At 50.1% G+C, this 121,903-nt stretch overlaps 2 protein-coding genes and 1 long non-coding RNA gene across 3 annotated transcripts; 2 read left to right on the plus strand and 1 right to left on the minus strand.

The window, feature by feature from the left end:
• Positions 1-12,209: 12,209 nt before the first annotated feature.
• Positions 12,210-121,247, minus strand: Coro2b (coronin 2B). The gene is made up of 12 exons (XM_048423715.3): positions 121,114-121,247; positions 69,984-70,184; positions 33,823-33,939; positions 23,359-23,508; positions 22,202-22,366; positions 21,208-21,324; positions 20,029-20,133; positions 19,043-19,139; positions 17,681-17,793; positions 17,310-17,400; positions 16,976-17,115; positions 12,210-14,127 (listed from the first exon to the last, which is right to left on the minus strand). Exons 1-12 carry the CDS (start codon positions 121,126-121,128, stop codon positions 13,996-13,998), a joined length of 1,443 nt encoding a protein of 480 aa, XP_048279672.3. The 5' UTR covers positions 121,129-121,247; the 3' UTR covers positions 12,210-13,995.
• On the plus strand, positions 45,980-51,775 carry LOC125393318 (uncharacterized). The gene is made up of 5 exons (XM_087905301.1): positions 45,980-46,174; positions 48,054-48,163; positions 48,648-48,797; positions 48,920-49,035; positions 49,738-51,775. Exons 2-5 carry the CDS (start codon positions 48,107-48,109, stop codon positions 49,769-49,771), a joined length of 357 nt encoding a protein of 118 aa, XP_087761427.1. The 5' UTR covers positions 45,980-46,174; positions 48,054-48,106; the 3' UTR covers positions 49,772-51,775.
• Positions 86,853-96,567, plus strand: LOC146894561 (uncharacterized). Its single transcript, XR_015001752.2, has 2 exons — positions 86,853-86,894; positions 95,877-96,567. It is a non-coding gene; the product is annotated as an uncharacterized LOC146894561 (long non-coding RNA).
• Positions 121,248-121,903: the final 656 nt, after the last annotated feature.

Raw genomic sequence — 121,903 nt, forward strand, 5'->3', positions numbered from 1 at the left:
AACAAATAAAAAAGAGCTTCCACAATGTAGAAAGCTTCCACGAGGATTTTTTTAACTAGTATTTTTTAACATATCAGTTTATATGTATGTGTATTACATGTGCTTACACGAGCTTATGTGTACTACATGTGTGTAGTGCCCAGGAAGTCAGAAGAGGGGCCTCAGACTGCCTGGATTTAAAGTTACAAGTGGTTGTGAGCTACTATGTGGGTACTGGGTCCTCTGTAAGAGCCGCAAGGACCTAAACCACTGAGCCACCCCTCCAGCCCCCAGCGAGTTTGTTGTTGTTTTGTTTTTTGAATTTAATTCTTACTGTTTGGGTGGAAGCCTCACCCCAGCCCTGGGTATCCGTATATCCAAAGAGTCTGGAATGTTCCATACCAAGTCCCCTCTCTTGGAAGTTGCTTCAGTCCAGACTCTACCCCCAAGAAAGCCCACTAAATGATGAACCCTTTCCAGAGATGCTCAAGACCACTCCCACAGGGCATTTAAACTGCCTCCCCCCGCGCCACCCCCAGAGAACAAACACATGATTTCTCTGGTCTTCCTTTTCTGCCTCCGCTCTGGGGAGCTAAAAAGTCATCCCGGAGCGTTGGTATCCATTAAACTTGATTTTTCTAATTTGGTTGGATCTGGTCTGATTCAGATTATCATGTCGGTGGATAGGCTTATGGGGTGCAGAAACTTTTCACTTACTATATAGCCCAGACTGGCCCCCAACTGCCAATCCTCCTGCCCCCGCCTCTCAGCACTGAAGCCATGGTGTCTGCCTTCGTGGGCTTTAGCTTCAGCTTCCTTCTCTTTAGTTTTTCCTCATCCCAGATTCCAGCTCACGCCTCAGACAGGAGATTCTTTGGTTATCTGCTGCTTTTCCTCCCAACCCGTCCTCATCCTTACCCAGCATGGCATTTTTCCTAAACAAAGAGACTTCCTTCCCTTAAAGGAACTCTGGTGTCAGCTGATAAAGTAGTAACTAATCTCTCCCATCTGCAACAAGATTGCCAAGTTGTAATTGTTGTAATTACTCTTTGGCCTCTGACTTTCCTGGGACTTCTGGCCAATGGTTAGTATGACACTCCTGGTGGCTTTGTTCAGTAGCCACCATCTCAGTGGAACTCTCCCATTTGAGGAGAAGGCTGGGTAGCTCCAGTTAACACATTTTGTTTTATTATTTACTTTTTAGTCTCCTGGCTGGACTTTCTTTCAAGGTAATACACTTGCCTTGGCCTCCCCAATGCTGCAATTTCAGGTCCATCACTTTTTTGTTGTTGTTGTCTGTTCTTTTTTCCCTTCCCCTCTCTCTCTCTCTCTCTCTCTCTCTCTCTCTCTCTCTCTCTCTCTCCTCCTCCTTCCTTCCTTCCTTCCTTTCTCTTTCTTTTCTTCTCTTCTCTTCCCTTCTCCTCCCTTCCCTTCCCTTCTCTATTTTCTTCTATCCCTTCCTTTCTTTCTTCTTTTCTTTTGTTTATGAGACAGGATCTCAAGTAGCCCAAACAGGCCTCAAACTCCATCTGTAGCTGAGACTGACCTTGAATTCCTAATCTTCCTGCCTCTGCCTCCCAAGTGCTGGGAACAGAGTGCTGAGCCACCAGGTCTGGTTAGGCAACACTGTAGCCCATTTTATGAAGGAAGAGCTAGAGCCCAAACCTATTCAGTTGCTTCACTTGGAGAGTTTCTAGGAAAATGGAAAATATCCCTTGCTAGTCAAGTGAGTAGCTGTTGAGGGTAAACTTTCCTTCTGTTCCTGTGAGGAAGGTCCAGGGAAAGAGGAGCTATTTGGTAGGCGAGTGTTAGGGAACCGCACAAGGAAAAGACAGGACTGGGGCTGGAGAGGTAGTTCAGAGGTTAAGAGCACTCATTGCTCTTCCAGAGGTCCTGAGTTCAATTCCCAGCAACCACATGATGGCTCACAACCATCTGTAATGAGATCTAATGCCCTCTACCGGCCTATAGGATATATGTAGGCAGACTACTGTATACATAATAAATAAATCTTAAAAAAAGGGGGGGGGGAGTTTGCTGATTTCCGCTTTAGAATAGTTACTGTGTTTATTAAATGAAGATTTTTTTAAAAAATATTTATTTATTTATTATGTATACAATATTCTGTCTGCGTGTATGTCTGCAGACCAGAAGAGGGCACCAGACCTCATTACAGATGGTTGTGAGCCACCATGTGGTTACCGGGAATTGAACTCAGGACCTTTGGAAGAGCAGGCAATGCTCTTAACCACTGAGCCATCTCTCCAGCCCCTTAAATGAAGATTTTTTTTTTTAAAAAAAAAAAAGACAGGGCTGTCAGCAGAGCTTGCTTCTTTTTATCACAAAGTTTGGAATGTCATTTCCCTAAATAAATCGTCTTGGGCTGTGAGGAAGGGATGGTTTGTTGTGGGATATTTGCATACTATGTGAAGATACATTGCTGTGATTGGTGCAATAAAAAGCTAAGCAGCCAATAGTTAGGCAGGAGAGATAGGCAGGACTTCTGGGCAGAGAGAGGACTCTGGGAAGAAAGGCAGAGCTGCCATCCGGGCACTGAGGAAGCAGGATGGGCAGTGCAGAGTAAAGGTAACCAAGCCCCGTAAAAGAGCATAGATTAAGGGGTATGGGTTAATTTAAGTTATAAGAACTAGTTAGGAACAAGCTAAGGCCAAGCTTTCATAATTAATAATACGTCTCTGCTGTTACTTGTGAGCTGGGGACCAAAGGAAAATCCAACTGCACTGACTGGAGAGGGACCCTGTACACCCCAGTACTGGAACCAGCGCCGCTGACTCCCAAGACTTCTGATCTCATTTGCTCATGTGGACGCCTGGAAACCTCCCAGGTGTGGACCGGAAAGATGGTTCAGTGGGTGAAAGTGCTTGTGGGGTGAGTCTGAGGACCTGAGTCTGGATCCATGGAAGCCATGCAAGAACTGGTCACAGTGGCCCGTGTCTGTAATCCCTGCGTGACTTTGGCTGGGTTGGGCCTGAACAGGAGAATCCTGGAAGCTTTCCAGACAGCTAGCCTGGAACAAAACTACAGAAGGTTCTCCAGGCCTGAGGACTGGCTTCTAAGCAGCTTGCCAGACTTCCCTTCATCTTTGACCATTCCAGGCTCACTTCGTGCTGGGGCTGGCCTTCCCGTTTCTCCAAGGTCCGTCTTTCTCTTTGGGGCACAGCTTTCCTTTGCCCTTGGCAGTGTGGCTGCTCGCATGCCTACTCAATGAACCCAATGGACTTCCTGAAACCCATACCTGCATCTCTCACTAAACCAGTGATGTGTCTCAGTGTCTTCTGTTCCCCACTTGGGATAGGATCTCATGTATCCCAGGTTGGTCTCAAAGCCACTAAGTGGCTGAGGGCGACCTTAATCTGTTGATCCATACATGCCTGCCACACTAAGCCTGGCTTTTCAGTCTGATCTCCCTCACGGGTACCTACCTCAGAACAGGAAAAAAAAATGCTCTCTAGTTTTGTATTATCATCTGTCTTTGTTGTTTGGTTTTTTTTTTTTTTGAGACAGGGTTTTACTGATTAGCTCTAGTTGTGACCAGGCTGACCTCGCACTCATGGAATGCTGGGATTAAAGGCGTGCGCCACCGCCCAGCTTGATCACAGCAAATCTTATATAGAAAAACATTTAACTGGGACTGTCTTACAGTTCAGAGGTTTAGTCCATTGATATCATGGTGGGAAGCATGGTGGCATGTATCCAGATCATCAGGCAGTAGGAAGGGAGAGCTAGTCACTGGGCCTGGCTTGAGCTTCTGAAACCTCAAAACGCACCCTCAGGGATACACTTCCTCCAATAAGGCTGAACCTTTTTCAGCAAGGCCTTCTGTCCGACTCCTTTCAAATAATGCTACTCCCTATAAGCCTATGGGAGCCATTTCATTCAAACCCCACATTATTAATTAACCCCCTGCATTTTATATGGTTGTAATCTCTTTGGCCATTTTAATGATCCAGTTGTGTATGTATGGTGGGAGGAGGTAGTGAATTATTTCTAAAGGTAACTTTGGAAATGATCACAACTGTTGATTCTATGTTCCTGAGGCACTCTCCTCCCAGTGAAGTCAGCACGCTTCCCCACCTCCCCCTGTCCCTCTTCTTTCTTTCTTTTTTTTTTTTTTAAAGACAGGCGAGCATTACTGTCCAGCTTATGTAGTGCTGGGAATCAAACCCAGGCCCTTATGCTGCTGGGGAAGCAACCTGTTGAGCTACACCCTACCAAGCCTGATAATCGTGTTTTTGGTAGCTGGAAGGCATAGACAGATAAATAGTCAATATTCAACCTTTAGTTCTCTGAACAGATTTCAGAAGTTCATGGTTGAAAGTTGGGGATGGGAACAAGCCTGGCCTTAGCATTCACTCAAAAGGGAGAGGCAGCTGGTTGGTGGTAATGTATGCCCTTACCTTTAGTACCAGCACTCAGGGGCCCAAGGAAGGCAGATCTCTGAAGTCAAGGTCAGAATGGTCTATAGAATGAGTTCCAGGGCTACACAGAGAAACCCTGTCTTGAAAAACAAAACAAACATATAAAAACGAGGAGGAAAGAGGGCTAGGAGCTTCATCTTTGGCTCTGCAGTGAATTTGAGGCTAGCTGGAGATAGTCTCCAAAGAGAAAACAAGAGCAAAGGTCACGGCTGGGACAATATGCAATAGACTGGAAGGCAAGGCCGCTGACTTGAAGAAAAGGGCCCATTGCCAGGGAAAGGAGGTCATAGGGTTTTATGTTACATGCAGTAGGCTAGGGAGTGGGTGGATGCAGCCAGTGCTCCATCCTCTAAAGGCAAGAGAGGGAAAGGATCAGTGGGCAGAACAGGCGGAGACCATCAAGCAACATACATCAAGAAGACCCAGGGAGGGGTCGGAGGATGCCTGCTCTTTTCTGAGAAATTGGGTTTAGTTCCCAGTATCCACTTGTGTTGGAGGAGGGCCCACTTGTTCATCCCGGCTGCCTGGCTAGCTGAGCTCAGAATAACCACACAGAAACTGTATTAATGAAATCACTGCTTGGTCCATTAGCTCTAGTTTCTTATTGGCTAATTCTTACATCTTAATCCATTTCTATTAATCTGTGTAGTGCCACGCGGCAGTGGCTTACCAGGTAAAATTCCCAGTGTCTGTCTCTGGTGGATCCATGGCATCTCTATGATTCTGCCCCTCTTCCTCCCAGCATTCAGTCCAGTTTCCCCTGCCTACCTAAATTTTGCCCTATCAACAGGCCACTGCAGTTTCTTTATTCATTAATAATAATGACAGCACACAGAGGGGACTCCCACATCACACTTGGTGGCTCACAACTATCTGTAACTCCAGTTCCAGAGGGTCTGACACTATCTTCTGGCCTCGTTGGGCACTGTAGGCTTGTTAAAAAACAATCCAGGTAAGCTCAGGTGTGGTGGCACAGACCTGTGAACCCAACATTTGGGGTCTGACAAAGGAGGCTGAGGATGGAGGACCATGAGTTTGGGACTAGCCTGGGCTATTTAGTAAGATCTTGTCTCAAAAATCCAAGGGCTGAGAATTAGGCCTGGCAGGTGGTGGCAGGAAGATCAAGAAGAGCCCAGGATATACTGCAAATTCAAGGTTAATCTGGGCTATCTGAGACACTGTCTTAAATAACAGCAAAACCAACCAAAACCCACCTCCTCTGGAAAACAACTGTGAGCTGTAGAAAAATGTAGATTTTTGTTTAAAACACGTGTGTGTGTGTGTGTGTGTGTGTGTGTGTGTGTGTGCGTGCGCGCGCGCGCACATGCCCTCTGGGACCAGAAGAGAGCATCAGATTCCTGGGCAGTGGAGTTACAGCCAGTTGTGAGCCAGGGGACAGGGATGCTAGAAGGGAACTGGAATCCTTCCCAAGAGCATTAGCCTCTGAGCCATCTCTCCAGCCTCCTAGGCTCAATCTGTTCGCCCTCGTGTTGAGATATCCCCTGCTGTCTTAGTCCTTGCGCACATGTTCTGTATATGTACTTAAGTTATATGCCTGACTGCCTCTCTGTCTGAATTACACACTTCAGTGTACTCTCTCTGAGACCAACAATGGAGTCTTCCTAATTTCCTAGTTTCAGCATCCAGGAGAGTTTAAGGTGCAGAGGGACATTCGAGGAGGAAGCATCTAACTAAATAAAGTATTTTGAATGAGGGTTCTCCAAAATCCAGAGGGCACAAAAAAAGAGGGAACTTACTATTTTTGCAAATGATTTGTGGGGAAATGTGAATTTCAGGCATCATAAGAAGTCGATGGGAGATGATGTTAGAGAAGGAGACCCATGAGGTACGAGGGGACTTTCTAATCTTATTGCTAGGAAGCCCCAGAGGGTAGCCTTAGTCTTTCAGTGATAAAAGTTGCCAGCAGGGTTAGAATGTAGCTTGGTTAGTAGGGTGCTGTTCGAAGTCATCTAAGTCATCTTCAGCTACCTTTTGAGTTCAAGGGCACTTTGACCTCCAAGACACCCACCCACCCCACCCCCCACCCCCCACCCCCCGTCTCAAGAAAAAAAAGTACTTGGCAAATATTTTACATCTGATCTAAAAAAGAGAGAGAAGCAGTCTGCATATTTTCTAAGACTCTCTCCTTCTCCTTTGTGTCTCACTGTGTTCCCTTTGATAGTAGGGGTCGTCTCATTTCATCTCTAGTTCCACTCCCAAGCATTCTCCTAATGTGTCCCCGTGCCCTCTGTCTCCCTCAATCAAGGTCAATGCCATAGCTTTCACCCTTATCCAGGCCACTAGCTCCCGCCCCCCCCCCCCCCCCCCCCCCCCCCGCCCAGCTGGACCTGGTGTCGCTGCTGCTTCACTGATGCCCTTTAATCCCCTCCGGTCGAAGCAGCAGGACTAGTTATCATTTCGCTCCAGGCCCTTCCTCCGCTTGCTTCTCACCCGAGAGGGGTGCAGCCAGAAATCTGGCTGGCTCCACCTCATCTCTGGCCCCGGACATTTTTTTGTTGTTGTTGTTTTCCAGGGCGGAAGGCAGGAGCTGGGGAGGACAGCTTCTGTTTCTCTCACCAGCAGCTTCCTGGAGATTGCGTGCGTTGGAACTGGCGAGCCCCAGGACTGGGCTGGGCGGTGACCCCCGGCTGCCAGGGTCTGCCCTGGACCCCTGTCTCCTCCCCGCAGCTCCTTTCATCCCTCCTCTTCTACTTCCCTCGTTCTGCTCTAAACCTCCCGGAACCAGGGAGTCTTAGGGCAGAAAGGGCCCCTCCCAGTCATTGTCCCAGTGGGAAACGTTGCTCAAGGTCACCGAGCAGGTCAGACCGCGCTGGGCCGGGAAGCCAGCCCCAGCCTCCTTCCAGCTCCCAGGCAAGTAGGCGCACAGCCGGCTGTGACAGCGGAATCTGCGGAAGGGGAGGCGAGCGCCCTCCTCTGGCCGCTCTCTTTACGCCGTCTTCCTGGGCTTAGGAGCCTGCGGATCCCTAGAAAGCCTCCCTCACGCGTGGTTGGTTCAGATCTGAATGCCTGCTTCGCCAGGAGGACCGGTGGTTTATGCTTGGGTCATTCATTCATCCGGAAGTGGGATGAGAGAGATAGCAGAAGGCACCCAGTTCAGAACAGTCTCATAGAAAAGTTGTAATCTGCCACCTGCTGTCTAGGTTCAAGTTTCTAGCAAATTCTTCCTGGTCTTTGACTCTTGCTGGGTGAGCATTAAGACATTGAAACCTAAGATCTGTACCATCCGTTCTCAGTCCCCTTTTCTTTCTCATTTAGACCCCATCGTTTAACCTGTTCACACCAGCGTGTGTGGTGTGGTGGTGGTGGGGGGGGCGGGTGTGTGCTCTGGGAAGTCAACGGCTAACCTTAAGGGATGGAACTGCTGGACAGTGACCTCCTAGAGACTCAGGTGTCAGGGAAGAGGTCAGAAAAAAAAGCTAACACTGTCCTTGTTACTGAATTGAAATAGCAAACTTCAGGTTATTTCAAAATAGAAAACATTACTCAGAATTGGGAGCTTCTGTTGTCCCAGCAGGAGCCTGGATTCTCCCTCCCTCCCTCCCTCCCTCCCTCCCTCCCTCCCTCCCTCCCTCCCTCCCTCCCTCCCTCCCTCCCTCCCTCCCTCCCTCCCTCCCCTCCCTCTGTCTCCCCCCCACCACTGTGTGTGTGTGTGTGTGTGTGTGTGTGTGTGTGTCTTCCTTCCTCTCTCCTCACCACAAGCCCACAGGCTCCAGGGCATCTAGTAATTCTTCCTGTGGCCAAGCGTCTGCCATTGCTACATGCAGCCCCTGCCATGGCATCTTAGTTCTTCCAAGCTGGAAGGCAGGGCCGGGCTGGGGGTTGTTTTCAGTATGAAATCATTTCCCACAGTGAAGAAGCAGTCAGGTTCTGCACGGGTCCTCTGACAGTCTTGGATGGCTGCCCAGTGCTAGGAGTCTAAAAATGCCTGAACCCATCTTGAGGTCTCAGGAGACTGGCTGGAAGACAGCGTAGGAGCCAGCCATCTCCCCAGACTGATGACCACCCCAGCTTGAACCCATCCCAGAGGGAAGCTCCTCCACGTTCAGTGCTCTGTGTCCTGTTGGTGGTTAGATGCCATAGATAGATATGGCTGGCGTCCCTGAGGCTCAGTGCCCAGTACTCAGTTTTCCAGCTCCGTTGGTGTGTGCTAAACCAAATTGGAAATCCAGTTAGGTTTCAGGGAAGGACAGGAGTTCTAGTCATGCCTAAGAGAGGTACCTCGCCTGTAGAGACATAAAGTCCTATTCAAAGAAGAGAAGGACCTGGAATTTAGCCCAGCACATCCTTACCTGGGGAAAAAAACAGGAGTAACATCTGGTGGGAAGCATGTCAATGGAGATGGTGCAAAGAGCCACGAAGGGCTCCCTCTCCTCTCCATCTTTAAGTAATTAAAGCTGTGTGATGGGTTGAGTCATCATTGGCAGAGAGACCAGTAAAACAGACTAGGTGTAGAAGATACCATAGCAGAAGACATTTTTTTTTTTACTTTTTAAAATTTTTTTATTTATTTATTTAATTTATTTATTATGTATACAGTATTCTGCAGGCCAGAAGAGGGCACCAGACATCATTTCAGATGGTTGTGAGCCACCATGTGGTTGCTGGGAATTGAACTCAGGACCTTTGGAAGAGCAGGCAATGCTCTTAACCTCTGAGCCATCTCTCCAGCCCCGACATTTTTTTTTTAAGACAAGGTCTCATGTAACTCAGGCTGGCCTCAAACTCACTATATAGTAAACAATGTTTTCAAACTTTTGGACCTCATGACTCTTCCTCCAATTGCTGAGATTACAGGGATATGCTATCGTGCCTGATTTATGCAGTGATGGGGACCAAACTCAGGGTTTTCAGCATTCTAAGCAAGTACTCCACTGAGCTACAGCCCTAGCACAGCATATAAAGAATGTAAGGATCCATGGGAACCAATGGGAAGCTAATTATACAACAAACAGAGTTTGGAAAATGGGCCGCTGAGGCGGAGGAGGCACAGGCGATACTGACCTTAGCTAATTTACCATTATAAGCAATGATTAAAGAGTTGTTCTGCTGTGCTCAGAATAGGTGGAGCAGAGGAGCAAACAGATGATCCTGTTCACTCACTTACCTGCTCCCCTGGACCCAGGCAGGGTAGTCTCAGCCGGGTGATAGCTCTGTCTTCCTTCCCTGACATCTGATGAGAAGGAGATTATGTGGCCCATACTCAGTGGACTCAGGGTTCCTTAAAACCTAGACTTGGAGAATTGATCTAGAAGCAGAAACTCCAGGAGGATCTTTGCTCAAACTCATGTTTGGCAATGCCGCCTTTGGCCGTTCCAGGAGCCCCTACTGCTTCCCCTTTCCCTGGCAAGCTTGTTTGTATCACTTGTGCCAGGCAATGGGTGGTCTTGGGAATTTGTCCACCCTCTCAGCAGCTGGCATCATGGAAACCTCAGGAGTTCCATCAGGAAGTGGTCCTGGGAATTGTTCCCACTCCTTATTGTACCGATAGGGAAAATACTGCCCAGTGCAGAAAAGTGGTGTGCAGGATTTCCCACAATGGGGCCAGAATGGGATCTAAACCCTCATCTGCTCAGTGTCCTGTGCACAGTTCCCCTACAGGCCTCTGATGCTCCCTACTTAAGCTTGTGCTACTTCCTCTGGCTCCCTGAGTTACCTGTGGCATCCCCTTGGCAAACTGACACCCCTCATCTCAGAGACAGGCTTGGTGAGGGAGTACTGGTGTCCACCGTCTCTGATGTCAGGATGGACCCCAGCATCCTCCTAGAGCAGACTCCACTCAGCTCCTCTGTCTGTAGATCCAGAAAATCCCCACCTTTCGGCTTTCTCACAACACTGGCTCAGTGACCTTGGGCACATCACTGTTCCACCAGTGCAGTAAGAGAACCTAGTGAGTCAAACACACGGACCAGTATCTTGCACTGTGAAGATTCCAATGTAAGACACTAGTTTCCCCAGCCCCCAATACAGGATTTGAAGCTGAGCAGACGCGGTCTTATATGGCTCAGACTGGCCTTGAATTCCCTTTGTAGTCAAGGTTACCTTTGAACTTCTGATCTTCATCTGCCTCCCAGGGGCTAGGATTACACACATGTGCTACCGTCCCCAGTTTATGTAGTATGACCACATCCAGGGCTTCGTGTATTTTGGGGTAAACACCCTACCAACTGAACTACTCCCTAGAGTAGCCCTCTTCTCAGATAGGGTCTTGCTGTGTATCTCAGCTTGGGCTGGAACTCTTGATACTCCTCTTGCCTCAGCCTCTGAGTGATAGAATTATAGATAGAAGCCACTCTACTTGGCCATAGCAAATATCTTTTGTGTATCTGTAGGAAGTAGTTCATTAAAAATTGTAGTGTGTGTGTGTGTGTGTGTGTGTGTGCGCGCGCACACACACACACACATGCGCAAGTGCACAAGAATGCCATGTCAAATGTGTGGTGGTCAGAGGACAATCAGAGTCAGTTCTCTCCTCCTACAACTCAGGTTGTCAAGTTTGGTGGCAGGTCCCTCTTCCTGTTGAGCCATCTCACCAACTCCAGAACACTAGTTCTGAATTGGGGGTGATTCTGATATCCACAGCGGTACTAGGTGAGATTGCTATGACATCTAATGTGTTATTGTCAGGGACACTGACCAGCACTCATACAGTGTACAGGGCAGGCCCCACAGCAAAGCACTGCTGGTCCCACGATAACAAACATGCCAGATGAACAGAATGTGGTGGAATACCTGTACAGGACGTGGCAGGAGAACTGTACAGATGTGGCGGGAGAGCTGTACAGATGTGGGGGAGAGCTGTACAGATGTGGGGGGAGAGCTGTACAGATGTGGAGGGAGAGCTGTACAGACGTGGAGGGGGAGCTGTACAGATGTGGGGGAGAGCTGTACAGACGTGAAGGGAGAGCTGTACAGATGTGGAGGGAGAGCTGTACAGATGTGGCGGGAGAGCTGTACAGATGTGGCGGGAGAGCTGTACAGGATGTGGGGGAGAGCTGTACAGATGTGGGGAGAGACCTGTACAGATGTGGGGGGAGAGTTTTACAGATGTGGGGGAGAGCTGTACAGATGTGGGGAGAGACCTGTACAGATGTGGGAGAGCTGTACAGATGTGGAGGGAGAGCTGTACAGACGTGGAGTGAGAGCTGTACAGATGTGGCGGGAGAGCTGTACAGATGTGGCGGGAGAGTTGTACAGATGTGGTGGGAGAGTTGTACAGATGTGGCAGGAGAGCTGTACAGATGTTGGGGAGAGCTGTACAGATGCGGGGGAGAGCTGTACAGATGTGGCGGAAGAGCTGTACAGGATGTGGGGGAGAGCTGTACAGATGTGAGGAGAGACCTGTACATATGTGGGGGGAGAGTTTTACAGATGTGGGGGAGAGATGTACAGATGTGGGGAGAGACCTGTACAGATGTGGGAGGAGAGTTTTACAGATGTGGGGTAGAGCTGTACAGATGTGGGGTGAGCTGTACAGATGTGGAGGGAGAGCTGTACAGACGTGGAGTGAGAGCTGTACAGATGTGGCGGGAGAGTTTTACAGATGTGGCAGGAGAGCTGTACAGATGTTGGGGGAGAGCTGTACAGATGTGGGGAGAGCTGTACAGATGTGAGGGAGAGATGTACAGATGTGGAGGGAGAGCTGTACATGACATCAGGGGAGAGCTGTACAGGTAGCTATCATTTCAGAAAGATGCAGGAGCCGTGAGTGTGCGGCTAACCAATGTGGTGACCAAAGTAAGATCTCCTGGGGCTAAATGACATGGCCATGCCTTAGCTTAATAAGTGAAAACATTTTATTTCAATTCTATCCTTGGGAGGCAGCATAAATAATCACAGAAGACCACAAAGGTCGATGGAAAGAAAGAAAGTTCCCGAAGTGTGGAGGAGGCAATGAGAGCGGGAAGTCTGGCTGTGGTGGTGCAGGAGGAGAAGCTACTTCAGCAGGCTGGGAGCAGGAAACATCATTGGTTGAAGAGGAGAGGCCCCAAGACTGGGGAATCTCATTTCCCAGCTCCCCAACAGGGCCTCTGTGGTTGGGAAGTTTTGCAGGGTGGCCACAGGAAGGGTAGGCAAGGAGTGTCCTGTGTGTAGCAGATCCCAGGCAATGACTGAGATACCCACATCTCCTCTGCCCAGATGGCGGCGGCTGCCATGACATTAGTGCATTTGAGTTCCGTGTGGTAGGCGGGGAATGGGAAGAGAGGGTAAAGCAAGCCTCCTGTAGCAGACCAAAGGAGATATAGCATCTCAGAGCTGTGCACCCGGGGGCCACGTCCCTGTTTCCGTCACTGTAAAGTAGGGCAGATGCGAGAGTCAGTGAGATCTATGTGCCAAAAATCTGGGAGACTTCAAAGTGCTGTGTGGATGGAGTGGCTGTGGTCATCCTGCATGTGTAAGGCTGAAAGTGGCTGAGACAGCGGGGCTGGAAGTGGGAAGGGAAGGCAGCAGGAGACACAGGCAGAGCATCCCTGGAAGCTACCAGACCCTTGCTCTGCCTGCCCTAGGGCCAAGCTCTACCCTTCTCAGCCTCGGCTTCCAGGAAGAGGCCTCATCTCAGATGGAGCCCCCTGGGGGGAAATGAGGGCAAAGAGTACATGTCAGGAGAACCCAGGGGCACTGAGTGTGAGGGGCCTCAACCGGGCAGTATGGCATGTTGGCACTACTGGTGTTGGGCAGACAGTAGATAGAAGTGGCTTCCAGGCCTCGTTCTGGGGAAGTCCACAAAGGGATTGGCGTCTCAATACACTGGGAAAGGCCCTGGCCAGAGGGTCTGGATGCCAAAGGTACTTTGTCTGCTGCTGCCCCTTTGGATGATTTCATAAGTTGAAACCTGATTGCAACCCTCAGTTCTGTCATTTGACAAATGGGGCCACTAATCCCTACCCTGCCTGGATCACAAATTCAATGGGAAAGGGGTGTAAGGGCTTTGAAGAGAACCACGGGGAAGGCAAGGGGTCATTATGGCCTTGAAGAGTGTCCTCTTCGTTCCCTGAAGACAAGCGGGTGGGGGAGAGTTCAGAAAGAAAAGGGCAGGCTGCCAGGTGCTCGCCACTCGGTGAGATGAACTGGGCTTGCAGGGCAGCTGGGCACAGAATGAGGCAGGAGGCGGGCAGAGCACTCCACCCTCAATCCAGACCTCACTGTGCTTCAGAAGTGACGCTGGGACCAGGAGCTACTAATCCCTGTGTAGACAGGTCCTGGGAGCCCCTCTGCAGGGGACAGATTCAAGTTCTAAATCAGGTTGTAATCTGCTCTCTCTATCCCTTGGAGGGCATCCTGCAGGGAGCCAAGAGGGAAGCCTGGCTCATAGGGTTGCAGGGAAAGGGGCTGCCAGTCAGGGGTGGGCTCTCCAGGAGAGGCAGGGGGACTGGTATTAGCATGAAGTCAGGAGGTCAAAGGTCAGCTTCCAGTTCTTGAGGTGGTAGATGGGATCTACCGGCTGGTCCCCGCCCCAGCTCCAGTTCAGGCCCTGTCTCTGGGCTCAATAGGTAAGGGGCAGTTTCGGGACCAGTAGAAACAACGGAGAGATTGGCTTGGAAAACAGCCCACGGAGGGGCTAACAGTTCTTGGGGTTGTTGCGCAGGTTTTTCAGTTCCAGCTGGAGCTGACGGAGCCGTATGTCCTTCTGTGTCAGCTCCTCCTTCAGCCTCCGGATCTCATCCTGCTGCCTGAAGAACATCCTGAGGAGCTGGGGTGGAGCAAGGGGTGCAGGGAGAAAGCTGGTGAGGAGGATTCTGGAGGAGCAGGGCTCCCAGACATCCCACCCCACCCAGGCCTGCCCTGGCTCTTCACCTTCCCATCCTCCAGCCACCCTGAGATGGCCAACCCGGTGCTCCCAGCAATTATTCTCCAGGCTCATCCCTCCAGGGCTCCTAGCTACCCCTGAAGAGAGAATAGAAAGCCTGCTGGCCAAGCAGACCTGCTCGAGAGAGGCCAGTTCCTAGCATCCCAAACTTTCCCCTTTTGAGGTCTGAGCCTACAGCCTTTGTTTGAGACAGGGTCTCACTGTGTAGCCCACTCTGTCATATAACTGAGGCTGGCTTTGAACCCCTGATGCTCCTGCCTCTACTTCTTTTCTTTCTTCTCTCTTTTCCCTCCCTCCCTTCTCGCCTTCATTTTCTTCTTTCTTGTAGTTCAAGGTGGCTACCTCGGAACTTGCTATGAGGTAGAGGATGGCTTGAATGTCATCTGCTTCTGTCTCCTGAGTGTGAGTGCAGGGTACAGAGAGAGGTGTACACCACCCTGCCCAGCTCCTAATGACTTTTTTTGTTTGTTTTGTTCTTCAAGACAGAGAACCTGCGAATGTTCCCGTCCTCAGGTCCATCCAGATGGACATATCTGTAGCTGGACGTCACTCCACTTAATCCCCTCCAGCCCTTCCTCTCCACCCGCAGGACTGAGACAGAGGTCCAACCCTTGCTGTTGCTCACCTGGGCAATCTCAACAACCCAGATTTCTACATTCAAAAGGCAGAGTACTTTTTAAATGTGTTAAAGACTGAATATTAAATATAAACAAAACTAGGAAACAGTCCCAGAAACTCTATCGTGCCTGCATTCACCCCACTCCGATTCTTCCACCAATACCCTGTGCTGCCCTCTTCCTGGCTATTTTGAAAAGAATCCTGTTTATCACATGATTTCATCCATTCTAGAAATATTCTACGTCTACACAATCCCACATCTCTTTCTCTTCCTCTCTCCCTCCCTCTCCCAGGTCTCTAGCTCAGGCTATTCTATCTCAAAAGGGCTGGGATTACAGGTGTCTATCACCATGCCCAGTTTATATGGTACTGGGTATCGAACCCAGGTCCTTGAGCATGCTAGACAAGCATTTTACCCACTGAGCCGTATCCCCAGCCCACATACACACATTTCATGCCAGTGATCAATTTGCCTGTGAAGTTCTCTTTTAAGGTGATCCCTGAGGTCGAATGCAGTCTGATTTTTATTAATGATGGGAGAGCCTACATTTGTGGACCAGCAGTCTAGTCTAAGATGGCATTGTGTTATTCTCCCCCTTTGAGATTGAACTGGACCTAACAGCTTGTGTTAAGCAAATCTGGTATGACAGGAACAACGATGTGTCTTCCCCAGATTAGATTACAGAACTACTTTGGCTCCATCTTGGGCTCCTCTCTTGCTCTATTGGAAGCTGGCTGCCAAGGTGAAAGCTAGCATGTGAAATCCGTATGGCATGGACAGTGAGGACCGAGGCCCTCAGTGTGACAGCAGCCATGTGAATGAGTATCCAAGCGGGTCCTTCCTTACCTAGGCCCTGAGATGTTATTGCAGCCCTAGCTGGCTTAACTGCAGCTTCATGAGAGACTTGACCCACAGGCACCCATAGATGCAATGAACAAAGGTACTGCGCTTTGAGTGAGTGTTGAATGCACCGCAGAGGCTCGTGTGTTTCATACTTGGTTTCCAACGGGTGGTGCTATTTAGGGGAAGTTGTGGAGCCTTTAGGAGGCATTGCCTCCCCAGATGAAGTAGGTCACTAGGGTGACAGTAGAAGTTTTATAACTGCCGAACTTCCTGTTCACTCTCTGCTTCCTGACTGTGGAGGTGAAGTGACCAGATGTCTCCTACTAATGCTGCCATGACTTCCCGACCATAACAGACTGTATCCCCTCGAACTGAAAGCCCAAAAAAACCCTCTCTGCTGGCTCCTTCAGGTATTTTGTTCACAACAATGAGATAAGCAGTTAATACATGGGGTGACGTTAATATGCTCTGGGGGAGATTATCACACAGCAATACAGAGCTAGCACAGCTGGCCTCTTTGAGCACTTAGCATGAGCTGCGAAGACTACTGGGTATTCATGCCCTGTCTCTTAAATGTCACAGCAGTTGGAAAAGTCAGGAAACTCTGTCCCAGCCAGGAAATGGCAGAGCCAGTATCCACACACAGATGGGCTCATTCAGCCAATCACTCTTCCAGCTGCATCAGGCCAAGGGCCTGGCACAGAGTAGGCAATCTGTAGCCGCCAGCTGAGCTGACTGAGCTGTGTTGGCATGTGGGCCTGGCGGTACAAACTGAATGGAGATAACTTCAGAGGGCATGGTCAAGAATGGCTCCGCTCTAGCTCTCCCGCAATGGGCTTGCACCCCTTCTAGGCGGTACAAAAAGCCTTTCAAAGACATTCAGCCTCTTCCACTGGGGCAGGGAACGTGACAGATCACCAAACAGGAAGGCTAGTGGGCTCTGATGATGAAGCCTGGCTGGATCCTGTTCGTTGGTAATTTATAATCCCCGTGGCAACACCTGACAGTAATGCTCTGTGATGGATTCATGAGGAGATGCTCAGCCCCTGTGTCAATGAATCTGAGGTTGGAGAGGGCAGATCCTTCTGACTTCCCAGCCTCTCTCTAGTCATTGAGGTCAGAGGCAAAGGAAGCCAACCACATGCTACTTCCAGAATGTCACTGAAAGAAAAATGTCCCAGAATAGAGCTGGCTTCTAAGCCCAAAGCTCATAGTAGCTACACAAAGGTCTGGCTCTTCCCGAGCCGTGGGAGAAACCCTGCACCTTACCTCATTCTCTGTCCTGGGTGGGACATTTTCTAATAGATCTATGCCGTTCACGACAACGGTCTTCTTTTCTCGGATGGGGGCTTTAAACACCACTTTTGAAGACTTCTTGTAGCCTTCCTTCAAAGACATCAGCACAGGATCTAGAGAGGCAAAGGAGACAATGTCACCTAACAGGGAGGACCATAGAGTGGGGGGGGGGCTCATGGCACTGAGCTGGCTGTGGGAGGGAAGCGACATCTGGACAGGGGATCATGCAGAGGAAGCAGGGTGAACTAGGGAGAGGCAGAGCCTGCAGCCTCTTGGGCCCTTCTGTGGCGCCTGCCTGCTGAGGTACCTCGGTTGATGCCTCCCAGCCATTCATCTGGGGTTAGAGCCGGCTCCGTGCCTGGTGTCATGGGATAAATGTCTTCTTGGTAGGAATCTGACTGCATGAAGGAGGGAGAAGAGAAGGATCTCTGGGGACTGCTGAGCCAGCCTTGGCCATTCAGCCAGGCACATTCCTGCATTGTCATTGCCCACCCCACGCCTTCCTTCTAGAACTGTCCCCTTTCATGCAAATCAATCATCCCCACCCGAGAGTGTCCTCCACCCTCTGCCCCAGGTGGAGCCTGAATATTCTAGTCCGTGACACCTTTTATCTGGCTCTTTCTTGGCTTCTGGTTTGTACGGTTCAGCAGGGGCCCTTTGCAGCCCAGCCCCACTCACCCTCCGGGGCACAATCATGGAGATAGGCTCAATCAGGCCCTTGAGTGTCACCAGCTTGTAGAAGCGGAACACTTCACAGGCGGACACATCCAACCCATGCTTGGGCATGACACCTACGAAGAGAGGCACGGCTTTATGGGAAATCTCTCTGTCCCCGCTCACTGCCTGCTGTTCTTATTTGGGGCAAAAATTTATCCAGAGGACCGAGGGTGACCACGATGTCTTGAGTCAGTCTCTGACTCGAGATGGTCACTTCCTTGAGGGGGGAGGGCAGAGGCAAGGCCACGTATTTCAGGCTGGCCTCAAATGCAACATGTAAAGTTATAGCAAGGCTTGCAGGGCCCAGCACCTTCTGGGATGAACTGTCCTTCCCTAAGCTCTGAGTCTCAGTCTGTAGAGAAGAAAATGGAGGGCAAAGCCCATCCCCCACTCATTCAGAGGCTTCAATACAGCCCAAGAGAGGACTTCCGTTGTTTATCTTCTAGAACCAACAGTACGTGTGTGTCTTGTCTGTGTTTCACTAGCCATGATGTCCCTAGTAGAACGGCTTCTCCAAGGAGGCAGGGTACCAAGAGCTCAGCCTGTGGTTCCACAAACTGAGTTGGAACCGGGACTGTCTTTTTCCACACAGAAGTCCTCAGGGGAATCACTAACTCTGAACTTTTGGTTGTTTGAGCAGAAATGGCCCTGTGTGGTCAAGTCACTGGAGAATGAAGCACAGACACCTGCCTGGCAGCATGCCAAGTGCAGGCAGGTACTTGTGTCTCTCTCATAATGGGAGTGAGAGTGAGGGCTCTTGGTGTTTCCCACTGGAATGGACACTGCTCTTCCAAACAGAATTCTAGAATGCCCTCCCTTCCACCTAGCTCTCCTCCTCTCTTTTTCTTCGCTGTGACAGGGTCTCATTTCACAGCCCCCGATCTGACCTTGAACTCACAATCTTCTGTTTCCCTCTTTGGGAGCTGGAATCTTAGCATAATGGTGGGCCTTCTGTCTGCTCTGCTGGGCCAGACCAGAGCTGTAGCTTGGGGCTGGAGTCCTGGCTTCAGAGCCACTAATCAACCCTGAACCATGTAAGACCCACTCTGGAGTGAGTCTCTCCATCTACATATAGCTGGGGAAGATGACACAGCGGCCATGCCCTGCAGGCTGCTGCTGGACCGAGATGGCCAAGTAGTGCCATGAGTGATGGGCCTGGTTCTAGGGGCAGCTGTTGGCTGAAATAGCACCTGTGGGCCCCATTCCCACCTGCCCATTGAGTGTGGCTTTGGAGTCTGACTACTGTGTCAAGGGGAATGAGGCACATGCCAACACCATCTCGTCTGCAGAATGCTGAGATCCTAGGGATCTCCGGGTCCTTACCTAGGCCTTTCTGTGGGGCTGGGGAGCGGAACTCCATGAGGTAGCTCAGGTAGGGCTTCTCCGTGCTGATCTCATAGTACCGAATGTTGCCATCCCCCTGAAGGTAGCAGAAAGGCAGTGAGGATGGAGGGCAGGGTCCAGCAAACCCAGCCCCTGGGGCTGTAGAAGAGAGCTGCTCTTGGGCCTCAGAAGTGGCCAGGAGACCAAGGAGACCTGTAGTTTAGACCTTGGTAGCTCTAGTGGAGGCAAGGGTGGAGATGGGATGGTGTACGTGTGATATGTGTGTATGTGTGCTCACAGTGTGCGTCTGTATGGTTGTATGAGATCTGGATGATATGTGTGCAGTGTGTTTGTGTGTGACCTGTGTGTAGCGTGGTATGTTTGTACAGTGTGTATATACTATGATGTATATGGTGTGATGTGTGGCATGTCTGTGATACGCCAAGTATGTATGGTATGGTATGTGTATATGTATGGTGTGGTATATGATTTGTATGCATCGTGGTATGTAGTATAGTCTGACATGTATGTATGTATAGTCTGTGTGACGTGCTGTGTAGCATATATTGTGGTATGTATGTATAGTGCAGTCAGTCTGTATGGAATGTTTGTGGTATGGACACTATATGTGCAGTGTGGTGTGTGGAGTGATATATGTGATGTGGTTGGTTTTTATCATGTATGCAGAGCCTTTCTCAAGAGTCCATATTCAAAGATCTCTTGATGGTGTTTCCTCTTCTGCCATTCATCACTGTCTACATGTCAGGGTTAGATCTTTATTCCTCTGCCCCAGCTTGTCCTGTAAGGAGTTCTCAGTGACTGACGCTGAACAAGAGGGGTGTAGCTGGAAGTGGTGACAGCCAGGGGCTGGGCTCTCGTGGGTAGCCACAAAGATTAGGTTGGTTTTCCGAGGGGCAAGGCAAGAATGAAGATCTAACGGGGACTGGAGTCTCCCACTAACTGACCGTCTTCCCTCACCCCACTACCTTTCCAGCCAGGTAGAGCATGTGGGTGTCCGCGTCATAGAACGGGAACAGGAGGCCTGAGAGTCCATCAATTTCTTCCTCGATCATTGGCATGGACAGATCCTCCTGTAGGGAGGGCTGTGGGTCAGTCTGCATTTAGGAGAGCACGCCCCCTCCCACTGCCCAGCACAGCCACCAGAGCTATTGCCCCTTTTCTGAAGACTCCCCAGGATGCTGGAATGACGTGGGTTGGAAGAAAGGCTGCAAGCATCTTGCAGGTGGGTCAGGCATGGTCTGGAAGACTTTCTGGTCCCTGGATCCATCTCCTGAGGTCTCTGTCTGATCCTTGCTGGTGATGCCAGCAGAGGCTGTCGGTGCCAGCAGGGACCTGGCTTTCCGAGGAAGTGCCTCCTTTAACCCAGACCCAGACGGCCACTCCTGCTTCTCACCTCGTGGCCTTCTAGCCCACTTCCAGGTCTACCTGTCTGGCCCATGGCCAGCTCTCCTCAGAACACAGCCAGCATGAAACTGGATGGACCTGAGGAAAGGCTTTCTGTCGTCTGTGCTCGCTGAGAACAGAAAATGGGCCTGTCCTCAAGCCGCACAAGGGGTTTGGCATTCACTCTGGCCATCACTGCTGACCTCCAGGCCTGGTGGCGGGCCCATTAGACTGCTCTGGTGGGGGGAGGGGAGGTAGGTGAGAGAGGACAGGGAAGAAGACTGCAGAAGGGTGGACCCTACAAACCCCAGGAGACCAGCCAGGCCTGCTGGAGGGTCATAGATACATGCCAATGGGCATGGAGCAGGAGTAGTGCAGCTGAGCCGAGCTCCTGTTGGTTTGTAAAAATGACTCAGTGGCTTGGGGACCCTGGGGGCCCCAGATGTATGCACATGTCCAGGTGGATTTGTGAATACCATCTAAGCTCCACCCGAGGCAGCCCTGTCCTGACCACTCTCCGCACAGGATGGGCTGATGGTAAGACCTCTGGAGGCACCGCTTCTTGGCCCCTCCTCCACACACGCCTCATTCCAGCCCTTTTCTTTTCTAGTGTGTTTTTCCTCCACCTGCATGGAGGCCCCGGGTACCCAGGCCACAGACCTCACTCTGCTCTTGCCCCATCTGGAAATCAGAGGTCCCAGAAGCTCAGATCTAGGCTGCCTGCCTCTCCTTGCCCTCCTGCTGGCATCCCTGTGGCTGACCTGGTCCCAGAGGGCGATCTGTCTCGTGTTCCACCTGGAGACCCCTGTCGTCAGGAGCCGCTTCATGTTGCCCAGGAACACGACCCGATTCACTCTGTGGTTTTTGCAGTTTGCCTCCTGGTGGAGACAGAGACTTTAGGTGAGCCAGGACCCTCAACATGGGGTTCTGTACAGAGTTGAAAGAAATGGCAGTTCCCCAAGAACCCCGTGGAAACAGGAAGCAAGGGCCCTGCATTACCCAGAGCAGCGGAAATAGGGAAGACTAGGTTAACCTTTTAATCCACACAACGTTTCCCGGAAAGAATCATTCCTTCTCTTCCTGCCTCTGTCTTCAAGTGCTGGGATCCCAGGCATGTACTACACACACACAGTTTCAGACAGTGCTGGGATTAAAGCCAGGGCTTTGTGCTCGGTAGTCACAAACCTATCAAACGCTTCTTCTTAACCAAGCACTCCCCATCCCCTGTCCTGCCCATCCATAGTTTCCATCCTCCAGAGCTGAATGGTTGCCATGTGGTAAGAACTCAAGAATTAATCCTCGGTAACTCCCAAATAGCACTCAGAGCTCTTAATCTGAGACTCGGGGACTAACCTCACCACCAGGCTCCCCGTGTGGGGCCATCTGTGGAGCTGAAGTCATGTGTCATTTGCCCCAGGATCATCTTGTGCAGGTGGCTGGGTGGTGAATTCAAAGTCCCCTCCCTCTTTACCCATGATGGGACTTAGTTAACTCCTGGGACTCAGGGACTGAAGGTCTACTGCAGGAGGCTGAAGAACCCCACTTAGAGGAGATGTCACTATGGCAGGAAAGAGTCTTCTGGTCCTCTGCTTCCTTCCTGCCCACAACAAGTCAGCATTCCTGCAAGCTGAGAATGGCCCAAAGCCAACAGGCTGAGCAGCAGGTGTGGGGGAGGAGCACAAACGGGGTCCCAGCACAACCCCCTTTTCCTTTACAGCCTCTTAACACCCCCTCCCCGTCAACAAAATGCTCCACCTGCAGCACACGACCGGAGCGGGGTTCAATCACACGAAGCTTCTTGTCCTTGCACGTGGTGGTGAGCAGGCTGCCGTCTGTGTTGAAGGACATGCAGAGGATCACGTCTGTGTGGCAGTCAATCATTTTCACTGGCTCGCCTATGTCCAGGTTCCAGATGAGGACCTGCGAAGGCAGAGATGCAGGAGGTGAAGTCAGCAGCTGCCGTGGCCCTGGGTGCCTGTCCTCTATCCACACCAACAGATCCTGGCAGGAGCTACCCGCCCAAGGCCTGGGCTATGGTGGGATGCAGGCACACTGTCAAGGGTTCTGTATAGAGAGGCAGATGCATCTCAACTATACTCCAGTGTTCATATTGATCATCACCCTAAGATCTAAAGATTGCCAAGACAATGCTCTGGACATATCTGTGAGGTCGTTTTTGGACTGGGTTAACTGGGGTGGGAAGATCTACCTCGTGTGGACAATACCACTCTGTGGGCTGCAGTTAAATGAAAAGGTGAAAGCGCGCTAAGCACCAGCATTCCTCTCTGCTTCCTGACAGGCGCAGTGTGACCAGCCGCCTCATGCTCCTGCCATCATGGAAGAATAAACCCTCCAACTGTGAGCCAAAACAGTGCCTTCCTGAGATTGTTTCTTGTTGGGTATTTGGTCACAACAGACAGAAAAGTAACCAACATATATCCACTGAGCTTCCCCAACAGGTCCCAGTACCAGTCTTGACTTGGTTTCTTCAAGAAACAAAGAGAGACATCCCAAGACTGGGCCCAGATGGCGGGCATGATAGGGTTTGGGGCTGCAACTTCCCCTGTACCCCTGCAGCTTGGGTTGCTTACTTTTCCTACCAGGATGTGTGGCCATCTCTTGGTTAGGAAGTTACGAGGCAAAGGATATGGGCATTCTCTTCTAGTCCACAAAACTCCAGAGAAGATAGGAAAGATGCCTCAAGGCCCCAGGTTCCCCAGAAAAAAAAAAAAAAAGTGCACAGGAGATGCCCAGTCTCACGCAGAGTGAACAAGCGATTGGATGAATGACTGAGCAAATGGATCACACCAGTCAACAAGCTTAGGCTATCATTCACTCCCCCTGCCCGCTCTGCCACATCCCTCCTCACTGAGCCAGCTCTAGCTGGGCTGCCCCATACCCGGGCCCCACACCTTGTAGTCATAGCCAGCGCTGAAGAGAATGTTGTTGGTCGTGGGGTGCCACTCAACCAGCCCCACACGCCGGCTGTGTCCATGGAGGTCCAAGAGAGCCTCAGTCATGTTCCGCTTCAGCCCGCCCTCAGGGATCTCCCAGATCCGCACCTGCAGAAGACAGACTGGGCATTGGTTGAATGAGCAGGGGCAGGGAGTGCCACAGAGGGCCCTGTTCCTAGGTCAGGCTGAGGGAAGTACCTGCTGGCTTAGAGCAGTAGACAGAGACCTTGAGGGAGTCCGTAGTAGTAGAGACAGCAAAGAGCATCCCTGGTTGACCTCACCTTTGACCTCAGGGTCAATAAAAGTGAAGACAATAAACCTTGTCTTCACTTATTTTTTTCTTTTTGGATCTAATGTAGCTCAGGCTGGTCTCACTATGTAGCTCAAAATGACCTGAAACTTCTGATCCTGCTACTACCTCCAGAGTACTGAGATTACAGGAGCATGCTACCATGCCTACTTTTACCACATCTATTTTGTGGGCTGCTGGGGATTGAACTCAGGGTTTCATGCATGCCAGGCAGATACTCTAGCAATCGAGCCCCATCTCCAGTCCTGGACAGCATGCTGTTCTCCTCCTGCCAAGCTCAGACTGTCACAGCAGCTTTCCAGCAAATACCAAGTTAAAAATCTGCCTTTGTTCCTCCCCACCCCAGCAACCTCCTAAGAAAATCCGCCTCTCCTTCTTAGGCCCCAGCATCTCTGTGTCTCCTTCATGGTGGGTCCCCTACTCTGTCCTTGACCCTGAATGAACATCTGGGCAGAGGGAGGCTCTGGCCTGTGCTGGGAGATGATGGACTCAAGGGCAGAGTATCGGTCTAGAGGTCGGGCCTAGCCTGGATGATGGAGCTGCTGTTTGTGTCTTGTGGATGTGAAGACGCTGAAAAGGATGGTCTGTGGAGAGAAGGATGGGCCAAGAATGGTCCAGGTGGAGAGCTACAGAGAAGAGCACACACAGTTCCAGAGAGGGGCACTGAGCTACAGACAGACCTTGGTTGCTGATACTCACTCCAGTGGACTTCAGTGGCTCCATCCAAGCATGCTTCTCAATTTTTGCTATTATTTTTATATCCCAGCTGCAGTTTCCCTTTCCTCCTCTCCTCCCAGTCCCTTCCCCACACCATCCTCTGTTCCCATCCCCAATCTACTCCTCATCCATTTCTGTTTAGGAAAGGGCAGGTCTCCCATGAGTATCAACAAAACATGGCATATCAAGTTGCAGTAAGACTAAGCACCTTCCCACGTATTAAGGTTGGACAAGGCACACCCAGTATGAGGATAAATATTTTATTTTAAAAAATATTTATTTTAAATTGTCTACCTGTCTGTCTTTCCTCTCTTTCTCTGTGTCTGTGAATGTGTGTCTGTGTATGTGTATCTGTGTCAGCGTAAGCATGCACTTGAGTGCAGTGTTCAAAAAGGCCAAAAGAGGGCGTTGGATCACCTGGAGCTGAACTTGCAGCACCTGATATGGGTACTAGGAACCAAACTTGGATCCTCTGGAAGAGAAGTAGGCACACTTAATTAACCATTGAGTTGTTTTTCCAGTCCCTTATGATACTTTGTGATCTAGTCAGTTGGTTTGAGTGAGAATGTCCCCCTTAGGCTCTGGGAACACTCCATCTCCAGTTGGTGATGCCATTTAGGGAAGTTTAGGAGGTGTGGTCTTGTTGGGGGACATATGTTATCAGAGGAGGGTTTTGAGTGTCTAAAGACTCTTCTTTCAGTTGACTCCCTGCTTCATGCTTGTGGTAAAGGACATGAGCCCTCAGCTTCCTGCCACCGCTGCCATGCCTCCTCACAATAATAAACTCTGGGTCCTCTGGAATCCTAAGCCCAAATAAACTCTTCTCTAAGTTGTCTTGGTGGTGGTGCTTTCTCAGAGCGACAGAAAAGTAACTAATAGACCTGAAGGCATGCAGATATTCCCTGTGACATCTCCTAGACAGAATACAGTGACTAACATTAGTGGAACAACTTAATATGTGATTCCAATATGTCAAGTCAGACCGTTATTATAACCCTGAAGCCTATCCCATTACAGAAAGCATCTTAAGGGGAACCACAGGCAGACCCCAGTCCTAGGAGCAAGGCTGGAATTGAGGCACTTGAAGGGAACTGCTTTGTCAAGTTTCTGAGCTTCTTCAGACTATGGAAACAAAGGCCCCTCCCCCTAAAGCCCCTATAACTCATCTATCAAGTTGGTAAGAAAGCAAGCTTTTCCAGGGAGGACTTGAGACCACCGTCCTCAGTTCTGAGAACACGGTTCCCCACGGGCACCCCTTGGTGGCTTTTTGTAAAGCCCAGTGCCCACCACCACATGCCGGTGTGCAGGTGACTGAAGAGGAACTTGGCATCATGACCGACTGTCTTCTGACAGGCCTGTTAAAGACTTTGGAATGGGGACTAATTAAGAAATAATGCGGACAGTGGAGTCAGGGTGATGACAGGAAGGCATACATTCCTTTTATCCCCAAAATGTATTACAAAAAGGTAACTCTGGAGTTGAGAAGACTAATGCTTGGATTAGACATATGTACCACCCCCCCAACACACTTTCTTTAGTCCCCAAAGGCTACTATTATTCATACTATATTCATACTATGTATTTATCAACTTATTTTTTTTCATGTGACTTCAGGTAGTGTCTTTGTATGCACAGACATACCATATATACATGTACATGTATCAGCATATATGGCATATATATATGGCAGTGTATACATAAGTGTTTGTGTGTGTAATGTGAATTCATACACAAACACACACACACACACACATACACATACACACACGTTATTTTGTGTATGTTCATGTGTATTGAGGCCGAAAGTTGATCCATGGCCTCTGGCTAGGGTCCAAACCCGCTCACTAGCTGGGTGACACTGGATGAGCCATTAACCCCTCAGAGGTTCTGACTCTTAGTCTAGAAAATAAAGAGAGCCAGGTGCCTTGCAGTGGCTTGTGGGTTCAGAGTCATGTGAACTGATTTGTTAGCGTGGCAGCTGGGCTGTGCCCAGGAAATGTAAGGGAGGTGGGACCCCAGCTCCAGCCCCTGGGAAGGATTTAAGCCTCAGAGAGAAAGAGAGAGAGAGAGAGAGAGAGAGAGAGAGAGAGAGAGAGAGAGAGAGCTACAGGTGGATGCCAGTGATTGTTAACTGTAGGATCCAAAGCAGGATTTGGGGGACTAGGGAGAATCAATACCCCAATGAGAGGAGTTGTTATTTGCTATCCGGCAGTTCTCTTCCTGAGCCCAGCTTTCTCATGTATGGGGAGACAGGCCTGGGAAGCTGTGCACACACTTCTACACATTAAGCTGAGTTAGTTGATCTCCCAGACTTCTCGGACATTGCCGAGTGAATGCCTGGGAGAAGGAACCACTCAGCTTGACCCACAGCAAAAAGTCGGCGCCAGATACTTTAAAAAGCTGAAGAGGAGCTGCTGTATACAGTGGGCTTGAAACACCCAGAAGGGAACTCTAGTCCCTTAGAATGCATGGAATTTGCTGGAAACAAAGTGTATCTGGGACACAGGAGGAACACTGTGTGTGCTGAGAGCTTACTTCAATAAAACAGGAAACAAGAGTCTGCCAAACAGGATTTGGGGAAGGAAGGGGTGGAGAGAAGTGTGGAGAGTGCTTCTCCAGCAAGCCAGCTGTGCCCGACAGTCCCCTTCCAGTCCAGAGCCAGGGTCTAGTCACACTCAGTCACATTTAATCCATTAGCTTAGGTGGTGGAGTGGCTTCCAGGAGCATGGCTAATTTTATGTCAGCTTGACACAAGCTAGACTCATTTTGGAAGAGGAAACTGCTGCTGAGAAAATGCTTCCACCTGATTGGCCCATGGTGCATTTTCTTGATTGATGTTTGATGTGAGAGGGCCCGCTGTGGGTGGCACCACCTCTGGGCTGATGGTCTTGGGTGCTGAGCTCAAGGCAGGCTCAGCAGGCCTTGAAGAACAACAGCACTTCTCCATGGCATCTGAGTCAGTCCCTGCCTCCAGGTTCCTGCCCTGAGTTCCTGTTCTGACTGCCGTGGATGACGGACTGTGATGTGGAAGAGTAATAGAAATAAATTCTTTCCTCCCTCAATTTTTTTTTTTTGGTAACAGTGTTTTATTACAGCAAGAAAAACCTTAACTAAGCCAATGACCATGGGTTTACAATACATACTTAAGTAATGCATATGTAAAATTAAGGATCCTAGACAACTATTCTATAATTTATTTTTATTTTATGTGCATTGGTGTGTTTGCTTACATAGATGTCTGTGTGAGGGTGTAGAATCCCTGGAACTGGAGTTACAGACAGGTGTGAGCTGCTATGTGGGTGCTGAGAGTTGAACCTGGGACCTCTGGAAGAACAGCCGGTGCTCCTAACTCCTGAGTCATCTCTCCAGTCCCCTATAGACAACTTCTCTATACATCAAACTTTAGATGTGACTCTTTTTTCTTTTATTTTTAAGCCTTGTTTATTTATTAATTATGTATACAATGTTCTGCCTGCATATATGCCTACAGGTCAGAAGAGGGTATCAGATCTCATTAAGGATGGCTGTGATCCACCATGTGGTTGCTAGTAATTGAACTCAGGACCTTTGGAAGAACAGTCAGTGCTCTTAAATGCTGAGCCATCTCTCTAGCCCTCCTCCATATATATATATATATATATATATATATATATATATATATATATATATATATGCGATTGTATCTGTACAAATGTGTCTGTGGATACAGAGCATGTTGAGGCAGAAGAGAGTGTTGGATCCCTGGAACTGGAACTACAGGCAATTGTGAGCCACCTGACAAGGGTGCAGGGTGCAAGAGCAGCAGGCGTTCTTAGTCACTGGGCCATCTCTTCAATGCTTCTTCTTCTTCTTCTTTTTCTTCTTCTTCTTCTTCTTCTTCTTCTTCTTCTTCTTCTTCTTCTTCTTCTTCTTCTTCTTCTTCTTCTTCTTCTTCTTCTCTCTCTCTCTCTCTCTCTCTCTTTCTCTCTTTTTGAATTGGTGTTTTGAGACAGGGTCTCATATGGCCCAGGCTTCCCTTGAACTCACCATGTTCCTGGGGATGACCTTGAACCCTGTTCTCTTTCTACTTATCAATGCTGGGATTATAGGTATGATCTGCTGTTCCTTCCTTTATATTTTATTGTCAAAACTAAGGCATAATGCCCACACCAACCTATGCCTACAGGGTCAGGATTATCGGTATCTCTGTCTTTGGCCTCTTCATCTTTTGTCCCTGCAGTGTCTAAGTCTTGAGGAAAGTAACACATGCAGCCTCCTGTGACAATAGCCCTCTCCTGAAGGCCTGCCTGAGGCTGTTCCACAGTTAACTTTGATTTTTAAAAGTAGGGATACACTCTAAAACAACAACTAAAATTATGCACAAGCACACAAACCAGGAACAAGGTGGTTTACTATCACTGCCAAAGAGTCATGGGCTGATTGTTATTATGTGCTGTGTTTTTATTTTTAAAGTTGATTTTGTTTTCTCTGTGTGTGTGTGTGAGGTTTTTAGTGGACCCTAAGGATTGGCATTCAGGTCCTCATGCTTGCACAGTTAGGATTACTGCCCAGTGACACATCTCCTGGTTACCCTTATCTATCTGTCTGTTTGTCCATCTGTCTGTCTGTCTACCCACCCACCCACTCATTGATCCATCCGTCTGTCCATCCATCCATCCATTCATCCATCCATCCATCCATCCATCCATCCACCTATCTATCTTGTTTTTTGAGACAGAATTTCTCTGTGTAACAGTCGTGGCTGTCCTGGAACTTACTTTGTAGACCAGGCTGGCCTACAACTCATAGAGATCCACCTGCCTCTGCCTCCCAAGTGTTGGGCCTAAAGGCCATGCTGGGTTTTGTACTTGCTCTTCTTCCCAGCAAAGGCAGTACAGCAAGTCTGTCGACATCAGCCTCAACACGCACTGTCTTGTGGCATTATGGCGGTTACAGAGCCACCAGGCCGCAGCAAGTTTCTGTGGGCACATCAGCTGCATTGTCCATGCTTAATGGCTATGCCACTATGTACTCTCCTTTTTGGGAGATACGGAGACCACCCACTTATGGCCAGCTCCATTGTGCAGGCCACTCTCCCTGCCTCCCCAGCAGGGGGAATGCTGCCTGGCACAGAATGGGCACCCAGGATATATTTTTCTTCCTTCCTCCCTTATAACGGAAATCAAATGCAGGGCCTTGAGTCTGCTAGGCAAATGCTCTACCACTGAGCTCCTCAGGAAGGGCATTAGCTTTGGGTTGTAGATAGCGGATGCAACGGAGGCGCTTGAATAGAAGGTAAAAGAAAGAGGCTGAGCTTGTCCCACCAGCAAGAGGGACCTCGCTCACTGTCCCTCTTTTCCCTTGGCAATCTTCTCCCCACTCCTTGAACACAATCTCTCTCTCTCTCTCTCTCTCTCTCTCTCTCTCTCTCTCTCTCTCTCCTCTCTCTCTGTCTCTCTCTCCCCCTCATACTCTACCATCTCCCTCTGAGTGAGGGGCTACCCCGTGAAGGTCTGGGAGCTTGAGCCTCAGAAAGAAAGCTGCCCTTCCCTGCCTGCCAGCCAGCCAGCTGCCCTCCCTAGCTGCAGCAGAAGCTATAAAAAGCACAGCCCTTCAACAATAGGTGACATCACCCAGCAGGCTGGTGAAAAAAAAAAAAAACTGGATTCTCTGCCAGATGCCAGGCAGAGTTATGGTCCCTTCCCTCCCCCAGGATGAGGCCTCTGGGGAAGAAGCTTGGGCAGGCTCTCTGAATCCTGCAGGGATGTAGGCAGATAGACTACAAAAGACTCTCATGCCTTGGAGGAGGGGAATTGATCCCTAGGGACACAGCAATCTTGCCTGTGCTGAAGACATCCCTGGGGCAAGGGATGGGGAGGAGCTGCTGGAGTCTCCCTGTCTCCCTTTAGCATCCTCTGAATGTTTTGGGACCAGAGAACAATGGGCTCAGTGAGGGACGGGCGCACACTTCCAGGAAAAAGGGCCAGCCAGACCGCAGCAAAGGCTTCTTTCTGGGGTGGGGCTACTGCGACGGGCATACCTGTGGTCCTCCCAGACCCACCACTGCAGTGTGATGCACAGTAAGTTGCCCCGTCAGGCTGGAACAGGTTGTCAGAGGAAGTCCAGGAGATGTGAGAGCAGGGAGGCCTGTCAGAGACTCCTCAACGTCTGCTTTCAGGCCCAGGGGGAGAGGGTTCTCTCACATGAGTGTTCAACGCCCAGCGTGGGCCGCAGAGAGAGGACACAAAGCTGGCGTGTGCCGTGGCTCCAGACTGTCAGCCTGGCATGGTTCTGAGCTCAGTTTCCTGCCCTGTGGAAACAGAGCCTTGGCGAGGTAGCAGGGCAGGAGTCTGGGCAGCTGCTGGAGCTCAGACTCCCCATGCAACCTTGGTTTCAGGGTTCAGTTCTCCAGGAGCAGGTGAGCTTCACCCTAGGGTCCGTGGGCTCGAAGGCTAAGGTCCTAAGCACTGGACAGGTGTGGGCAGAAACCTGAGGGCTAAGGTGGGGCTCTGAGCCTGGCTTCTGGAGCAGCTGGCCTGGCAGCTGCCAAAAGCTTAGCTCCTCCCTGATGTCAGCCTTAATCACCTGTCTAGATCAGCAGCCTGGGGTGGGGGTGCCCCCCCCCCCCGCAAGGGGCTGTTCCCATTCTCTGCAGTGCCTAGCTTGCCTTTTCCCTCCCCCTCCTTCTATCTCAGGGCTTCTCTCTCTCTCTCTCTCTCTCTCTCTCTCTCTCTCTCTCTCTGTGTGTGTGTGTATGTGGTGTGTGTCTGTCCCTTCTCCCTGCTCATCCACGCCGTGTGCAACCCCCATCCAGCTGGCTGGAGTCTCATCTCCTCCAAAAACGTGGCTGTGGCCCCTTCAGGTTCCTCCCCACACCCGCCTGGATCCCAGAGGATGCTCAGATGGCTTGGGAAGCTCTGGTGTCTCACCCTGCCTCCATGCCTTATCTATCCTAACCTCACTTTGCAGCCTTCTCTCCTGCTCACTCCCCTAGTGACATCACCCTCAGTTCCAGTCATGCCAGAGGACTCTCCTTTTCTTAGACACTTGCGCTCTTCCTCCAGGCTTTGGCCTAGCCCAGCGCTCTTCCTGGGGCCACTTTAACCCTTTCTCTTCAGGTCAAAGTGTAATCATACTGGCAGAAATGAAGATACCCTAAAGAAACTTATACCCTGCTTTTTCTAATTAGATTGTTGAGACAATGGCCCCCAACAAATTGGAATTCCCACAGGAATATCATGCTGGGAGAAACAAAAGACTGAATCCTATTACCAGCCAGAGGCAAAGCTTTATCACAAAGAAAAAGATTTCGTACAGTTTAAAAAGCTTGTTGGCTACCTTGAAGAGACTGGAGCCCATCACTGATGGATTATTTATTCAGGAGTGCCTACTGAATAAATAATTCACCAAATAAATCTCATTTCTCTGTGTTTCACTATTACTTTGTTGAATTGGCCTATTGAGGATGGGTGGCCCAGGCTCTGGCCCTAACAAACAAGTCTTCCAGGTCCAGCCCTCCCAAGTCCTCTCTTTCTGTATCTGGGTCATCATGAGTCCCTCTCTCTTCTTTGTGCCCGCAGTTTGTGTGACTCCAGTGTAGCTCTGACTCATCTGCCCTGTCTTCTATCTAGCAGGTGGGCCCTGCCTCCTTATTGGGGTTGTTTGCAGAGCAGGACCGAGACGGTAGGCATCTGTGAGGTGCTAGGCACAGGACTAGGCATGGATTTCCTCATACCCCTTCACTGATGCTGACAAGGGTACTGTGATTATTGCCTCTGACATGAGTGAGCCAGGGCCCAGAGAGGTGAAGCCATAAGCCCTTAGGCACCCTGCTAAGCAGTGGCTCTGAGGTCTCATCCCAAGGCCACCAGATTCTGCAGTTGAGTTCTCTTTGGACCTCGGGAGCCCATCAGGTCCAGTTTGTCAATCAATGGGTACCAACTGTTTGGCCCCCAGCTCAGGGCTGAGCCTGAGCTGATCTGACCACACATCGTGGATGCCTTATGCATTGGCTGCACTCAGGATAAAGCTGTAGCAGATGAAAGAGAAGGCTGAGCTAGCAGCATCTTTCTTTCTTTCTTTCTTTCTTTCTTTCTTTCTTTCTTTCTTCCTTCCTTCCTTCCTTCCTTCCTTCCTTCCTTCCTTCCTTTCTTTCTTCCTTCCTTCCTTCCTTTCTTCCTTTCTTTCTATCTATCTATCATCCAACCATATATCCATCCATCCTACCATCTCTGCCAGTCCATGCACCCAGACCTCCAACCATTCATCCATGTGTGTATCCTATGCACACCCATCCATGCATACATCTATGGACAAGTTCTTCCATTCTTCTCATTCAATTCTAACTGTTCATTCAATCAACAGGGCAGGTATTTTCTTTAGATATTAGGTCCTGTGTTAGATACCAGGGATACAGAGCCAAATAGGTCATATTCTTTTTCCTCTGGAGTTCCCAGTCCAGCCTGGGAAGACAGGGACACAGCTCTAAAGTTGTTTCTAGTATCAGTACCCTGGGCCCATGGCCTGTCCTCAGACTATGCCAGTGCACACTAGGTAGCCCCAGTGGCCTGGCTGAAAAGTAGAGTCACCTTCACTTGGGAACAAAGGGACCCCTGTACCAGCTTGGCTAACACTTTGAATCCTGTTCTGTTCCACTGCCCCTCTGAGACGCCACACCTGAGACAGAGAGGGTACAAAGCTGTGCTGATGTCAGCGTCCCTGGATTCTCAGCCCCCTTCCCACCTCCATCTCTGGGGACCGAACTCATGACTGCACAACAAGCAATTGACCAACTGGAGAAGTGTCTCCAGCTCCCCCTCTTCCCTCCCATCAGTGTGGCCACCTGCTCTCCACCCATCCCTCTCCTCTGGTTCTCCACCCATCCCATCTCCACCCGTCCTGCCTCCTCTGCTCTCCTATCTTTCCTCAAGGGGTAGGACATAGAAAGCTGGAATTCTACGCCCTTAGGACGCTCCTCTCCAGCACTGTCCTTGAAGCCACAGCCCCAGAGGACAAACTAGGGGACATTTACCACGTGAACCTGCAAAGCTCAGGAGCCCTCTTCCCTTTGCCTCACCCCTCCCTTCTTCTCCTCTGCACCTCCCTCTCCCCCCTGCCCTGTATCATAGAGCACAGGGAGAGGCTGAATCGCACCTCATTTTTGGGTTCTCATTCTCACCTACAAAGCAGCACTTCCACACGCAGTCAGCCACCGAAGCACAAAGCACGGATGTGCCCAGCAAAGATCCTCTCCCTCGGCCCCTCCCTGACCCCTGTCCTCCCTATCCTGGGACTGGCTGAAGGAGGGACAGGGCTGAGAGGAGAAAAGGGGTAATGTGTGGACAGAAGTTCTCTGGGGGAAGCAGGGAGGTGTGAGCTCAAGGTCATTCCTGGGGACCGTCCAGGGCTCAGCTCACCGAAGTGTCCTCGGAGCAGGAGGCGATGATGTTGTCAATGAAGGGGTTCCATTTAATGTCCAGCACATTGCCTTGATGGCCGCACACCTTGGGGTAGTTGGGCTCGATTCTGCCTGTCTGCAAGGGAGAGAGAAAGCATTAGTTTTGTGCCCCTATTCAAAATGGCTCAGAAAGGGAAGATCTTTGCCTGGGCCCTGGGGTGGCCCCCTTACTGGGTGGGATCCTTCACTGGGGAGGGCTCCTCAGCCCCTTTACTCTCGGTGTCCTGATGGAAAGTCATAGGCTGTTTTGACCTCTGTGACCCAGCCAGCTGCAGCTAGAAAGAGCCACAGCTAGGGCCTTGAACATTCCTAGGCTCTGATAAAGGTTTCAAGGCTATTTCCCAAAAGAGAGGATAAGAAACCCCGCATTCCTGAACCCAAATTCCTTAAACCCTCACATAAGCTCCACCCTGCCCCTTCACTGATGGTGGGGGGCACGCCAAGGCCAGCTACAAGACTTAAGCTGAGGCTGAGCCATATGTGACTCCAGGATCTACTAAGGCGTTGTCTTTAACTCTAGAAGCAAACCTGTGAATTAGAGGTGAAGAAATGAAGACCCAGAAAGGCTAATTAAGGCCCCCAGATCAAGTAGCTGAAACTGAGGCTGGGATTTCCAAACAGTATGATTCCTCAGGGCAAGCCCTTTGAACCCTGTCGCTCTTAGCCAGTGCCCCCTCCCAGTGCCCCTCGGCGTGGCAGCCAGTCTTGCTAGTGCCTCACTCTCTCCCACAGCTGCACTTGAGTGTTTGCTGAGCAAAGCTGTCTGCAGCAAGCTCCTGGCACCCAGCCCAGTCCAGGTCACTCTGAGAGGCACCAAGGCAGTCAGTCAGTCAATAGCTGGCCATCAGGAGCACTGATCTAAGAGCCCATGGGGATGCGCTGGCAGTGGAGAGACAGGTCTGCCACGTTCCTGGACCCTATGAGAAGAGACAGACGGGAGCCATGCTCTAGGAACGGAACGACTTTACTTATTTTTAAAATATTTGTGTGTGTGTGTGTGTGTGTGTGTTTGGGTGTGCATCCCAGCAGGTGTGTGGAGGTCAGAGGACAGCTATGTGGCACTTTACCTTTACATGAATTCCGGGGCTAGACCTCAGGCCGTCAGACTTGTGCTGTGTGCAAGCACCTTTATCTGAGACATTTTTTAAAGACTTATTTGTCCTAAAGCCCAGGCTGGTTTTGAACTCGATACCCATGGTTAACCTTCAACTTCTGTTCCTTGTGCTTCCAGCTCCTGAGTGCCAGGATTGCAGGTGTGCACCACCACTTGCGGATTTCTGCCGTGCTGGAGACAGACCAGAACCTAGGGCTCTGTGCCAAGTCTAGGCAAACGCCCTACCAACTGAACCACATCCTTAGTCCCAAAGACTCTTTGGGCAGATGTCATAGACGTGAAAACCTCGTGAACAGAGTGAAACAGTTAAGATGTGATGAATTTTTAATACTCTGTGCTTCGGCTTTTATTGTAATTTACTTAATTGTAAGTTAATGTAATTTAATTTTTAATAAAGACCATATTTAACAATCGGCTTTAAAAAATTTCTAGAAACTTAGCCGTAGGCTTTGGCAAGATGGCAGATACTGACACAGCACAACATTCCTCCTCCTACTAAGACTTCTGCACGCTTGCTACATTGACATAAAGATGAAATAACAAGTCAGATGCCTTGCCAGCCATTCTAAAATTACATATATATACATATAGATACACATCTACACACACACACACACACACACACACATACATATGTACTATGTATGTATGTCAGCGACAGGAGGATCTGAATTTAAGGCTAGACTGGGATAGACAGACTGCCTCATAAATAAATAAGTGAATACACAAACAAATAAATAAAGTAGCTAATCCATTCCCCTTAGGGGCTGTGAATAAAGTAGACCCTCATCTGTCTGTCTCCAAGCCTGGCTGCAAGCTGCTATCTGATCTCGGCTTCCAATATTTAACGCCAGCCCCCCACTAACACTCACTCTGACACCAGTGTGGACAGATACTATTAATATATATTAGTATAATCAAATCTGGGGCTAGAGAGATAGCTTAGCCGGTACAGTGCTTGCAGACTGGCTCTGTGGCACCAGGTAAAAGCCGGCTACAGTGACATTCATCTATAGCCTTGGAGTACAGAGACAGGCAGATCCCTGGGGTTTGCTGGACAGCTAGTCTGCCTGAATTGGCAAGCTCCAGATTCAGTGAGAGATCTCCTCTCAAAAACTCAAGGTGAAGAAGGGCTGAGGAAGACATTCAATACTGACCTCTGGCCTCTACACATACAACACACACACACATATGTACGTACACAGACATGCACACCACACTAACATAAATACACAGACACACACACAGACATGTGCACACACAGATTCACAGACAGACACACACACACACCACACAGACACATATACACACACGGATACACATAGACAGACAGACAGACAGACAGACAGACAGACACACACACACACACACACACACACACATACACACAAAGGAGAGAGTGACTAACCCAGTCTCTGTAGGGTCTGTGAACAGAGCACCCTCTCACCAGTCAGTCTTCCAAGCAGCTCCGGGCTGCTGTCCAGTGCTGCCTTCTCATACTTAATACATGCTTCCCACCAAAATTGCTGCTGACTCTAGCACAGACTGCTGTTATTAATGTATCTTACCAAATACGATCAGATTCTAACCTCATGACAGTTCCATTTTACAGCCAAGAAAACAAGTTTGGATTCCTTCGGAGTGTGCTCAGGGCCGTTCAGTGTGACACATCGGAATTACTTGCAGGCTTGTATTTGTTGTGGCCTGTGGGCTGCAAGTATCCCAGAAGAGCTATGAATGGGTCCCAAGGTATTTGTAGATACAATGTTATATTGTAGTGTCAAAAGGTTGGACAGCCTTGATAGACGGTCAGTGCTGTGCCTATGATAGGTTCCTTGGGGGTTGGAGTGTAAGATGCCATCTGGTCCCTGAGCCTCTAAGGGCTTTACTTTCCACAGAGCCAGGCAGGGACTTAGCATAGGATGGATGGGAGGGGATCATGGAAAGGAAGGAATATAGATGAGGATTAAGTTCCATGGGGATTCATTCTACCTGTCAATATTCCAAGATTAGGTAGTGGCTTTCCTGAAGGCCCCTGAGCAATATCATTCCAATACTTTTATTTTGCTAAATTTTAAAGTACTTTTATTTATTTATTTAGTGTGTGAGGAAGGGCACACATATACACACGTGTACATGTACAAGAGTAAGCACGTTGTGGTGTTCACGTGGAGGTCATGGGAAAACGTTCGGGAGCCAGTTCTCTCCTTTCACTACACCGGTTCTGGATCATACTCAGGATGCCAGGCTTGGTGGCAAGTGCCTCTTCCCACTGCTCCAACCATCTCACTGGTTCTATATTTTATTTTCCAGACCGCACCTCATGCAACCTACAAGGTCAGCCTCTAACTCATTTTGTAGCCAACCTTGATCTTAGCTTCCTGCCTCCAAATCCTGAGTTCTGGGGCTCCAGGCACAAGGCACTACGCCCAGTTTCTGTGGCACTAGGGCTAGAGACAGGGGCTTTGTGCTTGTAGGACAACACTGGACCACAGTGTCCCAAAACTCTGCTGCACTTTTAACAGGCTCACGGCCTTTGGGAATTTACTCCAGGGGAGCACACCCAGACATCCTGGCTGAGTTATTTCTCCTCTGCAGAAGCCCTGCTGAGAGGAGGCAAAGTATGTCAGCTTAACAGCACCATATCTGAGGAACACTTATCAACATGAACTGCCAAAGATCTAATATTTAGTAAATCAGAATTGTGTTCTATACACAAAATGATCATCATTACTAGAGACCACACAATCTGTAAGAAAACATACTACAACATTTGTTGTGAGTATTCCTAACTAGTTGAATATTAGTAATGACTTCTGATTCTTTTAGAATTGTGCTGGCTAGGTGTTTTTTTTTTTTCCAAACTTGATACAAGTCAGAGTCATCAGAGAGGAGCGAGCCTCAAATGAGAAAATGCCTCCATAAGATGGGGCTGTAGGCAAGCCTGTAGGGCATTTTCTTAATTAGCAACTAGTGCTGGTGTTTCTATAAGAAAACAGGTCTAGTAAGCCATAGGAAGCAAGCCAGCAAGCAGCACCCCTCTGTGGCTTCTGCACGCATCAGTTCCTGCCTCCAGGTTCCTGCTCTGCTTGAGTTCCTGTCCTCATTGCTTTTGATGATGGACGGTTATATGGAACTGTGAGAGAAATAAACACTTTTCTCCCCAAGTTGGTTTTGGTCATGGTGCCTCACAACAGCAATAATAACCCCAAATAAGGCAATAACAAACATTTAATTTTAAATAAATCTTTTAAAGCCAGGTGGTGGCAGTGCATGCCTTTAATCCCAGCACTTGGGAGACAGAGGTAGATAGATCTCTGTGAGTTCAAGGCCAGCTTGGTCTACAGATCAAGTTCCAGGACAGCCAAGGATACATAGAGAAACCCTGTCTCAAAAACCAAAGCAGTTATTTTTACTTATGTGCCACTGGATGTCTGTGTGTCTGCCACATGTGTGTGCTCACTTACAAAGGCCAGAAGAGGGTCTTGGATCCTCTGGAGCAGAAGTAATAGATTGTGAGCCACCTAGCTGGGTTCTGAGAACCAAACTAGGTGGATCCTGGGGAAAATAAGTAATCTCTTTTAGCCACTGAGCCATTTTTTTTCCTAGTCCATGTCTTAAAATTAGAATCTTAAAAAATATTGTTTTCCATTTTGGTGGAAGATATGGGTATGTCAGGCAAGTACTATCTTGTTGAGATGAGGTTCACCCTTGACTCTAATATTTAACATTTAAATTTAAATGATAAAGATAGACTTTTTTTTCAAATTTAAAACATTTTTTTTTATGTAGTGTCAGGGATTGAATCCAGGACCTGGTGTATGCCAAGCAAGCTAAAGCACATCCCTAGCTCCATGGATATTGTATTAAAAAATAAACAGCTAGAACTGAAAGGTGGCTCAGAGGTTCTTCCAGAGGACACTTGCTTAACACCCACATGGCAGCTCACAACAACCTGTAGCTCTGATTCCAGCGAATCAGATGCTTGCTTCCTTTCTTTCTTAATTTATTTGTGTGTGTGGGCTACTTATGTCACATGGCTCACACGGAGAGGTCACAGGACAAGTTGTGGGAGGAGTCAGTTGTCTCTTTCTACCATTTGTGGGTCCTGGAGATGGAACTTAGGTCATTAGGCTTGGTTGGTTGTAGGTGCGGTTACCTGCTGAACCATTTTGCCAGACCCCTGGTTTAATTATCATCATCACTATCACCATCACGACCATCATCATCATTATCATCATCATCATCATCAGTAGTAGTAGTAGTAGTATATAACGTGAGTGTGTGGTGGTCAGAGGACACCTCTGGAGCCAGTTCTCTCCTTCCACTGTTACATGGATCCCGGGGAGTGAACTCAGGTCAAGGTCATCAGGCCTGCACAGCAGGTGCTTACTTTTAACAGCTGAGTCGTCTCACCAGCCCCACAGCCTGTTCTATGGATGAGAACTGAACTCTAGAAAGCCTTGGCCCAGGTGAGGCAGATGGGAGGCAGGGGCGCAGCTTGCACCTGGCTGTTACCTCATAGGCACCTCTGATGCTGTGGTTGGAGGTGCAGCATCAGCGAAAGGTACCGAACAGACGAACAGTAGAACTTCCATCCTTCTCCCTTCTCACCTTGTGCTTCCCCCCTTGTGTTTCTGAACCCTTTCTATGCTTTAGAATCACCTGGAAGTCCCCAAAATCCTCATACCCAGCTCCAGAGCTTAGCATGTGCTATCCCTATGTCTAAGAGGGAGGCTGTGCATCTTTTCAATGATTTTCGTTATTCCCATGGGTGGCCATGTTTGGAAACCACTACTGTGATGCCCTGTGTTCTCTTGGGAGCCTGGATTCCTCACACAGGAATGCATCTGAGACTTTCCTACAGATAGACAGGGCCCAGGCTGCAGACAGCCTTCTCCCTGGGGGAGGAGCAGGGTGGAGGATGAGGTAGGAGGTGGTGGCATGCAACCCAAAAGCATAATGGAACATTAGCCTACCTGAAATTCAATACCACACATGGACAGACCAAACCCATGTTGGTAATGGACCACATAAGGAAGGGCTGTCCCCTGTGAGTCCTAAGGCTCATTTTGAGTGACGTCTGTAGGCACGGCCTTTCCCAAGGCATTGGATGGACTGTTTGCATTCTTCCTTCTCCTCTGGAGGGAAGCTAGTATCGATGAGGCTGTTATCACCTAGGGGCTGCCAGCTATTTCCCTAAAGCCTGCAGGAAAGGTCAGGCGCCCTGTGCCTTAGGCCCTGTGCTCTATGGTGTCTTTGCCCCAGTTTGGGTTCCTACACTCTCCACACATCTCCATGAATTTCACCCAGACAAGGTGAGCTGATAGGTGCGGACTCTCGTCCCTGGCCCACCTGACAGTGTCAGAGCGGGGTGAGTTTGTACAGGTTGAGAGCAGTAAGCAACACTGTGGAGTGGGAGGGCACGTCATGTTCCCTCACACAGGGGCCCTTCATCCAAGGAGCCAGTTACAGGCCCTCCCCAGTTGGCCCAGCATTAGCTCCCGAGGACATACCCTCTTCTCCTGGCTCCAGAGAGGAGAGGTACTGGGGTCCTCTATGCCCTTGGTTCTGGGAAGTGACTGCAGAGTGGACACGCAGGTCCCTGAGACTGGAAGGTGCTGAGTAGCTCTGTGTGTGTGTGTGTGTGTGTGTGTGTGTGAGAGAGAGAGAGAGAGAGAGAGAGAGAGAGAGAGAGAGAGAGAGAGAGAGGAGGAGGAGGAGGAGGCTGGCTCTCAGGGCTGGGGATTCTTTCCTCTTCAAGTCTCAGGGCCCGTGTTTGTCTTTGCTGTGTGCTAGTTACCGGCCCTTTTCATGAACCCTGTGCTAAAACCCAAAGACATAGGAACTCCCTTCACTGCCGAGCCTGGCAGACCTGTGGAGAAGAGAAAAGCATGCTTTGGGGGACAACCTGGCAGGGGATCCGAGTCCCTTCCCCTGGCTGTTCGCTGCCTATCAGGTGAGGAAGGCAAAGAGCCAGAGTGTGGTACAGAGTGTTCCTGAGAGAAGGGTTTGTGTATAGGGCCGGGGGCAGGGAGATTGAGGACAAGCAAGATCTAAAGAGGGAGGCAGAGGGATACCTAAGCTGCAGGAGGCCCCATACCCATAGATGTCTGGATCTGCTTTGAAGAGCTGAAAATAGGGAAAAGGCCCAGACCAGAGAGGAAGGCCTGGCTCAGACAGCTGAGGGACTTTGGCCTTGTGAAACAGTCTGGGTTTTATTAAGCAGTGAGCGCCATGGATCATCCTATGCAGGAGGAATGACCTGGTGGAGCGCCCAGAAGCATTCCATGTTACCAGTATTCTCGGAGGACCCAGGGGTCTAAGGGAGGGCAGGAGCCATTAACCCCACGAGCAGGCCTTACCTGACATCAACATCCTACGCCATTGAGGTTCCCTCCCCATCCTTTTAGCTAGCCATTTCCAAGTCGTTCTTCTCCAGGAGTAGGCAGACAGGCGACTAAGGTCTGCAACAGCCAGCCTACCCGGAGGCCCCTCCATGCACCCGATGGAGCTGAGCTAATCTCCAGGAAGGGTCCTCTGTACCGTGTTCTCCAGCAGGATACGTGGGCAGCTGAGGCGTGTGGGCACACCTCTCAGTGTAACAGATGAGAGAAACCAGAGCTCAGAGCCAACAACCAAGCACCTTATTCAAGGTTATACAACACCACAAAGCGGGCAGCACTGTTACCAGACGACCCCGCCTGGGACTTGCTCTCAGGGGAATAAGCTGTCTATGAAGAGTCTCGTGCCCTGAGCTGACGAAACCATACTCTTCCGGCATTCAATGCCTTAGGTGTGATGGGGGTGGGAAGACAGGGGAGGAAGGCAAGATGCCAACATTCTAACCCCAGCGCCAAGTCTCTACCACGGAGTGGACTGTGGTACATGGAACACTGCAGCTGCTGGGAATATTTAAGACGTGGCTGCAAACACCTGGAGGCTCGCAGGCCTGGTGGTGAAGCCTTTGTTTTGCTTGAACTGCAGTGAGGAGAAAGGCACTTTCTGGTTTAGGCAAGAGACAGAGAAGGAAACCGGGGGCTCAGCCCTGGGCTGTCATCCCCAGCCATTGACCTGTAGACCCGTGCTCCACAGGAAGGCATGGAAGCTGGAGATAGGGCCCATCTGGGAAGAGGGAAGCTCAACTGAGAAAATGCCTTCTCCAGACTGGCCTATGGGGCATTTTCTTAATTAGTGATCGATGTGGGAGGGCGCAGAACTGCTGGTGGTGCCACCCTTGGGCAGGTGGTTCTGGGTGAATAAGAATGCAGGCTGAGTAAGCCAGGGGAAGCAAGCCAATAGCAGCATTCCTCCAAAGCCTCGGCTTCAGTTCCTGCCCTGCCTTCCCTCAGAGACCTGACCTGGGGATTGTAAGATGAAATAACCCTTTCCTTTCCAAACTGTTCTTGGTCATGGTGTTTCTATTACATCAACAGAAACTTGAAAAAGAGGCACAGGCCTTAGTCACCCTGGCTTTTTCCTGGACACCGTGCCTGCTCCAGAGGAAGCCTTCCTGGGGGAGAGGCCTAGAGAGAGATGCTGCACAGATGACCCCAGATAGAAGAACCACACCCTAGATCAGTCTTAGGTGAGGTCTGGTATCCAGGGTACAGAGGTGTCTCAGAGAGCATCTTAGAGGGCCTACCAGGCCTTCTGTGTTATTGCCGGACTATAGATCTCTTCTTCCACAGCTCATCAGAGCCAGGAAAAGCAGAGAAGAGGAGCTGGTGGCCGGAAGCCCTTCCTGTCCCACCCCTCGGCTCTTCTAGTGTAGTCGTTGGGTAACCCCCTTGATACTCACGAGCATTACCAAGCCACGGTCACAGTTTGGACAACAGCAGCAGGTGACAAGGACCCTTCGTCTCACCCTTGTGGCACCATGGCTGTTATCACTACTTGAATTTTTGCCTTTTTGGTCTCAGAGTGAAAAGTGAAGGTTTAGAGAAAGGGCAATTGGACCGGGTGAAATTGCCACTCTGGTCTTTCTGCCTCCCTGGCAGGCATTCCTATTCACTCACGAGTCCTGTCCAAACCTAATATTCAGAGAGTCATGGGCAGGAGACCTAAGTGGGTGAATGAGATGGAGTTTCGGTGTCAACCTAGCAACATGGGGTCCAGAGAGCTCTGATGGCCGTTAGCTTCTGAGCCATCACTAAGTCCCACAGAGGCCTATTCCTCCCCAGAGCCTTGTTGAGTTAATCCCCACCAAGGCTGAACATCAGCCTTTCCTTCCTTCCTTCCTTCCTTCCTTCCTTCCTTCCTTCCTTCCTTCCTTCCTTCCTTCCTTCCTTCCTTTCTTCCTGGGCCATTCCACCCTCAAGAGAACTTTAGTTGACATATATGTGTATGTATGCATATAAATATTTTATGTAGTGAGCATAGGGTGCACATGTAGATATCAAAAGACAACTTTCAGGAGTCAGTTTTTTTTCCTTCCATCAAATTTGTTCCGGGGCTCGAACTCAGGTCTTCAGATTTGGCAGCAAGCCCTCACTCACCCTCTTCAGCACTCCCTCTGGCTTCTAAACTAATCTGCACAGACCCTATGTGGGTCCTGCTGTAATGATGACTTTCCCCATGCACTGTACCCAGCAACATCTGTGGACTACATGGCCACCTTTATGAGACATGGGGAGTCAGGAATCCCCCACTTCCTGATTTAGAGGATACTTTCATTCTTCAGCCGCATTAACCACTGCCCCAAGTGCTGGTGGCCACCTTGGGGATTCTATAGAGGTGTGCACCACCTCACCCAGTGTTTATGTGGTACTGGGTGTTGATCCCAGGGCTCTGTGCTTGCGAAGCAGTTTTTCTATGGGCTGAGCTATGTCTCCATTCCCCAAACAAGTTTTGGCTCTCCAGGCAAATCCCTGGAGCTCTGGAATCTGGCCTCTGCACCTTTCCTGGCAGCCCCAGGGCCTCTGCTTCTGCTGAGGCCTGAGTTGCCTCTGCACTGTCTGAAGAAAGGCTGGGCGCTGGGTGACTTCTGAGGTTGTCATTCTCAGCTGTGATCTCTGTTCAGGCTCACAGGGTTCAGGGAGAGAGGATGTGAGGACAGACGGGAGGCCTGCCAAGTCATGGTCCTGCCGATACAGACAGATAAAATGTCCTGGGCCACCTCCATGCCTACTGTCTGTGGGTCTCAGGGCAGGAGCAATCGAAACCCATCTCCAGGGTTCCTATGTATTGACCTACTCAGAGCCAGCCGCAGGCACTGGAGTGATAGATTCCAGCCCTGTCTCTGATGGGTGGAGTATAGCCAGTAACAGCGGAGTCAGCTAGAAGTAGGCAGACTGGAGGCAGCCGCACTGCAGGGCTCCTGAATGAGGCTGTCCCAGCTACTGGAGCTAACCCTTACCCTCCTACCTCAGAACTGCCTTTAGTCTGTGTCCTGGGGACTGCGGGTGAAGGTGGAAAGGGAGCAGAGGAGGAGGAGGGAGAGGGTTGGGGGGGCACTGGTTCAGCCCCAGCTTTGCTCCCCAAGCTTAGACACTGAGACTAGCAGCTGTGTTCAGCCTGTGAGTCTGGACCACCCTCAGCATGCTCACACAAGTACGTAGGCACCAACCAAACTGGACCAGAGCGAACATCTAATTAAAGCTGAGCCAATCATATCTCTTGATCTCTTGTCTTCTACTCTCTCACCCAGACACCACAGCTGACTGGATCAGGATGAATATTTAATTTAAACTGAGCCAATCAGGTTCCCTTCATCCTATTCAAAGTTTTAATCCCCTCCCACACCCTTGCGCTTATCCCTAATTATTTCTCCTCCTAGCCTTATTTCTCTTCTCTTAGGCTCTGTGAGTGCCTTACTTTATTCTATGTCCCCCTCCCCCGCAACCCATTCAACTGTAGGCCCCAGAAAGGCTGAACTTTTTCTTCCCTTCTCTCTCTCTCTTTTTCTTTCTTCCCTCCACCCTATTTTTGTCACTGCGGGTCCCCAGCACTTCCCATGGAGCCTTGTACATAGCAGGGAGCATACTGGAGGAAGTTCTCTCTTCCAGAACAAGCCATACCAGCTGGTATTCCCAGAGCATCTAATATGTGTTAGGACTCTCTGAGTCTTAATCCGCTACTATCCCTATTTTATTTATTTAAGTTTATTTTCTTTCTATTTGTGTGTGTGTGTGTGTGTGTGTGTGTGTGTGTGTGTGTGTGTGTGTGTGAGAGAGAGAGAGAGAGAGAGAGAGAGAGAGATCAGTGTCATTAGTGCAGGTGCCCACAGAGGCCAGAAGAGGACATCAGATTCCCAGGAGCTGGAGTCACAGGCCATTGGGAGTCACCTGATGCAGGTGCTGAAAAGCAAACTCCATCCCCTGCAGGAGCTCCGCTCTGTGAAGTGCCAAGCGGTTTCTCTAGCCTCTTACCTGTTTTATATGTGACTGGTCCAAGGTGACAGGAGAGAGGCAGAATTCAAAGTCCAGATGTTTGGGGATTAGAATTCTGTACTAGTACACTAGCCATCTTGCATTTAAGGTTTACAAACAAGCTTGTGTATACACATCTTATTGAAGTCTCACACCTCTTGCAGGAGGAGTCATCTCCCTAACTTTAGGGATAGGAGACCTGAGGCTCCAAAGGGTGAGGGGACCTGCTCGAGGCCATCCTGTAAGTAAATGACAGAGCTAAACCTAGAACCTGTAACTTCACTTCCTCTTAGTTCCCAGTCCTTCCTGATCTCAGGATACCCAGTGCTGTCGGGGAGGAGCTTGAAGAAGTGAAGGAGATCTCGTGGCCTCCCCAGGAAGGGGAAGCGGCCTAGGTTTGTTCAAGTTACAAAGGTCCAAGATTGGCTGACAATCTAGAAGGAGTGACTACAAGGGGCCTTCAGAGCACACTGCAGGGGGAGGGCTACAAATTCCCCAGGCCCTGCTGGATTAGCAGCATTCCGTCAGGATGGCTGCCTTCTCAACAGAACCTTCTGCTCTATTTCCCAATTACAGCACGGCTCAGAGAGTCGCTGCACTCCACCCCCGGGGCAGGCTAGAATAAATGGGAGGGGCGAGATCGCCCTTGTTCCTAACCCCGCTGCTTTGTAAAAGGGACTCCAGTCGGCTGAGAGCAGATTCATTTCTTTCAGCGCATTCTTTAGTGCTCTGCCTAGCTGCTCCACACTTAGAGGTTGCTAAGGCGGCACAATGGGGAGGAGCCATCTTGAGTGACAGCGCCTACGTGCCAGAGTGCACGTGTGGAGGTCAGAGGTCTTCACCTTCCCTGTTATTTGGGATGGGGGTGGGAGGGGTGGGGGTGAGGTGGGGGGATCTTTTTTATTGGTTTGTTTGTTGTTGTTTTTGAGACAAAGTCTTACTGTGTACGTGCATTAGGTTTGTTTCTATTGCTGTGATAAAGCACCATGACCAAGGCAACTTAAAAAAAGAAGGCATTTAATTGGGCTTATAGCTTCAGAATTAGCGTCCATGGGGATGGAGCCAAGTCTCGTGGTTGGAACAGTTGAGAGAGCCCATGTCTTTTGAAAGCAGGGTTCAGAGAGAATGGCAAAGGTCAAGAGTCCTTTAAAGCCTCAAGCCTGCCCTCAGTGACCTCCTTTCTCTAGCAAAACCGCATCTCCGAATCCTCCTGAAACAACCACCAACTGCAGACCAAATGATTTAAATGTTCAAGACTTTTTTGGGTCATCTTATTCAAATCACGACACTACATAACTCTGGCTGGCCTGGAACTCACGCAGACATGCCTGCTTTAAGAGCGCATACCACAATACCTAGTGCTTTTGTTTGTTAAGATTTATTTTTATGTGTCTGTGTGGGCCTGTGGAGGCCAGAAGAGGGCATCAGATGCCCAGGAGTTGGAGATAAGAGTGGTTGTGATTTGCCCGACCTGGGTGTCAGGGACCAAAATCGGATCCTTCACAGAAGCAGCAAGTGTTCTTAATCATTGGGCCAACTGTCCATCTTTCCCACTGAGGCATCTTTCCAGCCCCTTCCTGTTCTTCAGTGTGAAAGTCAGGCTAGCCCATCTGCAGGTGTCCAGGCTAGCCCACCTACAGGTGTCCAGGCTAGCCCACATGCAGGTGTCCAGGCTAGCCCACCTGCAGGTGTCCAGGCTAGCCCATCCTGCAGGTATCTAGGGATTCTCCTGCCTGCTGTAGGGGCACTGGGCTTACAGATACGCTGTTACCTCTAGCTTTACACGGATGCTGTGGAACCGAACTCGGATCCTTGTAGTTATACAGCAAGTAATTGATCTCCTGAGCTATCTCCTCAGTTCCTCTCTCCCAGGCTGGTCTTGAACATGAGATTCTCCTTTCTCTGCCTTCTACATGCTGCTATTACTCCCCAGGTGGGTACTAGCAGGACTGACAGTCTGCAGCAGCTGGTCACAGGAGAGGCGAGATTGTCCCCCTGATTTGACAGAGGGCATGCATTCAATACCTAGAGGCAAGTACTGGTGTCATTCACCCATTACAGGTGACACATAGGGGTCCTTACCAGGCAGGGGCACAGTTTTAACAAGGATGCTGTACTATTGCAACTTCACCAGCAGAGGGCGACGGCTGCGCGGCTCTAGGTTTCAGACAAGAGGCCACTCAACCCTTTCCAAGACAGAGGCTCCATACAGTTTTTCAGGGTGGGGTCTTCTCTTCTACTTTGTGAGTCCCAAGAATCAAACTCAAGCTTGTCAGGCTTGGTGGCAGGGAGGCAGCCTTTACCTGCTGAACTCTCTTGGTGGCTCTAAACAAAGTCTTTATTACCTGGAAACTCTCAGGGATTTCTCCGATGAGCCCAAACCTGCCCTAAGAATGCTCTCTCCAGGAAACGGGTTTCTTCTTCAAGTTCGGAGGCACACATGACAGCTAACCCAGAGGTAGCCTCACACGCTGCTCTTCAAGAAACGAGGGCCAGGGTCAAGTCAGTCACAGAGATGGAGTCACCTTGTTGGTGGCTGTGGCCCAGCGTGTGTTTATGCAAAGTACTGCTTTTCTCTCAGAGGGGATAGCTCTGTGTCTCCCCTCTTCAATAGGCCCACCACACTCCTGCCTCCTACCTATTTCTGAACCTTCCTGGGCCAGAGGGGTGCATGTGGTTCCCCATTAGGAACTTGACCATTTTCAGGGAAGCAAAGAGGCCCCTATCACACTGAGGTACGGCATAGCTCCTTTGCACTCATGAAGCCCTGGGCCAGGCTGGACTATTCTCATTCTCAACAACAAAACCCGACTCAGGTAAGATTTGAGAGACAAAGGCCTTGGACTACTTTCACCTCAGCTGAGGGTCCACCAAGGCACAGGCAGTCCCACCTCAAGATCCAAGAGATGTATTATTTATTACATGGTTTTAATTGTTTAGCTCAAGTAACAAGAAGCCGACTTGAACTTGAAACCCTCCAGTGACTTCTCATAGCTCCTAAAAGAAAACCCAAAGCCTTCGCAACTCTAACTGCTGCCTGCCCCATGCACTCACTGCGCATGCTCACCCTTGGGGCTCCAATTCTATGGCACTTTCTCAATTCCTGCCTCGGTTCATGCCTCTCTTCCTAAGACATTCTTGCTCATGCTGCTGCATGCCTGGCACCTTTGCATTGCAAGTATCTGGAGGCCTCCCTGATCCACTCGCCTCCTAGCCCCTCCCCCGCCCCCCCCCCCCCCAGTTTCTACCATCTCATTATGGTTGGAAACAGTCACAGCGTATGTCTTCTTCCTTGTTTAGCTCTTGACGGACTTGCCAAGATCCAGAAGGTTCTCTGATCTCTTGGAGTTCCCTGGCCTCTCCCTACCGCCAGACCTGTGTCTGCAGATGGACACTGGGAGCGGCAGATGGCCCAGGCCATCTCTCAGATGGGAGCACACTGAGCGCCAGGTACTGTGTACGCTAGCTGGCTCACATCTCCCATTCTATTCTGGCCTTGTCACTTTCTGGCTGGGTGGCTTTGGATAAGTGGCCCAAGTCTCAGTGCCTGGGTTTTCTCACCTATGAAATAGGAGCCCTTGTTAGGGTCATTGTGGATATCTGGGGAGAGTCATCCAGACTTCACCAGCCCTGAGCCCATGAGAATCCTCAACAGGTGCATGCTGGTCATCCCCCAAAGCGCTGCAAGGTAGGATTTAGTGGCTTCTGGTATGTAAATAAGACCAGCTAGCCACTCCTGGTGGTGCACATCTGTAACCCTGGCACTTGGAGGCAGAGGCTGGAAAATCAGTATACTTAAAGTCAGGCAGGGCTACACAGTGAGACCCAGCCTCAGACAGACAGAAGAGGAGAGATGGGATTGAAGAGAGGGCTCAGTCAGTAATGTGCTTGCTATCCAAGCATTATGACTTGAATTCAATCCCCCAGAACACACAAAAAAATCCAGGCAGAACCCACCTGTAATCCTAGCTCTTGGAGGTGGAGACAGGTGGATCCCCAGAGCCTAATGTCCAGCCAGTTTACCTGAACTGGGGAGCCCCATATTCATTTAGTAAATAAGGGGGGCATGCTAGATGTTAATTTATGGCTCACAAACAGACACCCACTTAGACACACATGCACACACACATGAACATACACATGGACATATACACACTTGCACATGCACACGCACACACATGTACATACACACACACACACACACACACAAGGGAAGCTAAGGCTTTGGCTCTAACTGGGCTAGGAAGTGGCTGAGTCAGCATGCTAAGATCCTCCACCAATGTCCTTTATGGCCACACATGCTATTTACTGCTTTGTCGTCCCTCATTTCCATTCTGACAGCTTCTTCTTTCTGCACAGCCCAAACCCAGCTCCTGTGTTCTTTTACCAGCTGTCTCCAGTGCATGTTCCCATGCCACAGATGAAGCACAATGAGGCTGAGAGGGAGCAAGGAGGCAAGCCCAGCACAAACTTGGCTTCCAGACTTCAAGTTGCCAACCCCCAAAGAGGCTGTTTGTCCACGAGGAGCGCTTGTGTGTGGAGTAGGATCTTCAGGAAAATCCACCTCGCTCCTAAAGCTTGCTGATCTCCTCACTGACCTGGGGTTTGAAATCTAAACCCCTACCACCAGGCAGACCTAGACTACAGTCAGGAGTCCTCAGCACACTAAGCCACTAAAGGTCTCCTTCCACCAGGATTCTGCCTGGGATCCCAGCCCAGCCTGGCTAGTGGGGAGGAAGGATGGCCTGGTGTAGAGCCAGCCTCAAAGAATTAGAATCTTTGGCTCAGTGGGACTGAGCATAGCAGGACAAGGGTGGGGTAGGCAGAGCTCAACATTCCTGACGTGAAGGGGACACAATGGGAAGAAACAAGTGTTAGAAATAATCCTTAAGAGAAACCTCTCCACCTATGTGAATAATTTCACATAGATTAGATAATAATAATAATTTCACATTTGATTAGACCAAATCAAAGATTCCCACATTTAATAAATGCAGTGCTCCCAGGTGGTCGGGAGCACAGCGAGGAAGAGACCACGTAAAACCTGCGACCACGTGTTTCTTTTTCCGCAGAGAGCTTAAATAGCCTGTGGGAGTGGTCCTGACCTTCCCTAGGGAGGGGCTAGTGTTTGGCGGGCTTTCCTGGAGGTTTGGTCAAAAGTGAGACCCCAGCCCTCTAACACCCCTCTATCTAAGGAGTCTGGAATGACTGGAAGCATCACCCCAGTTCCTGGGCCAATGGAGCAGAATGCTCCATTCAAGTCCCCTCCCACAATTGCCTGTGTAGCCAAAAAAGCTGTCTCATTTTTGCTCATTTATCCCTCTCAGATCTGTCTAATGGCATTTGATAATTTAAGGTACTGTTAACTTATTACTTCATCCATGACATTTAATGAAGTTTCCTGCTAAAATACAGACAGGCGTGCCTCTTTAACAGGCTTCATAGTTAAGGATTATTAGGTTTCAGGAGTATCCTAAAAACAATAGCCTTTTGCTATGACACCAAGATATAAATCTGTTCCAGTTCTCTTACAGATACTACACAGGTTCCTGGAAAAGTTCTATTGCTGTATCAAAAATCAGGTCTGGTAAAAGACTAACTGTCTCCAGAGCCTATTTTAACCCCAGCCAGTTTCAAACATATTTTACAGGTCACTCCTGCTGCCTGGGCCAAGACCAACTTACAAAGCAGTCTTCAGACAATACCAACATCTTCCTGGGACTTCACCATGAGTACCAACTCTCCTGGATCAAGGACACCTGCCAACTAAAATCTGGTTTTATCTACTATTGTGTCCCATTACATGGCTAGCCCCATTTCATAGGGCCAATAATAACAATATACTTTTTCTCCCAGCCACCTGCCTTCTCATCTCCCTCAAAAAACAGCTGCCTGAGGACTCCAGGATGACAGCAAACCGGATGCCACTCCAGCCACACCTCTCGCTGAGTGTGAGCGCACCAACACCCCAGCTCTCCCCTCTCCCACATCACCCCATGCCCACAGGAAGTAGCCAGACTTGAACTGATGCCCCTATATTCAAGGACTCTGGGATGTTTGATTGAAAGTAAAACCCCAGCCCTCTAACACCATTATATATAAGGAGTCTGAGATGTATGATTGAAAGTGTCACCCCAATCCCTGGCAGTCATCCTTGGGTCACCAATGGAGTGTCAATGAAGCAAACTGCTCCATTTCAGCCCTCTCCCACTGGGAGTTGCCTTGGTCCAGACTCCACCTCTCGGAAAGGCCATCAAATGGTAACCCCTGGGTCAGGACCACTCCCACAGGCTATTTAGGCTCAGGCAGGAAAAAAGAACATGTGGTCGCAGTTTCTACATGGTTTCTCCCTCTCTGTCCCCTGCCATGCTCCCAATTACCCAGGAGTGCTGCATTTATTAAACATGGGCATCTTTGATTTGGTCTAATCTGGTCTGATTGAAGTTATTTTGTGTCGGCAGAGAGGCTCCTCTTAAGATTATACCTAACAGCAAGTTGGCCCGGAAAAGGCAGGGGAGGACGTGGAAGCGGGGTAGCCCAGGAGAGCTCAGTCTCTGGGCTGGAGCCCAGGACAAGAGAGGCAGGAGTTGAAGCCAAAAGGGGCTTGGTCTAGAAGTAGGGAGCCTTGGGGACTTCACAATAATGAGTGACCCTGAAAAGGGCTGTTTGTGTGGGCTATGCTGGGGACAGGGAGCCAAGCAAGACTCCCCCAACAAGGGCAGTGTTTGCCCCAGCAGAGACCCATCATTTCCCCTGGGGAGCAAGGGTTGAGAGTCACCAGTTTAGCTATAGTGATGCTGTAGCTTCTGGCAGCATGACCACCAAACCCACATCCTGACTAAAATCCATGTGTGTTCTTATCCATTCATCCACCTATCCATCTACCCATCCATCTACATACCTATCTATCAATCATCTTCCCCGTCTCTCCAGTCATCCATCCATCTACCTACTTATATTGTGTGTATATGTGTGTATGTGAGTGCATTTAGTGGATGTGTGTGTGTGTGCATGCGTGTTATATGTACACATGCATGTGATGATGCACACATGGAGGCCAGAAGAGGATGTCCGGTATCCTCCTCTATCACTCTCCATTTATCCCCATGAGACAGGGTCTCTCACTGACCTGGATCTAGGTTGGCAGACAGCAAGTCCTAGCAATGCTGTCTCCAGTCTTCAGAGTGCAGGTGCCAGGGTTATAGGTGACCATGGCTATACCTGGCTTTTTTATGCAGGTGCTGGTGATTGGAACCCAGGTCCCAATGCTTGCACCCCAAACCTTTTACTCACAGAGTCATCTCCCCAGCACTGTGCTTTCTTTACTAACTTTTCTGAGTAATTTTACTCAGGATAATTGCAGTGGTCTATCAGGTATGTCTGCCAGGGAGCCAAGAATGACTTTGAATGCAGGCAAAACATTATGAAGGTATCTTTCGTGATTTAATTTTTATGCAACTCAACCGGGCAACTCTTGAACGTGCACTTTTTTTAAAAAAAAATATTTATTTATTATGTATACAATATTCTGTCTATGTGTATGCCTGCATGCCAGAAGAGGGCACCAGACCCCATTACCGATGGTTGTGAGCCACCATGTGGTTGCTGGGAATTGAACTCAGGACCTTTGGAAGAGCAGGCAATGCTCTTAACCTCTGAGCCATCTCTCCAGCCCCCAAACGTGCACTTCTTTAGATGACCACATTGAGTCTCAGTGTCAAGAGGTGAGAACAACTGTGAGGCCCTTGTCCATCACAGGCCGGGAGAGGCACAGAGCTTGTCTGTGTCCCCATCATCCTCCAACACTAGCACCCTCCCTCCAGGCCTGCACCCTCCCTTTCCTCACAAGCCACCTGGAGTTCACTCAGGGAAGCTAGACGGGACCTTCTCAGGCCACTTCTCTGCCTTTGGGATTCTGCCAAGAGAATCCACTGGGGAGGAACTGAGGAAGGGACGCGAACTAAGCAAAGGAAGTTCCCACCAGTTGCCAGGAGAGAGCTGATCTTCTGGAATATCCTCCCACCTCCTCCCCTCCCTTCCCCCTCAAGCTGTGCAGAAGCTTAGAATACTTCAGGAAGGGGGACGACTCCTTCATCTCCTGTCACCCCATCTTGTCCTAAATCCAGGCTCTCCTCTACTTCTGACACCATAACCTGATGAGTCATAGTGGGCCAGGTCTTGTGGCCACCATAGGAAATGTCCTTAAGAAAACGTTCTGTCTTGAAGACCCTCCCTCTGGGAAGGTGAGATGACATAGGTGAAGGTTCATCCATGTAGGGTATGAGAGAACGGGCTCCCACACGCTGTCCTCTGACCTCTTCATGCATACAGCAACACACACACACAATCACACTAACTCATGCAAGTAAGTAAACACGTTTAATAATAATTATTGAAACAAGATTGTGCCTCACTTTGAACACACGGCTGTCTAGCACTGCCAAGTACAGAAAGTTGTTCGTGGTCGGATTTAGGTGGTGCTTACTATAAAATCCCTCAGATCTTGCAGTGTGCTTGAAATGTCGATGGGAAAATGTTGGGATGCAAATCAATTTTTCTCACCCAACTGCCTAAAGGGTAGATAAAGTATTGGGATCAAAGTTGGGAACAGGTCATCACCCGTAGTGCAAGACTTTGCTGGAGGTGCCGGTCAGTGCAATTAGAAAAGAAAAAGATAATAAAAGTTATGAGAAGAAGCAGAGCTGTCCCTACCTGCAAACGCCTGCATCCCTTGAAAACTTGAAGGAAACCACAGAAAATCATTATAAACAATTGGTAAATCCGGTGACATGATAACATTAGTGTATTTCTACCCATGGCTTTCAAGGATGCAGTCATGAGTGAGTAGATAGACCAATGAAAGACAGCAACATGGCAAATGCAGGGAACAAGGAATATGTAAGACTTACATGGGACTGGGGATGGTTCAGTGGCTAAGAGTATGAGGACCTAAGTTCAAATCCCCAGAACCCATGGAAAAAGCCAGATGTGGCCACATGCAAGTTCCAGATTTACTGAGAGACTCTATCTCAAGAGAATAAAAGGAGCCAGGCAGTGGTGGTGCATGCCTTGAATCCCGGCACTTGGGAGGCAGAGGCAGGTGGATCCCTGTGAGTTCCAGGCCAACCTGCTTCAGGACAGCAAGGGCTACATAGAGAGACCCTGCCTAAATAAATAAATAAATAAATAAATAAATAAATAAATAAATAAATCTTTCTTTGCTTACTACAGTGTTAGAAATATATTGTTTTCTGTGTGTTTCCTGGGAGAAAGCACATATTCCTGGCACTATCAGCACAACAGTAAAGATTTAGTCTCAGGCTGGAGAGATGTCTCCGCTGTTAAGAGTCCTTGCTCTTACAAAGGACCTGGGTTCAATTCCCAGCACTCACATGGCAGCTCACAACTGTCTCAAGTCCCAAAGTATCCACAGCCTTCTTTTGACCTCTGCAGGCACCAGGCACATCTGTGGTGCACAGACACACGTGCAATAAGTAAATCTAAAAAGAGAAAAAAGATCTAGTTTCCACATCCATCTCTGTACCTGCAGAAGGAGCATGCCCACGATTATTCTCTGGCACGCCATGATGGCAAAGACTGGCAAAAGCATGCCATCGCCCATCAGTATGCAAGTGTGGCTGGCACATGACATACATGCAGACAAGGGAGTCTCCCACTCGGAGGAAACAGAAGGGGAAGCTATTGCTATTTGGTGATGTCCAAGGCATACAATCTAGAAAGAAGGCAAGACGCAGAGAGGACAAGATGTCTATGTAAAGAGGGTATCCACGTGCAGAAGCTCCTTCACACCAGGCTGCCTTATATCCTAATAAACCCAGCATAAGCCGTACATGTAAGATGCTCTGCTGCATGCTACACTTCAGTCTCCTTGGTGGTCACATGGTCCAGGCTGCTGCAGCTGTTGACCTGCTTCACCAGAGAGTGCTGTGTGCTGTGTGCAACTGCGAACAAAATAACGTGAACTAGAATTCACACTGAGCACATGAAGTTAAAAAGAATCTTATACCCCACCAACTTATTTATTTGTTTACTTTGAGTGGTGTGGGCATCCATGCCATGGTGTGAGGTCAGAGGACAGCTCTCAGGAATCACATTTCTCTCCTTCTACCATCTGGGTTCCAGGGGTTGAATTCAAGTTGTCAGGTTCGGGAGAAAAGCCCCTTTAACTGCTGAGCCTTCTTGTCAGCCCATACATGCAAAAATTTGAGTTGAGTTTCTATAAGTAGAAAATTCAATATGTGTCTGTGTCCCTGTATGTGACTTTCTCTTTCGTGTGTGTGTGTGTAAATCTTGGGGAAGACACTGGTTGCTCCCATGGAGGACTTGAGTAGCTTCGCTTTTGGGGTTTAAGCTGCATGAAGGATCAGTGTCTGGAGACCAGGGCTTGTATGTGGGCAGACAGGGTTCCGGATGGTGGAAGTCCTGAAGGAGGATCCTCGTGGGGAAGGCCATGCAAAGAGAGGGAAGATCCAGAGCAGGCAGAAGAAGTGCCTGCAGCCGAGCCTGGGGACTTGAATTAGGTTCCTGGTACCCACGCAATGAAAGGAGAGAACCAATTCCTGAAAGTTGCCCTCTGACCAAGTGGGCTAACGGGACCTGGGACTGTGAGTCCCTTCCTCTCTTGTATGAGACCTGGATGAGAAAGGGCAGGGGATAGAATTAACACACAGGAGCCAGCAGACTGGCACTCCCCTCCTCCAGGCTGGAGTCTAGCCCTGGCTTGGTCCACACCCCCACTGCCCTGAGGGAAGGCAGGAAGGAGGCCCAGATGGCAGGCGTGGCCCAGGCCCCCAGCCAGCCTCACCCAGCTGTCACTTTGGAGAGGCCCCTACCCAGCCCTCCTCCACTCCCTTGAACAATTGGGAACCAGCCAGCCCCGTCCCAGCTGTTCTTACTCAGCGGTCCAGGGTGCCCACACACCCACACTCCTGGGGCTTTGTCTCTCCCAGTAGGAGGAACGCAGATTCCTGGATGTCAGAGACTGCAAGACCTTGGAGGACAACCACTCAACAGCTCACTCTACAGATGAGGGGACATGAAGCCCAGAAGGGACAAAGGACTTGCCCAAGGCTCCAAAGAACCTGACAGAGAAGGCAGCTTCCTGACTGCCGCTCAAGCTCTGGATCTTGGGACACTGCCAGGGTGTGGGGCCCTTGCCCGCCATGCTGCCCTTCCACTAGACTTCATCTAGGCAGTTCTGCTCGTCCTTGGGTTATTGAGTGATGTCCTGTCTGAGATTCTGTTTCGGGGGGCCTTTTAACCCAGGTGGGTCCACACACTCCTCACTGATGCCCTTGAGGTTTCTGAGGAAAATGGAAGCTAAATCTCACACCTTCTTTGTTTATAAATATAAGGAACAAGCCCCCATGGGGTTGGCAGGCCCAGGAATGCTTCCTTTAGTAGACAGCATGAGATATCCAGGTCATATTCTGCTCTGGCCTCAACATACTGCTTATGTTACCTGCTGTTAGCCTTCCTTCCTTCCCACCTCTTATTAGCAGTGGTAGACACTTTACCACTGAGCTATGCCCCGCCTCTCACTGCTAGTTTGAAGTTCTTTTTTTTTTTTTTTTAAGATTTATTTATTGTGTATACAGTGTTCTGTCTGCATGTTTGCCTGCACTCCAGAAGAGGGCACCAGATCTCACTATAGATGGTTGTGAGCCAAATGTGGTTGCTGGGAATTGAACTTAGGACCTCTGGAAGAGCAGGTAGTGAGTGCTCTTAACCTTTGAGCCATCTCTCCAGCCCCCAGTTTGAAGCAGTACAGTTAAAGCTGCACCCTGCCTGTTCCCAGGGCTGGTACACATGTAACGGCTGTTGTAAGGGAACCCGTTTCTTTTCTTTATCTGGTTTATGCCCTTATCGACTTTGTTCTACAGAGGGATTTGTAACGCCCGAGGGTCTATGCCTGATTCCCACTGGAAGAGGATGGCACCTCATAAGGCACGGGTACCTGGAATGCGCATGTCACCTGGGTGCCTCTCTTAGTAAAGGTCAGAAGACACGAATGGGTTTATAAAGCATTAGTACTTGAGTTCAAGTCCCATTGCCCACATGACCCCATGTGACCACTAGGTGTGGTGCTGTGATCCTATGATCTCAGGGCTGGAGAGGCGGAAATAGGAGACTTCTTGTGTCCTGCAACCTAGACAGTTGAGCCTGAACGTCAGCGGAAGATTCAGTGAGAGATCCTGTCTCAAACAACAATAACAACAACAACAAAGGATGGAAAGCCGTCGAGTAAGATACCTGATATCAACCTCTGACATACATGTACGTGTGTGTGTGTACACACGTGTGCATACGCCACAACCTCTACCAAGTCTCTCACCCTCTCAGGCCCCTGGTGTTTCCACACATAGATTGCAGTTTTAAACACACCCTCCTCCCCCGTGTTCCCATCTTCCTCCCTCTGTGTTCACCTGAAGACCTACTTGGAAATTTAGGCACAGGTTGCTTAGCAACTAAAATCAAGGTCTTTGATGAGTACAACTTGGGTGGGGGTGGAGGGGAGAGAAGAAGCAGGAATCCTCTGGGAGCTGATACCGCAAGAGCCAGCATTTATTCTGAGACTGTGGATGCAGTGACCCATTCTTCTCCCCCACAAGTCAAGATAACTTTAAAAGCCTTGGGATGGAAATGGGGGCAGGGATGAGGAGGGACATCCAGAAATGGAAAGTGCCCCAGGGCTAGCCCAGGCCCTGGGGGTTCTCAGGAGAGGCACACAGGCAGCCATTGTTCACTGACAGAGAAGGAACAGTGTCTTGCTGAGGCCTCTGGATCCCACTGGACCCTGAGAAGATGTTTAGTCTCCTCCCCTCCCTACTCTTGCACATCCTATGTCGCCTTTGTTTCTCTCTGGGAGACGTAACTGAAAACGCAGAGGCTCAGGTGGAGGGGAGCTGTGTGTGCATGCAAATTCTCGGTCCCCCTCTCCCAGGGGGCTTGGGAATGACAATCCCACATGGCACAGTTCACTGCCATCCGGAATTTCATCAGCAGCTTCTTTGGGGCTCTTGACCTTGACCCAGTGCACAGTTCCCTAGGGAAGAAGCTGTTGTCATCTCTGACACCTTCGTTCTAAGATCTCTTGAGAAGTGACCAAGGGCAGAATTCCTGGAAAGAGGCCAGAGGGTGTCCAGGCACACCATGCACATTTGGTCACAACCCATCTCTTAGGGGTAAAATTTTTCCCAGTTGTGAGGGCCCTAGACAGATGACCACCAGGCCCCCCTCTGACTTTTGTATCTGTCTTAACCTAGAATTGAGACTCTGAGATGCACGGGGAGGACCCTGGGGCATCAGGCCAGCTCAGAACACAGAATCTCCAACTCAGCTCAGTTTCAGGAAGGGTTGGTCTCCATCTGCACCAGCCAGGCTCTGAGGGACTCTGGCCCCACCCTTTTTCTCCCACCCACCTGGAGTTTATCTTACACTACAACTGAAGCTCTGGCCTGACAACTGTGCATCCAGAGGCTCTGGTAACATTAAAGCTAGCACTTTCTGTGCCTTATGCCACGTATCCAGGCAGTTGGCAGGCTCACCCTGCAGGCAGGGGTACCAGCAGGCCCCCCAGAGCCTCCATCTCTGGCACCCAGCTACAGCAGCCATGACCTTGAGGTCGTCAAACCCTTCCTGCAATTCCCCTTCAGACTCGTGTGTGTGCTTCTCCTCTGGACAGGTGAGCACTCACAGACAGGGGTCCCAGGGAACTGTCTCAGGAAGGCAGGCCTCCCCTTTGCTGGCTGCAGGCTTTAGGGGGCCATTGCTGGGGAGAGGTGGGGGGCAATCAGCAGGAGCCCTTTACATTCCTGTAGCTCCTGGCCATTGAGTACATGCTGCGTGGCAGACTATGTGCCAGGCATTTTATGTAACACCTTATTCAATCATCACAACACCCTGAGAGACAAGGACCATTAGAGTTTCACACACAGGGAAACTGAGGTAAAGCGGCTAGGGCTGTACAACTAAAGGTTGGGACTATAATCCCCAAATGTCTCAGAAAGCAGGGGAGCAGATCAGACTAACAAAGGGCTTTGTGGTGCAGACCTGAGGCCTGGGCAGAGGGAACACCCATTCACAGCCCGATTCGGTACAGCAGGTTCACGGCCCAGGAAACCCAGTGCTATCGTTTCTAGATGCTGGCTTTGTGGGGAATGGAAGCCCCTACTGGACCAGGGGCCAACTCTGAAGATGAATTCTCAGACTCTTCTGAAAATTCACCAGCTGTGTTGCATCCCTGGCTTAGAGACCCCCAAATTCAGAGAGTACCACATCTCATAACTGAAAGAAAATGAATTGGAGACATTTCCATTTCTGAGGAAGGGCGTATCTTCTTCACCTTTTTTTTTTTCCCAAAAAATAAGCATATATTCTTCCAAAAAAGGAAAAATCACAAAGCAAGACTGTCAATCTCAGGCCTCAGACAAACGGAATGAAGTTGGGACTTCTGGTGCGCTCTCTCTCTCTCTCTCTCTCTCTCTCTCTCTCTCTCTCTCTCTCTCCTCCCACCCGCCCCAAGACTCCCCTTTCCCAAAGTCATCTACTGCACTCAGTCTGTCACAGTCTTTGAGATGCAAATTGCACCAAGTGGAAGGCGGTTTGCAGAACAAAGATGACTGAGGAAAGATGGGAAAAATAGATTTGGAAAAGCTCTCTGAATTCCCTAGGAGAAGTGGGGGGGGGGGGAGAGATGTCTAAGTGGGAAGGAGTTCAGAGCTGATTTTAGGGGAGGGTGGAGCAGCAGGAAGGCTGATCTCACTGTAGTCCTCTAGGCTGGGCATCCCAGCATGCTATGAGCCGTGAAGTTGCCTGGCTCAGTGATTTTTGGACCCAACTCCATAGTAAAGGCTGCTGCTAGGTCAGCAGGCTTCTGTAAGGGGAGAGAGGGACCATGCCTCTAGAACAAGTCTCGGGTCAGCACAAGGTGCCAGGTGTGAACCCAACCAGAGCTGGTCTCTTGCCACTGTGCAAACTAGACATACCCTCACCACCAAGGCAGCCAACCAGACTGTGAATTCATGAGGATAAGGGCTTGGTCTTGTTTACTTTCATCCCTGGTGTAGGAGTTAGTTTTTTCTTTGTTTTTGGCAGGGTCTTACTATGTAGACTTGGCTGGTCTGGAGCTCACTTTGTAGACCAGGTTGGCCCCAGACTCACAGAGATCTGCCTGCCTTAAGTGCTGGGATTAAAATCCTGTGCTACCATCCCCTGGGCAGGAGCTGTGACTGAAAGACAGTGGGTGCGGCATCAGCATTTGCTGGTGACTCTTAGATGGAGGGATGAATGAGTGTGTCGATGGATGGGTGGGTTGATGGATGGGTGGGTTGATGGATGGGTGGGTTGATGAATGGGTGGGTTGATGGATGGGTGAGTGGATAGATGGGTGGATGGGTGGGTGGGTGGGTAGATGGGTGGATGGGTGGGTAGATGGGTGGATGGATGTGTAGATGGGTGGGTGGATGAATGGGTAAATGGTATAACCATATGGCGAATAGAGAAGCAGGCAAGTGCTCTAGGAGCGGAGACACAGACTATCTGTAGCTAGGTTTTGGGCTGGCAAAGGTCTCAGAAGAGTTGGCATTTGAGATGGGTCTTGAGAGGGAACAGCTGTCTTTGCCTGCTGTCCAGCACTGATTTGTAATACTGGCGAGGACAAGTTTGAATAGAATGGTGTTTGTTAGCAGGGGACAGAAGGTGAGAGCTACAGAGAATTCTATAGACCATGGAGTCCATCCTGATCAGTTTGTGGATAGAAAACCCAGGGTATCAGAAAGGTAAGTGACTCCAGAGACCACACAGCAGCTGAATAGTCTGACAGAGATCGGGACGAGGTCCCAGTCACCACCCTGAACAACTTCTCCAGAGCTCTGCTGTTCTCAGACTGCTTCCTCCGACATCTGAGACAAACAGAAGGCAAGAGGTGGCCACGGAGCCAGGCACAGTGTGCTATGTCTGTAATCTCAGCACTTGGGAGGTAGAGAGAGATAGGAGTATCAGCTTACAGAGCTGGCTGTAACCTAACTGGGCTAGTGAGACCCAGGTCATAGGTCGTGGAATGTGTTTCCCCGATACCCAAGACCAGAAGGAAGCAGCTTCTCTGCAGGCTGAGCCATGGCACGATGGGCAGGAGGCAGGGAAGCCGTGAGTTTGACCCCACCCAGAGATGAATAGCGGCTGAGAAGACGACAGCTGGAGGCCCCAGTGTACGGAGGGTGCAATCACATCTCATCATTGTCCCCCACTAGTGGGAACACCAGATACCTGAACTCAAATGCTCATCCACCTGATAAGAGGTGATGCCTGAGCCAGATGCATGACCCAGACAGTAATGCCCACCCCCCAGATCCACCTATGGAATGCCAATGGGGCCTTTCGAAGATCAGACCCGGTGGCACCTGGATCCAAGATCCCCAGCATGGTACTGAGGCCTTGCACTATGGCTAAAGGAATGAAGTTAACTCGTCTGACTTCCTCTCCAGGACCCCTTCCCCGTATCTCTTTGACCAGTGGTGCCTTCGCGTCATTCCTCCACCGGGTCTCCTCGCCTCTGGCCAGGACATGGTAGAGTCTCCCCGAGTAAGAGTGACAGGGACATTTATATTCTGTATTATAAATCACATCTGTACATCATATTGTGGGAAGGAAGCTGCACACACATATTGAGAACAGCTCAGGAGGAATGCGACTCAGTGGCCTTGGGTATTTGAAAATCCCCGGTCACAGAGAGACAACGATGAGGGAAATATGAAGGAAGTGATAAGGAGAGGCTCAGAGACAAGGCTAACAACAGGCCCAAGGGACACCACCCAATTTTGGAATGCGTGACTGACTGCCTCTGCTCTGGTATAGAAAATACAAACTGGCGATGTCATGGAAAGGTGTATTGAGATTTGGGAACCAGAGTCGTCTGGCTTCCCCAGCTGCTGGCTCTCAGGATAGACGGTGCAGTTTAAAGAGTCACTTCCTGTTTCTGACCAGTGGCTTCTGTAGAGTCAGGCAGAGCGAGCTCTGTATTCCAATCACAGGAACAGATGCGTCTGCAGAAGTGTCCCTTTCTGACCCTCTGTGAAGTACCCAGCCATGCATCCGGGAGACCTGGGGCTTTAGAGTCTAGCTGTGCTGCCTGTGAGCTGCAGCCTCAGGGGAATGGATTCCTTTGTGCTTCTGTCTCTTTCTCTGTAAAATGGGGAAACAATTGCATTTTCCCAGTGAGTTACACTCTCAAAAAGTTCCCAGGTGACGAATACACAGTTCCCTCCTGGCCATGGGAAGGAGCTAGACACCTGACATCCAGGCTAGGAACCACTTAGTGGCTGGCAAGGACCTGTGCTTCCAGCCCTGGTCCTTCTTTGGGTTTGGTTCAGCCCTGGGGAGTGCAGTAAGAAAGGGGAAGGGCACTGGGTGGCCGGATGACTAATGAGGTTCTGGGCACAGTGCCTAGGTTCTGCAATATTCACAAGGCCACGCCAGCTGTGCCAGGCAATCAGGGTGCTGACTGCTTGCCCATCTGCAACTTAACATTCCGCTCCTGAGAGGCAGGAGCTGGTAGTTGCATGTTAACTAGGAAAACATCAGGCGCTGGCCACCACAGCAGAGGCTGAGCAAGAACCCAGGAAGACTGGCCACTCCTCCAAACCCACCCAGAGCCAAAAGGACCTGGACATCAGTATCACTGATGATACTGATACAGAATACAATATCATCAGTATTCTGCCGGGCATAGATGCAGAACCGGGAGAGCTGGTTTCAGTCAACTTCTGCCGTGGCCTGGAAGCTGACCTCAGGTCTAGCTCCTGTTGTCTCTGCAGCCTCAGTTTCCCCACATGGAAGATGGAGGTGGCTCCCCGAATCTCAAAGTATTAAGTAAGATTGAGTTCATTCCTGCCATTACAGTCGTCTGCAGATTTTGTGGACAGGGCCTATCTATCTTTGTCCTTTGTGAAAGTCTCCTGTAGTCCAGGTTGGCCTCAAACTTGCTACGTAGCCAAGAATGCCTTGAATTTCTCCATCTCCCAAGTGCTAGGATTAGAGATGGGAGCCAAGGATGACCTTGAATTTCTCCATCTCCCAAGTGCTAGGATTAGAGATATGCACCACCTGGGGATGGACAAGGGCCTCTTGTAAGCAAACACTCTCCCAGCTGATTTGTATTCTCCGCCCTCCGTGTTGTTGCCCCCCCCCAATGCTTTTTCTACACAGAATGCTTTAAGTCCTCATTACAAAACAAAATCACAGGGAAAGAAGAAAATTTAAAATGTAGAACTAATCACTTTTAACACTGACTAATGTTCCTTTGTCCTTTTCTAAATACATAAGGGTTGTAAATGAGACCAAGTATGCATTTTCTTTCAAAACAGCACATTACACATAGTTTTCTCTCACTAATATCCTTCTGCACGTGTGATTTCCAAAATGTGACCTGGGGTCTTTGGAGCTCTTCAAGACCTTTGCAGGGACCAGTCAGATGTCTTAGCTGGTTAGGGCACTGGCTGTCAAACCTGATATCCCCAGCTTGATTCCTGTGCCCACATGGCGTCAGGAGAGAACCAACTGTAGTAGGTTGTCCTCTGACCTTCACATGCATGCCACGGCACTTGCTGGCACCTCTTGTGGTGGTTTGAATAGGCACGGCCCCCATGATTCATGTGTGTGATTGCTTGGCCCACAGGGAGTGGCCCCACAGGGAGTGGCCCTATTAGGATGTGTGGTCTTGTTGGGGGTAGGTGTGCCCTCGTGGGAGGAAGTGTGTTACTGTGGAGGCGGGCTTTGAGGTCTCATATAGGCTCAAGTCATGTTCACTGTGTCAGTCTCCTTCTGTTGCCTGTGGATCAACATCCAGAACTCCAAACTCCTTCTCCAGCATCATGGCTGCCTTCATGCTGCCATGTCCCACCATGATGATACTAGACTAAACCTCTGAACTGTAAGCCAGTCCCAGTGAAAGGTTTTCCTTTATAAGAGTTGCTGTGGTTGTGGTGTCTCTTCACAGCAATAGAAACCCCACCTAAGATACCTTCCATAAATAAATAAAACATTAAGTAAAACACAAGACCTTTTCAGGGGATCCATGGGGTAAAAACCACTTTGGACACAGCACCCACATTCCATCCTGCTTGTCCAGCATCATGAGTATATAGGATTTTTATTTTTTGGAAGATATTAGTAATTTTTAAATTGATTTTATTGAGTTCTACATTTTTCTTTGCTCCCCTATCTTCCTCTCCCCTCCCCTTCAACCCTCTCCCATGGTCCCATGCTCCCAATTTACTCAGGAGATCTTGTCTTTCTCTACTTGTATATGGGATTTTTAGAGCAACTTCTCTCGCGATACTGTCATAGGCTGAATACAGAAGCAGACTTGAAAATCTAGCTATCTTCCGTCAGGCCAGAGGGATAGTAAAAGGGATTTTGAAAAGTAGAAAACAGTGCTGTTTTTCTCATTCACTTTTTTCCGGTGCTGGGAATCCAACCAAGAACCACCCATGCGAGGTGGACACTCTACCACCCAGACCTGTCTTTAAACCCTCATTGATTTTGGGGGCTCTAGAAAATACTATTTCTCACTAAAATATTATCTTTCGTAAAAAAAAAAAATCTATGTTTTCCAGGGGTATGGGAAATGAGTTTGCTATTACTTTAGTTCATTGATACATATTATAAAGATTTTATTTTTGAAGACAGGGTCTCCTATAGCCCAGGAGAGCCTCAAACTCACTATGTAGCAGGGAATAGCCTTGCTCTTCTGATCCTCCTGCCTCCTCCTCCTGAGAACTGGGAGAATTACAAGCCCGAGCCACCATACTTGGTCTATGCAGCACTGGATCTTGAGACCAAGGCTATGTGCATGCTAGGCAAGCACCCTACCAAGTGAGCCGCGTCTAGTCACCATACTTGGTTTATGCAGCACTGGATCTTGAGACCAAGGCTATGTGCATGCTAGGCAAGCACCCTACCAAGTGAGCCGCGTCCCCAGTCCAAGATGACGTCATGTTTGTGATGAACACACTGTGATGATAGATGTAGCCCAAGTAAACGGAAACCCTTCAGGATTCCTCACCACCGAGAGGTGTGGAAAATGACCTGAAGGCTGCGGAACAGGGCCTGTCTGCGTGACCACAGAACCCACAAGAAGGTAGCGGGGCCTCGGCTTCCTCCGCGATGGGCCTGCAGGGTGTAGGCAAATTTTCACTATTCCAGCACAGCTGTGAATCAGGGTACTCACCGCATGGTGGAGCCTCAGGGATGTGAACAAATGAGGCTGAGAGGGTGTGTGTTTGTGTGTGTGTCTGAGTGTGTGTATGTGTGAGTGTATGTGTGAGTGTGTGTGTGAGTGTGAGTGTGTGTGCGAGAGTGTGTGAGAGTGTGTATGTGTGTGCATGTGTGTGTGTGCATGTGTGTGTGCATGTGTGTGTGTGCATGTGTGTGTGTGCATGTGTGTGTGCGTGTGTGCCACTGCTTCCAGGGAGGGCTACTTCTCTAAACAGAGCACAGCATTCAGAAGCTTTTAAGCAATTTGTGATCGTTGGAATAAGAATGGCCCCCATAAACTCACATAAACTCATATCTTGGGGTGGATTAGAAGAATTGGGTGTAGCCAGACTGGAGGAAGTGTGTCAGTGGAGGTGGGGTTTGAGGTTTCAAGCGCATACTAAGTCCAGTTCTCTCACTTTGCTTGTGGATCAGGGTGTAGCTCTCCACTACTGCCCCACCCCCACGGCTGCCCACCAGTCACGCTCCCTGCCATGATGATCACGGACTAAGCCTCTGGAACTACCAACAAGCACCCAATTATGCTTTCTTTTATAGGTGTTGCCCTGTGTTTCTTCACGGCACTAGAATAGTGACTAAGACACAACTTTCCAGAGAAGTTTTTTTTTTCTACTGATGAAAATAATAACAACAATAAACTGGAGGTTAAAAATACTGCAGACAGGCTGGGCACGGTGGTGCACACCTTTAATCTCAGTGCTCAGGAGGCAGAGGCAGGTGGATCAATGTGAATTCAAGGTCAGCCTGGTCCACAGAACACGTTCCTGCCCAGCCATAGCTATATGTAGTGAGACCCTGGTTCAAAAAAAATTTTTTTTTAAAGTTACAACCATTTGAATGTGTGCATCTGTTAGAGACAGGCTCCTAGTGTAGGTCAGGTGGGCCTTGGACATGTGATCCTCTTGCCTCTACCACCTAGTACTTGGATTCTATGTGCCACCATATCTGATACACTCTCTCTCTCTCTCTCTCTCTCTCTCTCTCTCTCTCTCTCTCTCTTTTAAGACAGGGTCTTGCCATAGTCCTGGCTGGCTGGAACTTGATACATAACCCAAAGGCAATCATGGGATAACTCTGCTTCCTCAGTGCTGAGATCATAAGCATCTACCATCACACCATCTGCTAACATTTTAAATACACCTGAAGACAATTTGACTGAACAGCATCCTGAGGTGGAACGCTGGCAGCTGCTGTCAGAGGTGAATAGGCGTTTCCCAGCTACCTCACTCACTCTATCTCGCCAAGAGGCCTGCACACCTGTTCCCCACATTCCGCAGTCCCGGGCGCTCTCTGTTAAACGTGTATCCTCTGTGAATTGCTTGTGCATGTCTTTTGTACACTTTTGTTCTGTACTGTGCTCTCTGGAACTCCCTCTGTTCCAGAACACACACCTTTCACTTGTTATGTACTGAAAACGTTCTGCTCAAACACGTGGTTTTCTTTTCATTTTGTTCAGGTATCTCACTGCAGTTCAGGAGTTTAGTTGTTTGCAAATATATCCTATTGTATCAATCATTTCCCGACTGGTTTGGGGAGACGCTTTGACAAATCATGCCTTTCCACACAGCATGGTGTTCTCCTGGTGCCAGCGAGATGGCTCAGTGGATAAAGGTGCTGTGACGACCTGAGTTCCATTCCTGGGACCCAAATGGCAGAGGGAAGGAACTGACTTCTGAAAGCTGTCCTTTGATCCTACACATGCACCACGGCAATACCCTAGCCCCCCACCATACACATATGTATGCATACAAATACACACATATAAACATACCACACACACATTACGCATATACATGCACACTACACACATACACATGTATACACACATGCTACATATACCACACACACACACATCACATTCATACACTACATACACCACATACATACACACATACACCATACACACCACATATATACACATACACCAAACACTACACACATACAACACACCAAATACTACACACACACACACACTGTATACACATACCACATAAATACACACACACACATATACCATTTACATACACAAACACACCACAAACATACACACATACCACACACATTGCATACAAACCACACATACACTACACACATACACATACTACACACACCAAACATTACTCACATACCGCAAATACACATACTCACACCACATACTCATTCATACATACCACACACATACACACACCAAACACTACTTACATACCACACGCATACACACACCAAACACTACATACATACCGCACATATACAACACACACATACACATAAATCACACACATATACACATACCACATACACTCACACAAATACACACCATTCACACATGCATACACATACACCATATACACTTATACATATTCACCACACACAAACATACCACATACATATACACACACCACACAATACACATATACCACATATATACACATGCCAAACACTACACACATACCACATACATCACATATACATCATATACACACCGCACACACTCATAACACCACTCACATATCACACAAATATATATATATACCACATACACACACCATACACACAACACATACACACATACCACAGACCACATGCATACACACATACACACACACCAATCACTACACACACCACACACACATATACAACACACATATGCATATACCACATACACACACCAAACACTATACACATACCACACACACATGCACACACCATATACATACAATACACATACACACATACACTTACACAACACCACACACACATACACACATCACACACATACACACCACACACACACCTGTACACACAACTAACACATCACAATACACACATACACATGCATCACACACACAACACACATGTAACACACATACCACTCACACATATACCTATATGCGCCACTCACACACACACACACACTACACATAGAGCACACACACATACATATATATTACACATACATGCGCACACACAAAATAAATAAATATAATTTTAAAATTATTATAAACCCTTTTAAAATGCCTTCCATTCTTTCCTGCTACCTGGCACCTTCTTTCACTCCATCTCTTTTTCCTTCCTTTGATACCTGCTCCAACCTCCCAAGAGGTGGGATTAAGGATGTGTACCTCTACCAGGCTCTTTCCCCTCTCTCTTCCTCTCCGCTTTCTCCTTGCCTCTGCCCCATTTAAACATTTACATCTTGATTCCTTCTAGAACTTCTGCTGTACGAGAAGGCACCAAGTGTTGACTTCTGTAAGTCATGAAGTAGAACATGACGTGGCGCATCAATGGGCTTGTTCCACCCATCCCAGGTCCAGAAGCCCGCACAGCTGCCGGGAGCTGAGCTAGCTCCCATGGCAGAGAACTGAGGCCATCTGGTTGGGAAAGAAAGGCAAGCTGTATCTCAGAGGTTCACAAGCAAGGCTGCCAGCTTCACCAAGGAAACAACAACCCATTCCTACTGCGTGGCTCACGAATGACTGTCACCAAGATACCTGCAGGGCAGTTCCTGGGCAACACTCGAGTCTGATGCCTCTTGAGGCCCATGTGGCCAGTGCAGGGAGAGGAGTTACAGCCCTGCTTTAGCAATACAGGGAAGGAAAGAGGAAGGCCTCCTGGCTGGCAGATGTGAAAGCCCACACCTCCAGCCTCTACATCACTGCTTCTTAGACCCTTCTGAGGTCTAGCGCTGTCCTCAGGACCACTGTAACTGACCCTATGATGGGAAAGAGGATGTGTCCCATGCAGTTCCCAAAGCTGTGCCCCCTCTGTGGGAGGGAGGCCTGGAAATTGTCTCCCTACCAGCTGACTGCTTTTCTTGAACCAGTGTTGCTTCTGTGAGCACCTCCTCCTGGAGCCGGGATGAGTCAGGCCAGGAACGGGAGCTCAGGCATAAACAAGTGAAACTGACAGCAAGCCCTTTGCCTGGGGCTCGTGACCTCCCACAGGCCCCCTGGGACTGTGCCTGAATGGCTACAGCGGCAAAATCTCGCAGCAGTAAGCTTTGTGGGTTTTAACCTGCTGCAGTCACATAAGCAGCCCCCCGTGGTGAAAGCCTCCAGGCAGGGAGTGGGCATCAGGACCCAGCAGATGGTAGCCAGTCTCCCAGTAGAGGGTGGTTCCTAAGTGTACAATATTATTTTGCAGATCCCAAAGTACCCATAGCTGTCTCTGCTTTCCTCCTGATCTGTACCAAATGGACACAGACAGAACGGCAGCAGTCAGGCTGGTCCTAGAGACAGGTGTGCTCCCGTCCTCCAGGCCCATCTAGATGCAGATCTCGGGACTCCCTCCAGGTCCAGGCCTGCCCTCCTTCAGAGTCTCAGGGAAACCAGGGCCACCTACCTGCTCCAGGGGGATGACAAGAAAGGAGCCACCTCCTGCACTCTCGGTGACTATGGCCAGGAAGCGGGCATTGACTGCGCAGAAGTGGTTGTCATGTACATTCTTGGTGATGGGGATCCCATCAAAGCAGTGCTCCCGGTTGGCCACCTTCCCGTACACGTTCCGGAACTTGGAACTGCGGTACTGCGGTCGCCAGGACATCTGCAAGGGACCGACAGAGGCAAGTTTAGGCTGACTATTCATGAAGCAGCTGGGCAGGGCACTGGAGAGTCAGAGATGCGGCGAGCAAGTGGTCCCTCGGGCTCACCTTCATAGGGGATGAGAGGTGATGGAGCCGCCAAGAGCGTGGGGCCTACAGTGTGCTGGCTGCTTGCCGAGAGGGTCTCTCTGACTCAGAGCCCAGCAGGAGGATGTTCACAACTTTCCTGTTTATTGTCCACATGACCAACACCATTCTGGAAAGAGTACTGGGTCCTCTCCCTACCAGTGATAATGACATGTGACACAGTGAGCCAGCCACGCACATGTGATGCTGTCCTGACTGCCCAAACTCATTTCACCCAGCCCTGGATGTTAAGTAGACTGAGTGTCCACAAAGACAGAGGACAATACCAGTGGCAGGGGTGGGGGTGCCACCTTATGCTCAAGGAAGGAAGTCACTACATTTCGTCATCGCCACCATCACCACCATCACCACCAGCATTGCTACCACCCACAGAGAGGTTAAGTGACTGGTACAAGGCCACACAGCTGAGTACGTATATGGGAAGGCACTGAGCGTCGAGCCTTTTGAGTCCGGAATGAAGTCCTCAATGTGTGACCCAAAGATCACCTATATCAGAATCCCTGAAGGTGGGGGCGGTCTCTGAATTCCTGTGTCATTTCTTGAAGATGCAGTTCCAAGGCCCCAGGCTGGGTCTAGCAATCCAGTGCAGTATTTTATGAGTCGGGTCTAACACTCAGTATGCTGACCCAGTTTCCCTGCCCACCCCTAAACGAGTTTCCCTGCCCACCCCTAAACGACACAGACGCTCCCTGAAGCTTGAGAGTCTTGTTCTAGTAGGATCTTCTCACCCTACCCTGCCCACTGTCCACAGTCTAGGCTCTGATTAGTCAGTAGACTAATTGATACATGTATCTACTGTTGATACATGTGGAGGATGAGTGGAGAAACCATGGCATTTATGGGATGGTGACTCTTGCAGGGAAGCCTTACCAATGTAGGCATGAGCCCAGTCAGGGCACACACGGCAGGCACTCAGCAATGGTCCTGTGTAGTGACCACAGACCTGGCTCACAAACTCTGTACTTTATCTTAGCCAAAATGTCAAGAAAAAATCTTTAAACTTTTTTTTTTTTTTAACAGGGTCTCTCATATAGCCCAGGTTATCCTGTAGTCTAGGATAATCTTAAACTCTTGCTCTCCTGCCTCCACCTCTTGAGTGCTGGGATTACAGGTAAGCACTACAACACACCCAGTTAGGAGACAAAAGATTGTTTATTGGACAGGATCTTAACGTGTACCTCTCGTTGTCCTGGAACTCAGTCTGTAGACCAGGCTGTCCTTGAACTCACAGAGATCTGCCTGCCTCTGCCTCCTGCTGAGATTAAGGGTGTGTGCCACCACACTTGACTAGGAGATGAAGATTTTAAATTTAACTGTTGTGTTTATTTTAATTTACATTAGAAAAAAAATATAACACATATTCTAGACTCTTGATGTCATTGATACTTTTGTGAATGAGTGCTAATGAGGCTAAAAAAAGAAGAAAAGAAAAAAAAAGATCAGTTAAAAAATAAACATGGTGTGAAAAATATACTATGGGTCTGTCACCTGCTTAGCCACCTGAGTGGGAAATTGCAGAAATCACGCTCTCCTCGCCAGATAGAACATTCTAGGTTCCACAGTTCCATAGGGAGGTGCTGTGTTTGTCCATTCTAGCTTCTTCCAGCGCCATTCTGGTTGGGCATGCTCTTTTTTTTCTGCCCAGCCACAGTTCCACCTCAGGGCCGGCCTCATAGCTGACCTCAGACCCCTTCTTGCTGCTGATATTGCCCTCAGCCAGGGGGCCAGATTCCTCTTGGGGACAGCAGGAAGAGGGACCAGGGCCGTCTGATCAGAGCTGAGCTCCAGCAGCTCTTCCTGGCCTGCCCAGCAGGGTTCCACACTCAGGAAGCCCTGTCAGGTACCTGGGATGATGGAGGCCCAGCCCCTCCCACATCCTCAAGGGCACCCAACCCAGTACAAGTGGGAGAACTCAGAAAACCTCCATCTCCAGGGTCTCCTGTGGCTGGGTCCTGAGACGTACTGATTTCCAATGAGGACCACAGTGTGAGACCTCCTAGGGCTTCAAGGGAAGGGCGACAAGCCTGGGCTGGAAGCTACACAGACCTAGATTCCAGTTCCATCCTTCTGCAGATCAGCTGTGTGACTTGGACAAGATGTTGAATTTCTGTGCCCCCTCCATCTGCTCTTACAGAAGGGAGGCTAATAGTCCCTCACCTCCAAAGACATAGGCAGTGAGTGCTGAGCTGCCTAGCTCATGCCCAACACAGGGCATGTGCACCTCAGGCTCTCCTGAGTCTCCCACATCTAAATTTATCCCAGCTACTCCTGGGGAGCCCTCAGCAGCATCATCTCAGCTGACATCACCTCCACCGACGCCTCCCCACTTCCTCTCGTCCTCCCCTCCCCCGTTCTCTCCCACTCTCTGTCCTTTCCCTCTCTCTACTGCCCCAGCTCCCAGCTCTCAGGTGCAGTGATAGGTGAGAAGTCTATGTGACTGGCTCTCGATAGACATGCTGACATGCTGCCTCTTTCTCTCCTTTCCAGAACATGTAGCCCAGGCTGGCCTCAATTTGATATGTAGCTCAAGATAACCTTGAATGTCTGGTCCTCCTGCCTATATCTTTCAAGTGCTGGGATTACAAGTGTAGGAAGCCTCCCCCTGTTTCTGCAGTGCTGGGGAGCAAATCTCGAGCTTCATGCATGCTAGGCAAGCACTCTACCTACCACCTGAGCTACAATCCGAGCCTCCACCTTTGTGTTTCTTTATTTTCTGATATGGACTCTCTATGTAGCTTTGTCTGGTCTTGAATTCTCCATGTTTGGCCAAACAGAGTCACTCTATAAACAAGGTTAGTTCACAGCTGAGGCTAAAAAGCTAAAAGCTGAGCTAGGCAGATCGAAAATGTGGTCCTTGCTCTCTGTAGGGTTTGAGACTTTGTGTTCAGACATCCTCCAGGGTAGGGTGTCCTTCCTCTTGAAGGGTCATAATCTCTGGGAGTCTCCAAGCCAGGGCACAGCAAGGCTATATGGTTATGGTCATGCAGACCTTGGCAGGGAAACTTTCCAAATGATGGAGTTGCCATATGTGCATGCAGGGCAGGGACATCTGTGCTGCCCAGGGGACAGAGGGAACAATGTTATCTCTCTCTGGCCCTATGGTCTCACACTGCAGTCTCTCCTTTGGTCCCTAGCGCCAGTGGGGCTTCAAGCTGCTGCCCCAACAATGAAGGACTTGGCTCCCTGTCACTTGGTAGTGGAAAGAAAAGGAGGGTAGCTGATAAGGTGTCCCTGAGGAACTTGGCAACAGGGCTTCGCTGCCCCTTCCCCTCCCCAGCAGATGACCTCTTTGGATCACCACTAAGAGGGGGTGGGGAGGCTTGCTGGTGGGAGCTGTGACATCTCTGTAAAAGGAGAGAGGAAGCATACCTCAGCACTCTAGATAATGAGAATGCTTTAGTACTGTCAATCATAAGGAGGAAAGTAGGCATTGCATCACCCTGCCCACAGAGAAGCAGGCGCCAAGCCACGTGCCCAGAGCATGTTCCTGCATGCATATGCATGTGTGTGCGCACACGCCGTGTGTGTGTGTGTGTGTGTGTGCGTGCGTGTGTGTGCATGCACACATGCTCATGTGAGTCACATCTCCTCCTGAGCCTTAGAAACCCTTCAAGGGGCCTCCCCAGCTGAAGGCTTTGAAACTGGAGCAGCAACTTTCTGATTGAACTTCATGTTGTTGCGAAAATAAAAGGGCTTTGTGTGAACACCCCTCTGGTAAGCCTCGGTGTTCCCTGCTTGGCACTCACTGCCTTGCGGGGAGATTCTGAGTGAGCAAGGAAGGGGGCCATCTTTATGATCCTTGGCCAACAATTTCTGGGCAAGAGCCTCTGCTCTCCCAGCTCTTAAGGGGCACAGCCTCATCCTAGGTGACTGTGGTGTGTTCCACATGGCCTTTCAGCTCAGAGTGCTACTCAGAGAGAGTGACTTATTCTGGGAATAGCAGGCTAGTCAGCAACTCCCCTTGAAGGGCACACTGAGCCAGGGCTGGCAGCAGAGGCAGGAGATGCAGCTGAGGGAAGAGGGTGGAGGAGAGGGGGAAGGGACTATGAAGGGGAACTGACCTTGGGTCTTCACGTTTGCTTGTCTGTATGAGTGCATATATGGGTGTGTTAACCTCTGGTATCATTGCTCAGGAGTCATTCACCTTGCTTTAATACACACACACACACACAATATTAATATATATATTTATATTCCCATTTTCATGTGTGTGCGTGTATACACCTATAGAGGCCCAAGGTAAAAATCATCCTTTGTGGCTCTTTCACCTTATTTAGTGAGACAGGATCTCTAAATCAAACCCAGAGCTCACACCAGTGTGGCTTGCTTCCCTAGCCAGCTTCCTCTGGGAATCCTCTGTTTCTGCCTTCCAAGTCTAGAATTACAGGAGCCCCCCCCACCATTCCACGTGGTATTTACATAGGTGCTGGGATGCAAGCTCTGGCCTGCACACATTCGCACTGATGGCTGCACCGGTCCCTGAGCGAGTGGTCCTGGGCTGTGTAAGAAAGCTCACTAAGCAAGAGTGGAATGGGTCAGAGAGCGGCGTTCTCCTTCTCCCATACTTCTGAGTGAATCAAGTTCCTTTGTCGGGGTTAATGTGTGTAGAATAGCAAGCAGACCTGGCTTCAGGCTCCTGCCCTGCCTATCTTCCTTCCCGATGGACCCAGTAGCTGAAGGAAACCCTTCTCTCCTCTAAGCTGCTTCTGGTCACAGTGCTTGTCATGCAACAGAATGGAACTGGAGCTCTGTCTTCTGAGAACTACTGTCCCCTTACCCTGAGAAGGGTGGGGCTGTTAAAGCAATGTTCAAGCACTCCCAGCTCTGACGCCCCAACTGGGGGTGTGCAGCAATGCAACAGCCCAGAGGCAACAAGATTTTAGTGCAAGAAGACCTGACTAGCTTAGCCTCCTCATGAGGGCAACAGGGAAGCCACCCTAACCTGGAGGTGTCCTGATCACACCCAGAGGAGTGAAGCCACCTCTAGATGCCTGTGATCTCTTGGATAAACAGGAATACAGGCTGGGCGCATGTGCGATTGCTGGCACACTGGGTCTCTGTCTCACAGCTTGATGTGCTGTGTGGGTTGGAGGTGGTGGGAGGGCACAGGAGACTCGGGACTTCCGGGTTGGGATCTGGAAGGAAAGAGAATACTTTGGAACAGCTGGCTGAGTAAAAGATGGCTTAGGTAAATCAGGATGGCTGGGCGCGGGGCACAGCCAGGGCAGCCTAGCATGCACCCCTGGCTCTATCCCTCTGATGGGTGTGGAGGTCTGAGAGTCACAGGCCATCAGGAAGATGCCATGTAAGGGGACAAGCCACTAGCATTCGAGGGCGTGAAGAGCCAGCCTGGGCCTGGGTAAAATGGTCATTGAGAGTAGGGCTCAGCAAGGCCAGCAAAGGGTTTGTTGAGAAATGGCTCTTGCTAACAGAACTGGGAGGAAAATGAAACAGGAGTTAGCCAGCTGCAGATGCCCAAGAACACCCAGGATAAGACAGAGTGGTTAATTCAGTGGTTGCCTGCCAGGATGTGTTAAGGATGGAATAGCCAGGTGCCATCTTTCCCCTGCCCTTTCCAGGCTTCCAAGCAAAAGTCAGATCACCCCAAAGAGCCTGGAGTCTTCCCATGACAACATGGACTCAGGCTGGCTCCACTCAAGGCACATGTATTTATCCTGGGCATCTGCAGGTGGAGTTCATCTGTATCTCTGCACACTGGAATTCGGGGAGATTATATGGGGCATGAAGGCTGCGCCCTGCTAAAGGGACAGTATGAATGGTGTCCCTGGAGTCATGCAGAGAGGCCCCAGGTACAGTAGGCCAGGGCAGGGCCAGCATGGTTACCCCAGAGGTTCAGCTGAGTAGATAAGACCACCGGGAAGTTCTGAGCAAGTGCTGGTTTTGCAGCAGAGGGCCTGGCTCTCAGGGGCAGGAGGGTGGCTGCCAGCTACTCTCATTATTCCTAACTGAAGATGGGCACAGTGTGTCCCCACAGACTGTAGAGGTCCTGAGAGATGGCCACTGTAACCCTGGACATTCCCAACCGGTCCAGCAGCCTGACCACATTAGGCTAGCAGAGGCAGCTCATTCCTGGAAACTCCTGGGAGACCTCTCCCTCCCAGGGATGTTGGAACTTCTGAAGGTTAGAGTTTTAAACTGGTCCCACTGGGGTTTTGCCACCCAGCACCTGCAGGGCATCTGGACCGCTACCTGTCCGGCACTCCGTTTATGCCATGAGGTTTGGCAATGCTCTGAGGTTGGTAGAACTTAACTTCTGTATAAACAATCAGTTGTCCCCTGTTAGTATTGAGGGCACACAGGGATGCTAAAGCCAGGCAAAGCTGCTCCAAACCCCAGCACTGCCGTAAGCCTTGTACTTGTTCATTTGCTTGTGGGGTTGTGTTCTCATCTGTGGAAATGCTTGCCGGACAAGTATGAGGCTCTATGTTCAACCTCTAGAACCATTGTAAACAACAACAACAACAACAACAACAACAACAATAACAACAAATGCATGACCCAACTGTGGGTAGAGTGGTATGTGCTTCTAATTCTAGTGCTAGTGAGTGGAGACAAGCGGATTTATGGGGTTTGGAGGCCAGCCTGACGGGTGATCCCCAAGTTCTAGTGAGAGAGCTTGTCTCAAATGATAAGGCAGAAAGCTCCTGATGGGTAACACCTGAGTGCACCTGTGTGCACTCACCTGCACACACACACTTGCACATACACATGTACATATGTTCATGCACACACATCTGCACATAGCTGCACACACATCTGAACATAGACACACACTCATGCATACACACACTTGCACATGCATAGCTCATATCTGCATATATATGCATGAACACATAAACACACACATATGCATACAGAGGAAATCTTCTGGGGAGGAGGTGGGAAAGATCTTATTTTTCAATTAACAATAGAAAAGAGACAAACAAGGAAAGTTTTCTCAGCACATTATCTAAGGCACGGCTTCCTGTCTTTGTTTGCATTTGACAATGTAAAGTCTGGAGGCGGAGCAGCCATCTTGAGGCCAGGAGGTAATAAGCATAAACCCAAAAAGCAAGCACAAGGATAAGGCAGACCAAAAGGATTAAAAGAAAAAAAAAAGCCTCACCCAAGCCAACAGGTGCTTCCCCTGCTAGGGGCACAGGAAACCAAGGGCTTCCCCATGTTCCTCCCACCCCTCTGAAGAGGCCCGTAGTGAGCTAATGCAACAGCCTGTGCATGGCACACACGTTCCATAGCATAGGGGTCTGAACCAGGATGGTGGGGAAAACAATAGATGATCTTGCCCTTCCTCCTCCTTGCCCACAGAGCCTCCGCTTGGAACAGTGTCCATGCTGAGCCTTGCAAAGCAATTGCCCTCTCTTCTTCATCCTCCTGACACTAACTACGGAAGCCTGGAGGGGGAAAGGCAAGATGGAACACAGTGGAAGCTGACACACAGAGTAAAGCTGGTGACCGGCACGCCTGCCCACGGGCACCTCTAATTCTGATGGGGCTGCTGCCTCTGCACTGCTCCTCCACTTTTTGATGTCTCCTCTTTTCCCTCCGGGTCTGCATGACTTTCTGTCACTGCCATGAGAGACTGCCATTTACAAAGTTAAAAAAAAATGAAAAAAAAAATAATAAAATAGCTCATGATGTTTTAGGCAAGCTTAGAATTTGCATTGGGTTGCATTCGTGGCTGCTCTGGGTCTCATGAGATCTGTGACCTGCAGGTTAGACACACAGACCAGACGCAGTGCCAGCACCTATGAGCATACCCAACATCTTTCCTCTGTGAGTTGGGGTCATGGTTATGGGGTCAGAATTCTCAGTTTACTTCTTCCAGATCCTCCTGACCTGACCCTATCCTGGACTCCTCGACCCTTCTGTAAATACTAGGAATCCCCAGGGATCATTCTACATACTTTGTGTCGTTTTGAATGAGAATGGCCCCCATAGGCTGATATATTTGAATGCTTGGTCCACAGCTGGTGGAACAGTTTGGGAAGGATTAGGAGGTGTGGCCTTGTTGGAGGAGGTATGTTGGAGGATGGGGCAGACTTTGAGATTTCAGAAACCCATGTCATTCCCATCACCATCTCTCTCTCTCTCTCTCTCTCTCTCTCTCTCTCTCTCTCTCTCTCTCCTGCTTGTGGATCAAGATGAGAATGTTCAGTACTGCTCCGGTGCCATGCCTGCCTGCCTGCTGTCATGATCCCCCCATGATGGTCATGGACTCTAACCCTCTGGAACTGAGAGCCCAAATAAAAGCAAAGGCAGTTAAGACACATGCCTTTGCTCTATCTCTGCCCAACCCTCTTCTGAAGAGGTAGCTACTGCCTCTCTTCCTCCTTCCCTTCCTCTCTTTTTTCTTCTCTCTCCTTCCTCTGTTCCCCCATTCTCTCTCCTCTTCTCCCCTCCCCTCCATAACCCCTTACTTTTATACCATTCCTCATACTCACTAAATAAACTCTATACCCCGCCCCCCTTCCCCCAAAAGGACACATGCCTTCTCCTCCCTATCCTGGCCCCAGGCTATTCTCTCTGATAATCTCAAATCCAAGGTGTGGTCACTTGAGAGCCACACTGTTGACACTCTACAGACTGGCTTCTGCCACTAAAATCTGTACTGACATTGTGCGTGCACCTGGGGTCCCAGCTCCCAGGGAAGAAGGAAGTGTGTGTCTCCCTGTGACAGCGGTGGTGACAGTTTATAGCCCACAGTCTGGAGTCCGGGTTGGAGTTCCTGCCAGGTGCTTTGCTGCTGGGTAGAGCCCACAGGGCAGACCAATGAGGAGCTCCCCAAACCCACCTGAGCTCCCAACCTTAGTACCATTCTCAGGCATTAAGAGTGCCTGTTGTAGATCTCTGTGACAAGCTTAGGGCTGCCCTACCCCACTCCTGCACGCACTCTGGAGCTCCCTGGCATCTTCTCAGTGGCCTCATCTCCCAGGGGCTTCTCCACTAACCCTGACCAGTCCTCACCATTCTTCTGTGCCCTGTGTAGCATGATGCTCCTCCCCTCCCTCTTCTGCTCTGCCATTTCTGCAGTCCTGTCTCCACACTCAATAGGAAACAGGGTCTTTCTGGGAGCAATAACCTCCAGACAAGATGGGAATGGCAGAGAGATCCTAAAAGTGGACACAGGCCTGGGAGACAGCCCTGTCTGCCACCAGCCAGCTATTGACATGGAAGCACTTGCTCCGCTGATGGGGTGGGTGGTCTGCAGGGAGGGCCCTTGGGTGTGTGGTTGTTACTACAAATTTCCATACACACCAGAACACCCTATAGAGAACGAAGCCTGGGTTTCTATCTCTACTTCCTCTAGCTTTGACCCTATAGGTTATCTATCAGTGCTGCTAAGAGGGACTTCACCCTCCGCAGAAGTTTCATGGGGGGCTGGTGACATGGCTCAATATGGGAGGGTGCTGCTGACAAGCCTGTGAACCCAAGAGCAATCCCTGATTTTGGGTTTTTATATCATTTTGCTTTTTTATTACTTTAAATAATTAATTTTATGTGTATGAATGCTCTGTCTGCATGCATGCCTGCAGGCCAGAAGAGGGCATCAGATCCCATTATAGATGGTTATGAGCCACCATGTGGTTGCTGGGAATTGAACTCAGGACCTCTGGAAGGAGGAATCAATGCTTTTAACTGCTGGGCCATCTCTCCAGCTCTTGCTTTTATTTTTGTTTGTTTTTTAAATTGTTGAAGATTGAGTCTTTTGTCTTTTTTCTTTTCTTCTTTCTTCCTTCTTTTTTTTTTTTTTAAAACATGCATTGGTGTTTTGCTTGTATGTATGTCTGTTTGAGGGTGTCAGAGTCCCTGGAGCTGGAGCTACAGATAGTTATGAGCTGCCACGTGGTTGCTGGGAATTAAACCCAGGTCCTCTGCAAGAGCAGCCAGTGCTTTTAACCACTGGGCAATCTCCCCAGACCTGCCTTTTGGCTTTTGAAGAAGCCAATGCGGAAGAATCTATGTGCGAGTCAAACAAATCATAGTTCTGGCTACAAGGTGTTGTTTGGATGAAAGCTGACCTTGGAAAGACAATCTGGGGCTTACTCATGCTGAAACATGGCTGAGAAATACAAGGCCCAAGTCACCAATCCCCACCAGCTCCTGGATGAGTCCCAACCACACTTGGCTGAACCAGGTGAGCAGAAGCAAGAGCTCCAAGCTGAACAATTCCATTTCTGGGTTATCCTGGTGAAGCCTGGGCTATACAGACCGCACAGGTGAGCTGTGGCAGGTCTAGGAAGGAGGAGAGCTGACCATAGGACAGGTGGGCACCTCTCCTAAAAATGATAGTTCAATAGGGGACGCTTCTTATCCTAAGAAAGACGGTTTCATACTCCCATGTATTTGTGACATGCATAGCACAGGATCCCGAGGAGATGGGGACCCCAAAATGGGATGGTTTTAATTTCATGCAAATGAGATCCCAGTAAAGCTGACTTTAAGAAACTTCCTGAGTTATGCATGTGGACAGTGGGAGAGGTCTGGCCTTGTATGTGCAAAACCCTGGGTTTAATACCTAGGACTACAGGGGCTCAAACACGCCCACCTCCCACCTCATCCTGACTTTCCTTGTTGCTACGACAAAACACCTGACAAATCAGCCTAAGATACACGAGGGATATTTGGGTTCTGTCTTAGGGTTTCTATAGCTGCAACAAAACACCATGATCAAAAGGCAAGGTGGGGAGGCAAGGGCTTATTTGGCTTATGTTTCCACTTACTGTTCGCCATTGAAGGAAGTCAGAACAGGAAGGAGCACAAGCAGGCAGGAATCTGGAGGCAGGAGCTGATGCAGAGGCCATGGGTGGGTGCTGCTTATGGGCTTACTCAGCCTGCTTTCTTATTTAGTCCAGGACCACCAGCCTAGGGATAGCAGCGCCCACCATGGGCTGAACCCTCCCCACTGGTCACTATCTTAGTTAGGGTTTCTATTTCTGAGAAAAGAGACCACGACCATGACAACTCATAAAGGAAAACATTTAATGGGGTGGCTCCCTTACAGTTCAGTCCATTATCATCATGGTGGGACATGGCAATGTACAGGCAGACATGGTGCTGGAGAAACAGCTGAGAGTTGGCTCACAGGCAATAGGAAGTGGTCTGTCTTACTAGGTGTAGCTTGAGCATATATAAAACCTCTAAGTTCACCTCCACAATGACACACGTCCTCCAACAAGGCCACACTTCCTAATAGTGCCACTCCCTTTGGGGGCCGTTTTCTTTCAAACCACCACAATCACTAATTGAGAAAATGCTTTACAGCTGGAACTCACAGGGGCATCGCCTCACCTGAGGCTCCTTCCTCTCTGACACCTCTAGCTTGTGTCAAGCTGACACACAAAGTCAGCCAGCATAGGTTCACAGGGAAGTCACAGTAGTAGGAACACGAGGCAGCTGGTGAACCCACACGGCCAGGAAGCAGAGAGAGGTGCAGGTTGAAGTTCAGCTTACTTTCTCCTTTTTATTTAGTCCAAGATCTACAGCATCAGCGTGGCACACAGAATTGGAGTGGGCCTCCTCACCTCAGTGAACCCAGTCTAGAAACTCCCTCATAGATGTGCCCAGAGATGAGTCTCCTGGGTGTTTCTGGATCCTGTCCAGTTGACAATATTAACTATCACACAGGGATTTCTGGGACTTGGGATTTAGCATGCAGTGCCCAGCCCCCAAGCCCACAGTTAGCTTTCTCACTACTGTCATTCCCAGGTGACCAGGCCCTGGACACCATGACGAAGCTCCCAGTAGGGTTTCTGGACAGACAGAAGGCTTCCTTGGGCTTCTCCCAAGAATCCACACCACTGGCCCGAGCTGCCTCCCAGTCCTCCTGATTGGCCTTAGCTCACATGGTGGGTGGGAGGGCTGACCTCACCCACTGCTCTCCCCTGGGATGGGTTGGGCAGGGTAAGGAGGTGGATGGAGCACAGCTGTGGGTGGGGTGGACTGAGGTCACTCATGTCAAGTTTTCTCACATGTGCCCACTGTTAGGATTCCAGTATGACCTCTGCTGGGGAGGAAAGGGGTGAGAAAGGACACAGGACCTGCGCTGGTAGCGGGCTTGGCTTCTGCTTGGCTGCCTTAGTGAGTCTAGGTGTCCTGAGTATAGAGAGGGATGTGTAAGAGATGGGGGCAGCTGCCTTGCAGTGCTGCCCCAAGCAAGCACCACTCTGAGCCTCCTTCTTCATCTGAAAATAGATAGTGAAAGCTGGAGATGGTGGCCTATTCCTACAACCCCAGATCTGGGGAAACTAAGGCAGGAGAATAGTGTGTGGGTCGTCAGCCTAGGCTACACAGTAAGACTACACAAACTGAGTTAATAAATTAAAGTGGTGGAGCTCAGGAGATGGTGATGGTACCATTGACAATGTACTTGCATGCACATATCTGAGTTCAGCCCCCCAGCACCCACATATGTATACTATATACACACACATGAAGATGTATAACACATACACTAACACACACACACCAAGATTAATGACACATACACATACCTGAAAATGCATAACACACACACTAACATACACACACACATGAAGATGTATAACACTCACATGAAGATGTATAAAACACACATACCACACACACACATACACACACACACATGAAAAAGAAAAGAAGACAGAAGTAGAGAGCCCCTGGGTGGAGGTGTTAGAGCTGGGGCTCAACAGCAGGTTCTGGCTGAATTGGGGGACACCAAGAGACCTTTCTGACTCACAATGAATGACAGGCTGAACTGCCCACTTCACCTCACAGCCATTGGCAGCTCCCAGGCACATCTGGCCCAGCAGTCCACACGCAAGTGAAGGTCACCTTTGTGCATGCTGTGTCACATACCCTCCCCAGATGACACTGAGTACACATCCACACACACTCCACATTGCCCCCACAGCCACCAATGGCCACCATTGTCATCATTAATCTCCTGAACACTCAAGGTTAGCCAGGCGTCGTGTTTTGTCCTCTCTCATCTTGTGTCATTCTTGCTCCCAAGAGGACCATGTCCCCATATAAAAATTCAAAAGTAAGATAGTCAGGAGAACCCTATATTCAGGCTGTAGAATGAGTTGGAGAGGGAAGCCCTTCTTCATCCCATGGCTTGAAACAACAGGCAAGACTCACAGACACGTGATGTTCTTCTGGGGACTCAGCTTAGCCATCCATCAAACAAGGGGTAGAATGGGGGTAGAATTTTCCAAATGTTGCTATGTGGGTGGCACAACCATCACCCTTTTTTTGTTTTGTTTTTATTTTTTGAGACAGGGTTTCTCTGTGTAACAATTCTAGCTGTCCTGGAACTCATTGTGTTGCTGTGGGATGCCCCTCTGTATGCTGTGGATATTTTTTATTGTCATTGGTTAATAAAGAAGCTGCTTTGACCTATGTCAGGGCAGAATATAGCTAGGTGGGAAAGTCAAACTGAATACAGGGAGAAAGAAGATGGAGTCGAGGGAAATGCTAGCAGCCACTAGAGAAGCGAAATGAGAGGTAACAAGACACAAGCCTTGTAGTAAAATATAGAATAACAGAAATGGGTTAAGTTGTAAGAGCTAGCTAATAATAAGCCTGAGCTAATAGGCCAAACAGTTTGTAATTAATATTACAAACTCAGAGTGGTTATTTGGGAATTGGCAGGTGGGAGAGAAACCTCCAGGCTGGCCTTGAACTCACAGAAATCTGCCTACCTCTAAGTCTTGACATTATAGGTTTGTACCACCAACACCCCGCTTATGCCACTACTGCCCAACAACTTTCACCATTTCTACCAACCATACAAATAACATTTTGTTTGGACACTGTGAGTGTGTGTGCACATGCATGTGCGTGTGTGTAAGTGTGTATGTGTGCGTGCGCACACGAGCGCGCACGCGCGTAAATGTGTATGTGTGTGCGCACATGCGTGTGTATGTGCAGGAGAGAAGTCATTTTCAGCTATCTCCCTCAGTTGTTATTCTCACTGAACCTGGAGCTCACTGTTTGGCTGGACCAGTGAGTCCCAGGGATCCTCCTGTTTCCACCTCCCCAGTGCTGGGATTACAAGGGCGTGCCACAACATCTTGGGTTCTGGGTCTTGAACCATGTTTGCATGGTAAGCACTTTGCCCATCTAGCTACTGTCCCAGCCCCCAAGTCAAGTTTGTTTGTTTTTCTGCAATGCTGGGATGTGCTGGGAAAGTACACCGCACCCCAGCTCTTAGACCTTTCTTTTAGTTGTCTCATTCTGACACTTAAGCGGCTGCCTGAGCCTCCTTCTCAGCAAGTTTAGACTCGGTAGCACTGATAAAGACTAAATACATACATGACAATTAAACCAAAGCACGCTCATGGGCCTCTGAATCTATCTTCATGACGCTGGTGGTCCCTGGTCATTCCTCAAAAAGCAAGGACGAGGACCCTTCAAGATAAGGACCACATCTGTCAATCACCTGGCGCTTGGACAAATGCCCAGAAATCCCCCCTTCTCCTAATTTCTCCTGAGAAGAAACAAACTCCTGTTACTTCCATGTGGTCTAGTTAAAGCCTACTCTTCTTCTTGTGTGTAGAGGAGGTTGAGGCAGGATTTCTCTGTGTAGCCCTGGCTGTCCTGGAACTCGCTCTGTAGCCAGGCTGGCCTTGAACTCACAGACTTCTTCCTGCTGTGCCTCCCAAGTGCTGGGAATAAAGGCGTGCCCCACCACCACCCAGCTCAGATGAAGTCTACTCGTAAGACGCTGCACTAAAATGACATCTTACAGAGCATGAAAAGGAAAATGATGAAATTAAGGCTAAAGGATGATGAGGCTAGAGAACCAAGGCAAAGCAAAACGAGTCCACAGAGGGACTACAGCTCTCAAGGGCTTCCTGGGACAAACGGTACCATAGACTGGGGTTCCGAGCTTCCCAGCAGTAAAAGCAAAAAAGAAAACATGAATTGTTTTCCTTTTATTCTCATCAGCATGTGATGTGGAGCAATGTCATCACCGACGTCCCTAAAGCAGCAGGGCTCAACCAGTAGGTTGTGATCCCTTTCTTTTTTTGCGGGGGAGGGAGGGTGTTCACGTATAAGAGATCCTGTATATCAGATATTTGCATTACAATTTATAACTGTAGCAGAATTACAGTTATAAAGTAGTGGTGAAATAATTTTATGGTTGGGGGTCACCACAACATGAGGGACTGTATTAAAGGGTCGCAGCATTAGGAAGGTTGAGAAACACTGCAAATTAAAGATGGTTGAAGCTGCTGACCTGGCAGAAAAATGATAGCTGCCCTGATCTCCATCACCTATACATAAGTGATTCCCCCAAAGAAAGCCTGTCTCCTAATGTACATTTGTGATTCTCCAAAAAAAAAAAATTTTTTTTTGATCAGGTTATTTGTCTTTCTCAAAAAAAAATACGATGTCCTCCTCTTACCTACAGAATGACACTGAACAAAATCGCAGCCTGTGCTCCAGCATTTCTTTGAATTAAACCCAAAGTAAATGCCCGAATCCAAATTCGGCTCTCCTACCATGCCCCTGGGCAGGACACACAGCCTCTCTGGGTCTCCACAGCCTTATTTCATTTCATAAAGACGCAAAGAGGCCTCGTGTCCATGCCCAGGATGACAGCACACTGAGTCTAATGACTAGAAGCTGGTGCCCGCGTCAGGCACATCTGGTGCCTCCTTGATCCTGCAGCCTATGTTCCTGCGGGAGCTTCCGTCTGGCCGCAGCCTCCCTTTCTGTCTACTGAATTCCCAGCACACTTCTGGATCAGGTTCAAGTGCCACTTGAACTGGGGATAGCTTCTGATTTCTCAATCAAAACAACTCATTCCTTGCTCTCTTTTCCCACAGCATAGAATTAAATACAATACAATCCATAACACAGAAAATACTGACTGGTGTCTCACGCTGGAGGCCTGCCTCCTACTAGGAGCTTATCCAATTAGAAAGATGCTTTTTGATCAGTAATTTTTTTTAAACAGTACATCTAAAAATTTTAAATTATAATTTTATTTATTTTATGTGCATGCACGTGTACACACACACACACACACACACGCACACACATACGAGCTGGTGTTTGTGCATCTACCATGGTGTGCTTATGGGGATAAAAGAACAACTTGTGAAAATCGCTTCTCTTGGATTTGATGCCCAGGACTCACGTGAGCTGTCAGGTTTAGAGGCCAGTACCTTTACTTGATGGGCCATCTTGACACCCCAGGGTGGTTTTCTTTTTTCTTCTTTAGTGAAGCAGAGTAGAAGCACAGTGTGCATGGTGTGCACGACACCGCTTTTGATTTAGTTTCTGTATATACAACATACACAGTATGTTTTCCCTTCATCCCCTCTGTTTTCCTTCCTTCTTCCTTTTTTGGTGTGGGAGAACTGTCTGTATTCTGTCAATCATATTTTAATAAAACGCTGATTGGCCAGGCAGGCAGTATAGGCGGGAAAGCCAGACAGGAAGTAGGGGTGGAGCAAAGAGACTGGGAGTATTCTGGGAAAACAGGAAGCTCCCTCCGTCAGTTCTGCCCAGACCACTGGAGAGGAAAGATGTAAGCTGCCCTGCTGGAAAAGGTACTGAGCCGTATGGCTACCGTAGATAAGGATAATGGGGTAATATAAGTTATAAGAGCTAATAAGTAGCCTGACCTAATGGGCCAATCAGTTTATAACCTTATGGAGTCTTGTGTGTGATTTTTCCTTGGGAGTTGCCGGCTGTAGGGTACCTGGAGGGACAGAAACCCCAACAAGCCGGCCCGTCATGTTACACTTTTTTTGTGTGATGCCACTATTGAGCCCACAGCCTAGACTGTGCTAGGTAATTGCTGTACAACTGATCTCCACACCCAGTCCATGAAGTAATTTTCTTACTGGGCCTTGTAGCTCCACAAGACTGAATGCCACAGCACTCAGCCTGGGCTCCTGGAGGGTGAGGACTTATCCTGGGTCATCTCTGTCGCCACTGTTTAATGCAGATCTTGACACACATTAGCTGCTCAATTAGTGCTTCTTCGAGTGAGCCAGAAAGTTTGGAAATCAGAGGGCGATGCTCATGAGCATTCTGCCACAACTTCTCAGGGACCCTCTTGACATTGCGGGATGGCAAGCCTTAAATGGAGCCTTGAGATTGAGGCTGCTGGGTGTGAACAGGAGAAAGTGCCTTAGTCCCTGCTTACCTAAGACTCACCGTGAAGTTTAGGAAATGGGAGTGATGGGGGAGGGGAAGAGTGAGGAGAAGAGCCTGTGTCCACCTGATGCAGCTCTCCTTGCTGAGCTTGCTGACAGTGAACCCACACACTCTCGAGTTCTCCTGATGCACACTTGTGCTTACATGCTGGCCCATTTCTCCTCTCCTGGGTGGGAATGCAGAGGCCCAACATGGAACTGAGACCTGGAACAGACTTTCTGAGTAAGTTAGATAGATCTAGGTCTTTCGAGGGACACATCAGATCATAAACGGAGACTGTCTGGAAGCAGGTCAGACCCTCTGAGGAGGAGACTGGAGCCAGTGGCCAGCGCCAGGGTTTGCAGATATGCAGGGGAGGGCAGTGGCCAGCACACCTATCCCTTGCTCTTCTATCTCTGGGTTCCAGGGTCCCTAGCTGCAACTCTCCAGTGCCTTGACTGTGCAATGGCAGGTGGGGACTGAGAGACTGGCGGGCCTAGGCTGCATCTGTGCCCAGACGATCCCTCAGTCATTTTGAACCTCTCCGACCCTGGTGGCCATTTTGGCAGCTAGATTATAACACCCCTCTTCTTGCCTTTGACTGGGAGTATTGAATGAGGCAAGATGAACACCTAGGAAGTGTTCATGATGTGTGCCCTTCCTTCTCTCCTCTACCTTCCCACAAATCCTTTCCTTCCACCTCAGCGATTTCTCCCAGATAAAAAAATAGAACCCCTCAGTCTATTTCTTCTTCTCAGTGTCCAAACTCCCCCAAATTTTTGTAAGTTGGATGACATTCATTTCAGTAAGCTTTTTGTCCAGCTAAGTCCCTTGTCACCTCAGATTTCAGTTGACTGAGAGCATGTGTGTATGGACACATATGAACATTCATGCTCTCTCTTCAACCATGGCTTCCACACACCCTCCTTGTAAGCCCCCAGCTCCAAATCCCCTCCCAGATCTGCACAGTTGGAAGCGTCTGGCTGTGTGAGTTCTGTACACAGTGTACCAGTTCTTGCCTGTCTCCCCACGGACCTATCTGACTCCCGCATATAATGATGGTGCTCCACACTCAAGAGCCAGTTCCCGGCTCTCAGTAAACCAGGCCTTCATGCACATGCGCCGTGGATGGCTCTGGCTAGAATTGGCCGAGCATGTTGTGTTTCACAAGCTGGCATGGCACACTCATGGCCTGTCACACGGTGGATCTTACCTAGAAGATTCTTAAAATGGCCCACAGCATTCAGGGGAATTCTTAAATCTGGGTCTGTTAGACAATTGAGGGAGTGTTCTAAGACCAAGCCAGGCAAGCCAGGCAACGAGGGACAGAGGCTGAATGACCTTGAGAGAGGCCTTTCTCTTCAGTGGGAGTCACAGTAAAATTCGGAAGTCTATAAATATGACTTTTAAAAAGCTAACTCTCTCTCTGAAAAGAAAACTAGGGCAAGAGGAGCTTTTTCAAGCAATGCTCATCCTGCTTGAGGGTTTTGTGTGTGTGTGTGTGCCGACAGTTGAACCCAGGACCCCCCACTTGCAAGGTACCTGCTTTACACAGTGATACCCAGTCCCTGAGATCTTAACTCTCCCTGCCCCATTAAATATGGTAACCTGTAGGTAGAGAAGGGGCAAAGGCCCTGGTTTACACGGGAATCTGAGGTCGTTTGATCAGAGGTTCCCAGCTGTGACCTACTTAGGCCTCTCATTATGCTGTTCTTAGCACAGCTATAGACCAGGCCTTGGGAATTCACCTAACCAAACTAAGCAAGGATTTCTCTATCAGGACAGGTTTTTTCCAAGGACAGGAGACCTCAAGTGGATAGGGCCACTTGAGGAGGGCAGGAGCCGTGTTAACAAACTGCCCTGCATCCCATGCCAAACTGCCCCACACCCTATCACAAACTGCCCCATATCCCATCCCAAACTGCCCTGCATCCCATCACAAACTCTCCTGCATCCCGTCACAAACTGCCCTGCACCCCGTCACAAATTGCCCTTCATCCCATCACAAACTGCCCTGCATCCCATCACAAACTGCCCTGCATCCCATCTCCCAGGGCCGGCTCTCTCCCATGACTACTCCCTCCACTCCCCTTGTTTGGAGCATCATTGCATCGCTCATCAGCAGTAGGCATCAATCAGCCCATCCTGATTGTTCTAGACTGGGTGGCTTATACACAGTGGGAACTCTGAGGCCCAGGTGCCAACAGTTTGGTATCTGGTGAAGGCCCACTCTCTGGCACATGGATGAAAAACTCCTAGTTGTGTTCTCACATGGTGGAAGGGGTAAAGGCCTGGCAGTCTTTATTTAATTAAAATTTGAGACTCTCATATGTCCCCAATTGCCCTTAAACTCTATATGTGGCCAAGGGTGACCTTGAACTTCTGATTTTCCTGATTCTACTTCCTAACTGCTGGGATTACATGTGCGGACCTCCTTACATCACTTATTTAGTGCTGGGTGTTGAACCCAGGGCCTCATGCATGCTAGACAAGCACTCAACCAACCATTCATGAAAGGTTCTGCTCTTGTGATGTAAAAATCACCGCCTAAAATCACTACTTCCTAATATCACCACTTGGGGAATGAAAACCTCATCAAGAGAAATTTCGGAGAGGCAGGCATGGTAGGATAAACCAACTGAGGGAGGAGGATTGCAGGTTCAAGTCCGGCCTGGGCTATCTGTGAGTTCAGGGGCAGCCTGGGCAACTTACAATGATCCCATTTCAGAAAAAGGACTGAAGAAGTAGCTCAACTGGTAGAGCATTTTCTCAGCATGCACAAAGCTCCGATTTCAGTTCCCAGTACCACATGGCAACAGCAACAGTAATCGTGATGGTCTGGGGAGGATGTAAACTCCCAGAGCGCATCGCATCTGCTTGTCCAAGCTGCAGGCACACAGGAGCGGAACAGTAACTCTTCCACATTCCACACTCACCATGGAGACGCCCCGTACCAGGCTCTGGATTAGGGTGTTTAGAGAAGCAAGACCTGACTATCCACTCTAGAAGTTCCTTGACCTTGGGGAATGATTAAGTTTGCTCTGATCAGGGGATCACCTCAAATCTTCTCTCTTGGGTGTCCAAGACTCTCAGGACACATTGTAAGCATCCCAGGGGATGTCTGGCTGGCTAGGGTCAGAGTCAGTCGCAGAGGCCCTGTCAATGGCCAAGAAAGTGTGGGTGTTCCAGGAAGCAGAGGGACAATTTCTCTCCTAACTCTTCTGTTAACCAGCAAGATCTACATCCATGCCTCTCTCCTCTCAGGGACCCCCTCTGAGAAGCCTGTTTTTAACACTCAGTACCCCATGTTCCCCCCTCCTCGCCTCCCAGTGCCTGGTAAACAGGTCTGCGTGGGGAGACTGCCTCCACCCAGCCAGCTCCCACACACTGCAGCTTTGTTCCAGTTATTACTGCATAATACATGGGCGCAGGCCTGGACCAGCCTCGGGCGCATCTTGGACAACAGGCCTGTCACTAAGAGGCTGTGAGGGGCATAGTCAGGACACAATGATTTCTAGTCACGGCTGAAGACTGGACAAAGGGCCCCTCCCCCAGGGCACAGGCTAGAAATGGAAAAACGGCCATTCTCCCAAGGACTCTGCAGAGTCCTGAAATCTCCCCAGTGACCCTCCTTCTACATCCTTGACCTCGAGGCTTAGCTGCTCTCCCCTGTGACTGCCTGTGGGGGTGATAGGCACTCTTCCTGGCTCTACCCCCTCCCTCCCCCCATGAGCAGGTGTCACTGCCTCATGAGGCTCTGGGATGCTCCTTTCAGTCTTAGGTCATGGTTTCTGATCTTGTTTGGCTCACAGGTTCCTCAGGCTTCTCTCCCTTACCTGTGCCCACACATGCGTGGGGGAAACCATACAGGGACAAGGAACAAGAACAATGTCACGAATCAGCCGCTACATGCTTCCAAAAAATTTTTAAGAAGCTGTTCACAGTTTTGCATGATGACAGCCTTTCTGTCGACAGATATTTGAGTAGCATGAAGCTGCATACAGTCTGTCTCTCCACGAGTGGCGTGGGTGTTGCACACTCAGCTGCTGTTAGCAGGAGGGGTCTTTCGGCACTGGCTTTCGAATCCTTCTGCCAATACATTAAAGAGGAGTTCAAGGGTTCTCCCAGGTGCAGACCCTTCCTCCAGGGCCAACCAACCGGAGTCTGTGACTCAGGAGGTCAGGATGAGAGCCTGAACGCCACCCTTTAATAAGCACCCAAGAGAACCCAATCCACGCAGTTACAGACCACACGTTTAGGACACAGAGGCTAATAATGAAATGATGCAGGTTTCAAACAGGGACCAACCATTGAAGGGTAATTAAACAAGCTACCAGAACCAAATCTAGAAAGATGAAGCTAAACACACAGCACCTTGTGGTTGAAAAGCAGGAATACTGGTAATTGGACTCTGGGGCCACCTCAAGATGGTACAGGGCAAAGAGTCTTCACTGAGACCCTCTGCAGCTACAGCCATAGACACAGGCATATACACAGGATCTTGGCTAGGGGTAGGACCGAGGCAGGCATCTTAGCAGATGCCAGGTCTCAGACCCAATAACCTCTAGGATTATTCTAATCTAGGTTTTTAAATGCATGGTCTGATAACCCCTGTTGAAGTCAGGAGCATGTTTGAAAGTAAGCTTTAGTTGCAAATAAAACAGAAATCTATGAAACTGTGTTGTCAGTCTTGAAGAAGCCAAAGCAGTTAGGGTGGGGTTTTGTAGGATGCTGGCCTAGCATGTACAAAGCTCTGAGTTCCAGATTCAGCACCACAGAACCAGGCATGATGGCTTGTGTCTGTAATCAAATCCCTCACAGGAGGTGAAGGCAGGAAGATCAGAAGGTCAAGGGCATCTTAGGCTATACAGAGAGTTCAGAGACCAGCCTGGGCTATGGGAGAACCTGCCTCGAAAGGGAAGACAAATAAACAAAGAGCCTTGCTATCTGCCAGTGGATGAAAGATCGGTCCTTCAAGGTTATGAAAGACAGCTGAGAGGTCTAAGATGGGAGGGGGGAGGTCTCATGTTTGATTTATTCTGACATATGTCAATTTGATAAGCCATGCTAATGAGTGGCTGCTATCACCACACAGATGTTTGAAGCCCAGAAGCACTGAGTTTGCAGGGTTTTTGTTTTGTTTTGTTGTGTTTTGTTTTTTAATAGCTGAGATGGCTCATTTTCCTTCAATATCTGTCCTGGTCTCACCTAATTACAGCTTTAGTTTTTAACTGGGGATGAAAGGACTACATTTCCCAAGAACCTTTGCAATTTAGCATGTGGTTACAAGACAAAGTCTGGCCAATTAGATAATTACTACTAGCAGCCCCTGGTAATATGTGGAGGAAGGGAAGTTAGTTGCTTCTGCTATCCTCACTTCACATGGAGAGAACTGTGAAGTTTCCAGGGAGTCATTTTAGAGACTGAGCAATGAGAGAGAAGGAACCTGGGCCTCTACAGCTTAGAAAAGGGGAGCCATCCTAATGGTTAGCACACTTACTTCTAGATTGTGAATGACAGGTAACCATACTTCTGTTTTGGTCATGTTACTTTGAATCTCTATTAGAACATCCCAAATCTAACTTCTCCAAACTTTCATGACACCACATGGGTGCAGGGTGTGGATGACCTGGTTTTGAGAGTCCCAGCTCAGGTAGAAAGCATATAGCTGCAACTCAAGGCCTCTACCTCTCACTCTCTCGGATCTAGCTACAGGAATCTCTGGGGAACCTGACTGTAGCTTTCTCTCTACAGCCCAGTGCTGTGGGATAATGCTCTTTTAGCTGGTAAAGATTTTGCACTCGAGTATTGGTTCAATAAAATACTAATTGGCCAGTAGCCAGGCAGGAAGTATAGGCAGGGCGACCAGACTAGGAGAATTCTGGGAAGAAGAAAGGCTCAGTCTACAGTCGTCACCCAGATGCAGAGGAAGCAAGATGAAAATGCTGCACCGAGTAAGTTGCCAAGCCATGTGGCTAAACATAAGTAAGAATTATGGGTTAATTTAAGTTGCAAGAGCTAGTTTAATAATAAGCCTGAGCTAGTAGGCCAAACAATTTATAATTAATATAAGCCTCTGTGTGTTACTTGAGTACTGAACTGCTGAGGGACCAAGCAGGACAGAAATTTCCATCTACAGCCCTGGGAGTGGCCCTGACATTCTGGAGCAGGGTCAGGAATTCAGGCAAAGAGAAACAAATGAGCAACAAAAGCAGAGCAGCCGGGGTCAGTTAGAAGCCATGTTGGGAGTGCCAAGTGAGGAGCTGGAGAGAGGCAGACACCATCCAATGTAGCACAATTAATAAAAACACAGAGACAGATATTGGGGTTCATCCTGAAGGTCAGAAAAGCAAAACAGTCAGTCACTGGCTCTTACCTCTTCCTCAGTACAAAGCAGCAATCCTGCCTCCATGAATCTCAGAATGAGACTTAGATTAAGAGCTGTCCCCTACTGCCTTATATTCCTTTCTAGAGCATGCCCGGTAGAGCAGGAGCATGTCCGGTAGAGCAGGAAACTCTTAATCTCAGGGCCGTGGGTTTGAGCCCCATGTAACCCAATGGTTTACAATTGGTACCCAAACATTTGGCAAGAATTTCCACATGAGCCTGAGATTTTTAAGAAAGGATTCTAGACAGACAAGAACAGAGTCAAACACAGATTCTTGGTAACCATCTTTATTCCTGTAGGCTAGGTTTTCTGACATTGAGCAGAGGCGTGGCTCCTTTAAGAGAGGCTTTCTGATTCAGCATTAGCAGCAAAAACCTCACAGATCTTTTAAGAGGTTCTGTCACCAAACACTCAAATGGTGTTTATAAGCAGCTAAAATCAGGCTTCTTTGTGGTGACATGGACCTAGAAACTCCACAGAGTTGTGACAATAAATCTGGCTTCCACCAGTACCTCTGCCATGAGGCTAGACTCTCAGGAAGCTAAGGAATTGGGTGAAGCCAGGCACCAAAACCATAGCTTTAATCCTAGCCATGCAATTTAGCAGATTAAAGATGCATGTGGTCAGAAAAAGATAGAGGTATACAGTAAAGACAGATTCAGATGGAAAAACTCTAAGTGGTTTACAGTGTGTTTGAAAATATGCAAAGACTTGGGAGAGAAAAGAAAAAGGATAGAAAAAGTCTTTTTAAAAAATTCTTTAAAAAGAAATAGAGTAGCCAGGTGTGGTGGTACATGCCTTTAATTTCAGCACTTGAGAAGCAGAGGCAGGTGGATCTCTATTAGTTCGAGGCCAGCCTGGTCTACAGAGTGAGTTCTTGGACAGCCAAAGATAAACAGAGAAACCTTGTCTCAAAAAAAATTAAAAATAAAAATAAAAAAAATAGGGTGCGAAAAAAGCCACATAAAGAAGGAAAATACACAGAGAGTCTGGATACTGTATGTTATTGTGTTGTCTTTGAGTTGTTTGACTGCTGAGGAAGGAGCAACAGCTGCTAAAAGGCATTTGATTATAAACCTATATATTTTGAAAATGCCTTGACTTAAGTCAAAAGATATGTTACTTTGGAGAAGAGGTTTTGCTTTTGTTTCCACAGTAAATGAGAGGCTGTGGATTCGTTCTGGACTAAGAAAAATAAGGTTTGATCATGGAAGACCCCTGAAAAATCTCCCATGGGAAAGGATAGCCCAGATGATCCAATATTTCAGAGCACCTCTGGTAGTTTCCTCTGAGTTCTACATCCAGAACAGCCTCAAGACTGCTGACTGGGATAATCCAGCCTCACAGAGTGCTCCAGTCAGGACTTGAACATAATCCTAAAGTTTCTTTAGATCCCCATAAGATTATCAGTGCCCTGATCAGCAGGAAGTAGCCTAAAAAAATACACCCATGTTCTCCAAAAGTGGATTATGGATGTTTGTCTTTATTTAGAGTGTTGGTTACAAGTTGTTGATAATGGTAAGGAAAAAACCTAAACAAAAGAGACTAGATTCAGAGTTCTTGCTTTGAAAATAAAAAAAAAAAATGGGAAATGCTGTTGGATAATGCTTATGTATACTGTGAAGATTTGTCACTTATATTGGTTTAATAAAACACTGACTGACCAATATCCAGGCAGGAAGTATAGGAGTATAGGTAGGGCAACCAGACTAAGAGAATTCTGAGAGGAGGAAAGGCAAGAGAGTCAGTCACCTGCCAGATACAGAGAAAGCGAGATGTGAATGCCTTACTGAGAAAAGGTACCAAGTCACAAGGCTAAACATAGATAAGAATTATGGTTTAATTTAAGTTGTAAGTGTTATTTAATAATAAGCCTGAGCTAATAGGCCAAACAGTTTACAGTTAATACAAGCCTCTGTGTGTTTCTTTGGGGACTGAACAGCTACAGAACCAGGGAGACAGAAACATCTGTCTACAATCCAATCCTACTCTTCATTTACAGAAGATGCAATCAAGGTGTGAAGATCGGAGGCCACATTCAGAACTGGTGGAAGAGAAAGCAATCAGCAGGCCCTGTCTTGAACCCAGATGGCCCCGTTCTGCCCAGTCCAGGGTACTTTCTAGACTGCCTCAACTGCTGGAACAGCCCAACCCAGAGGGACCTGGGAGTATGCCAATCTTAACAAACACCGTGCTTCACCCCAACAGCTCTTGGCTCTCCAGCTCCACCCCAGACCCAGGACCCTCTGATTTTGTTCCCCATTATCATAGATGCATGTGTGCTGAGAGCTGTTCCCACAAGCTATGCTCAGTGGCAGGGCCCAGTGCCTGCTCAGCTGAGCCGTCCAGAATGTGGACCATTTCCCAGTCTGTTGTGAAGACAAACACAGCATTGTCCCAAGTGTTTCTTTTCTTCCCCCCTTGGGTTCTTTTCTCGGCTGCTTCTGGGGTGTGAAAGGCAAGGTGCCACCTGTCACTACAGGCTGTTAGTTAATGTCTCCTGAAGTTAGGGCTGAGGACAGGTGGGGTCTCTGTTCCTTTTCTACTCTGATGTTGCTTGTCCCCATGCTGTGTTGACCCATCCCCCAAGCCTACACCTCACAGAATCTGAAATTCTTCAGCGGGACCTCAGAGTATCTTATTCGGCAAGGTGACAAGTCATTTTGATAAGTGAAATAAACATGTTAACTCCCTGAGAGACCATAGAGACCCGAAAGTAACAGCTATTCAGGACTAGGAAGCAAGTAGACATAGGACTGGTATGTTCATCTGTTTTTCATTGCTATGATATAAAGAAAGGAGGTTTGGAAGCCCACAGTCGGGGGATTCATCTAACACTGGGCTTTGTGCTGGAGAGCACCTCAGGAGCTCCACTCTAATGATGGCAATCAATCCTGACTACTTCTCAAAGGTTCTGCCTTAAACACCATTGCTAATTTCCTTTTCACCACCGCCTTTTGGATATATTTTGTGTGTGTGCACACATTCGTGGTGTGTGTGTGTGTGTGTGTGTGTGTGTGTGTGTGTGTGTGTGCATATGTGGAAGCCAGAAGTTGACTCTTGGTATCTTCTATCACTTCACCTTAGCTTTTTGAGTTGGCGTCTCTCATGGAACTGTGTGGTGTGTGTGTGTCTGTGTGTGTGTACATATATATGGAAGACATGTCTTACTATATAGTCTTGGCTGAGCTGAAACTATATACATAGACCAGGCTGACCTCAAAGTCGCAGAGATTTGCCTGATGCCTTCTGAGTGCTAGATTTAAAGGCGTGTGCCACAACTTCCAGCTTCTTGCAGGTATTTTGATCTAACATCCTAACCCAGAACTGCGGAACCCTCAATCTACTTGACCTGTCACTGAGACCACCCCCCCCCCAGGACATGGGGAGTCACCTTATGCCCACCTCTAGATCCAGTTCACTGTCCCTTTGCATTTCAGCGTCAGTGTGTCTGGGATTCCTGAAGACATGGTTGTCCTCCTGACCCACGTAAACCCCACATCCCACCATGTTCACTTAACATTTAGATTTAAACGTTGTTTATGGTTGTGTGTATGCATAGCATATGTGTGGCACACATACCGCAGCACACATAGGGAGATCAGAGGACAGCAGGGTTGGTTCTCTTCTTTCACCTTCACATGGGTGTAGATATCTCATTCAGCTAGGCACATGGCAGGCGCCTTTACCCGCTGAATCATCTCATCGGTCCCTACCATTGCTTCTGCTTAGCATGACCATTTCCCACACTATCATAACAGCCTTTCAGGGTTATCAGTGTGTGTGTGAGCATGCATGTGCGTGCACAGGAATGTGTGCATATATGTGTGCATGTGTCTGTGGAGGCCAGAGCTACCATTCCTCAGACACTGTCTACTTTGTTTTTCTGAGATTGGGCCTCTCACTGACGTGGACCTTGCCAAGTAGGCCAGGCTGGCCAAGGAACCTCAGGGATCCTTCTGTTTCTTTTTCCCAGGCCTTTGACTACAAAGCACCATCATGTCTGGCGTATGTGTGTGTGTGTGTGTGTGTGTGTCTGGGGAGGGGGTGGATGTGAGGATCAGAACTCAGGCCCTAGTGGTTGTGTGGCATAAACTTTACCAGCTAAGCCATCTCCTCAACCCTTGGTATTATAATTTTTAACAGCTGCAGAATGTTCCAAGGATATATACTACTTAATGCACTCAGCCAGCCTCCTGTTGTCAGGCCCCTTTTCTGCTTCCACTTTGGGGCTGTATAAATAGGTCTGTGTTGAGCATCTTGATGCTCAGAGCCTTTCTCTGTGTTGGATTACTTCCTTTGGACACATTCCCAGAAGTGGGATTACTAGGTCACAGGATGTGGACATTTTTATGGCTTGTGATACATGTTGCCAAATTGCTCTCCAAAAGGCAGACACCTCTTTAGTTTGGGTGTCTTTGATAATGGTTTATACAGTTTTGGACCACATTGCCCCAGGACCCAGAATGACACTGGGCAGCTGGGACTTTGGATTTTTTCTCTCTTTTGAGAAATGTCTTTAAAGTTGCTTAGTAGTCTCCTGACTATCAAGATAATACACGCATGGTAGAGAATGGTGGTCAGAGCGGCAGTAGCCAGACATAACAAAAGCACTGTGGGCCCTCCTTTCTCTCCTTGGAGTCTCAGAAGGGGGGATTTCCGGTGTTGGAATGATAGGCTGAAATTTGGGACTGAATTTACCAGGAAGTAAGAAGGTCGGTTTTAATCACAGCTTATATACAGGGAGGGCCTGATCCTGCCAGTGTCCCTGGGAAGGCCTGCACAGTCTAGCCACGTGGATTCCACATCTCCTTCCTTTAATAGTATGAAATCTCATTGAGGATTGGCAGGACTCCATCAGGGATATCTTCTGAGCAGACATCTTTGCCTTCACCAGCATGATACAGACTCACTCAGACACAAGCTTGGTCCATTCACAATGGAGAGATGGTTTGGGGCTGGGCAGGCCATGAAGAGCCAGGCCTATTTCCTAACCTTAGAGGCTAGTGCTGAACAGAGATCCCAAGACATTCTGAGCAATGCTGGGGGCTCCGCAGTGACAGCCTTGAGCAGACATAGTCAGGGTGAGAGGAACGGCTCGGGTCTGCAGAGTATTCACCCGAGATACTCTGTACCAGGTGCTTTGCACACGTAAAACACACTGAGCGCTCACAACACGTCTGCCTATGTTCTCCCCACTTCCTGATGTGGAAACTGGGGGTTCAAAGCTTGTTTAGAACCTCAGGCTTGGACCCCTACAGCCTGGCTCTCACTCTGAATCTTGGGTAAGATCAGCTACCCTGAATTCTGGTCCAGCAGGCCTGCTGCCCCCTTATTCTTTCTGCCTTGACCTCCCACCCCAGGCTAGCATCCTCACATCTCAGTCTACAGAAGCTGTGCAACAGGTCACCATAGGCTTGACGGCTTAAGCAACAGACGTGTCTTTTCTCAGGATTCTGGAGGCCAGACGTTCAAGAACAAGGCCCAGGAAGGATGGTTTCTGGTGACGTGTCTCATCCTGGCTTGCAGACTGTCACTTTCTTGTTCCATCCACACGTGACCTTTCCTCTCTTCTGTGACCCCTGCACCCCACTTATGACACCAGTCCCGACTAAGGCCTTCACTCCCTGAATGCTCTCAACCTCATCTGATCTCAGAAGTGACCCGTACTGGGTGGGAGGACAACAGTCCCCTTGGGTTAGGTCTGCACTTTATGGGTTAGGTCCCCTCCTTCTCCATCATTCAGCCCTCATTACCTCATCAGACACATCATCTCCAAATGCAACGGGGGTTAGAGCTTCAATATCTGAGCCGAGGAGCACACCGACCCACTTATTCTGTCCCATTTGGTCAATACTACCCTAACTCTGTCTCCTACAAACTTACCCGCCCCAGGATCATCACGTGACCTCACACAGACACAGGCTGTGAGAATGGCTTAGTCAGCAGAGCGCCTGCCTTACAAGCACAAGAACCTGAGTCAAATCTCTAGGACGCACATAAAAATGCCGTGTATGATGACAGAAGGTTATAATGCCAGCAGGAGGGAGGCAGAGATAACCCCTGGAGCTTGCTGGACAGTCGGCCTCACCTGAGTGCCAGGCCAATAGGAGGTTCTGTCCCCAAGGACGAGACCTGAGATCGTCCTCTGGCCTCCACATGAACGCACACACAGGTGAGCGTATGCCACCTCCCGCGCACACCCATTCACACATGGATACACACACCACACTACTATTTTAAAGGTTGTTCTACCATGGGGCCTCGCCTCAGTGCTGTCCACAAACATGCCTTTCTTTCTCACTAGGTCAGGGTTCCAAGCCACCTTCACGCATGCTCACCCTTTACCCATTCGCTGCATCCATTTGTTTGGTCAGCCCAGCAGCTGTCTAGTGAACACCTTCCCTCTCAGCTCTGCAGGGTGCTCACCCAAGCTCGCCCATCCCAGACACTCCCCGACCACTAAGAGTTGTCTCCCCCAATCCCCCACCCCCATCCCCGTGCTCTCAGATACTTTTTTGCTCGGAGTCAGGGCAGAGTTGTAGATTCAAGGGGCCACTGTTTCTAGACAAAGGATGCAAATCACCCAGAAGATAAAAGCACACAGGTGCCAGGAAGGAACACAGTTATGTGTGGTGGTGACACTCAGCACAGATGGTCCCCAGAGCCTAAGAAACAGGCATGCTTCTGGGACATGTGGCCAGCAGGAAACAGACAGACAGTGCCCCTTGGCGTTCTAACGCAGGGGACCTACGGTATGGACGTCATTCAGTTCATGGAGCCCCCTACCCTGCCTGGTTATACCCTCTACCTACCATGCCTACGTATTTCAAGGGAGTCAGGAAAGGAGGGGTGACCCCACAGCCGGTAGAGTCGAAGGAGCTCCCACCAGCCAAGCAGATCCTAGCTCTGGGAACACCTATACTGTCTAGGAACACAATATCCTCCATTCCTCCCACAGCGCTGAGTAGACAAGAAAGCTTAGACACGCTTTTTTTGTTTTGTTTGCTTTGTTTTTTCAGAGTCACATTACACAGTTTGGGCTGGCCTACAACTCGAGACCTTCTTGCCTCAGGCTCCCAAGTGCTGGGATTACAGGCTTGCAGCACTATGCCAGGTTGATTCTATGTTTGTTTAGGGAGGATCTTTTGAAACCTAAATCTGGAGTCAGGCATGGCACACACACACCTGTAGTTCTAGCACCTGGTAGGCTGAGGCAGGGGGATTGCAAGTTCCAGATCAGTCGCGCTACATTAGTGAGACTCTGTCTTAGAAAAACAAAACAAAAGCCAGCTGCCAAATCTGGCAGGACTCCCTGCATAGGGCCACTAAGCAGTCCCCCAGTCCCTGTCCCTAGGGTCAAGTGCACGGTCCCTACAAATGGGATTATAAGGGTCCTCCAGGCCTGAGCCCCGACAAAACACAGCAAGGCACTGGCTGTACTCAGCTTTTCTGTTTGCTTCCGAACCTTCTCCTCTCCCCAGGGCCTATGCACAAGGTACTGTCTTCTCTGCCTCTATCAACTGGTCACTCATCTTTCCGTCAGCATCACTACCTGGAGCCGACTTCCTCTCTGTTTCTGCCCCTGCCCTGCTCTATCTACCTCCCCTTCCTCCCAGAATTCCTCATTGTGGTGTCTGGTGTCTGGCAGTTGCCTGGTCATCCCAGCAGCCTCACTCCCACACTGCCCTTGACTGTGACCTTGTTGACCACATTTATGTTTTAATTCCAGCAACTTACAAAAGGCAATGTTTGGGGGGGGGGATACTGAATGGAGGATGGGGTTCAGGACAGACGATCTGTGAGCCCCCACCAGATGCCAACCCACCTGCCCACAGCCCTAAGGCCAGGGCAGCAGCATCTCCTTCAACACAGCCAGGGATATTGCAGGGTTAGGGCAGGTGGAGGGTGGATGCTTAGGAGAGCCCTAGGGCGGTGGGGGTGCAGATCCACAGAAACCTTTGTTCTCCCCCACACCTGCATGCCACCTTGTTCCTCTTGATGGTGACACACACCCCAGGAATGCTACTGCCCCAAAGGGTAGCTGGGAGGTGTCCAGTCCCTTTTAATTAAAAATCAGCCTGCCTTCATCCTCCCCACTCATTCCTCCCCTCTCTTTCTAAAAACCCATGATCAGCAGGGCCGTGAAATGGAGGGGTGGGGCAGTGGGGAAACTGCTGGGTCTGCATCTCTCTCTCCTGCCCTCCTCCCATACACCCTGCTGCCACCAGGCTGGGGAGCTCAAGGGCTATGGGCCTGAGAACCCCGCAAAATGGAGGTCATTGGGGCTCCCTTTAATATCCCCTCCTTCTCCAGAGTCCTGATTTTAGATCACCCTCTTCCTCTGGGGACTGTTAGGACTGCCATGAGAGGCAGCAGTGTCTATAGAGACACCAGAAACTGTATCAACAGTCACGCTCCAGGCTCAGGAGAAGGGGTCACTGACAAACCCTTTCACCAGCTGAATGAGCCCTTAGGGAGAGAGAAAGACCCATACTGGAGGAGCTGTCACCCCATGGCAAAGAAATAGTGTGTCCTTTGTGAGATGCAGGCCTGGGACTGGGCTGCAAGGGGGCTCTGGGGCATAACTTAGCTAAGGGTCATCCTAGAAGTAGGAAAGACAGTCACTTCAAGGGAGCTACCTGGCGGAGGTAGCCAAGAGTCAAGAAACAACACTCATGTTAGGAAAGAAGCTGCAGAAAAAGTGGTACTTAAGCTCTTAGAGTTTGGAGTGTTGTGTGTGTATACATGCCTATGGACACATGCATGTGTGTACATGCAAGCATGCACATGTATATGTGTGTGGGGTACATTAATATGTGTGCAAATATGTATGTGTATGCATGTATACATATGTGCATGTGTGTCGTGTGTCTGTATATGTATGTGCATTTGTACTTTAGGTGAAGGGCTGTTTGTTTGTAGGTTGAAAAATCTTTGGCAGCAGCCATGGAATCAGCTAGAAGATTTTTCCTTTCGTGCGATACAGGGACATACCACCGTGGGCCACTCGCAGTTTGTCTCGTTGTCCTCGCCCCAGCCCTGTGTTCCTTCTCATGGGGGTCTGTCTCGGAAGCAGAGACAGCAAAGACAGTTCACATAAAGAGACAGGCAAGGGACCCTCAACCCCCCCAGCCAGTCTCCAAGGACCTAGTTCATTAGGACGCATCCTCTGTTGCCATGGAGACATGGGCCCCCCCCCGAGCCTGGCTAATAGTCTCTGAATTCACTCAGGCCTGCAGCACAATTAGACAAGATGGATTTTTGAGTTGTGGCATAATGAGACCCGGATGTCCGGAAGGCATATGGCAGTCTCCCAGGGGAGGGTTGAGCCTAAGAGCGCGTACTGTTGTCCCAGGGTCACCAGGGCCAGCCTCTCTAGGACCGGAGAACTGAGCTGCCCTGGGGAACACTACTCCTTCAGAATTGTTCCAGAGCAGCCCTGCCTCAGTCTGGGCAAGAAGAGAGTAAAGAATACAGCCCCTATTTATCCTAGATGCTTCCTTTCCTGGGTAGGGGCTATATTCTGTACCCTCTAGAACAGTGGTTCTCAACCAGTGGTGACCCCTTCGGGGGCGTTGTCAACCCTTTCACAGGAGGTGCATATAAGATATCTTGTATAGCAAATACTTACATTATGATTCATAACAGTAGCAAAATTACAGTTATGAAATAGCAATGAATATAACCTTAAGTCGAGAGTCGTCACAGCGTGAGGACTGTCCTAAGGGGTCGCAGCACAGGAAGGTTGAGAACCACTGCTCTAATGGGACCAGTGCAGGGCCAGGCATAGAGAGAGCACAGCCTGTGCATCCCTCACGCCCTGCTGCAGGCCTCAGGGCTCACACTATGACAGTCAAGGCGAGACACATTCTATTACAACTATCTCACCCTGCCAGTGGCGTGAGGCCAGAGTTCAGAAAAGAAGCAAGCAGAAGGCTCCTTTTGAGCAGGTCATAAAGGACGAGATTAGGCAGCATCTCCAGTAGAAAGGAAGCAGAGCCAGTCAGACTGAGTTTGAGGCCAGCAGGAACAGAAGCTAAGGGGTGGCATGGCCAGAGACGGCAGGTATCCAATGTCCAGGTTTGTGGTTTGTGAAGAAGGATGCCGGCGGGCACGTCCCTGCTCTTCTTCCTGCTCCTCTAATCCAGTCAGGCCCTCCCTGGTGAACCCATGACATGGTTACTCTAACTTCAGACTCCACCAGCTTCTCTAGAAGGAAATCCTCCCTTCAGGTCCCAGCAACCCTCCTCGGAACATGCTTCCTTCCGCAAAAGCTCCCCTTGGGCCTCACTCATCTCTACACAGACCTGTTTGTTCCCTCGGGAGCCCTAACAATGAGAGTGGAGAAAGAGCAGAAATGTCAGTTCTTGTCAAATGGGAGGACCAGGTGGAGCGTGTGTGTGTGTGTGTGTGTGTGTGTGTGTGTGTGTGTGTGTGTGTGTGTGGCGCTCCAGAACAGGAAGTGTGCGAGTCACCAGGTGCCCACCTCTCCGGGGCACTAACCGGTTAGCTTCTGGAAGGTGGAACTTTCCAGAGCATAGCCTCTGGACCGTGCAGAGGGGTAGGCTGGTATGCCAAGCCGGCAGACTTCCAGCCCTCACGCCTCCCACCTGGTCAGCTTGCACCTGGTGTGGGGCCTACCACAATGGCTCTGAAACTGGCCAGTTGCCTCTGAGAGCCGTGGGACACACTGTGCTGACTGGGAATGGGGAGCAGGGATGGAGACAGAAGCATAGCTGGAGTTTTCCTGAGCCGTCTTCTCTGCCCGGCTTTACCACAGTCACTCTGGTGACACTGCTGAGCTCCATGGCAACAGGATGGTTTGTTTGTGAGGGCTTTTCCTTTTCTTTCCTTGGGCGATGGGAGGGAAGCAGCAATCTGGAAATGTTATTGGCTAAAGGCAATGCTTCTGAGAGAGGCGAATGTCATAAGACATGTGACAGAATCTGGAGCCATCTGTCTGCTGTGTGACCTTGGCTGAGTTACCTAGCCTCTCTGAGCCTCAGTGTGCCCCTTCACAAGACAGGTCATGTTTACAGGCTGTGGGCAGGAGGCTAGGAGACCCACGTGGAGGGCTCCACGCAGGCTGTGGCAGGGTGAAAAATGGGGAAACCTCTTGCTTCTCACTCCACCCACCCCCACTCCCGACTCTCCTGACAGATTTAAATTGCACAATATTTCCACCACCTGAGTCCCCAAACCAGGCCAGCCCAGAAAGGCTGTGCCCAGAGGCCCAGCAAGCAGCAAACTCTTTCTTCCTGTCTCATCTCCTTGACCGAGAAGTTTGTGACTTAATTGCTCCTTGCGTTACTCAATTTGAACGAACCAGAGCTCCAATTCCCCAAGGGAAGGAAGAGAGAGAGAGAGAGAGAGAGAGAGAGAGAGAGAGAGAGAGCTGCTTCTGTCCAAAAATACTAATGAGCAGAGGCTGGGAGACAAGAGAAGGCGGCCCTGAGGACATCTTGAGCACAGCTGGCCCAGCAGGAACACATGGCCCACTTTGAAGAATGCTCCGGACAGGAGAGGTGACAGGCGAAGCTACTGACTGGATCCATGGGCCACAGGTCAGCAAGTCTGGGCAAGTGATGCCAGGGTATCCCCAATGTTTGGGGATACCCTGGATGCCACCTGGCAGTGTCCTTAGTCCCACTTAGTCCCCAGCATGCATGGTATCTCTTGATTGCACCTCTTTCCACAGCTGTGGCCTGACTTGTACCCTCATGGCTCACCATGGCTGCTGGGTAAGCATGGTGAGCTCCAGCCTTATCCCCCCCCCCCCCCCCGCCCCACCAGTCCACCTACAGCTCTCAGTCAGTAGCCAGAGAGAGCACTTCCTCCTCGGCCTCCTTTCTGACCCAGGCTTCTGGTACTGCCCCCAGGGGCCATGTTATGTCTATGGCAGGCAGGCAGGCCCTTCCCAGCCTTCCAGCTGGCCACTCTCAGTCAGAGAGTCTTCAGATTTCCCATGCTCCACCCTTCTCTTTCTTCCACTCTCACCAAGGCTGCTCCGTCACTCTGGCACTTGCCTGGCCACGTTTTTCTTAATGTCATTTACTTCCAACGGATGGGATGCTATTTGCGCTCAGTACAGCTTCCCCACCCTCCTGAGCCTGTCCTTGAGGGCAGGGACCTTTTCTGTTTTGATCACAGGGTAGATAGCCGCATCCCATTTTCTAGAACATTTGCTGGTCCAGCACACCCTTAGCGAGGAACGCTGCCGGCTCCAAGCTCGATCGCGTCGTTTCCCTTTCTAGACAGGCCTCCACTACCGCCCACCCAGCCACCACCAGCCTTCCATCTTCCCGGCCACCAGGGTTCCTCACTCATATTCATGTTCCAGAAGGTACCCTCCCTCTCCCAGAGCCTGAGCAGGTCCCCTCTGCAGGTCCCCTCAGTCCTCAGGGCTCCCACTCAGTGCTCGCTCACATATCTCGTGTCTGTTTGCCTGCTCATTTCCCAAACAAGAGTTCTGTTTCCTTAAAAGCTGGACGGGCCTGTCCCCTCTGTGTCCTCTGAGGCAGAGCAAAGGCTGGCATATAGCAGGTGCTCACTGGGTGCAGGTTTGTGTGTAGCCTTGATTGCTCTGAGGAAGGCAGCTGTGGTTAACTATACCGGGTACACAACCCACCCTGGGACCAGGGCGGCAGGCTCATCATGAGACTGAGGATGCAGCTTCAGCCTGGGAGTGTCCCCGAGACACCTGATGCAGCACCCCAGGGCAGACAGATAGCTCTGGACCCCTCTCGTGTGTGGCAGCCAGGTTGACTCTATCACACAGCCTGGCCTGGAGCCCCAGGCTTTCCCATCTGAAGACTAGCCCAGCCCACTGTCAGGAGGAATTGCTACCTTACTCCTTGGTTTCTGTAACTCCCCAGGGGATGTAAACCGGACAACAGATCCCCTTCCTGGGAGGAAATCCTGCCAGCATTCTCAGGGACAAGGGATGTGGAAGTCTAGCTAAAGAAGGAAGAGGCCCTTTGTCCCAGCCGCTGAGGCAGGGTAGTGCCTGGGTCAAGGGGGCACACCCTCTGCCCTGACCCCATAGGCTCACCTGGGCTCTGGACTTCCTTCAGTCTTTTCATTGGCTTTAAACCTTGCATAAATGGCACTTGGCACAGTGCAATAAATCATCCGTGTGCCTGGCCACACTGGAATCCTTCTGACCCTCCAAACACTCATAAGAGGCAGAAGGGACTGAATTGGTAACTCCCTCCTTTCAAAATTGGAAATAAAGGTCCAGAGAGGTTAAGTAAGCTGCCCATGGTCACTCAACATAATAGAGGCAGAACTCAAAATAGGAGGGCAGGCTAAGATTCCAGTTACTGTTTGAAGTCGCCAGGAAGGCTTTCTGGAGCCTGGAAGGACGAGAGGATGCTCTGGCCTCTTCAGAATTCTCACCCCTTCCTCCAAAAGCTCAGCCTCTGCTTGGCTTAAAACCCAGACCAATCATACCATCGCTTGCCGAGACACCGGAAGCCGCCTTTCCCTGTGGCTTCTGCCCTGGAGGATATGTTCAATAAACATAGCTACTTTCTCATCTTCCTGTAAACATTCAGGCAGCACAAACAAACAGACCTGCTTTTGATCTACTGCAGCTAACTCAGAAACAGGGTGTCTCTCCCACGCAGGACTCCCCACCCCCAGCACTGCAGAGCCCCAGGGTCCTGTGGGACAGGGGACGGCAGGAAACGGGCCCTTCCTGCTGAAGCTGCTCGTGGGGGTGTGATCCACAGTGAGCTGGAGTCCAGAGTTCAGTCCCTGTCAGAAGCACCCCTCCCCACCGCCCGCCAGGACAGAGTCTGCCATGTCTGCTGTTCTTGGGGACACTTCAGTCACCTCTGCAGGGACGCCAGATTCCCCCACAGAAAGGCACCACCCACAGGAGAACTATGCGAAGCTCAAACTCTCCAAGGGTGCCCCGCACCAGCCTCTTTGGTTTATTTATCCCAGCTTTTGATTTTTGTGGGGCACATTATTCTTGGATCTGGAATATTCAGTGGCTCCTGTTGTCAATACGATTCTGATTTTCAGATGGTTATTTCCTGTGCTCCCATCCAGCCCCACCCTGCATCCCAAGCTCGGGCTGTCTGCTCCACACTCCTTGGAAGCCAGTGTCTTCCTTCCATAGCTTCCCCCTCACTCAAACCAGTCCTTTCCATTCCAACAGACTTCTGGAAGAACGTGTGTGTGTGTGTGTGTGTGTGTGTGTGTGTGTGTGTTTTCTATGTCCACTGGCCTGTGCCACTGTCACCTCCAGCAAACCTTACTTGATCACCAGCAGTGCCTTCTTCCTCTCCCCTTCTCCTTGTGGTTCTTAGCCACCACCATCCAGGAACCGCTCCTATGGCATTCTCCTTCATCACATTGTCCCTAGAGAGCCATCTGCAGCTCCGGTGTCACCAGCTGTCCTAAGGGCCACCGCTAGGCCTGGAAGGGATCTCTAGGAAGCACACTGCCACCCAGGTCACCTCCCTGAGATCCCTGAGATGCCAAGAGACACGGAGGATCAACGGCTGAACTGTTTGCAAAACTCTAAACAACTTTGAGCTGGTCACAGGAGAACAGAGAATCAAGCAGCATCCGGGTGCAGGTCCATAAGGCAGCCGAGAGGCAGGGGTCAGACTTAGCCAGTGATGACAGGGAGTCACTACTGGTCCTGCACTTCTAAGGTCCCAGTGCAGACCCCAGACCTGCTCCCCTCACCCCAGATTTGTGTTCTCTGGAACACAAAGCAGTGTCCTAGAGAGGGTTGGTTTCTGAGAGTCAGGGAGCATCTTTCTTCTGCCTATGCTTTCCCACATTTTATATGTAACATATATGTAGCATGCCCTAGTGCATAAACCCTACATGTGCAGAGGGATGGAGCAGTGGATGTTTGTACACATGTACACTCATGTCACCACTATGGAAGATTCTATGTATGACCTCACACTCCCGGGCACCATCGAAAGTGGGTTAGAATCGCATCAGAGAAGAGCCCTGTTGCTGAATGAAGGAAACAGAGGAGCAAAACCAGGCAAGGCCCTGGCTGGGAAGATCCCCTCCCCATGTGTCATGGGCACCAGGGTACCAACCATGCAACAATAAGCCCAGCACTCAAGAGAGGAATACCTTTTCTCAGGCCCAGGGCAGTGGGTGACAGGACTTGAACTTCGCCTCTCTGCCTGAAGTCTCCTGCGGTCCTCCCAGAATGAGGAAGGATGAGGCCTGCGCACATTGGAGGACATGCTCAGAAAGAGAGGAAGCCTTCAGGGTCTGGGAGCTCGGGGAGGAGAGGAGGGTAAGTGGGGGGCCACAGTGGGACACTGTGTGTCAAGTCACTCCTGAACCCAGCCTCACTGGGTAACACTACCCTGGGACAGCTGAGGAAACTGAGTCTTGGCAGGGAAACCAGCCCAAGATCACACAGGGTCACACAGGGAGTGAGGGCAGGATTCAGGCAGGAGCCCCTGTATCCCACATGGCCTTGTCACAGTGGCTCTGGCTATGTCGTCCTGGAAGGAGACAGGTCTTACCCAGCTTCCTCTGCATCTACCATCCTAAGGTCTAGGATGGAGGACAGTGTCACGGAGTGGCCTACTCAGATCTATCCTCAGAAAAGGGGGCAGGTGCTGGAAGTGTCTGCTTATTCTCTGTCTCCAGGACAACACAGGAAGAGGCACACCCTCCAGAAGTGCAACCAGGGTCATGGTCTACCTCTGTAAGGCTGGGAGTCCAGAGTCCCACGGCTCCGGCTCCTCCTTGCCTCCCTGCCATGGTTCAACCTCCCTGCCCATCCAGTAGCTCCCAGCTCTGGTCTGACCCACAGTGAACTAAGTTTGTCCCCCTCCCACACTGCTGTTCACACCTCCCATCTGGAATGTCTTCTTGCCCCTCACCTGTCCTCACCTTGAGCATCCTTGAAGGCAGAGCCAGGCTTCTTCCTCCAGATACTGTTCCACCTTCCTAGCCTGCTCCTAAGAGCACCGTAATTCTGAGCAGATCTCTCTATCACTGTTCACTGTGCCTTGCCTGACACCCTCTTCCCCAGCACCCCTGCAGCCATGCGTTCTTCTGAGTGGCCTGGTCTCCCTACAGAGACACAGAGCTGCGGTTCAACCCTGTAGGTATTCCCAGGGCAGACTAGTTTGCAAATCTTTGCAAGTGTGTTCTAAGTGACCCCAGGGCCTCTCTGTGTTTGCAGGGGGTAGGAAGATGACCAGGTCAGAGCTGGCTAGAGAAGCTGGCTGTGCCTTTGCCCTCCCCTCCCCTCCCCTCCCCTCCCCTCCCCTTCAGAACTGGCATAGTCCTCGTAGACACTGGCGCTCACCCTGCCTGACTTTCCCCTCAAGGATCTCTGCTGACTTTTCCGTACTTCAGGTCCCCGTTCTGAGGGCCAGGCCTAGAAAATGACCGTGGTTGAAAGGTTACCTTCCAAGGGACTTATAACCAAGATGTAGCTCAGTTGACAGAGTTCTTGCCTGGCATGAACAAGGCTTCTGGGCTTGATCCCCAGAGATGCATTTAAACAACAACAACAGCAACAACAGCATGGTGTTGCATACCTATAATCCCAGTGCTGGGGAGGTGAAGGCAGGAGGGTTAGGAGTTCAAGGTTATCCTAGGGATGTATAGTAAACACAAGGCTAACCTGGGCTGCATGAAACCCTCTTTTAAATCAACAACAAAAACTAAAGGCCCCAAAGGGACTGAACTCTAAAGTTGGTCTAAGCTGGAGGCTGGAGAAGGCACATCCAGAAAAGAAAGGCCATGGTACCGTCCATTGTCTACCATCCACAGCCAGGTCGTGGTCCTTGATGCTTCTGTAGATGCCTGAGGCTATGCAGCCAGCATCCCAGCGTTATTCCTTCTACCCATCCCTACTATGTGAGTCAGGGTGTTCATAGCTTTATGTACCTTCCTGGAGACTCAGCTGCCGTAACTGAAAACTGTGGATCAATGCAGAGTTGAGGGGTGCATGAGGTAGTGGCCCCATAGTGCACAGCAGAGGGGCAGGCCTGGGACCACTTCTTCCCACTCTTTTACTTAAACCAAACCCCACACAGTCCCAGTTCCAGGCAGCTCCAGCAGGATGGTCCTCCCTGGCCCCACAGGGGTAGCTTTGTTCACTGCTCTCCAGGACCCATTCCTTCCCCTCCCCCATCTTCTCTTTCTCTCCCTCAAATCAGAGTTTCAGCCATCACTTGGCTGAGAATCTCCTCAGGCTGGTGATAGGGGCTGGCCAGAAGAAAGCTCTTAGCAACCCAGGCTCCCAACCCAGGGCCTCAATGATAAAAGGAGGGAGAGCTGGCCAGCGCCCAGTGCACCAGGAAGAGGCTTCCAACAGGGACAGTGGAGGCCACAGTGACAGCCGGGCATGTAGAGCTGGCAGCTGCCAGACCTCCATAATTCCAGGCTGTTGGTAGAGAAGAGCTCCTCCTAGCTCTGCCACTGCCAGAACCAGGCCTCACGACAGAGCACTCTTGACTAGTCCCCTGGGGAACAAAGCCTCTCCACTCAGGGGGCCCCCTCCGATTCAGGCCGAGTTCTCTAAGTCTCAAGATTCTGGAACTTTCCACACTCAATCAGTCCTTGAACTGTTAGCATCAGGCAAGCACAAGAAGCTGAGAAAACTCCTGCTTAACTGAAGCTTACTAATTGGAGGACAGGGACCCTCATCCCCAGAGCTATATTCTCCCCCAGACCCCCTCAAGCAAAGCTTCTGGGTGGTGGGGGTGGGGAACATCCCTATCTGTCTTTAGTGCCCCTCTGACTCCTGCAGATCCTGGCTCTCCAGCTATGAGAGCTGAGCCCCGACAGCAGCAGTTGGTCAGTGTCTCGGGTTTGCTTGGGTCTTGTTCCAGGGACCTCACACATCTTTGCTAAAGTGCATGGCCCTTGGACAGATACTGTGAGAGGTGCCAAGAGGGACAAGCGTGGGACCTCAGCAGGCTCACAGTTAAGACAGGGAGCCAGACTGAATGCTCAGAAGTCGGCATGCTGCTGGGGGTGTAGTCCAGTGGATAGGGTACTTGCCTAGCATTCATGAAGACTTGGTTTCAGTTCCTAGCACTGTGTAAACTGGGTGTGGGAGTGGATGCCGGTAATCCTAGCAGTCAAGAGGCAGAGGTGGAGTCAAGAGTTCAAAGTCATCCCTAGCTACGTAGTGAGTTTGTGGCTAACCCTGAAATCATATCTTAAAAAAAAATTAAAGAAAGAAAGAAAAGAAAAGGGGAAATTAACAGTACACATCATGTGTGAGGCTCTACCTCCTGGTTGGGATCCTGGACTTTAGGCATCTTAGAGCTCCAAGGGCTGAGAAATTCATGCGCTCCAGGATTCTGAAAGAAAGGGCTAGCTCAGACCCCAACGTAATCTCAACCCATACTAACTCGGGTTTGTTCCCAGAGACCATTATAACAGGAAGGAAGACAGAGGGTTGACAATAAAGTCCTCAGGTCTGCAGAAATCCCCTTCTCCACAAACCCGACTTTCACCGGGGAGTCTGCAAAGGAGACTTTCATGTGGTCAGCAGAGCGACACAAGCAGAAGACTCAGGAGCGAGATTCTTCTGTCCTCTTCCTTCCCAGTAGCTTTCCCACATCCTGGCAGTCCCAGCAACTTCCAGATCCCAAAGCCGAGAGTTCAGAAATGAAAGTCGAGGCATTTCAGTGCCTTGATGCTGGGGTCTCAAGCTAGCAAGCGTTTTCCTTCTCAGGAACCCCAAGGCAAAGCAGCCCAGCCCTCCAGGGGCTAGGGTGTATCTGCAGCAAAGATTCATCCATGGTGACCTGCAGGGATGGGCAGGATCAGGCTGTGGGGAGCTCAACTGCCTGGAAGTAAGATGCCGCGTCAGGGTCTCAGTGCTTTATCTGGCTAAGTTACTTTTTAAATTAAAGCAGCATACCATTGTGTGTGTGAGAGTGTGTGAGTGAGTGTGTGTGTGTGTGTGTGTGTGTGTGTGTGTGAGAGAGAGAGAGAGAGAGAGAGAGAGAACCAAACCTGAAGCACCAATTAGGCTAGACTGGCTAGCCAACACATCCCAGATCCTCCTTTCTCTGTCTGCCCAGCCCTGGAGTTACAGCACATGTAGCCATGCCTGGCTTTTTATGTGGGTGCTGGGAATCCCTACTCAGGTCCTCACGCTGCTTATGCAAAGACCCCACTGACCGAGCCATCTCCTCACAGACCCATAATACAGGTGTCTTACAGGCATTCTGCATGCCCCAAGCATATTGAAACAGCACAAATCAACCAAACAGGGAGAAAGAACAGCAACTTCTCGTCTGCCCGGAGCAGGAACAGGGACTGTTTGGAAGAGCTTCCTTCCCGCCCACAGATTATGAATCAATTCTGGTCAGGACTGCAGTAGGGGAGCAGAGAGTTAGCTGGGGCGTGAGACTGCTTAGCTCTGCAGACTGTGAGATACTGGCATGTGGCGAGGGGCACAAAAAAAAAACCCAACATGATAGATCGTCTCCCTCTATGACATCTGCAGAGCATGTAACTTGCATGTTACAGGGAGGGTGGATACTCAAAGAGAATGGGTACTCAGAGATGGAAGACCTAGCCCAACATTTCACAGTAAAGAACAGAAGCAAAGACAAGACCTGGGTCTTCTGCCTCATGCTCTCTTCTCTTGCCATGCTCTGGGCTTGGCGCTGCCTCGCCTGACAGTAGTGAGACTAAACGCCCTGGAGTCGGGCTGAGCCAAGGACTTGCTGTGTGTCCTTAGCCATCTCTCTCTCTTCACTGGTCTCAGTTTCTGCAACTATAGGAAGAGGATTAATAACAGCACAGACCTCAAAGGTTTCCATAAAGATTAATAAACTAAGAATGAAAACTGATTTCAGGCAGTGCCAGGACTGGAACCCAGGCCCTGTCATTGCTGGGCAAGTGCTCCATCAGTGAGCTATACCCTCGGCCCCTCTTAAAATACTCTCAGTGTGGGCGAGGGTGACAACTCAGTCTGTAAGATGCTTGCCTTGCAAACATGAAGTCTTGGGTTGGATCCCAGTGTGGTGGCACACTGCTTTAATTTAATCCCTCTGCTAGGGAGGCAGAGATGGAAGGGTCACTGGGCCTTGCTGGCCAGCTAGATGCGAATCAGTGAGCTCCAGGCCAGTATACCATGTGCATGTTCTCTCTCTCTCTCCTCACACGCGCACACACACACGCACACGCACTAGACACATCCTAGGCACTTTGAGAGTGCTAGCTACCTCTCTTACTGCTGCTGCATCTGTGAGTCACTTGAAAACCGGAATCTACACCCAGAGAAAAGCTGAGAGCTGCTTCCTAACATAGCAGCACTCATGGCCAATGGAAGGAACAGACAGGACCACTCTTAACCCTCCAACGTTTCTGTGGGGTCCACAGTTTCAGGGAGCGTGATCCTACGACCATGGGCTTCCCGGGAGTTAACTCTGAACCTGGGGTCCCTTGGAACCTTCCTCAGTGGGAATTTTCTTTTGTCTTTGTCTCTGTGTGGCCAGAGCCCCCCTGGGTGTGAGCCCTCGTTCTCACAGGTCCCAGTGTGGTTAAGCCTGTGGCATGTGTGCTGTGTCTAGCTCCTACCTTCTTGATACTCCAGCTGCGGGGATGCTCAGCTGCAGAGCCTTCGAACACCTGCAGACATTTCCCTAAAGGTCCACTTGGAAGTCCAAGGCCCAATCTGGATAAGAAGAAAAGCTGAACGAACACAAACTGTCATGACTGAGCTCGCTGGAGATGGAAGGCAGGGAGTTCTCTGCCAAAGCCAACTCGCCTTTTTCCAGAGCTCATCGGGAAACAGATGATCTCACTTTGCAGCCTGGGGCCAGCGTGACCACTGCCCTCCTTGGAGTTCAGGAAGGCTCTAGGGACAGAGCCAGAGTGACTGACCATGCCATCACTGGTCATCCCCTGGTCAGCCTGGGACCATTCTCCCAGTGTTGACTCTTAGGCCAGGGCAGGGAAGGAAGCCACAGCTAGGAGGCCCACATCTGGGCCATCCTCCACTCTGCCTGACTGCAGACCACTTTGAGGGCTGGATTTGTCATCTGGAAAGCGGGGAGAAGGAAAAACATCCTGCTGCACGGCTTCCTAGATAAAATGAGCTGATCCCCATATTCCACACTCCTCCCTGTGGTGCACGGGCAAAGTCACCAGCGATATTAGAGTCCAGATCCAGACATCTGCCCATCCTGACCCTTGTGCCTCTCGCCCACCCCTAAGTGATCCCCGTTTCACCTGCTACCTTCTCTTCATTCTCAACACAGCTCACACCACTTCCTGACCCCTACTAGAGGGAGCAGGGCAGAATGGAGGCTGCTCCAGGGCCCCCCGAAGCTGCTGATTTCACAGCCCCTGGGATGGTAGTTAATTTTCTTCCTTCCTGTTGTACTAAAGCTTGTTGCCAGGCATGTGGTAAGAACTTCACAAGGACAGGCTTGCTCAGGCTAGTAATAATCGTTCCTGTTACCAGTCTCGACTACTAGATGGGAAGCATGTTCCGAGAGCTAAGGTAGCTTGCCCAGGAACACAGAGCAAGTAAAGGAGACCATCTATCTGACCTCAGAGCCTGCATTCTCCTCCGTGCCACCAGCACCCTTCATCAGCAGGAACCATCTGGAAGGGCAGGCCACCTCTGGATGGGGCTCAGGCCTGGACCAAAGTCTTCAGTTTCAGTGTCAGGGGAAGGGAGATGAATGTGCAGATGACACTGGCTGTTATGACCCGGCTGGCAGCAGAATCCAAGTAGCCTCGAGTCAGACACCATGTGCTAACGAGATACCCTCTGTCCTTAGATCAGACAGTACACTCACCTCCCAGTTCCACACGGTCTATACGTTCACATGTGCCCAGACCACACACTTGGTACCACCGGGATGATGGATAAGGTTGAAGGATGGTAACTATCAAGATGAGATAGGAAAGGCTGAGCTTGCAAGCCAGATCTGGGCTTGCGGTTGCCTCTGACCCACATCAGCTCTGCGACTAGGGTGTGGTGACCTCTCCACCCTCAAGGCTCTGTTTACTCATCCTTAAACCCAGGGGACTCTCCAGTGCAGAAGGCCTAAGGATTCAGGGCTGTAGCTCAAGCAAATACTCTGTAAACTGAGTCCCCAGCAAACCCCACAGCTTCCTTAATTAATTAGAAAGAAGGAACAGACCAGAAACTGATTACCAAGTCCCTCCAGGGGCCTCTACAGGGGTGAGAGAAAGAGGGAAGGGCTAGTGGCAGCTCCCCCTCCCCCACTCTTTCGTGCCCCTGAGCAGCTGGTGCCACTCCAGATCCACAAAAGGAGGCTCATTCTAAACAGCTCCTTCTCATGTGGCAGTCACTGGCTTTGCATCTGTCCTGTCCTGGCAAGGCCTGCCTACCCTGTGCCAGCTGCTCCCAGCTGCCCTGGCTCCAGGCTGCTCTGGAGCTGGGTCCTGGGTTCCCAGAGGCCACCTAGTAAGCTCAGGGTAGCCAGTGTAGCTACTCTCACAAGGGGGAAGGAGCAGGGCTGGGCACATGGGAGCCTGCACATTCCCTCATCTTCTGGACAACCCAACAAGCTCTGTGGGCCAGGCAGATGCAAATCCGTCACTAGCGGCCCTGGTGCCAGGAGCCGAGACTCTGCTGGCAGAGGTGGCTGCAGCAGTGCTGGCTGGGGCTGTGTCTGCTCCGGTTTTCTGGACTGCCCAAGAGCAGTGGAAAAACTCACTCCATCCCTGAGACTCCAGTCCTGATGCTGCCAGGCCAGGGACCCTGCCAGAAGCCATACTCCTAACTGGCAAAGCTCAGGTCTGCACTGACTTCACAGCCCTTCCCTAACGTCTCCATCTCTAAGAGTGACCACAGGTGCCAAGGGTGAGATCTCCCATTCGAGAACACAGGGCCCCTGGACCTAGTATGAACAAAGGATTTAACAGCTTTTCTAGAGAATGGGTTTTACCACCCTGAGGCAGAGATGGGAAGGTAGAAGAAAAGAAGGAGGGAGGGAGGGAGGGAGGGAGGGAGGGAGGGAGGGAGGGAGGGAGGGAGGGAAGAAGAGAAGAAAGAAGAAGCCTGCATTTATTGAGTGCTTACAGCATGCAGGCAGAATTGACTGCTCCTGACTGCTACCCACGCAGGCTCCAGATCTAACTTGAGACTCTGTTACATCCCTTCTTCCAACTCTGTTCTTCTGAGGGTAGGGGCTATGGCTGGTGTTTTCTGTGTCCCTGATAACTAGCCATGACCTGGTTCAGGCAGGTATTTTGAGCATGAGGGCTGAGTGCATGATGAACGGTTGAACCACACACCTTCCAGCACCAGAGTACCAGATACCTGGACCCAGGACAGGAGGCAAGAGAAGGCAGGAGGGCCTGAGGGGTGGAGAGCTGGGTTTTCTCTGGCACTTCAGGGCCATTGGACTAGGCTTGTGACCTGCAACTCGTATCCCCTTCCCAGTTAGAAGTAGGCAATAGAGAGGAAGTAGGGATGGGCTGTTGGGACCCAGGCCATCCTGACAGTGAGACTCCATCACTACCTTAGCACACATGTGTGCATGCACTCCCACACACTGGAGGAAGAGGAGGTGGTCCAGCAGAGAGCGATCCAGATCCCGGCAGCGCAAACATGGAATGCTGAGTGTGGAGGGTGACTAGAATCCAGCTCAACACTTCCATTCAGGCTGCCTGCGGTCCTCTTTGCAGAGTAACTCCACAAGGAGAGAGGCCATTTAGGATCTGAAAGGCCAGCTTTCAGCCCTCTAGCCCTGGGCTGCCCATGGCCGGAGCAGGTCATGCCCTGTGCTCCCAGGATTTCGGGCCCCTCATTTTTCAAGGAAAAGCGTAGGATGTTTGACGTCTCCAACATTTTGTTCTCCTCTGGTGATTCCACAGATGTCCAGGAGGCATCTGATGTTTGCCAAACTCTGTTTCCTGGGCAGGGCCATGCCATCCTTGGCCCCCTCACTTTCAGCGGAAGCCGGGGGCTCTTCTAAACAGGCTGAGGCTACGATTAAGGCAGGAGGGAGAAGGCTGGCCCACAAAGAAGGGCACAGATGTGACAATTACCCCCTTTCCTGCAGTCACCGTTCAGATAGGAGGTGGAGCTGTAGAGGGTCACCTCTGCTCACACGCTCACCTCTAGGTCCTGCTCATGGACAGCTGGTTCCTGCCACGTGGGGGTACATTGTGATCTCCAAGTTAGTCTCAGAGCCCCCAAACACTAAGCTCACAAACCTCTAACTCCACACGGCATATAGGAAAAGAGACAAGACCAGCCAGTGGAAGGGACCCTTCATAGACCTACAAACCCTACCTCCAGTCTTATCTCAGTCAAGAGCCAGGTAAGAGAGCAGGCCAGAGGGACTGATCAGTGAAGCGCCTACATGCAGTGCACAGACTTTTCTTCCAGCCCAGGAACTTGCACTTTGCACACGGTCCTGCTTTCTGTGCTCCGATCTTCCCTCTGACAGCAGTTCAGATGTTGCAAGGTGGGGGAGCGAGACCGGCACAGCACGTGTGAAGGACTGGATCAAGGTAGAACACTGGGAGGGCAGGCATGAAAACCTGAGCGTGAGTGTGGTCGGGGCACCTGTCACCAGGAAATGGCCTCTGAGCTGTCCCCCACGGGCTTGGTTTTTTTAGAGGCACAAGCAGAGGCGGGGCCTTGATCAGGTGTTTACAGGCTGGGAAGCCGCACCTGGTCCTTCCCTCTACTACATTTCTTCTATGCCCCCCTCCCATTCTATAAAGAAACTAGGGTAGTTTGCTAAAACACACTCAGTAGAGCTGAACATCATAACAAAGATGTTCTAACATGCCACCAGCCTAGAAGGTCATAGCATGGCTGTGTCACTATTGGCACAGGTGTCAATTAGGGCAGGTACCCCTCCACAGCTCCCCAAGCTTTTGATACAGGGGTTCCCCATGAGGAAGGGGTTGGGAAACATCGGGAAGACAGAGTGGGAAGTGGGAAACTGAGGCTCAGCTCCAGTTAGGAAGTGCCACTGACAGTCTAACAACGTATTGCCTGCTTTTGTCCTCTCTACTTGCCAAGTCCTTCTGAGAGCTCAGAACCTGTGACCTCCACTAAGCACTGACCCAGAAGACTCTGACAGGAACCTGGAGGGACACCATGACTCTTTACCTGGATCAGGATAACCAGGGATCGCCTCTTGACACTCTCTCCCTACAGTGATCCCATCTCCCACATTCTCTGCTGAATTCTTCTTTTTAGTCTGTGAGTAACTGGACCACCCCCAGATGACAGAATCCCAAGTGCTCCTTTCCAGCATAGAAGATGTGGCTGACTGGAACCAGCTCTTGCCAGAGGCCGGAGAAGAGAAAGGACTGGTCCAAGGTCATATCGCTAGTGAGTGGCCAACCTAGGACTAGAGGCTATGCCTTCAAACTCTCAGGGCCATGTTCAGCAGGCCTCACTGTGCGGTGCAGGGCTGGAGCAGAGAGAAGACAGGGTTAAAGTGGGGATTTTATTTAATCCTCTGATCTGGCTTAAGCCAAAGCCACACTGGTTTGAGCAGGAGACAAGAGACACACAGGAGGACTTGTTGGGGGCTGGGCAGGGAGGTGTGGAGTGTTAGAGAATAAGCCTTGTGCACCTAAAGGCAAGATCTGACAGTGGGCTAAGAGGCCCCCACGTTATCATCTCCCTGTTCTGTTCCTGCCAGGGTGCAGGCACCCAGACAGTGTCCCTCTGCCATGAGAGTGTAGTAGTCCCAGGAGGTTCAATAGTACAGAGCAATGGGAAGGTCTCCACTTGGAGACTCAGACAGACTTGAGGGCAAACCCTAATCCTGCCATATACTTGCTATGGGACCTTAGGTGAGCCACCTCATCTCTCTGAGCCTCTGCTTCTTCCTCGGTTAAGTAGAGTTTTAGACACAAGGGAGTAAAGTTGTCTGAACTATGTATATAGACAGGAGAGGCTGCTGAGTCAATCCTTGGTGCTATAGTCACCAGCCCAGCGCTGATGCTCTCACCCAGGCCCATGTATTACCCTTCAGCCCCCACCTACCTGCCACTTTGGCATCCACAACCTCAATAACAACCCCTCAGCCTCACGACAGTTGTATTAATTTAAGAACGCCAAGCATCCTACCACGTGATATAGAAGCTTGACAGAGGCACCCCAGTCCTCAGACTCACGTTCTCATAATGCTCCCAAGCCCCAGCACTGAGGGGAATGACTAGGTCTGACATAGGGTCCAAGCTGGGGTGAGCGTGTCACTAAGGCATGGGACTTCTTAGAAGGATCTAGAATGGACACCCCACATCTGACTCTGACCACAGCAGGCAGCCGGTCTTGCTTGGCCTCCTCCACTCCAGCTGGACAGCCAGCTGAGCTGTTGGGAAGGGTGGAGTATGGCCTGAGGGGTATGGGTGGTTAAGTGCAAGGCCAAAGCCAAGGGCAAGCCCGTCGCCCGGCTGTGAGGTCTGGACTGGGACGGAACCTGGGAAGAGTACAGTGCATTGTCTTCAGTAGTTTGTCCATCACCACCAAGGCCCAGCTTATCACTCTCCTGTCGCACAAGAGGAAAACGAAGCTCAGAGAAGGCCTAACCCTCCTCAGTAGAGATGAGGTCAAGTCTGTCTTAGCTCTGGGCTCATCCCACTGACCCTACCGGCTTTTCTCTTAACTCTGTCCTTCCTATGGCAGGGAAGAGATTCCACAAAGTTCTTTAACAAACCCTGCTTCCAGTGACGAGCTCCAGAACTTCCTTCAATATGGGGCCGGCCAGGACGCCTACCTTCTCTTCCCTGATACACTCCTGCCCTCTTGCCCAGATGCAGCAGAACGTTCCCTATCTCTGGCAGCTACCCGGGGATCTTGCAGCGCCTCCACAGGGTAGTTCTGAAATGGGGCAGAGCTCCTGGGGTACACAGCAGATGAGGGCAGGTGGGGTGCTGCTTCCCTTGTGAGCCTGACCAGAATGGCCAGCCTATCCCTATTCAGCATGTGGGCCCTCAGTCCTCACGCGTGACACTGAGAGGCAGACATCCAGTGCGCCCAACAGCCCGAAGCAGCTCTCCAGGGGTTAAAACTGCAGCACCTTCCACAAGGGTTAAAAATGCAGTCCCTGGGCGCGCAGGGATGTGGTCCATACCGCCCAGGGCATCGGCGAAGGAGCATCCCCTCCCAGCATCCTGCAGTCCCCCGGGGGCCGAGCGACTCCTGGGAGCCAGAGCGCGGGATCCCTTCCTGAGCCCCTCAGCCCGGGCCACAGGGGCTGCAGCGTCCGCGGGTCCCCAGCGCGGCGACGATCTGCGCTGCTTACCTTTGTGACAGTCATGCAGAAAGCGGGCGGCGGGGCCGGGCGCGGGCGGTGGCGGGCGGCTGGGCCGAGCTGGGGACCGCGCGCTCGGGAGGCCGCTGGCTGATGTCAGCCGCGGCCGAGCATCTATAATAGATGAGGCCGCCGCGCCGCAGGAAGGCGAGGCAGGAAGAAAGGCGGGCGGCGGGCCGCGCGGGGGGCGGGGAGGACCGACCGGGGACTCGCTACAAAGAGAAGGCGGAGGCAGAGGCGGGAGTGCAGTCCGGACGCCTGGCGGTCCCCAGGCCCGCGCGACTAGGCGCGGCCCCCTCGGACTCCTGGCACCTGCAGCCGGGTGGGCGTGGGCGGCAACCCGGCCCTCTGTGCCGCGTTGGCTCCGGACGCTGGGTGAAGTCACACGCTGGACTGGCGAGGCGCACGGCCGAGATGCCTTCCCAGGTCGGGTCGCCCCCTGGAGGTTCCGAAAGTCCACCCGCTGCCACACCAGTTCAGGGTTGCCAGGAGGGTTCGTGGAAGCACTCTTTTGGATCTAAGTCCTCAGGGATGAACTCGCTCCAAGGCCAACGTGGTCCACGTTGCATAGGAAGAGACAGGACCTGAGTGGAAAGTGACTTGGACAGGGGCACAGAGCCAAGCTGGTCCACCAGACTCGCCTGCGGCTCTCCACTTGGTGGCAAGCTTCTTAGAAGCCCCCTTTGCAGACCCCGTGTTCTATAGTTAGGGACACCCTGGGAGCCCTCTACAGGAGGGACAGGGCCGACCCTCCTCATAAGAGTCCACAGCACTGTTTGGG

The sequence above is a fragment of the Myodes glareolus genome, chromosome 4, assembly GCF_982192425.1.
Source record: "Myodes glareolus chromosome 4, mMyoGla1.1, whole genome shotgun sequence".
Lineage (NCBI taxonomy): Eukaryota > Metazoa > Chordata > Mammalia > Rodentia > Cricetidae > Myodes > Myodes glareolus.

What these genes read in the sequence shown, in the direction of transcription:
- Coro2b (XM_048423715.3), bottom strand. An exon ending in AGATCGCCCTCTGGGACCAG is followed by an intron (nt 20,134 to 21,207) that starts GTCAGCCACAGG and finishes CCCTCCCTACAG; the next exon opens with GAGGATCTGTCCATGCCAAT. An exon ending in AGCCCCACAGAAAGGCCTAG is followed by an intron (nt 17,794 to 19,042) that starts GTAAGGACCCGG and finishes CTCTCTTCGTAG; the next exon opens with GTGTCATGCCCAAGCATGGG.
- LOC125393318 (XM_087905301.1), top strand. Translation starts at nt 48,107, where the DNA reads ATGAAGCCCTGGGCCAGGCTGGACTATTCTCATTCTCAACAACAAAAC. An exon ending in AACAACAAAACCCGACTCAG is followed by an intron (nt 48,164 to 48,647) that starts GTAAGATTTGAG and finishes TTCCTTGTTTAG; the next exon opens with CTCTTGACGGACTTGCCAAG. An exon ending in ATCCCCCAAAGCGCTGCAAG is followed by an intron (nt 49,036 to 49,737) that starts GTAGGATTTAGT and finishes TTCTTTTACCAG; the next exon opens with CTGTCTCCAGTGCATGTTCC.